The sequence below is a fragment of the Triplophysa dalaica genome, chromosome 18 (genome assembly GCF_015846415.1).
Source record: "Triplophysa dalaica isolate WHDGS20190420 chromosome 18, ASM1584641v1, whole genome shotgun sequence".
Lineage (NCBI taxonomy): Eukaryota > Metazoa > Chordata > Actinopteri > Cypriniformes > Nemacheilidae > Triplophysa > Triplophysa dalaica.
The window spans coordinates 9,340,660-9,449,720 of record NC_079559.1 but is presented as its reverse complement, the minus strand read 5'-3'; the positions used below and the strand labels follow the sequence as shown (position 1 = coordinate 9,449,720).

The window sequence follows — 109,061 nt, the reverse complement described above, 5'->3', positions numbered from 1 at the left end:
TCAGTACTGAGGTATACATACACCGCCGCACAAATGGTTAAGCAGAGACACACAGTTAGGCCTATTTACACAAACACATTTCTGCTTACATCGTTGTTTAAAAGAACAATTCAGTGACAAGTAAAATTCATACACTTCACATCCTCATAGATCCAGAATTTTCCTACTGCATGTAAGGAGGGGCACGGAATCCATACCCAGCTGTCAATCAAGCAAACAGCTGCATTATGGGTTCCGTTACCACCCAGACTGCTGTGACCAATTCCCGGACACTCTGAAAACAAACACATTTGTCATTTAACAATATTGCAATCGAACTTTTAACCTCGATACACCAAGTGGAATGAGTGAAAATGATTGTCAACTTGTACCACAAACAAGTTTGGTGTCTTTGCAAAATGATAAAACTTGTTTATTTATCTGGTTTCATCTGGAAACTTGTGCCTGAAAAACCTGTTCCCTACCAGAAAGGAGCTGGAGAGAACGACAAGAAGGAGGGGGCGGGAGTTGATCACGAGAGATTAACCTGTATAATAAAAGACACGATTAACATGAAGTCAAATGAAAGGAGGAACTAAAAACATGAAGCTTCAATTTAGAAATAACTACTGTTAAATATCACAGCATCATAGTTAGATTGGTAATGATTGAATGATATTGGTCTTTGAATGTCTTGTTCTATTCTGAAGACTCACTAAAATGAATGAAGAAAAAACAAAATACAAAATAAGTGAAAGTCTGGAACAATTACATCTAGATGGTTATGTTTATTTCTAATTACATGCAATCATGCAAGAAAACTTAACTTGACAACTAAAAGAGAATCAACAGATGTACGAATTCAAAGAGAAAGAGAAAGAAACTTATGCAGAAATGAAAGAAATCCACTATCATTGTAATACAACAAAAGAGAGCACGCTCAAAACAGTAGGCTTAAAAATAGTTTTCTATCATATAAATCAAATAGAAATGAGACGCAACCGAGATGAAATAGATTCTTTACCTGGTTGTGTCATTCCATGATTTCTTCCTATGGTCTCTCTCTCTCTCTCTCTCGGTCTCTCTGGGTTGTGTTAGTTACAGTGAGTATGTTTGCGTATTTATACCTCCTGACTTCCTCCTCAGAAATCAGAGGAACATTTTCACTTTCACTTCTTCACTAGACTACCCACAATCTGACCCCTCCCTTCTCATAATCTGTACTATCATCTCTCTTATTCATCATTTATGTGTATTTTTCCACTTAATTGATAGACAAGATAATTCTCTGCAAGTGATCCAAAAATGTTTAATTCCAAACCTAACTTTCTTCTGAAGATACTTTGATTTTGAGAAACGCTGGTAACCATACATAGGCCCCCATTGACTTTCAATGTATGGACACAAAATCGATGAGACTTTTCTCGAAATATCTTCTTTGGTGTTCCATAGAAGAGTCATGTACAGGTTTTGCATGACATGAGGGTGGATAAACAATGACTGAATTTTTACTTTTGGGTGAAGTCTTCCTTTAAGGTGAATTCTTTCTGATTGACACAATCCGCAGTATACAGTATATTGAAAATCAAGGTCTATCTATTCATGCATGTATATACATTTTCCTCAAATTCTAAATATTTTAGAGTATAAATAAAATTTAAGCACCACACAGTTGCAGCTTGCAGGAAAGACAATACTGTCGTACACATGATCTGTCAATCATTTCATTTTTGCTTTGTAATAAAAGCGTTATGAAATCTGGTCCCTGCAGGACTGAGCTCACCAACGGATCAATATCATATTTCACTGATCAGGAGACACCTGGAGCTCCAAGCGCAACCTGTCCAGGTGTGGATCCATTAGTGAGCATGTGTAAACGCTTGTTTGGAAAGTCCGGTGGTTTTGGAGGTAAAGCCTGGTTCCCTTGAGTCACTTGCAAAATGAGGAATAGCATACCAACGTCAATGTTGAGCAGCCACCTACTCGCACACACACAGACTCAGAATTTGAAATTTTATTCGTTCAAACGCATGCAGGTTAGACAAATTATAACAAAATTTTTTATTAAGGTACACAGACTCCAAACCAGAACTACCAAGTCTCTTTATAAAACTTAAAAGACAGAAAATCCAACAAAATAAACACTTCCTGTTTCATATAGATCACAGACCACACGTATTTCGTTTTCCTCTTCAGACTGATAGTCTTGATTGTTTATTGCTTAAAATGATGCATGTACATATATCATTTATTTTTATTTAACAACACTCTGGGGCAAAAAATATATTTCCAGACACGTCCAAGTTGTCGAATGAATATGAACATTAAAATCTTTTTTTGCCACATAAGGCATCTGATACATACAGCACGTGCTCCTCACAACCACACAAATGAATGCAAACGCACACGTTCTCGCACACACAGGCATATGCATATAGACATTCACACACTGTGTCTCTCCTTGCTCAGAGGAAAGGCGGCCGGGAAGACGAGAAAGAGGAAGCTGAGGTACTAAAGTGTGATCGGGTGTCTGTATGTGCAAAGCACGTGTGGAAGTACATTCAATGGGGCTTATGGCGTATGTGTGATCGGCTGTGCATGTACTGGCATTTGTGGTTTCTTCTTTAAAAAAGGCGCTTCTCATAGCTGAAAGATCCAAAGAAGGTAAAAAAAACACAGTTCAGACACATAAAAATTTATTTTTATTTCCATAAATTTTTAATTAAAACATGCATTACTATATAGCTGTTTAAGTGATCATGTTTAACTACCTGTGCATGCTGTGTACTCCTCCCTCCATCTGAGCGGACATGGTTCTCTTTTCAAACCTCAATTCACCAGAATACATCATCGCCCTGAGATGAACAAAAGAAACAAAAGTCATGACTGTTAGTACCCTAAAATTTGTGGTTTGTGTGTCCAAGCAATAAATTACTGGTTTAAATGTGAAGTATAGGCTCAAGTAAATATTTATTACACTCTTTGCGATATTAGTAATATCAAAAAATTTGTACCAGCAGAATTGAAAGTAAAAAAAAATTTTGTTTGTATGTAATAATTTGTTTTACTTATGGGGTGACATTTGGTGTTACTAGTGGGCCAGATATGGCACATTCACCTTTAAATGCATAATTGCAGGTGTCCCAGTTGTTAACTGTTGCCATGTACATTTACATTTAGTCATTTAGCAGACGCTTTTATCCAAAGTGACTTACAAAGAGTTTAGGGAGCAATAAGCGATATGTCATACAGATATGTGTACCTCAGCTGTGTCAGGCTTTTTGCTCCGATGTCTTGGCAGGAATGCTGTATTCCAACGAGGAGATATGGAACAAACTTATGGATGGAGCCTTTATCCTGAACTGCCCCTGAAACTCCCTGAGCAACTTTAATCTTATCACTTTCACTGTTAGAAAGATGAGAGAGGGAGTGAATAAGACAGGAGATGAGTGAAAACAGTTTAAATGCACATCTTGGTTAATAAAACAGCACTTCACTGGAAAATACAGCGTTTTTAAAATGCTCCATTTAACAACACAAAACAACAAAATGAATTTTACTTACTCACAGGGCAGCTTAAATATATGTTTATTATCAATGAACAACTGCTTTATCAGTACATCATTTAGGTAAAATCCTCCTTAATTATTATTCTTATCTTAAACGCTTTTAAAACTTTTTGGTTTGCGGGTATTGAAGCCGTTTAAGAGGGAAGTGGAATCTGTAATTCGTGAGTTAACAATGCAATGCATATTCATTAATATGGAATACCTGAAGTATCTGGTCTGTGAGCCAAGGTTTTTGTCCATGGCGTCCAGCGAGCCCATCCCTCTGTACTTTTTCAGACGGATCCCATCCGAAAAGAAATATTCACCAGGAGCTTCAGAGGTGGCAGCTAGCAATGACCCCATCATTACTGAAATAGAAAGAGATCAAAAGAATAAAATAATTGAGCCTCATTCAGTACAGTGGAGTTTCAAAAGTCTGAGGCCACTTTATAATACCAAAAGTTTTAGGGCTATTCAATGAAATAAACAACAAATATTAAAGATTCTGCTTTATTCTTAGGTCGCTATACAAATGCAAACAAATGAGTGACATTGACCATGTTGACTGAAAAGGTACAATGGGTAAGATTTTCCTTGTTTCCAAAATTTTGTAATAACATGAATCATTCAAGATTTGAACCAACATGCACAGATGGAGTGCTACTCTAAGAAACTCTGAAATTTTCAATCAAGTTGTTATGCTAATAAAATATATATTTTATTAAATTAGACAAGTGCAGACGTGTGTTTTACCTGTAGATGCGCCCAGAGCAAGAGCTTTAGCCACGTGTCCAACTGTCTGAATTCCCCCATCAGCGATCACAGGTACACCAAACCGCCGGGCATATTCTGATACCTTATAAACAGCTGTAGCCTGTGGCCTTCCACACGCCAGCACTGTGAGAAGAAAAACAGAAAGATTAAATTACAAATAACCTATAGATTCAATTCAGAATACATAACACATAACATCTGATTTACTTGTGCATATTCTACAAAATGTAAGATGATTAACTTTTAAATGAAAAATGTCATGTTCCACTGATATACTGCTTAGCATATAGTCACACAAAGACATGTGCACACATCAGTGTTGTTGGTACTCATGCAGTCATGTGACCTCAGTCAGTGCCAATCAACCAATCAATGGATTACTGGATTATGGATGATTAAAGTGCAAGAAACTGACTCAAACTGTGTCTTAAGCAAAACAAAAAGATTAAAAACATACCAATTGTTTGAACCTCATCGAGCTCAAAGACAAATGGTTGAATCAAATGGTCAGCAGTATACAAAGTGACTGAAATTTTATGATAAATCAAAGATATTGACAGGAGAAGAGTTTCATCAGCAAAGCCTCTGCAAGTCTGTGACAACAAGAATATGTTTGGATGGACAGGGCAAAACCAGGAAAAATGAAATCTAAATCTCTTTCTGCATTCAACGAAAGTGAAATATTCATATATGCCGCACACAAAAAATTACTGAAAAATGAATTAAGGCCTTTCATATTATGAAGACGTAAGAGAATACAGGAATAAAGAGACAGAAAAGAGTTGAACGAAATTAATTATTGACTTCAGCCAAGCTAAACAACACTTCTACTATCCACAAACCCTTTCTGTTATCTGTCACCCTCTACCCACAATTTGATTTAATTACTCATTAAATTTTAAACACTAAGACTAAAACTGATTAGCACAAAATACTGAAATTAAAATTAAAACTTTCTATAGTAATAAATGACACTATAAAACTCTCAGCTATCTGTGCATTGTCAATGGGAAGTATCCCATTTCATATGCAATAGCACTCTTACGGGGGCCCTTATCAGGTATTTAAAAGAGTTAAGACACATAAAATTATCAATTTCATTGCATAAATAAAAAATAAAACCAAGTGGCATCTGAAAAAGAAAAAATGTCTAATGTTTACTCCGAAGTAATATTGTCTTCCAATTACTTTTTAATAACGTCCCAAGATCATTTTATGAAATGAGTTCTCAAAGTGAAAGATCGCCCAAAAATAGAAATTCTGTGATAATTTACTCCTGTTATGACACAACATAAGATATTTTGAAGAATGTTGTTAACTGGCCCCCATTCACTTGCATTTGTTTTGTGTCCATACAACAGAAGTGAATGGGGGGCCATTGCTGTTCTGTTACAAGCTTTCTTCAAAATATCTTCTATTGTGTTTTGCAGAAGATAGAAAATCATAAAGGTTTGAAATTACAAGACTTTTTAAACATAAATACGTCTTGCTATGCCTCGAAGGTACTCCAGGATGCGCCACAACTTTCATATTACACAATCACGTTGGAAAGGTTACACGCGACATTTAAACATCCCTGATGACACGAACTGACAATTTTTCACAATAGTCTTGCAAAATGACATGTGTGTCATTCAACATCCAAAAACTTTCTTCCTTCTTCACACTCATAAAGACTGGGTGGCAACTTCGTTTACATCACGCGTGACCTTTCCAACATGATTACAGAGTAGGTGGACGTGAGGCACTCCTAGGCAGAGCAAGCCATATTTTAATGTTTAAAAAGTATTAAAAAGTTTGTTTTCTTGGAAAATGAATTCTGAGTAACAGACTTAGGTCAGAGGAAGTGCCAAACGCCATTACTGACAGGTAAGTCAGAAAATGACAAGCCTCCAAAACCCCAAAAACCAAGAACTACTTCTACTGATGCAGAGCCATTAACCAATCAATGCAGCAGGCTGTGGGAAGGGGCAGGCAGAGTGAGCTAGTGAGCCAATGGGATCTCTTCATGAGGATCAGGGGGAGGGACTTACTGGAGTATCCTGTAACAGTAGTTGGGGTTTTGGGGCTGTGGAGCGTTAAACCAGGAGGAATACTGAGAGGTGCTAAAGAGAGAAAATTATAGGAAGGTATACAAAGAGAAAGACACTAAAAACACACGACAGCTCTGCTTTAAAAACCAACAAAGATGCTTTGTTTGTGATGTGAAACCATGTAAGTGATTATTATGAAATGCTCTAATTGAAAACACACAAATGCTACACCAAAATAACATATAGCATGTGGTCCTTATTGTTGCATCGCTTTCCTGTGATTCAACTTTGAAACAATGCAAAAATGTTTATGTAGTGGTGTAAAATTCAAAGCTTGCAAATATAGTTCATATAAGAAGTAGATAAAATAATCAATTTTTAATAGTGCTTAACTATTTTTAAAGAGGTTTTAGAACAGAGCTGATAAAAGAGAGCACTGGAAAAACTAATAACGGGAAAATGAGAAAGCAAATAAGCCAGAGGTGAAAAGAGAAACTGAAAAAAGTTAGAAGAAATGGACTTATGAAAAGCCTCCTATACCTCTACCATTTAGACACAACACAAGCTGCACATGTATAAGCGCATACTTGGACACAAATATAATTTTACACAAAACCACAGCATATGGAATAAAACTAACAAACAAATATTTTTCTCCACAGATGCTAAAACCCTCCAAAAAAGGAAAAAGTGGTGGGAGGATGTGTGCCAATGACCTCGAAGCATGATATTTATTAGATCTTCTGTACTGCTTTATCCATCTTAATGTGGATGAGAGTTTGCTTCTTGCCTCATAATATTTGAGGTGTAGGATATGGAAACACACCCTGTGATTGGCTGTGGGGCGGGGGAATATCATAAGGATTTGGTGAACTGACCTTCTTGCGTGATGCAGATGGAGCCGCTGCCCATTCCCACTCGCAGGGCATCCGCTCCAGCATCGATCAGATTCTTCGCCTGAGCCGCAGTCACCACTGTGACAGAGATAAACTGGTGTGTTAATAGTGTGTTTACAGGTGTGAGTTTTATGAGAGGTGCATATTAAACTAACCGTTGCCGCCGATAACTTGTAGCTTGGGATATTTCTCCTTTATGTATTTAATCATATTAATCTGAAAGATGGAGTTTCCTTGTGACGAGTCCTAAAGGCAAGACAAAATGTGACAACATTAGAAAACAGATTATTTCGTTTTTATTGATTTGTGTGGAAGAAACAACACAAACACGCTTACCAGGACAACTACATCCACACCAGCTTGCACCAGCAGATCCAGTCTGTATTTGTCGTCGTTGTGCGTTCCGATGGCAGCGCCACAAAGCAGCTGTTTAAGCAAGTCTTTTGAGGCCAGAGGGAAATCTCTGTTCTTCTTCAGATCTGTCCGAGCGATGATGGCCACCAAATTTCCTTCCTCGTTCACTATAGGAAGCTTACCTACAGACAGCAAACACTGAGTGTGAGGAGGACAGCATGGGTGTTAAAAGAGATTTAGACCCAAAAATAGGCATAACTTATTTACCCTCTTGTCAGAACACCAAAGTAGATATTTTGAAGAATGTTGGTGACCGATCATTGGCGGTACCCATTAACTTCTATTGTATCAATATTCACATTTACATTTAGTCATTTGGCAGACGCTTTTATCCAAAGCGACTTACAGTGCACTTATTACAGGGACAATCCCCCTGGAGCAACATGGAGTAAAGTGTCTTGCTCAAGGACACACTGGTGGTGGATGCTGGGTTCGAACCAGCAGCCTTTGATTTTCCAATTCAGTGGTTTAACCCACTAGACCACCATCTCCACCAGACCACCATCAACACTCAACAAATGGTAGTCAATGGGTATGTAATGGGTATATTTTTATTTTTGAGTGAACTATCCCTTTAAGAAATAAGTTTCACAGAAGCTTCTCGTCTACATACCTTTTTTGCTCCTCTGAAGAATTTCATTGGCCTCTTTTAACGTCACTCCTGCTGGAGCTACAACAAGATCCTCCCTCTTGGTCATTACCTGAAAGAACGATAATGTGAGTCGAAGTTGAAAATACTCTAGCCCCTCCTTCCATTTAATAAGACCCACCCACCTCACTGAGAGGTAGGTCATGCTCAGTCCCTTTCAGAAAGTCGATGTCTCGCGAAGAAATGATGCCGACCAGGCGTCCGCCCATCTGACCGTTGTCCGTAATTGGGATACCACAAAAACCGTGTCGAGCTTTAGCCTGGAAGACGTCCCTAACCTGTTCATTAGGACTCATCACCACTGGATCAGTGATGAAACCTTGTTCGTACCTCTAAGTGGCCGAGAGGTGGAGTAAGAGGGTGGGAAATGACAGAAGGAGGGAACAATGAGGGCAGTTCTATTAGGTATTTCTAGTGTGAGTCACTTCATCATAACACAGGACAACAGAGCGAATAGAGATTGCGAAAGATACAGAGCAGATGAGGATTTTTTTTTACACGTTAAATGGCTAATAGGTAGGGGTCAAAGCAGAGGAATAATAAGAATCAGTGGAGGAAAAACAAAAAACAAAGTTATAAAGCACACAGCAGTGTTCAAAGGCTTACCTTGACCTTGCGAACTTCATTGGCCTGGAACTCAGGTGTGCAGTTATGATGAATAAAGCCAATTCCACCTGTCAGCTATAGCAACACAACAGTACATGCACATTACAAAACAACAAGTGACATGCACCTCTGTCATGCTATAAAAACAGTTTGATAAATCCAATTTTCTTTTGTTGACCGTAAGATGGGGAAGAGAAAAATTCTCATTTTAAAAACGTTATTGTTGACAAAAATGTGTATAATCATTGTATTATGTACTCCACAAACAACAAGGTGGGTCTTTTTTAATATAGAAAATGTATTTTTACATCTGCCAGGATATAGTTTTGTTCCTCCTCTTACCGCCATAGCAATAGCCATTCCAGATTCTGTGACCGTATCCATTGGTGATGAGACCAGCGGAGTTTTCATTGTGATTTGTTTGGTCAGTGCTGATGTCAGGTCCTACAGAGAACCAATCAGATAAACCCAGTGATGACTCACAAGCCCCAGCATCCTTCAATCCACATTTCATTAGTCATATAGTCTTTTGTGAAGTACTTGGTTGATTTTATCGTCTTCGACTTACCACCTGGTCAGCTGTGAAGTCAATGTACCCAGGCAAAATCAGGAAATCACTGAAAAAAAAAAATGATTAAAGACAATAAAGCTGGTAAAATGCACAAATAAAACATATTAAATACCACACAAATATATGTAAAATGTGTCTAAGGAAGTAAACCTATATCTGCCACAGTCATACTAAGGACAAATTAATCTGACTATGGCTTGCATTGTACTGTCAGCCGACATGAAAAATACTTTAGTGCACTACTTCAGTAAATTGTTGTATACTGCATTATATTATAGTAATAAGTTACTCCATTTGGTTAATGTATACTACTGTAATTGAATGTTATATACAGTAGTATATATCATAAGTATTACGCTGCAGTAAAAACTTTAGACCCATTTTATATATTTATATTTAATATTTACTATGATACGCTTGAAAACAAGTATATCGAAAATTAAAAGCTAAACCATAAAACGTGGTAGCCGACCAATAGCAGGAAATGTTGGAAAGGTGATGTTTTTTGCTGTTTGATGGGAAAAGTTCTGTTTGTAGCCACTGGTGGCACAGAAGTTGCTTAACAGCACTTAAAAGTCCTCATTTTAACTTATCTCATACATGCATGCATACCCCAAAAACACCCCTTACATTTCCCTTGGTTCTTTTCTGGATCCTCTTTATCGGTGTTCCACTGAATTATGCAACTTATCTAGTTGTCTAACAGTGCCAAGCAACGCCTTGTTTATATGATAAACATGTAGGCCTATGTCAAAGCAACCTCATGTCTAGAGTAAACGGAGTCCTTAACACTTGTGCTATAGGGAGAAAACAGGAAGATGATTCTGGATCAGACTGACCACTCTCTGGAATATGACCGCACTATCCAGTATGCACCTGCCACATATTAGTTGTCACTGTAGGGTGTTTTATTTCAGTACTTTACACCAAGACTAAAACAAGGACACACAAGCCGTGGCATATAAAAAGCATGATTGACAAAGCTTATTCTATTTATAGCACTGCAGAGGGTACAGTGGTTCGTTTTGATACAGAAGCAAGGGTTGTCAGTGGCTTGGGAATAGACTGAACAAATTGCTGTAATGACTTATGACTCTCTTTGTTTGAAAGATGTATCATTAATATCAATCTGTCCAAAATGTCTTAATCTGACCTAACCTTCTGAATTTGCATCTCAAGTTGACACCGTTATGTACCCTGCACATTAGGAATGTGTGGCCTTCGCATGCCTTCTGAAGCCACGTGAAGCCGATTTGCGTAACAGAACACACTATACGACCCCACAACGACACCTACCTGTAAATGCTATTCGGTTAATGCCAGTTTTTCTATCATATCAGGCTATTAAAGCTTTAAGGTAAAGCTACATAAAGTGACATTGTGAGAAGACAGGTGCTGGCTGACCAGACAACAACAGTGTATTGCAACGTTTAACAAATAGGGAGTACAAGGTGGTAAGGTACTTGTAGGTAAGGCCGTCTCCGCAGTTGAAGAGTTGCTGCCCGGTTAGACCATCGTCGGGCACATAACACGTCTGTCCGCTGATTAAATAGTCAGCCATCGTGCAAAAAGTCCAGACCTTGTGGGGAGGTTTTCAGTTTAAGACAGTGGTCCTGTGTTCACACAGACCGGTAAGTTCTGTTCACCTCGGAGCTTCAATCCAACACAGTCTTTGCGGTCCGTAATGTCATCAGATGCTGCCAAACGTCACACTTGTATAAAGACGCTTGAGCTTAGCCTGTGGGAGTAAGAGAAAACCCACCCGAGCGTTTTTTTTTCGACCTGAAACTCCTCAGTGGTGCCCACAACCACCACACGTGTCTGAACGTAGGATGTCCTTGCTTTCCGCCGATATAAATAAGGTATCGTTGTACGTCACATCCGGGGAACGCGGCGGCACTCGAGAGCGCTCGGCGAGCTGCGTTGATGTGTGATAAAACTGAGGAATATATCAACCTAGAGAAGCTGGAGGGTGGGGTGGTTGTTTATACCACCGTTTAAGGTTGCACTCTCTTATCTCTTGCGGACACATTCTCGGAGAACATCATCAATTTAATTTTATCTCACGTACTCTTTAATTAGCTTGCATGAAGTATAAAGTGACCTGAATAATCGCCGCAAGCGTGCGCGCACTGTCACTCAAAAACGTAACAAGTGCGCGCTGTCACTCAATGCCTCCCAAAACTTCACTGCGTAGCAAGTTTATTAAATGACTTTTTATTGTTTTTTTCTTAACACATAACTCAATATCTCCATAAAAAAAGTACTTGAGACAGAGGATTTCCAATAAGTGTTTTTGTATTAAGTGTAATACATTTTGACTTTACCGTTATCGAGAAAAAAAGATAAAAAATGTACACAAGGATCAGTAAAATCTAAAAATAAAAAATGGGATTTTGGCCACTGAACAAAAACAATAACTTATAAAACCATTAAATAATTTGGTATTTTTTGAAAATAATGTTTCATTTTATTTTGTCCATTATGAATATAAATATACTATTTCAGATGTGGTTTCTGTATGTGTGTGCACAAGAAAAGACAAGAGCCACTGTCTAGTTTAAAAACGTTCTCTCAGTAACTATTTCTGTATTAATGTACAACCGTTGAAAATTACAGCATCATTTGTTTTTCATCTTTTTTCATTTTTCAGTTTTTTTAAATGATCTAACTACCAACAGCCTTTTCCAGGAAACAAATCATGACAAGCGAGAAAGAAAAGAAGGCCAAATGAGCAATGATGGAGGTGAAGAGTAAAACAGTGTTTGGAGTGTCTGTAGAAGCATGTGTGTGATGTAAGCCAACACCGAGGTGTGAAAATGCGATGTGTGTATGTATACGCTGGGAAACAATCATGCTATTCTTAAACCCTCCAGCCGAGTTAAGTTTAGAAAGCCTTAAAATATAGGGGCATTGATGAAGATTAAACAAAAGGGAAAATACAGCTTAAAAGTGATGCTGTGAACGAGAGTAATAGAAAGAAAGAGATGCACAAAACGTTTTGAGATGCAGTGTAGAGTTTTGACAAAGGATGGGGGATATCTTTGGAGGGGGCAAGACGGTTGAGAGAAGATACAACTCGATTCAGATGTAATGGATGGACGGATGTTCAGGTATCGTGAAAATCCTTCAGCAGCGTTCGTCTCTTCTGCTCAGCAATGTGCATCTGATTTTCCAGATCCTATAGGGTTAGAAACTCATTAGACATTGTCATGATCCATTTTAAATTTTAAGCCCTCGTTCGCTCTCTTACCCCTCTATCGTTGGCGCTCGGCTCTCCTCTCTCATAACTATCTGCTCTCTCCACTTTCCATGAAAGGTTCTCGATCTCTGCCTCAAGCTGGGCCTGCTGATACTCGAACTATAGAAAATAAGCAATGTAAGATTTCAAATTACTCAGTTTTACATTATCAGTGGTAGAAATACATACCATACATTTATATAATTTTATAATTACAATTTTGCAATTGCTGCTTGACTAAATATCTTCTAATGGATAAGTAGCTACTCACCAGTTTTTTGCGGGGTCCAGACTCCATGTAGTAGGCATAAGGATAAGTGTACTGCAGTGTGTAACGACACTATGGAGAGAACAGACGCAATGTGTACTTAGTAGGACAAAATGATTTAAAATCTCACTAATATAGTAAATAATCAAAAACTAGAGTTCATTTTAAAATGTTTTTATTGATGAATTTGGCAGAGGCTTTGATCCATAGCCTTGTACTATGTGCATTAGCTGTAAATGTTCACAAATATGAAGGAGAAATGAGATTGTTATAGTCTAAAAGTGAAGAGACTGGGCTAAAGATCCAGAAACTGGAGAGTTAAATTTTGACGGATTATTCGAACTATGAAGTTCCAATGAATAAAACATCTGCTAAAAAACAATCTGTACCTTTGCCAGTAGCTTGGCAGCATTAAGCAGGTACTGCCAGTCAATCCAGGTGCCCAGATTGTTCATGACTCTTTCTTGAATCTTCTCCTGGATCCGCTGATACGTCTGTGCCTCCAGCTGCATGCTCTTATTGTGGTTCTCCCACTGGACACATACACAAATGTTATTGACCGATGAATACCTTAGTGTCCTGATACAGGAAAAGGTCTTTTGAAATCTCTCAGAAATGTAACTGTGCTTTTAAGTAACAAGATCTATAAAAATAGATTTGACACCTTCGCAACCCAGTTGAAGTGACTCACAATGAAATAGATATTTACATGTGACTCCCTGTAACAATTTGATTTAAGCATATTGCTAAGCTAAAAATAAGGTACTTCAACAAGCTCAAGATACATAGCAGACAGTTATTAGACTGAACAGCACTGACACTTTTTTTATTGACCGAGCTTGTCACAATATTTTGTGTATGTTACCGCCAACTTAAAAAAATGCTATCATTACGCTATCTTTTAGTTTGAGTTTGTTCGTGTCTCACCCTCTCAAAGTAGAACAGGTATTTTTTGAGGGCCTCTCTTGCTTGCGCTTGCTGGCTCTGATTCACGATGTCTGGATTCTCTTTGTAGCGACTGCACTCGTAATACTCGCTGCCATGAGTCTTCCAATCACCCAGACACATCCAGCAGAAATCTACACAGCCACAACAACATTATTATTACAATCAAAAGCAATTTACCCCTTCAGAGGAATTCGATCTTGTGCTTTTTTCTAACTTACCATGTTTACACTTGGAGCATTGCTAAAAAGAGACAGGAAAACTAGTTCAGTTATAACAAGCCTCATTGTTTTTTTAAGATGCATCTCGCTATAATTAAAAAAAATTAAATCTTCAAATCACAACTCCTTACCATGTGGTTGCATCCTCCGTTCTTTTCAATGCAGATATTGCATTTAGGGCACTGGGGAGGAAATGGCACATAAGAATATAAGGAAATGAAAGATAGAAGGCTCTGGCGGAGCTGTGAGTTTGATTCCGTTTACATGACACAAAATTCAGAGTGCAACATTTGTAAAAATAAATCTGTACATGAGTGTGCATGTTTGATATATTTAGTGCTCATACGTCTTTAGTGTGTGCACTGATGTAGTTTGCTGTCTCGGAGTCATCTGCACATTTCGTCAGCCATTTGCGGATGGTAGCGCAGTCCGTAGGGGCATGATACAAATGTCTGCACTTAAAACTGAAGACAGACAGAGTCAAATCAACCTTTTGCATCACATAAAGTACATACCGTCACAACATGGAATGAAATGTTTGGAAAAATTAACATGCGTGTGCTGGTTTGTGTAATACCAGAAAACTTCTCCGCAGCGGCTACACTGAACTCTGCGAGCTCGAGGTTTCTGCACCTGTATAACTATTGGACAGTCAGCACCAGGACACAACTGCAGCTGGAAGTGACTCTACAGACAAACATGAAACATAAGGAGGTTAATACCGGATCAATGACTTCTGTTTTCTGAAAATTTACCAAAAAAGAAAGCCCGATCAGACTCCGGAAGTTCATGTAATATTAATGTCACGTTAAAGTGATATTTCACCTTAAAATAAAAATTCTGTCATCATTTATTCACCCTCATGTCATTTCAAACCTGTTTGACTTTCTTTCAAAGAACACAAACGATGATACTCTTAAGAATGTTGTCAACTGGCACCCATTCACTTGCATTGGTTTTGTGTCCATACAAAAGAAGTGAATGGGTGCCGGGACTGTGTGGTTATCAACAAATTTGTGTTAAAAAATGTCAAAGAGGGTGAGTGTGAAGAATGATGACAGAATTGCTATTTTTGGGTGATATCACTTTAAGAAATATAGAGCATTACAGTACAAAACTGAACTAAAATGTGATAAGACCGACACACACCTCCACGTAGTCCCTGAAGAGGTAGCGTCTGTATTTGTCCTTCAGTTCCTCGCTGGGCAGAAGAGGAAGAACGAAATCATCTGGCATTCGAAGGGAGCAGTCCTGTGCCATACAGGAAATCTCTACGCGCACACAAAATACATATCAGAGACCAGAATGCAGGTCAGGATCTTGATTGTGTACAAGCTCATTCTGATCAGCGATGCACAGCCTTTCACACATGCTGAAATGATTTATGTGTGCACTCACCCACTCCAACGCCATCTTTGACAAGTACAGTGCAGTGCTGCTCCCAGCATGCATTGCAGAAGGAGTGCTGACAGGGTAGAGAGAGGAGAGCATCTCGACGGACCAGCTGAAGACACACCCCACACTGCAGTGATGTCCCAGCCTGAAAAAATACACATGTTGATGTGGCTATTGACAAAGCAAAGCACTGATCCCATGTATACTGACATAACACATATTCTTAGTGTCGTACAACACAAGTGTTCAGCTGTTTTGTGCAATGGCTACTTTGCTCTTTGGAATAATTCTGATGGTTTATTCATAGCATTCTGCCGTCAATGTTTAGCATAATGACCTTTTCCACAGAACTACATATACATCTGAGCTAGTTTCATGCTTGTCGTGTCACTCCACATTTTAATTCTTCTCAAGTATAAAAGCAGTTGGGAATTTAAAGGGACTCGAAAAACACAAAATTGCAAGTCAATTTAAAGGGATAGTTCACCCAAAAATAATAATTCTGTCATCATTTACTCACCCTCGAGTTGTATAAAACCTGTATGAATTCCTTCGTTCTGCTGAACACAAAAGAAGATATTTTGAAGATTGTGGGATAACAATCATTTCTAGGGCATTTTAGACTACCGTGGTAATATTCTTTCCTATAATGGTAGTCCACAGTGCCCCAAAACTGGTTGTTACAAAAATTCTTCAACATATCTTTCTTTGTGCAAGAAAGAATAAGTGATGACAGAATTTTCTTTTTTGGGTAAAAAATCCCTCTAAATAAAGGTTAATGTATCTAAAAGCACATTATTCTGACTTACAGTGAGAGATCTGCTGGTGCTTGTGGTCTGGACGAGAGCCTCACAAAGCAACTGAGAAGAATTTGACTTAAACCTTAAAACACAAAAAAGAAACCCATAGATTAAGACCGATACAGTTCATAATTGACAAAAAACATGTTCATGCATTTCCAGATCAAGCTTATATGTTCAAAATAAAGAATGTAGGAGTGAATGTGTGTATTCTATGAGGTCTCCATTAATTAGATGCTTGTCAACTACCCACAAAACTGCTGTGCATGACAGTGTTTTACTGTCTTAAATTACCTTTCGAGTATTTGTGACAACTGCCAGTGAAAATGTACAAGGACCAGTTTGGCTACAGCTGGTGACACCTGAAGAAAAAGAGCAATTTACCACTTAACAATCTATACAAATAACATATCGAAAACCTACTCTTATATGCGCACAGAGTTAAATTAATCTTAGCATTCATCAAACATCCCCTCTAGACATGGTCATAAAGGGGTTTGTCAAAACACACAGCATGTTTTTCGTACACGCACCTTTAGGGCGCTAGCTACATTGTTGACTTCTTCAGTTAGTACCCTCTGGCTTTCTCTGTATGTCAAACAGTTGAACTGATATTCTTCTGGGTCAAACGGTTCTTCTATTACCACATCTTCATCGTTATCGTAATAATATTTGATGTCTCCCTCCGCGGCATCTTCGTCGTCGTCATCAACGTACTCATCATTACTATCTGAGGCTTGGCTACTCATGTCCACAGACATAGCCCTCTGGGCCTGACTGACAGCCGCTCTCCACCAAACAGCAGCTTCTGAGCTGCTGCCCTCTGCCCCAGACTGGACCACAAATCCCAGGGGGGCTTGTGGCTTTTAGCAGCAACGAAAGAAGCAGAAGAAATCACACTCCCCGTCACTCATCAGGAATTTAACCAGGTTAAGCTTGAAGTGATGAATAAAAATACTGGAAGAGAATAAAAAAACATTCCCGACATGAATGGTCTTGTATCACACCGATGGGGTTTATTTTTGGACACAAAATATTCATTCGAAACGTTTTATTAGTTCAACAGTTATGAATGCAGACCTTCCACAAGGAAAACCTGTTTTCTTTTGAGTTTTAACACAAGACAAAGTTTAAACATGCTATCTGGTTTAATCATTTGTAAATCAAAGATCATATGTCGCTGTGGACCTTCTGAAACCTTGTATCTCCATATTTTGTCATTTTAATTTTTGCCATATATCATTACTATTAGTAACTCTTTATGTTTCTCACTGGTTTTGCAAACATCTAACCAATAAAAAGTATTAAAAAGTGCCTGTCATGTCAACACAGTACTTATAATTTAAAAAGTACAATGTTTTACCATTTCCTGAAAAAAGTTTTCAGAAGGACAGTTTTCAGAAGGACAGTTTTCAGAAGGACAGTTTTCAGAAGGACAGTTTTCAGAAGGACAGTTTTCAGAAGGACATCGACGATATGTTACGTATTGCGCATACTTTCATTTCCGTGTAATATTAAAGTCCACGTGAACCGGAAGTTAGCTATTGTTTTTACTTCCGTATTTTGACGCATTTCTGAGTAAATGGAATTTATCATGCAAAAAATAGTGGGCGTGGCTTCCATCTTTCTTCTCCGATTTGATTGGATGTATAAAAACAGCCGTTGAATTTTTAAATGGAGCTTGCAGCAGACTGACAGTTGAAGGGGAGGACTTAACGGATGCTCCGCCTAAGCAGTCTAGCATACGTCATGTAAAGGGGTCATATGGCACGAATACGTGTTTTTCTGTGTCTTTGGTGTTTTATAAGTTGCACATGCATGTTAAATTGCAAAAATTCAAGTGTCGGAACAAAAGACGCATTCTATCTAAAAGCAAATGGTCACCCAGACCTGCCTGAATCGACTCGTGTAACCACACCCCCACAAATCTACGTCAGTTCGTGGTATGATTTGACTAAGAACGCCCAAATGTATAGAAGTAAGTTGGGCGAACCTGTCAGTACAATCGCTTTAGAACCTGATGTTCAAAATATGGAAAAAGGATTAACATTTCTGTCACACGCTTGGAGTATTCGACCAAACACTACGCACCGGTTAACTGGCCTAGGCCAATCATAGCACATCTCACTTTTCAGAGCGATGAGCTCTGTAAGAAATCTGCGCGTTTCAGAGAGGAGGGCCAATTATTGGATGTGGAAAATAAAGCGAACCTTAAATCATGTATATACACTGCATTATTATCTACAACAAACGATAATATTTGTTTTAGCAGTGTCATTTGACCCCTTTAAGACTGATAGTTATTACTGGAAGGAAGTACATTTTCGGTTGGTAACTAAAGATTATGAGGGCACAAATTTTTTAAAAAGAGAATGACCTACATTGTTAAACTATTTACAAGAAATGCTGGAATAATTAATGAAAAAATATGCATTGTCATTTTTATTTCGCTGGGACTTTAAACTAAACCAGTCAAAATGACATGCAGTACCTGGATGACTCAGTGTTATTAGTTTTGAGTGAAAGAACAGAACTTTTCAGTTTTCTTTAAAAAAATGTTTTTTTAGTTTGTACTTTTACATTTATCACAGTTTTATTACAGTAACCACCGTTTAATAATGATATATGTCATAAAGCTGTGGTGTTTTTAAATCTTCCTTTGGGAAAGTAATGGAAAATGGACAAAACATTTGACCGGGGTTTAAAGTAGCCTTGCGAATGTCCTCAATTTAATGGGGTCAATGATATTCGCTAAGCTTGAACCTCTGGTCAAGGAACCTTTCTTTCATCTACAAACCTGAACATTTCTTCTGAAGGTTGTTTTTAAAGTTGTCTGTCTCAATGTTAACAACAAACATCTCTTTACAGTTTAGATCGGCTTAACGATCACTTTTAACGGATTGCACGGCGTACCGACAGACAGCAGGACCAGGGAAGGCCGCGTGACTGCGCGCGTGACGATCAGAGATCAGAGCTGTGCGCGCGCCTGTTGATGTGATTACAATCACAGATTGTCCCTAAAACACGCACATTGCACAGTGCAACCGGGGATACTGGCCGGGTATGGGACGACCTGGCCCGGTCCCACACGCTTGTGACTGTCTGTCCCTCACATTCCACATGATACTATAAATAAACGCATAGCGCTATGGGTGGTATACGAATATCACTCACTCAGCGGAGAGGTTACAGATCACGGTTTAGGTGAGGCGAGGTAACGTTAGGGCGGATTGGGTGGGGGAGGCAGGCAGAGGATTGCAAACTGACCGTGTAGATGCTTTGTTTACTCCACACGAATCGGCCCGCACCAGCTGTTGCTTCTCTTTAGAGGAGCTCACATATACAGCACCGCGATCGATGCGCAGTCATCTCGCTCCCCCACTTGATATCCGTTGTATAAATACGTAAACCGCACAGTTTAAAAAGCACAAGTCTGTGCAAACTCGTAAAAGTTATTGCATGTGTCGTTATTGTAGCCTTAAGATCTTAATTCGCAGTCAACCGCCGATGCTCACTCCAGCTCGGGGATTCGTCTGTAAACAAGGCCGTTGTGGTCCCTTTGATATGACCGTCGCCCCGATTGCTAACAGCCCCCGACCGTACATAACACGCGTACTTTACTTACCTACCGGACCGCGTCGGGTCGCTTCTCGACGCTAGCTGAAGAGAGATCTTCGGACAGAGATCCGATCAGTTCGCGTAGATGAGTCGCAGCAGATCGGAAGTACGGGGGGATTCTAGTGCGTCGTCACTTCCGTGTCCGTCCGAGTGAGCCTGTTTTCCAAACCGAATAGACTCTAGTTACTTGCTGAGGCGTGGCCACACACTCGGACATAACTGACATGCACACTTACAGTCAGACACACAAAGCACGTTTTCATGCAAATGTAGGTCAACAAAACCTAGGAAAACAAGAACCAAGATTTACAATGTGTGTAATGCACGTGCAAAGACACGCAACCTAGTTACGCCCTCGACGTAGTGCTTACTGCTAAATCTCTGTTAAATTTAATTTTGAAACAGTATTGAAGGATGAGGACAAGCGAGAGACATTTAATGTCGCTTGGATGAAATTTAAATGATACAAACTACATGTGGACGGGTTGGAGGTAAATTTGTACAAAATGTTTACCACTATTAACTATTTATTCAATAGTCAAATGCGCAGAAAGCTGTCAAAATAAACAAAAAGTGAAGTGCATTCAAACATCTTCAGATGGAGGCATTTAGATTAATGTTTTCAACTGAAGGCTCGGAAAAAGTTTTCAAGATGACTTAAACTTATTTAAAACAAGATAAAACAAGCTAGAATTATAAGCCAATAATATCTCTTAGTTTTGGGTTATGTTTAACGAATATATATATTTCTAGATATTCTAGAGAGAATATTTTATATTGTTTAGGATTTTGACTGTGTCCTTATTTGAAGTAAAAAAAGTTTGATATATATTGTTTAATGGGAAAGGCTAGAAAACCTTTACAGTTACTTAAGCTCAATGGAATTCATAATAAACATACAAAAATCTGCAAAATACTAATTGTTTATTTTCATGTTTATGTTCTATAAAAAATATTTTGTATACATAAACAAATTTACAGAAGAGCTTCTGAAAACGTGACATTAAACAAATGTTTGAAGATATGTCTAGATCTTTACAATTTCCCTGTACATGCAGATTATTTATAAAAGGGTCAGCAACTGTGTATTGATACAAGGGTGTTTACAGGCATTTGGATATATTCCATACAAAACAAATTAAAAGTACATAAAGAGATTACAGATTCAGTCACACTTTTTCAAAAGGAAAGAGATGTTTTTGTTCTCCACGTTTCTCTCGTCTAGTCACACGCTTTTCAATCTTCTTTTCCTGCTCCTCTTGCCTGTTCATTGGCCAGGAAATTGCCAGAGAAGGTGGTGCTGTCTGAGACCCGCTTTCTTCCTCCTCCTCTGATGACAGCCCTTCAGCACGGTCTTCTTTTGCTTGCTCAAGCACCGCCCCTGATGTAAGCCCCTGCTGCCCATAGCGACGCTTCAGTCTCTCCTTTATCAACAGGCCTTTGACTAGCAGACACCAGTTAGCAACTGCTCGTTTCTCACATTTCTGTTAAAAGATGCAAAATGTTTCTTAAAAGTTTGGAAATACCTAATTCTTATATTTAATAAATCAAAGTCCAAAATCTGTTTTAGGGAACATTCTTTTTTCATGTAATATTAAAAATGATTATAATTGTAACAAGGCACATTCTATTTCTACGTAAGTTCAGACAATGGTGAAGAATGAACTAGAAGGGTTTTGTTTTCAAAACTGTTCTGAATGTAGTATAAAATCAAATTTATAGACCTATTTTTTTTTTATTAGGAATGCATTAGCCTTGTAAAAGAAAACATCAACATGTTTTTACCTCTTCTTCTTTCTTTTGCTGAATATCTTGCTCATTTTCCCAGGCTGCTTTTAAAATTTCCTGGTGTTCTTCGCAGACTACATAGCCATCAGTACTAAAAGACAATCAAATGACATCAATTACACACACGCACACACACATATATATGCATACATTAAACTTTTTAACATTAAAATATTTTACGAATAATGAAATACCCATACAAAGATAGACAAACTCACACAGCATGTGAGAATCCACAATGGGAATCAAAGCCAGTTACTGCCGCAGCACAGTCGATGTTTAGTTTTCGAGCCACTTTGTGCAGATTTGGCAAGCGCAGGTGAACACATCCCACCGGTAACATGCTTTGCACAAACAGGTGCACATTTCCAAATTCATTACGTGGTACCTGAAACACACAGACCAGACTTTGAGTTACCTTAGGCAAAAAAAAGAATAATCTCATACACACACAAAAATATTACACACTCACTTTGCCATCGACGGCAACTGGAGGCTGGTACTCTTCTGTTTGCCAGAGTCCGAAAAGAGGCAGATCTTTTGCATCCTTTTGCTGTGACATCATTCTGGCTTTACGAGAACGGTTGGAAACACCAAGCACCATCTGACAGATCATAGAGATAAAACTTACTATAAAATGTATTCCTTTACTTATTTTACCGACCACAATAGCACCTTTCCCAACTTGAGTATTACAACTACAATAGTGCACTTAAATTTCATATTTAATATTAATGGTGAACAACCACACGATGCATTACCTTGTATGGTTCTTCTCCTAGTCGAACAGTTCTAGCTTCCTTCAGCCAGGTGTCTCTAGAATGCAGCGTATGCACACAATCTCTAAAAACCACAACAAGCAAAGAAACAATTACAAAATACACTAATTACAATTATGTTTCCCTTTTTGTGACACAATTCTAAAGCAAGGAAATGCGGGATTGAAACAAGAACACATGGTCGACTCGATAGTATTTACCGTGAGTAAGCCGGCTCTCCTCTACAATACCCCAATATAGCTGCTGTAGGGGGATAGAGGGCCTCGTATTTCAGTAAATGCCTCTTTAGCGCGTACAGTGGATGGTTCTTAAATTCAGCTATCGATGTTGGCAGCGGCTTGTCCAATAGCTTCGCCTGCATCTGTGGAAGAGAAGAAACGTTGAGTCTGGATCACACGTGATGAGATATAAACATGTTTATGTGTTGACTCAAACCTCCTGGTCTTCCTTCCGTCCCCTAATGGCATCTGGAGATTTGTAGAGCTCCACAGTCTCCTCCCACCATTCAGAGTCGATACGTCGTCGCCTTGATGATGTCAGCCAAGTGGGGTCATACCTGCTGCTGAGATCTTTCAGGTATCCCTCATCATCCACACCAACCACATAGGTTACTGGCTGTGTCGCCTGATCAGTGCACAGCAGTGGCTGACCAACCCCTTGATCCACATCGACGCACACCCACCTTCCTGTACTTTCCAAATAAACCTCCAACCACTCGTCGGCACCTTTCCCTTCCTTTCTTGTAGATCTTCGTCTCTTCACCACTTTCTCTTCCTCCTCTTCTTCTTCTCCACTCATGTCCTCCTCTTTGATCTCACTTGAACTCAGAGAAGCCCGACTCTTTTCTTTATCCTTTGACTTCCTGCATATTTTCATGACCTCAAAATCCGAGTCTCCACTATCATCCTCTTTGGTTGGTCTAAACTCCTCCTCGCTCTCATCGGCTTCCTCCTCCTCACTGCTGTTCTCTTTATAAGACACTTTTGATGCAATGCTTCTTCTTCTGCTGTTTTTGGGTTTTTGTCCTCCCAATGTCTCTTTCTCAACTCCTTCTTTCTTTTTTCGTCTTTTTCCCCCCCTTTCCTCTTTCTTAGCTGCAGTAGTCTCCGCAGATGGGCGTTTGGACCCAGAGGATACTTTAAGATTTGGAGAAGGGTTCTGATTTTTGGTAGGAGGGCTTTTGGTAGGTTTGGTGTTATTCTAAAAACAAGAAAAGCGGTCCGTCTATCAAATGCAATAAAACAGCTTTCGAAAGCCATAAAATAAACAATAATAAATAACAAATAATAAAAAAACAACCAAAAATGTGTACATTACCTTGGAGGCAGGTGGTGGCTTAAAAGACACCGGTTGTAGTGACAGCACCAATCGGCAAAAGAGTCGCAATGACCTCAGCACCAATAATAACAGCTACAAGTAATGACATCATACATACAGTTAAGAAATCAGAAATTAACGAAAATTACCATGCAAATATACTTTGTTTCTAAGCCTATCAATGGCTTAATCTCCTTCCTATAACCACTTTATCAGACACAGTGGCGATCAGTGCCTCCTCTTCAGGGGAAGCAGGAATTCAAAATATGTGTTTGGCAGGTCATGTCAAAATATGTGTTTTTTCATGTGTGTGGAGTGGCATATCATGTGTTCAGTGCGTCATGTGTGTGGCGCATCATGTCAAAATATGTGTTTGACGCGCCATGTAAACCTATGTGCATCATGCATACGTGCCTGCTGCAGACATGTCGACTTCTGCGTCAGACCTACCCCGTAGCCTCTATAGGTAAGTTATGCAACTGCCGGTTTTGTGTCGTTATCCCCATCGACAGGCAAAGGCATGTTGCTTGTGTAACCAAGACAAGAGCCGAAGAAAAGCGGTTTGTTGTGTGCTTTTTGATAAGCATTTAGTAGTGAAAAGCAGCAAGCACTTTTGCAGCTTAAATTGTTAATACAGGAAAACACAATCTATTTAGATAATTCATTCTGAAATGAATACGAGTAAACCCGATGCTATCGTTGAGTTTTTTTTTTCCTTAAGGTTTGGGGTTCAAGCAGACCAATCAAAGCGCTTGCGTCCATGTCACATTGGCTACGTTGTACGGTGTATGCCTCTCTGCGTAGGGTACAGCGTAGGTCTGATGCAGAAGTAAAAATAGCACTTTAAGAGTGTGTCTTGCCAGTATCTTGTGAACACAAGTGTCTCTTTTATTATAAACCCCTTCGACGTGTCTGCAGCAGTGTTTTGACATGACTTCCTACACACATGACGAGCTAAACCTATGTTTTGCTGAACTTCGCATTACTGCTTCCCCTAAAGAGGAGTCACGGATCACCACTGATCAGACGCCTTTTCTATTTTTTCAACGGGCTGCCAAACTGTAGGCCAAAGGATAGACCTATAATGCCTACAATAATCCAGGACATTCCAAGGGATAAGGGAAGTGAAATCTTGCTCACATAAGTCATTTCCTCATGGTCCCTTGCTGATAAACAACCTATCCGCTTCTCCAGCACTGTGCTAAGCTCCACCCCCTTTTCCTCAGGTACGGCAGGGTTTAACGTGAAAGTCATCTGAAACCTGGATATAGCCACACCACAAATATTATTAATTTACACACAAAATACAATTAGAAAACTGAGAATACAATTGACCATAAAGAGAATAGTTGGAAAAATATTTTATTTTTATAAAACAGATTATTATTTAAGTGTATACACTACAATTGAATCAGGCTTACCATTTCAGAAGCCCTTCTAGGAAGCCCACATTTATACGTTTGGTCTCAACTGCGGTAAAGTGGTTAGGAAGTATTGACAAGGCAATAGCCATCAGGTCTGGATCACAGCAGAGCCTGTTCCGATAAAGTCCGCTGGCCAATAAGCAAAGCAGGTGAACCTATATGAGAAAGGAAATGAGAAACAACAAGAAATCAGAGATCAGTACAACAAATAACCCATTTTCTTTAAACAAACCAACGTAGAAAACATGCACACCTTGTGTGTTTCCTCTAGCAGCTCCTTGTTTAACCGGTTCATCATTCGTCGCAGGTAAGTTTCAAACTCTGCTTTCTTTTTCTCCCTAAAAACAGTTGTCATGACATTACTCTTACATCTGTTGCTGACCATTAGAGAATAGCTAACCAATCTCAAGTTATAATAATTTCCAGTATATTTTTTAATTCTATTATTTTCATATCACAGATGAAAAAGTACTTAATTTACATGTATGACAACTGCAAAATAAAGGGATTATTATTTTCTTAAATTCTCCCACTTACTTTTTCTCTCTTTTGCGAGCCATGTCTGGAGTCTCTATCTCAATCTCCACAGGTTTGGATGGTACTTCTAGTTCTGTTGAGTCCATCGCTGTCATCTCTGAGAAACCATACAATATTAAAGAATGAATGGCAAAAAACACACCAGTGTACATTTAAAGTATTCATGGGTTTCATGTGACATCACACAGCGGTGCAGCCACCATTTGTAGGCAGCAAATCTCAAAGAAATAAGTTCATGTTTTACAATATCATCGTAGTACGGACCCCTGTCGGAGGGAAAAACATGCTCTGCAAATCAGTTTTGTTATTTGTTCCCTGTTTAATTCTGAAATCTGTAGCCACAAATAAATTAATGAACCGTGCTCACGCTTTTGACTACTTACAAATGCAATGGCATTTTTCTGGGCCAGTATGTTTTGGATGTTTATGTAAAAATAAAGCATTCATTTACTGTACAGAAAGTTATTAAACATTTTTAACAGACTTCAAAGATAAATCTAATCTAATATCAACAATAATATCAAGGATAGTAATAAATATGCTAATTAGTATTTTTGCCATAATCGCTCAGGTCTTAAAGGAAATGAATGTGTTTTTTGTATAACGTTATGTTTTTCTATTCCAATATACAAAAAAATGAGCGAGTCTTGAGATAATAGATAGCCTACAGTAGAAGGGTTTCTTTTTAATATATTTAATTTCACATGGACGTTGCTTTGTGGGGAATAACATGATTGCAAATAAAGCCTAATCAATGTTACAAGAAATAGTCGAAAATCTAAAAGCCAGTTGACAGAAAATAGTTATCAAAAAGATAAAAGATAATACGTAATTACGTTGAAAACTTGCACGTTCAACTGACTTGGTACTTCCGCCTATGTCAATCGTGACCTTTTCAACGTAATTAAGTATTTTGTGAAGTCATGAACACGCTTCACAGAACAGAGCAAGGCAATCACTTGTGTTTATTTTTTTAAATGACCGATCGTTTCACAATAAAAGACCCTTATTCATCGTCTGGTAGTGTTTAAAGCCCTTTGAAGCTGCATTGAAACTGTAATTTTGACCTTCAACCATTTGGAGTCCATTGAAGTACACTTTATTGAGAAAAATCCTGGAATGTTTTCATTAAAAAACATTTCTTTTAGACTAAAGAAACAAATACATAAACATTTTGGATGACAAGGGGATTAGTAAATTATCATGGAAATGTATTTTGAAAGTGAACTACTCCTTTAATATTGACATTAATAATTATAGACATAATAATAAACATTTCTTTAATCTCGTTTCTATAAATTCTCAAGGTAATGTACAATATTTTAAAATGTAATGTTAAAAATAGTTTTGCTAAACTGTGGAAACTTTGGGAATGGATAGTGAAGTGGAAGCGTGACCGTGAACACAGTTTTTGTATTTGTAGTACAGATAATACAAATGAATGGTATTATTTAAAAGCTGAGGGCACAGATTGGAAACTCGTGAGTATGGTTTATTAATCTATGAACAGAATTTGCGGATTTGCTAAACAGAATGAAAGAATTACAAAACTGTGGCCTCGGATCTGAAGTCCTATTAGGCTCTGTAATATAGAGAGCGCTAGGTCCTCAAGATGGCGCGCACGCCAAAAAGGTCACGTGATTGAAAGCCATGAATATGATTATAACATGCATTCATGGCGAATCAATGCCACCCATCCGCAAGTTCAACTACAAGGTTTTAAAAACATTAATCTGAAAAAACACCATGTACCTTCCACCTCCTCCCAGTCCTCCTCTTCATCACTTTCTGCCTCCTCTTCTTTCATTTGTTTCTCTGGAGTTGAGCTCTCTGTGAAAAAAAGACTTACTTCCTCACTGTGATCACTGATTTCCTCCGGCTCATCCGGCTGAAAATATTTACTTGTTTTCCCATCAGAGGATTTTTTAACCTTTTTGGATACAGGAGATCTGACTTTGGAGTTTTTTAAGTTTTTGGCAATGATGCCATTTTCTAAAAAAAGAAAACCACATCATGAGTTACAGTCATAATAATGACAATAATAACAAATAAGTGTAACAAAAAATACTTTTACAGCAAATGACAATAAAACACAGTTTTATTCCCATAGCAACCAGATCAGTCTTACAAAAACATTATTGCCTGATCAGCCATCTATTTATATTATATTTCCAATGATTTACTTTAACTATGAAATAGAGACTGTCAGATTACTCCAACCCACCCCAAAAAGTATGCTGGACACGCCCACATTCATATAAGCGCATGATATTCATAGCACTGTCAAGAAGTAAATGTGTTTTTATTTTAAGCGCACAGTTAACAACAAACTACACAAGAGAACTCAAGCGAGTTAATGCACACCTGCACATCACAGCTGTCTGCAGCAACCGTACAATAAACAAAAAACCGCTACACTTATTTCAAGTTTTAACAGCAAATTTGAATTTAACTCATCAGAGATGAGCAGAAGAAAACTCAGGTTTCATAGAAAGTAAATAAGTTACCTTTGATTTTCTGTGTTATGGGTGCCTGCTTTTTCGTCTGCTTCGGTTTCTTTGTGCTCTTTTTTTGCACAGCATTTTTTCTCTTTGCCATGCTGTTGCTGCTCTGAGTGTTCTCAGATTACAAACAGCTGCAGATCAAACGAATTCTGGTGTGTTTAGCGAAAGCAAAACTTACACTACACGTGAATTTGGGTAATGTTACACGAAGACCCCTGTTACCCAACACAACCACATTCCCCTTTCATAAAACTGAATGCATGCACTTGCTTGCAAAAGAGCCGAGCGAAGACGTCACATCCGCATCCTATCAGCAATCCGGTTGCATTACTATCATTTAAACGCTAGAGGTCAGTGTTTCACGTGTCTTATTTTATCTGGCAAAGCGGCGATAATCATTTGTCATGTTGATAACATTGTCGTTGTGTATAATTTTGACTTTTCTACTAAATTAAAAATGTCCCCATATGAAGGCTACATTTAGAAAAATATCGTACAACCGTTAAAATATTGCTCAATAAATGTTTGTATAACCTAATTCTAATTTAGATTAATAGTTGTTTGGATACATTTGAATACATGTGCAGTTAGCCTCATTATCGTAATGAAAAAGACGGAATTACTCTGATAGAAAACAAAGAATGAAGTGTGATTATTAAATGTGTACATGGTGTCAAACAAACAAATAGAAAAAAACTAACAATGACGAACTCTCTAATGCTATTTTATGTTATAAATATTAACATAAAATGTATATATTATTAACAGTTTGTATTTAAATAGTATAATTGTCGACTACCATCCATATATATTATACATATAGTATAACAGTAAACAAGATAATTGTTAACAGTAATGCAGTCCTGGTGAGAATTACTTCTGGATCATCTGGACGCATGCCAGTAATTTGTAATGGTCCTGAAAATAATCGTTTTTCAAATTTAGGGTGAGATGTTTCCTGATCATTTTTATTAGGTTTAAATCTGTTTTAACTGCTTTTAACACATCTAACCATTGTTGAAGACACCACTTTCAGGAAGGAATACTACGAGGCATTAACTATTATCGAATAGTTTAACGGAACGGACTCAATTATTCCACTTATACCACAGTACAGGACATTGTTCAAATATTTAATTTCAATGTTTGGTACATATCGACTTGTTGTTGATGATAAGCTTGAAGCCCTGTGCAGTAGCGTTGTTAACCACCACGCAAACCACGTAAATGCGAAGGGCGCCGCAAGCTAGGGGTCCCCCTAGTGGCCACAAGCGGTAAAATCATTTGACGCTTGATTTTTAGACAGTCAGATACGCAATGAAGCGCACGTATCAAAGCGGTTCTCAAAAACGAAAGAGAGCAATCTAATACTAATTTTACGAATATAGCCAACAATGCTATAAACAGAATCATGAAAAGAATAATATTCTTTTCAAGACACTTTTTCATCCCAAAACCAAGAAGGTTTATTCTTATAAAAAACTGTAGAGAATTTTCTGCTATATGTGGTTCAACGTAAAATAAATCCAGTATATATTTATATGTATATATGTCTCATTAATTACAATACTCAATACTGCTGGGTGCATGTTTGTGTGTGTGCAGTGAGTGAGTGAGTGAGCGAGAGACCGCGCGCACACCTAAGTGTTTGCAGTAAAGTGACAGTAAAGCCAGTGATAATAAATCATTTATTCCTCGTATTGTTTCTATCTTCAGCAGTAAAATAAAAACCACGCAAACTTTTGAAAGACACAGAGTAGGTCTATCGAAATATATGTGTTATCAATTAGAAGCATCATGAAGAGGAAAACGAACCATAGGCTCTCATTGTTTATTAATTTATTAGTTTTTCTAATTAAGTTATTTTATTCATTCGATTTCTGTATGTGTATTTCTTGTTTTTGAAATGTTTTGTTTATTGAAACGAAACTGCACACGTTTCCATTAACATTAAAGTTTGACATTACTTTGACAATCCACCTATGTGGAATGATCTGCCCGCTGCTACAAGATCTGCAGATTTTGTAGCCATCTTTAAAAAAGTCTGAAAACATATCTCTTCCGTCAACACCTGACTGATCAGTTCTGACTTTTATTTCTTCTCTACTCTTTATAAAAAAAGACTCTAACTTAGCTCTGTATACTGTGTTAGGTTATATGAGACCAGTCTTCTTTTTTGATTGCACTTATGCTTTTGTTGTCCTTGTGCTGTCCCAATTGCTTCCATTGCTTACCCCATCTGTAAGTCGCTTTGGATAAAAGCGTCTGCGAAATGACTAAACGTAAATGATAAATGTGAGATCAAGAGCAGGGTGCTTTGTGCGGGGATGGCTTGTAGGCTACACTATAGGCCTAACCTTTCTATTGTTTAAATTTGGCGAAGTGATATGGAATTGTTATGCGGTCATCAGACCTGGAACACCTTCATATGTGTGCATTTACTGAAAGTTTATGCATACCCATAGAACGTTTGTCAACCAATCATATTGAAGCATTTAACAGCCCCTTGGTATAATACGTTTTAACTTAAACCTACCCAAAACCATGGTTTATTTAAACATTAAGAAATGGACACAATTTCAATTTGAGTCAATTTATTATTATTTTAAACTTTTCATTTAGTTTGTGAAGTACATGCTATAATCAGTGTGCTGTTTTATACATACAGGTTTCAGACCGAATACCAGGACAAATTTCCTGCTAATTGTATTATATGTTACAACTCCAGGAAAGTTGAATTAGTTTCTTTGCATTTTGTACTGGAAGCTAACCTCATTCAGTCAAGTTCATTAACATTATGGGCTGACTTTGTGTGTGTGTGTACCTGGTGGTGCTGATGCAAATGAACAGCTGTCTTAGCGTCACATGGCAGCAGATGTCCAGCCAGAGTGTGTTTGTGTGAGACTTCAGAGAGCCGTCTGTGCACTTGATTGGCAGTGCAGAATCAAATATTCTCCCTGCAGTGAGTCTCTCAATGGGCATCTGTCCCAGACTGATGCCAGGACAGGTGTGTGTATCATATGATTGGCAGGTAAAAAGTGTTGGTTGGCATCAAATCTGGATCCAATGGCAGGTCTCCATGATGACACAGTCACCCTGCCCTGCATGGCTTCCATCCCTATATGAGTCCTGAGCATCCTCAGATAGGAATAAAAAGCCATACGGGGCAGAGAGCAACGAAGGGGATCCGTAGGAAATATTTACATCAATTCACAAATAAATCACAAAAATTGTTCACCGTACAGAGATATCATTGTACCACAAATAAGTATTACGACAGGCGCGACATCTAGCGGAGATGTGTGGAGTTACAATACAGCTGTTAGCAAGAGACCTACGAATCTTTATATGCACTCGTGTATATGTCACTGCCATACTCGTCACTACTACCGTTGTGACCATTATAGGACATTCGTTCCGATACAAGGTCGACAAGAATAACGTCATATCCCTAATCTTTAAAAAATAGCGCTAGTTTTGCGAGCCGGTGCCAAAACGTATACTGGATGAAAAGAAACCAATTTTTTTTTGTAAATTATTTATAAAATTGTGACCTGTGTTTCCTTATTGTAACCAATGCGTTTTGAGGTTGGTGGCTGGGTTAGTTTCAATGATTGTAACCATGGGCGCCGTAAAGGGGTGGAAGGTTAGGACGATTCTAAGGGCCCAGCCTGATTTAGGGCCCAGAAGAGCAGACCCCCTTTTTATTTTCCTACTTCTTTTCTCTTTTTTTAATACATACATTAAATATGCTAGGGCCCCTCGTGCACTAAATGTGTATTTTGTCCGTTTTGACCATAGATTTAATATTTAAAAAACAAATAATGTATTTACTGTTTCGGTCACAACCCTCCCTGCTCCCTCTCACAATGGTTCATTCCACCTGCGCTCGCTAGTGTAGCGTCTCTTGCTTATTGGACTTGCCGCAGACAGTGACACACGCAGACACGTCACATCAAAAGTCAGGGAAACAAAAACGGAAAGAAAAGAAGTCAAGAGAAGACAGAGAACGCCAAAGTCGACAGTATGTCACACAGTTTTTCAAAAAGAAAGGTAGCTTGACCTATTCCTGTATTCCAAAACTTATTTTTGTTGCTACATGACCTGCTTTTATCTAGCGAGCTTAGTAAAATAATTACTGAATTATGATTTACATCCAACAATAATAACATCTCTGCTGTCTCCGGGACGGGTTATCATGTCTCGTAGACACAGATTCAGCGGCTGCTGCACACCCACGTACTCCTTCCCCCACGTCCCCGTCTCAGCCGAACAAGGTGAGCCTGAGCACGAAACTTCGCGAAGATTGAAGCCTCTAAACACGTCTTATCTACTGTGTTCGCCACATGATGATAACTTCGCAAAACAAAAAGTGATCTACACGCTTCAAAAATTACAAAATTAGTTTGCCGTGTCGTGTGTTCTGTGAAGTGACAGTGCGGCTGCTAAGATCGATGCTGTCAAACTTGACGTTCTTAATATGAATAAAATGCCCCAGAAAAATATAATATAAAATTGAATAAAACGTGTCTCTACTGTAGCTGATGTTTCCTGAATGAGCAGTTTGACCCAGCTAAAGCTTGTTCATGTTAAGTATATGTCAATACATAATGTTCTCTTGTGCTTGCAATTGCAATTGAGATAATAAATGTTCTCCCTTTTATGTAAACAAGTACATATTTCTAAAAAAAATTCTTGTTTTTGTAGGCTTTGTACTCATCTTTAGACATTTTAACTATGCAATGTGCTAAGTATCTTTTTTTAAGTATACAGGGCATGTTTATTGGGTTAAATTTTATCTGTAAAAAATGTAGGGGGCCCAGAAATTTTGGTTTCCATAGGGCCCAGAATTTCTGCCGGCACCCCTGATTGTAACGCACAGCTCCGTCAACGAGGAAGGCACTTAGAAGGCACTGCACCTGTTGTCCAGCCATTGCGATGTCCGAAAGCTGAGGTGAAATTTCACCAGAGGTGAATCCGCTCCGATAAAAAATCTTGAGTAATTCTCTCCATCCATGCAGGCTTCACAATTTAGTTTGCGCAACAGGAGGGAGCGCAAACACGATTAGCAATCTGTATAGAAAAATAGATATCATAAGTAAAATACAAGACAAGAGTGTAAAAAACAGAAATACACATTGATCGGGCTGTTTGGTACAAAGAAACTTGCAGCGCAAATCGTCACCCTGTCATACGTGACATTAGAATGACCATCGTATGATGATGAAATGACTGGAAACGTCCGTGTGACATTACTAAAACGTTACTCTGCACTAGTCACTCGAGCGTTGTTTTATTTTTTCTATTAAACATTTAAAAGTGCGCTTTATTCAACTCGACTTTTGCCGTGAATAAGTCAGAGAAAGACACACGGACAGAGGAAGTCCTGATCGATAATATCAATGACCGGATGAGAGAAGCCATGGCGCAGCAGCAATGTGACAAGAGAATGATGATGAACGGCGAAAGTGGTCCAGACTCCAGGAGCGAGCGCGGAGGAAAAGAAGTCTGTGGAGCATAAAAGTTATCACCGAACCGCATTCCTCATTCCAACGCATCGCGCGTTACGCGTCGTCCCGATCCCACCGACCCAAATGACCGCTTTCCAGTTCCCGTGCCTCAGCTCGGATGATCATGAATAAGAATCGGTAGTAGCGACTGTGAGCCAGCAGGTGGATGTGGCCTCGCCCAATCAGAGTGCCGGTTTAACGGGGCACAGCGGCGCGTCAGTCAGCCCGTCGGGCCGTTCCGAGTTTGAGCAGCGTTGTGCAGCTGTGCGCTCTTCCATTCACTCGCGCAGACAGAGGCGAGGGGGCCGCCGTAAGGAGGGGTGGGGGAGCGGGGCAGGGATGACCAATGGCAGACGAGGACCGAGAACAGAAAGGACATCATACCTGAGCACGAGACCGACCTCAGCGCGCGCGAGGGCTTTCCCCCTCCTCATCTGTTACAGAATCGCGAGTGTTAATAAAGGGCCGCGGTCGCTGAATAGGGTCTTTTTTAACCCTCTTTTCAAATACCGCCAGAAAGCAATTTCTCTTTGCCCCTGATTGTACACGAGAGACGTAGGACGCGCTAAAGCAGTTAAATATAAGTGTGTGTGTGTGTGGTTGTGTATGTGTGTCTTCATTCTCATGGGCACCTCACTAAGACAGCCTGCACTTGAGGTCTCTCTTCTCCAATGTGTGTGTGGTTCTTAGGTTCCCATTTTGTATTCTGTCAGGCGGTCGTTCCTGTTGGTTGTCCTAACAACACACTGTAGACCGAGACCGCTGAGACAAAAGACAGCTCCAAGTGTCTACTGAGAGAAGAAAAAGGTTTGGAGAGTTCTCTGCCCCCCTCCTCTACACTAGTGCATTCCACAGCGCACTCTTCCTCTCCCCTTCCAATGCTGTCTCCCGCACTGGGCGCGCACCATGGTGGAATGGAGAAAGGAAGGAGAGATGGGGTCAAAGCCATTTTTTTCGAGAGGGTTTCTTCGGGCGATAACGTAGCCATTTGAAGCAAATGTCAAATGATGTCACTCTTTAATCTGTTTTTGTTTTGTTGTTATGCATTGCACCCACAGAAAATAATTACTATGGCTCAGAGACAGATAGAGGTTGCAATATGCCAAATGCATTAGAATTCATAGAAAGTCAATGAAGTGGTTTTTAGAGGGCATATAAGCCAGGGTTTGTATAGGGATCCAAAATGCAAATCACAATATTTATGCTCTTTCTGAATGAATTGACTTCCTTTAGTTTTTCTACAAGAACAAAGCCAAAACAGCACCCTTTAGACATTGTGTTTGCATCATTTCTGTGTATTTGGAGTAATATTTGGATCACTAAAATAACAGTCTGTCTCTGTGATATGTCTGAATACCCCACACACTGATCCAACATAAAAACACTATGACTTCTGGATAAAAGAGTCCAGACACAATTGTGTAGCTTAAATCTCTTTGAGGGAAAAGACGAAATGGTATAAGTGGTTTCATGGTTGAAAGAGCCCTAATTCATTTTCCTTATATCTCCCACAATACACGTGTCAGAAATAAAACAATTTCAATACATACGATAAAATGCAAGTGAAAGCAATTGCATATAGAAAATTATCATTTGAAACAGGTAATTTGGAAAATGGCAATCAGTAATTCAGCATTTGTACAAGGCAAGGGATCCAGGTTTCTTTTGTGAAAAACACTGCCTGATTTTTTTACACAGAAACGAAAGCCTTCAGACAGAGATGGAAACAGAAATGTGTTCATGTAGCTCAACTGATAGACCATTGTGTTTGCAGCACATCGGCCATATGGGTTTGATCCCAGGAAACACACAAGCTGATCAAATCTATCCTTTGGATGCGCTGTAAATTGCTTTGGATAAAAGTGAAAAAAATAAAATTTTGTCATCATTTACCCACCCTTATGTCATTCCAAACCTGTATGATTTTCTTTCTTCTGCAGGACACTAATGAAGATATTTTGAAGAAAGTTGTGTAACCGAACAGCGCCGGCACCAATTCACTTCTATTGTATGGACACAAAACCAATGCAAGTGACTGGGTGCCAGTTACCAACATTCTTCAAAATATATAATTTTGTGCTCTGCAGAAAAAAGAAAGTCACACCGGTTTGGAATGACAATAGAGTAGCTGGACTTTTTAAAGACTAATCTGCAAAATATACATAAAACTATTTAGAGAACTCAGACTTGACTTCTGAACAGCCGGTTCACCTCAAAGACGCGTGTCTGTTTTTAGAGCTAAAGTTTGGCACACCTGCATGCGCGATTAGATGGTGGGATTGTGTGAACGGTAACGTCGCCCACCAGAACAAAAAGAGAGACAGGAAAACCAGAGAGTCATCTGGTCTCCTGTGAGGCACCCGTCAGAATTCCACGCTCAGCTCTCTGGACGCCGCACCAGCACAACCACACAATGGAGTGCATAATCAACTGGGATTTACCTAACAAAGAGTAGCCTGCCACACATGGGCAACACACACACTTGGTCACAGTCGCACATCATTCACGCGCGCTGGCACCTGAACGCATTCGGTAAAATACAAACAGGCAAACACTGGCATAGAAAAGCACACACTCACAGACCTGAAATAAGCACACCTTTGAGCCCCCAAAGCACTCCTACTCACAGTTTTAGATCCACTGAATCAGCAGCCAGAAGTGCCAGTAGTAAATGAGAACACACACACATACACAACACACTTTAATTAGTGATTGAAATGTGATTTGCAGAGCCGTGTGTTTGTGTGAATGAACATGTTTGTGTACACAGTACAGATGTGGATGGCTGGTAAATCGAGCAAGGAAGCATATGCCTGTTTCCAAGTACATTTGGCTGTGCATCTGTGTGTGTGTTTGTGTGCGTGTAATGTGAATGGATGAGTGAGTTGCGTGTGTATGTGAGCATGAGGTGCGAGTCTAGCAGGGGGTCTAACAGTTCTTTGATCATTACAGCCTGCGGAAGAGAAGTTCTGACAGAATATTGCAACCCCCCGTGCACACGCACATAGATGCACGCTCATGCGCACACCTAAACACCGTTTTCACTACGTTCAATTGAAATCTGTAATTTGTTACGCTGTGCGCTCATAAATGCATTTACATTCAATTTAGCAGATGGGAAACATCACGGAGGCATCAATACAGAAGATACGGAAAAGTAATGAAAAGAAAATAAGTAGGCCTACTCTTGATTATGGTTATGGTTTAAATTCAGCTGTCTTTTTTCTACTTGATCTAACCTTTGCAGTTCACATGAAATCAAAATTTTGCAGTGTAGTATGGTAGCTTTCTATGAGGGCTAGGATAGCTGTAAATAAGTGTGGGCCAAAACATTGACAAATTTTGCATTTATAAGATAAAAGCATTCAAAAATCACTGTTCCCGGAAAAACAGATCAACGATTTTTATGACATCACTCTGCACTTCTGCTCCTCATCGGATGGGCTATTCTGCAGTGCTGATCTAGCATATTTGAAATGGTGCTTTCATAAGTTTACACATCATTATAACATTCAAAGATTATGTTAAAAACGGAATTTTGTTTGATATAAACTTACATATCAGGTCACAATTTTGTCAGATTATTAAAGGTGTAAGAAATGTAGCATCATCTAGAGGTGATGCTGCGAATTGTGACCAAGGGGTCACTCCAACCCTCCCTTTTGTAGCACTACGGTTGCTGACACAAAAGTTGTGGTCACGTTTTATCTAATTTGCAGAAGGAGATAACAGTCATATTTACGAAAATCACCCTATAAAGCCGATTGTCCGTTTATGGCTACTCTAGAAACAACATGGGCTATGGCGAATTACATGTAAGGGGACCCCGGTTAATGTAGGTAGAAATATCTCCTTCTATGGTAATAAAAACATAACACTTAATTAAATAAGGTTTGAAGACATAGTTATATTATATTGCATTTCTATCAATATATCCACAAAAAATGTACCTTTAAATAACATAAATAAACAATATTTTCGACATAAACATGACAAAATATTTGCTCTATTCAACATATTTATAATCAGATTTCATTTTTTTACTGCTATAGAGAGACAGACAAGCAAAGATACCAGAATGATAACATTATCCAGGGTGTACTCAAACCCAGATCTCCCGTGAGCATAAAAGCTCAGTATGCTGGATCACTCGCACAAATCACAAGGTCAAAACTCCAGTTGGCCACATGTTACTGTCACAGTCGAGTTCCTGAGCCTGTCCTCTCATTCACTCAAGGGTGAAATCTGTATATCTTTAGATACAGAAACTTTGTGAAAGTGGTCTTCTCTTTACTTTTTACCTCCTCCCCAATACAACATTATAGAGGTGGTGTATAATGTAGTATTGGCAGTGTTGTTCAGTGTGTATTTGTGTGTCTCTGAGCTCTGTACGTGGTCAAGATCTGTCCCTGTCGAGACTCTTAATTCTGGGTTTACTTTATAAGTACTTAACAGTCCCCTTCAGGATAACATCCTTCAAACAGTTTCTCTCACTCTCCGTCTGTCTCACTCTTCGATTAAAGGTAGTGTGATTGGCAATATTCCATTGGATCAAGTGTGGACAACAGCAGCAATCTGTTAGTGTACCTAGAAAGAGAAAACAACCTATTAAAGATGAAGTTCACCCATCAATAAATATCTGGTCAAATCCTATGTTCATAAACTGGGTAAAACTTTGCAGTAAGGTTGCATTTGTTAACATTAGTAAGTGCAGAAACTAACATTGAGCAATAGCGTTTATCAGATTTTTTAAATATTTGTTACACCATGTCTACACCGGACACGACAGAACCCATTATAATTTCAAATTTTGTCCACACTGGATGCGTTGTGTCTTTAAGGTCCGGTGTAGACAAGGTATTAGTTAATGCCAATACAATTATTCATGTTACTAACGTTAACAGTTACACAAACATTAACAGGTCAGATTTCGAAACCTATTAGTAAATGGTAAAAATAACATGAATTGAGACATCCTTTAGAAGTATTGTCTATTAATGTTAGTTAAAGGTGTAGTGTGTAATTTCAAAGGATATTGAAAGAAATTGAATATAATATACATAACTATGTCTTCACAGGTGCATAAAGACTCGGTTTTTATATTACCTTAGAATGCTATTTATCTGTTTATCTATACACCTCGGGTCCCCTTGCATAGACTTCACCATGTTGTCTCTACAGTAGCCCTAAACGGATAAACTGGTCTACAGAGCGCGTTTCGTAAATACGTTATCTCCTTCAGGAAAGAAGCGAAAACATGAAGACATCTTATTAGTTCTGTTTCACCATAGTGCTTCAAAAGGGAGGGGTGAAGTGAGCCGTTGGTTGCGATGCGTAATGTCACCACTAGATGCCACTAAATTTCATAAATAAACTGTTAACAAATACAACCTTATTTTAAAGTGTTACCAATAAATCTAGTGTGACCTTTTGTCCACAGTGGAACACAAATGAAATTGTGAAACATTTCTGAAGTGAATTAAATAAATGTCAGTAAATGCCCTTAATGACATTTAGTTTGCAAAAAAAATGTTCATCGTATTCTTCAAAAACCCATTTGTGTTCTAGAGAAGAAATAAAGTTTGCATGACATATAATACTCATTGGGAGATTTATTATTGGGACATAAAGCAACTATAATAATATCAATAGTTGAGAGGAAACAGAGGTAGTTACTTAATGATGCAGTTGTGAAATAACAGTCCAGCGGTGAGGGGTAATCAATACCTTTCGAGACCTTGAGCTGCGATCGGTTATTACCTGCTGTCAAACTCTTTGACATGTTTCCCTTCACCAATTACTCTCTCTGTCCAGGTATAAGGTAATAGTGTGTGTGTGTGTGTGTGTGTCGAAGTCGATGCGTGAGTGTTTTTTTGCGTGAGATAGGCAGCTCTTCCCACTGAGTGGTTGTCATGGCTACAGCAGGGAGATGGAATGCGGTAAATATCTCAATTTCCCAATGAACCACACACAAACACACACACACTCATGAACACACACACAGTTGGTCTTTTTGGAGAAAGGTCAGAACATGCCAAAAGACAGGAAAAGAGAGAGAGAGATCTCTGTGGTGTGTGTTAAACTTGCAGATACATCGGTCTGTTATTTGAACACACTAAACGTCATAAAGAAAAAACTTTAATACAGTCTAAACTGTTAACAACAGAAAATTGGCTGTGAAAACAAAACAAATCAAAGCCAACGTAACCTTCAGCTAACTGTGACGTTCACTTTTACTCCTGGCACAAGCTGTTATCGCCTATGGTGCTAATTAACCAAAAACTCAATCAAATTATAAACCTGAGCGAAAAACAACATCAAAGTTGCTCTGAGATTGTGAAATAACAAGCAGGCCTGGCTCTTCAGGATGATCAATATTACATTTCTGGTTTCTCTAATTAGGTTTGTTTGAACCAGCACTAATCAATGTCTTATGAGATCAAGGTATTCTGCAGAGTACACTTTACCAAGCGAAGGTTGCAAGTTCATCCTCAGTTAAGGGTGGAGCAGGCACTAGAGAGTTACTGATTGGATGAAATGTATCTGCTAAGTACCCAACCGTGATGATGTTAGCAGGTTGTGTATAATTAAGCAAGCGTGTCAGTTTGTGTGCACCTTATTATTTTGTAACGGCTGCCTGGGGGCTGAAATCTGCCACTGTTGTCAGTAGAGGAACATTTTCCAACACAGTTAAAGACATTCATTTAAATATTGAGTGACTTCACAAACTCTATTTTAAGTAATGAATTAATGATCATTCCTATGTTGCTTTTTCAAGCCCCTTTTTTACCTGGTATCCTGGCAGTATTGCATCCAAATTTCCCAACAATTTCACAGCGAAAACGTAACTATTATACGATGTGGCTAATTCGTATGAATTCGTACAACCTCATTCTTTTTTGTAATGCTTTCACAACAGTGGCATGAGGGTTAGGGGAGGGGCTTCAGTATTGCTTTTTTAGTAATCCTATGTTTTTGTACGATTCCCAACGTACGTATTCATACGAATCAGCCACCTCGTAAGTTACGTATTTCTGTGAGATCAGGTTGAATTTCTCTATACTTTCACAAAATCTCTCAGTCATGATACAACCTTTAACTACTTCTTTTGTCAAAATTGCAAAGGTGTAAAGTACTCGAGTATTTTTACTCTCCAGTACATTTTAGACTGCTTTTAATTCCTTTCCTTGTACTACATATAAGCATACTGTATATCATACTTTTTACCTTTACTACGTTTATAAATACATGTCGATTTTTTTACTGAAATACTTAAGTACATACTAAATCTAGTACTTATTTACCTTTATTAAAGTATTTTTAAACTAAAAATGTACTTAGCAAATGGATTAAAATGTATGATACATCCTTTATAATGTATACATTTTTCCATTTTCTTATATAGTACAGATACTTGAAAAATGTAGAGTAAAAATACTCGAGTATCAGAAATCATATTGCCTGTTTGTAGTTATTCATAGTTTTGGTATGATTTTCTCATCTTAATTTATACAAGTGTTAAAGTTTATACAGCCGTTTGTTTTATGGTTACTTTGTTTTTTTATTTTGGATATTAGTAACCTGAAACTCCATGCATAATTACTTTGTTACTTGAACTGAAAGACAGTGAGAGCAGAAGAGAGACGATAAAGTCAAGATAAAGGATGAACCAGGAGTAGAAAGAGAACAACAGTAGAACAAAATTAAAAGAAGTGAAAAGAAATTAAAAGAGAGAGATGTGAAAGACGGACTGGTCACCTGAAGATCCTGGCCTGGGCTGAGCCATGGGAAGGTGGTAGCCGTCGTCATGGTGAGGGGCTCTGGTTGCTATGGCAACAGCTGGGCCGGGGTCAGCGGCTAAGGGAATGTGTTTGCACACAGAAGTGCATGCTGGGAGGAGAATCCCGCTGGGTGTGTGTTTAAATGAGTGAGTTTGAAGGCGAGCGAGCAAGAGAGAGTTTTAAGCGGTCCCTTTAGAACTAAAAAAACCCATATTGCCATAACAAAGAGGAGAAATTAGTTTGGGGCTGTGAGGTAATTGTTGAGGCACTTTGTGAAGTTCTTTGGAGGAAGCAACTTAAATAATTTGTCTGGAGAAACAGAGGGCAGTTGTACGGTTGTGACAGAGATGCTTTTGAGATGCTGTTTCGTTTAAATCCAAAACCTTGCTGCATACAAAAAGCATACGCTTGCAAAGAATATTCATCATGTTTTAGATTGTACACTCTAGTGTCTACCCACACTTACCCAAACTGTGGATCATGAGTCACAGAGATGTCATCTAGGCAGCATATGGACAAATTTATGGAATATGGTTTTAGTGACGGTTGGTGGATATTGCAGGAATAAAATTCAATAGAGCAGAACACAATGTGATATTCTTGGTGTTTCTGTAGCTCAGCCGGTACAGCGTGTCACCAACAATGTCAAAGCGTCTGCCAAATATAAAATTATTATGACAGAATCATCTTTAAACGGGTGCATGCATCATAAGCATGTAGATGTTATAGCATTGCTTGGTTTGTTTCATATTTTCTCAGACGGAATGAGTTTTAGCATTATTTTCTAATAAGTTGCATGCAACTGATGCTGAGGTATTGCTTAAATTGAATAAAGGATAGTTTAGCCCAAAATTACAATTCTGTCATCATTAAGTCACCCTCATGTCATTTAAAACCTGTATGACTTGCAGAACACAAAAGAAGATATTTAGAAAAATGTTGGTAAACGAACAACATAAGGCCCCATTTGACTTCTATTGTATGGACACATACAATGTGTCCATTGTATGGACACATTTCTCAAAGTATCTTCTTTTGTGCTCCACAAAAAATAAAAACATGAGGGTGAATAAATGATGACACATATCGCTCAAACTCCACTCTTGTAATATTCAAAGACAAACACACACACACAAAAATGCAGGTTTGTAGATGTGGACGTGTTTCTCTATGTATTTTGAAAACATTTTTAAATATTCCACTCTTTTAAGTAGAGCCAAACCTGTACACACAAACTCTGTCTGCCACTCTTTTAATCAGAGTTCTTTCGCAGTCAAACTGGCTGCAGGAGATGCAGTGAGATGGAAAACTTTAATCGCATTAAAAGAAAAACCTTCTCCTTTCATTTGGAAATTCCTCAGATTCCCCCTTCCTCTCTCACCCTCATCTTTCTCCCTCTCTCTATTTTCCCAGTTCTCCCTCCTTCCAACCTTCCCCTCCTCCCCAAGCACTTAGAGGCACTTCTGTTGCCCCTGAATATACCCCCCCACCCAATCTGCTACACCCGTGGAGGAATTACAATCTACTCCCCACAGCCCGTTTCTATCCTTGTTTCGCTCCATCTCCCTCACTCTCTCACTCTTTCTTTCTCTCGTTCTCTCTTTTATTTCGTCTTGCCTCTGTGAATCTGTTCCTCCTCCTTCAGAAAACAGACAGATCAAAGGCTCACCCCCTCTCCTCCTCGAGGTTTTGTCCACGTCTCTCAGTCACTTGTCTTTGTGGACCTCTTTCCGGTTTCATGCTATGTTCGAACTCTCCTTTTGTCGTCTAGTCCCAAAACACGTCTACACACAAATACACTCGATCACACACAACAGGGACAAACCACCTGAGGAGTGAGAGAGATTTTTTGACTTTAGGGACCCTGAGGAAAATTTACAGTTTACTGCTGTTGTTTAGGCTCTGTCTCATGCAAACACAATGTTTCATCATTACACTGGGGTTCAAATGTGGATTATTCCTTTTGGGTAAAACTACAGTTTGGGAAGTTTTCAGTTACTTTAGTACAGGTGTAAGCAACAAACTTCACAACGTGATTTATGATAATGATATGCTGTCAAGTGACCAGTTGCTTCCTTACAACTCGAACCACAAGAGGGCAGTGCTACACCTCTACAATTTACATATAGAAACAGATTAATTTGAGATTCAATCTTTTTAAACAGAGTAGTAGTTCAGCAAAACCATAAAAAACATTTTGTTATTATTTGGTGGCCATATAGGAAGACGGTGAAAGTTTTGTTACTGACTTGTTATTATGAACTTGGATGTGAAGGTCTGGCTGCACTGAACAGGATAGATCTGAGAATTGACATAACAAACATATTTTAGATTTATCCCTCAGTTATTTGTAAAATAACTTTATGGAGTAGGTAGTTTTAAGAGGAGACATATGAAGTTTAAATTCATTCATATTAATATCAATTCTTCTGTTAAAGTAACAGTTCACCCAGAAATAAAAATCTTACATTTTCTCACCCTCAAGTTGTTCCAAATCTGTGCAAATGTCTTAGTTCTGATGACCGCAGAGAAAGATATTTGGAAGAATGCTTATAAGCAAACAGTTCTTGGCCACCAGGGTGAGGGTGAGTAATACAGAATTTTAATATTTGGTTGAACGGTTCCTTTAAGAAAAGAAGGAGAGTGGTGACTTCATTAGCAACATTACAAAACTCTCATCTTCAACTACTGACAGTCACATTAGATACTTTATGCTCACAAATGATTCACACAAGCTCATTATCTCACAGTTGGGACAAACTGGACAACAAGTTTGGGTAAATTTTTCGAAATTGAGTTTTTTTACATAATCTGAAAGCTGAATAAATAAGATTTCTATAGATGTATAAATAGTTAGAATAAGAAAATATCTGGCTGAGATTAAAACTCAGGAATCTGAGAGTGCAAAAAAAATCTAAATATTGAAAAATTGATAATCAGGGGCACTGTGACACGCCATTCACAAAAATTAAGTTTTTATATATTTAAGGCAAGAAATTTAAAAAATATCTCCATGGTACATGATCTTAACTTAATATCCTAATGATTTTTGGCCAATTTTGACCCATACAATGTATTTTTGTCTTTTACTAAAAATGTTCCTGTGCTATTTAAGACTGGTTTTGTGATCCAGGGTCACATTTTAGCGAACAAAGTGGGACTGGTTGCTTTTTCCTAGTAAAACTCACAAATATCCATTTGAAAAACATTTCACGGAAAGCAAAACAACCTCACCAACATAATACCGAGAAACGTGTTGTTTGGTTTGTTTGCTTGGTTTCTTTTTCGAATTGATACAAAATTAGATTATCTTTTTGTAAGTCATAGGTGTCAGCATATTCAAAAATATACGTAAAACCAATTTAAGTGTAATTGGAAATGCACATCAAAACACTCAACATAAAAAACACATGAGCGGTGACTAAGAGAAACAGGATTTAGAGAATAAAGTGGAGTTAGAGGTGTTTACAGTAGCTCAACGGGGTGAGCCGTGTCCAAACCTCCACACCTGTTTCCATCTGCATTTACTAGGTTGGATACAGGGATACAAACTGCTAAAAGGTGAAATAAGTAAGACATTTAGATGTCTCTAGAGTATGTTTCAAATGGATTTTGTAACGTATTAAAGCTTCTTGCTTTTCAAAAAGACATTAACCTTCAAAATATCTTCCACTGAAGTATACAATCTTAAGTGTAAATTCAGTGTCAAATTCTGGGGTGAGTCTACATTGCATTGTGATACTTATTTTACATCCATTTATTTCCAGGGTTCAATATAAACATACAGCAACAATAAAAAAACAAAAGTCAATCTCACCAAACAACAACCGCTTAATAAACATGCATCGGCTTCCACCAAACTGAATTTCCATACCAAAACCCTCACCCATATACACACACACACTACACAGGTATCCTTAACCCCCGATCCACTCTCTGGACCGGACTCGTCTGAGCCGTTGCTATGGTGACAGGACCTGGAGAGCAGGCATCACCTTAGATACCACAGATCACACAGATAATCTCAACTAAACATACGTACATACAAACACACAAACTCTGTACAGGTAACAAAACCAGACATGCACTGGATACACAAAGGCACACACACCATATAACAAACAAACACACACTAATCTGTAATTTGTGGTTAGTTTCAGGTGATTAAGCAGCAGAGAAAAAAAAAGATTGAGGTTCTAACATCACCTCACATTTATCACAAATGTTTTAGTGTCATATTCCTGGAAAAGATCATATGAAAAAGATGAAATTATGCAAAATACATCACAATCTAATTCCTTTCGATTAAAAGGAAGACCATTTTAGGACCATTTAGTGCGACAAACAGTTTTTTTTTACAATTAAGCACATTCACCACCCAACATCTTACGGACATTACAGGAATAAAATATATAAATACATTTACAAAATCATCCTTTTTGAAAACATCTTGTCTTTTTCAATTAAAATTAGCTAAAATAATATAAATTACCGTGGTAACTTGATGACAATATACAAAGAAGACCAATTACTTATGAACGTTTTACAGTAATAACTTAAAAATGCAAAAATAAACATATACACATGCATTTATTGACTGAATTTAACTGTATATGTCTGAACTGTTTATGTGCACATGTAAATATATATATATATGTATGTATATATATTCAGTCAAAAAATGAATGTAAGAGAATTCACATTTATTGTCATAAGAAAAACTTAACCAAAATGCATTGTGTGACAGCAGGTGTAAAATAAATCACAATTACCATTGTTTGCTCTAAAACTGTGAAATCTAGAGAAGATTATGTATAGATTTAGGTTTAAGATTATGTCAGATTATGTTTGGATATTTGTGAATAATCTTACCAATAATCCTCCTCAGGAAGTAGATTTAAGCTTTGGTAAAGTGACGGATGACAATGTGCAGATATGAGAGAAAAAACGAAGGAAAGGAGAAAATATATAACGGCAGAATAAACAACAGATAAGAAAGGCAAGGACATTTTCATACAGTATATGAATTATTATGTATCCAGAATGCATGAAAGAGTCATTCAACAAAATGTTTAGTGTGACAGCACTTTAAGATTTGTGAGCTTGTCAGAAGTTGAATTATATTGCTCAAGAAAACACCAGCAACAAACAACTCAAAAACAATGTAAGTAAATAAAATGACTCAAAGTAAATTTAGGTTACTGTTAGACTTGCATGTTCGTTTTCAACAAATGAATGCATATACAGGAATATGTGTGTGCATTGAAGGTGTTATTATTTTTGTGAGTGTGTAGGTGTGCTTGGAACAGGATTAAGAGATTACGGTCAGTCTGATCATGTGATTATCATGGTCGGTTGTGACCCTGCTTACTAAAAGATTACCCTGGTGAAGGTGAGGTAGTTTGGTTTCTTCTGTCTTTCCTCCTTCTGCCACTTTATCCATCTTATTTTCAGGACTTCTGATCTCTCATGGTTGGGTTGAAGTCACTTTATTTTGTGGCTTCCTGTACAGAACCAGGACACCTGAATGCTCAAACCAACACAGATGAGCTAATTTCTTATTCGTTATCATCCAGATAGCAGTCGTACTATCCCTCTTCACCTTGACCTTTCCCTCTGGAATCTTTGACCTGGGGTTCCAGGTACACACACATGATCTGCCAATGCACAGGTGAGTAACTCACTGCTTCACTTCCATCCCCTAAAGTGTGTATACTATCTGTATGTAAACTGTACATAAAGTGTATATATCTCACGAGCTGAAAACCTCTTGATTTAATCAGGGAAACTAGACTCAAAAGGACTGGTTTGTTTCCAAATAATAATATCGGTTATCAACTAGAAAAACTGAGATGTCGCACTAGAATAGCCAAGTCATTTTTTCACTGCCTCTCTGAAAGCAGAAAGTGCCCTAAAACTATCACACCAACAACAAATGATTGCTTTGACATTGCCAACCTCACAACTGAATGAGAAACGAAATGATTTTTTGGAGAATGATAAACTAGCTTTCTTTCAGGTTAAGATAGCCTATTCTGGGAAAGATTGTATTGTTCTTCCCTTTGGAAAGTTAGCCATGGTTTTATTATAGTATAGGTGTATCTGGTGTTTTTGATAGATAAATTACCATATGTATAACAAAACCATGGTTAAATATTGTAACACACACACAAAGAAAATATTTCATTTATATACTGTCAATGTAATAAATAAGTTAGTATATATTTAAAAGTATATTCAATGCATTCAGATATTGAGAACTATAAGAACTTTTTTCCAGTATGAAAATGTAATTTATTATATTGAACTATATTATTAGTATCAATTATATTCCCCACATATTTTTGTTTCGTAAGGGTACTGTGAGGAGAACATAGAGGCTCATTTGTGCTGCTGACTATAGTTTCACTACAAAGAAATATTAATTTGGTATGACTGCTATAAGTTAGTTCATTTAAACGGGACTAGATGTTGTGTTTTGGGGTGTTTCCAACACAGAACAATGAAATACGTAAAAATAAGCTTTACTTTAATATTTTGGTCTTCGAAATCCATATTATATTGCAGTCGTTCGTAAACCCCATAAATCTTGCGGTGTTGTTGGGCGCAGGTTATGTTTGATGCTCTGGCGCCCACTTGTGGCGAAGTCAATGAACAGCAGGTTTGTAATTACCGCTGATTTTAATTAATCTCATTCCTGATGAAATATCCTTAAGTGTCTCTCTTTAGGTGTGTTGGAGTTCACGATGGCGAATGATATAAATAAATAGCAATAGTGATTCGAAAGTTTAGTTAAAACAAAGTAACCAAATTTACTTTAGTTTAACTACAATAGCCTAGTTTAACCATCGTTATTTGTATTCAAACTATGGAAATACAAATATTAATCAACCTACCAAGAAATGGTTACCATGTCCTTACTATAATAAAAACATGGTTCATTTATGCAAGGTTGTTGTGTCATAATAATTCTCACGTGTCTTGATTATTTTATCATTTGTAGCCTATTGCATGTATTAAGACAATATTTAAAAAAACAAAATTCATTGCAATTACAATCAAAACATGTTTGTTTATGTTTCTCTCTCTTTTCTTTTCTTCTGTCATTCTTTCCCTCTAAGGTGTTTCTCCTGTGACTTCATGGATGAGGGACCTTGACGCCTATTTATCTCAGCTCCATGGCTGGTAGAAAATACATGTTCATTTCCAACCTCTTCCTCTTCTTTTCTCCTCTGCTCATCCGTATCTATCTCCTCACCCCAGCGTGCGTCTGCGGTCCAGCCCGGGCCCCTTTTCTCGCTGGCCAGCCTTTCCTAGTGCTGTGGGGGGTCCCGGATAAAGACTGTTTGGGTCGGCCAGACCCAGCAGGATTTGGAATGGAGTGGGAAGGCCGTGTGGCCATTTTTTATGAGGACACACTGGGACTTTTCCCGTATTTCACGGCACAGGATCGTTCTGTAAACGGTGGTCTACCGCAACACACCAGCCTTGACCTTCACCTCCAGAGGGTGGAGGGCGATCTGACAGCCACACTTCCCCAGGCAGGAGCACCTGGTCTGGGGGTGCTGTGCTGGCAGGAGTGGGCACCACAGTGGAATAGGAATAGGGGTAGTAAAACAAAGTACCGTGTGGAGTCAAGGGCGCTTCTTAGGGGATTTTTTCCAGACTGGGGCGCAGAGGAGGTGGAAAGGTGGGCTCAGGTAATGACAATCTCAAACCAGAAGTGTTTCTGGACCATTCTGTAGAATAAACGTATCTTTTATGCTGTCTGTTACATTGATTATATCATGGATTATGATGTCATTTCCTGTCAGGTTGACTTTGAAGCAGCAGCCCAGTCCATACTGATGGAGACGCTACGAGAGGTTAAGAGACTGCGCCCACAGAGATTATGGGGCATGACCCCTTATCCCAACTGTTATAACTTTGACTCTGCCCAGATAGCGCTAGCCAATTACACAGGACGCTGTCCCGCGGCAGAAATGGCTCTTAATGATGAGCTGATATGGCTATGGAAACAAAGTGGTGCTCTTTACCCAATCCTCTCACTTGAGAAGCTGCCAGAGGGAAGCAAGGGGGCGTGGCTTTACGCAACCAATCAGATAAGAGAAGCGTTGCGTGTGGCGGCACTCGCAGGGACCACTTTTGATCTTCCAGTGTTTCCGTTGGTCAAGACTTCATATATTTCCACTAGCAGCTTTCTGTCAGAGGTAACAAACATAGTGTAGGTTACATAAGGCGCATTGTTATTCAGTTTAATGAAATTATTATTATTATTTGTTTGTTTATTAGATTGACTTAGTGAATACCATAGGAGAGAGTGCTGCCATGGGTGCATCTGGAGTCATTATATGGGAAAGAGCCTTAGCAGTTAAAACTCAGGTAGCTTTACTTCATTCTTGACTGTTCGTTCTATTGTTCTTATGATTATTATGAATTTATTTATGAGTTTCTCCTACAGAAATCCTGCTCTGAGTTTGGCCTATACGTTCGTGAGATCCTCGGCCCTTACGCTGTCAACGTCACCACTGCCGCCCGTCTATGCGGAGTCTCCCTGTGTCAGGGGCGCGGGCGCTGTGTGCGCAAGAAAAAAGAGGAACGCACCTACCTTCATCTTCCTTCACCCCACTTCCTGCTTGTGCCAAATGGGGCCGAAGGCGTCAGAGCAACAGGAGAACTTCCTGCTGCTTTTATAAACATTTGGAGGAAGGACTTTCGCTGCCAGTGGTTCGAGGCTTTGGAAGGTGCAGCTGCAGATCAGGAGTCAGATGCAGTGGTGGAAAAAGGACAAAAATTAACATTACCTACAGTAAAGACCATTAGTGGGATCAGACCGAGTGAAAGCACGGTGGTAACCACAGCTCCAGTTACAGTACTACCTACTAAACTAATGATGGACAGTGGAAGCTGTGCACTTAATATACCTGTCGTGCTTCTATCCTCGCTGGTTCTTGTCAACTTCATTCTGTTTGATGTGTCTGGAACCGTAGTGTGATGATGGGTGTTTTGTTAACCCCTGTTGGCCTTGACTTTGAGTGATGACTTGTTCATTGCAAAAAGCTTTTTGTTAGAGATTCCTAATGGAAGAAGAGATTTATTTCCAAGATACACAATTTACATAATTCATGTCTGAACATTTGAGCAGATCTGAATCAGAATCTTTGCATGAAACTCAAATCAATATGTTGTTTGGCATTTCATAGCAAAATGACTACCTTATTATAACTACCTTATTGTAAAAAACAAATTCTAGGCTCAGTCAAAACACAGACTAGCTAAGTGCCGAATAAATCATTTTACAGATTTAGTGTAAGATGTTTTGTCAGTGAAAAACTTGAGACCATTTAAACCATCACCAAATGACTTGAGGTCTATAACCCTCAATATCATTTTTTCACCCTGATGTCATCTATAACCTGTGAGACACAAAAGATAAAATCCAATAAAAGTCAGGGGTCAGTTTTGTTTGGTTACCAACATTCTTCTTAATATCTTCTTCTGTGTTCTGCAGATAAAAAAGAAAGTCACACAGGTTTGAATGGAATAAGGGTTTGTCCATTTTTGGGTGAACTATCCCTTTAATGTACATCAACTCTCGAAGCCCCATAAACAGATTAAATTCAGTGAAGATCAAATCCTCTGAAAGAAAGATTAATTCTTGAAGAATGTTGTTATTTAAGTAGCTTGAAAGAAAGGGTTTAACAAATTTGTAAACCCAGACATGAGCAAACAATGTGTATAAATACTGTATGCTCATCACATGCACAAACCTGCACATGCTACAATGTCAAACATGCATAAGGTGTTTGACCAAAGTGGAGATAGCTCATCCACATGATGTTCGACTGCACCCCGACTGGGCAATAACTCTCATTCATCTGCCTAAACTATAATCTTATCAAACTATAATCTTAACAAATGTTTATTTTGTCTATTACATTTTAACAAAACAGAAACCAGTCAAGTTTACGCTTAACTAGGACATCTCCCATAATGAAAACATATTGGAAATATAAAGCCTTTATAAATATTTAGCAATATGACTGGTGGGCTTTAGGTAAATTACATAACGTATACAAACACCTACAGGAAAAAAAACTATGCCCTCACACTCATATTCTTCAATGACTAGAAAGGGTGACAGAATGAATCCGTGTAATTGAATCGAATCAGGATTCAAATAAGCACAGAAAGACTCATATTTTGTAAAAACATGTACTGAGCAGAACCACAAACTATCACAAAAATTCACATACATCATTCTAGCAAATTTATTTTAGTTTATATAATTTAAAATATACATCAATCACATATTGTTAAACATATCAGGGTTTAGATTTTAGCAAGACAGGACAGTTCAAGCCAGTAAAGTTCAATTATTTTCACCATTCAGAAAAGAAATCCCGTTTTTTATTCTCCAACTACCGTCGTCTATTATTTGAGAGATCTTTTATGACAAACACTTCCATATGATAAAACATTTAATGCATCTTTTGACATTTGTCATAACTTTCCGCACATCAGTCAAGGGTCTACAATTCCTAGGCGAGCCTATTCAACCTATACTTAATAATTGTCGCTGAGAAATCTGGGATGCAAGGCATCCGTCCTGCAGAAACACAGACTTTCATGAGGAACTGGTGTCCACAGAGTATGGCTTCCCGTTTTCATCCTGGCAAAAACGTGTCTTACACACACTTCTACTCTTTGTGTTATTTTTTAGATCTTTACAGGGAAAAACAGACACAATCTGTCAAAACACGCAGCTAGACAAACCCGCTCCACAAACATTGCAATAATAACACCAATCTGATTTTTGCTGCCCAATGACAGTCTGTTCTGCGGTGACATGGAGGGTGTTGGACGGTGAAAGTAACAGGAAGGACTTAACACTGTTTTCCCAGGCAATGTCTCTAGAGGGGAGGAGCCACAACAGAAGAAGGTGCTTACAGATGTGTTCTCCAATGAAAAGGGTGAAGAAGAAAGCTGTCTGTCTCTAAAGAGACGATCAATTGCAGAGCATTGCTAGGAGACATTAGAATTAGCAAAATCATTCCACTGCACGTTATTTAGCAGAAAGACTGCGGAGGGCGGAGCCACAGCTTCTCTCTAAAGGGGTGGAGTTTTCTCTTGACCATGGGTGATGTCTGCAGCAAGTTACTTGCAGATGGTTTCAAGGGCATCGAGGGTTCGTTTGATGTCCCTGATCTGAGCAGCTAGAGTATGAATAGGTTGCATGGAGCGATCCAGCTCCTCACACCGTGCCATGAGTGTGTACATTCCCTGCAACCACATACAAACCCAGATTAAATACATTTGTTAAACAAACAAGCAAACATTTCTGAAAGGCCAACTCTTACCTTAATACTCATGTCCACGGACTCTCCCAAACTGTCCACTGAGTCTCTATACGTCTGGATATAACCCACACTTAGTGCAGTCATCTGGTGAGACAGAGACTTTACTTGTATTTTTATCAATATGTGAATATACATGTAGAAGTGACGGGTCATATATGGGTCAAAGTTTAGGGTCACTTATATATATTTTTACCAAATATTAGGAACTCATCAAAACTTTGAAAAGACAAATGCAACCAAAGGATTTAGGCTATGATAAAACAATTACAAGACTTGTTAGATTTTATCTTCCTGTAATCTATTTTTGGACTAAAATTTGTAGAAATATTATCCTGAAAGTTTATCGCCCAACTTCTTCAGGTCCCATCTTGAGATGGTTTTTAAACTATATTTAAGACATTTGTACTCTAATTTACTGTTTTTCGTCATTTTTAAGTAAAATTTGTTTATTTCAAACATATTTAATAGTTATTTTGTTTGATAATGTTCAGAAGATTTTCATACATTTAGGCATATGCCTTTTAGATCTAAAGATTTGTAAGGTCAAGAGAAACATTTTAGATAAGTTACTAGGGGTGTGACGAGATTAAAACGCAACAAAAAAAATGTGTTGATGAGGAAAAGTTGTCTTGTGAGTTGTGATGTCAGCATGATGGAGCGTGAGGGTGAAATTAGCATTGAAGATCACCCTGCCACTTTTTAAATCATTTGTGTGGCAAGATTTTGGTTTTCAAGTGGAAATAAGAAACGGCGAAAGAGTGACAGACAAGACGTATATGTAAACATTTTAAGAAAACAATGCAGTGCACCGCAGCTAACACGAGCACTATCCAAAAACACATAGGCCTACAGAACCACCACACCGGTGAAGAAAACACTACAAGGGCAAACAACTCTAAAACAACCCTTTGCATCTCTTCCACCCTCAAGTGCAGTTGAATAAAATACTTTTTTCAATTCATGCATTTCATCATTGAGGATTTCTTAAAAATAGTGTAAAAATCTTGTCTCTCGTCTCTTCTCGTGGAATAAGTGTCTCGTCACACCCCAATAAGTGACCCTATACTTTTTAATGATATACATTCTCTTAATGTATGACACTTTTTTTCTGAATATATGATGGTAATTGTATCGTGAAGATAAAGAAAAGTTTAGGTTTCCAAAAACATTTTGGTGCCAGCAAGTGTGTTTCTTTATACGAAGTATTTCTTACATTCTGTATGGTTCCGCTGAGGCTTCGCAGCATCAGTTCTACACTCTGGGCAACATCTTGTGTATGTTTATGCAGGTCCACCAGTACCGACGGGTCAATGGGCGGAATATCAGCCGGCCGACGCGAGGAGCCACGTCCATGTACAATCGGCCCCGAGCAGTCCGCTACAGGAGTCACATAAACACAGAACAAATATTGCATATACAAAAAAGTTTTAACAGATCCAAGGCACACGCTAAGGTCACAAGATTTTGTGATCAAGCAAATCACTATTAAAATATTTTACCAATAAATCATATACTCACAATCCGTGTCCAGACTCAGCCGTGAACTCAGTTTAATCTTCTGTTCAAGGTTTGTGGCAATGAAGTGTGTAAGATCTCCATCATGACTGACAGTTCCTTCCAGTTCCAGAGCACTAGATATGGTTGCTCTGCGTCCCTCCACCTGACCACCTCTAGTCCCGGCTCCTCTTACCCCCCCTCCACACGCCCCACTGATCTCATCCAGGCTCTTACTGTCCTGCATGCCACGCACAACACGATCCCGCTCTGGCACAGACCGCACACGCACTTCTGCCATTACGTGAGCTGGGCACGGGGAATCATCAATGTTTGGTAATAGAAGGGGTGTGGTCTGATCAGGGGGAGGGGCTGGAACAAGGGGAGGGGCCTCATCAGGGGAAACAGAAGTAGTTGGTTGGACTTTATCCTGGAAAGAGGATGAATCAGGATTTGACCGTTCATTGGTTTCAGAATGAGTAGAAGGGTGTTCTGTTGAGAGTGCTTCAACCTGCTTAAATAATACAAAAATAATAAAAAGAAAATTTGTCAAAAATATAATACAAGCACACAAGTCAAGCACTTTAACTCAAGGCATAGAAACACAGTAAGGCATAAATTTAGGGTAACATTTACCTGCACAGAGATACACGTCTCTTTCCTTTGCTTTATCTCTCTCTTGTTGATATTCACCTCTCCTTCACCTTTTTTTCTCTCCTCCTCTCCTCCTCTCCATTCTTCCAGTTCTCTTTTGGAACGGGCTTGCGTTAACTCTGTCTCATAGGATTGTGTGTATGTCAGGTTTGGAGACTCATCTATGGGTGCCGTCTCTGAGAGATCTGTGTGTGATTGAAATGTGAGCGTTTCTTTGCATACCGAGTCCATGTGGCAAGGTGTTTGTTTGAGAGTCTCTGACAAGACGCGTGTCCCCTTGTGAGTATCATGAAAATCAGCCTCATCCATAAACTTTAACCCCTGGTGGGTGAAGCCATGAGGTCCTGACCAATCAGGGGCCTTTGAAGGTTCAGAGGTGTCGACTCCGTTGCTTGCTGTCTGCACATCTTGACCGATCACAGGAGAGTGGCTCATCCCTCAACCTGCTATTAAAGAGAAATTCATAATCATTATCCATATAGAAGTTTAAATAGAAGATTAAATAGCCTTTAAATTCTTCACGTAATATCTGTAAGATTGGTACATTAAGTACACTGTTGCGCATACTCCACACAAAACACACTTGTCATGATCGGCTGTCGCACATGTAAACAAAAAAAAATCAACATGTATGTACTGACTGATCATGTTTACGAAATTATAATAGTTTAATTGTGCGGCCACCAGTAAGACATTTAATGTGATGACATCATCAGGATGTTGATTTATGGGTCTTTCAAAAAAGAGGAATTAAAATCATATGACGCTGAAATCATCAGACAGCTGAGCTACAGCCTGTGCGAATAATGACATAAAATCCCAAATCTGCCACATTCTCTACATTATTTCAAGAAGAAAAATAACAGGTTTATGGAAGTGACATGTGTCAATTGACGTTAGCTTTGTGATAAGATTTAGCTTTGGTGTAACAGGCCTCTGGATCCGCAGTTTTTGTTCAATATATCTGCCAAAACAAGCCGGTTTACGACCGTTACTGAATAGTTTTGGACGATTTGTGACCTGCCGGTGACTTGCGATGAGAATGAGGATTTAAGAAGTTAAATATTTACCTGCAGCTCTTCTCCCAGGATAAAGGTTGCCAGGAAACTGTGTCCGCACTAAATATTTGCCGTACGGAACCACAACGTTGACGTTATAGTTCCGCAAAACAGACAGCAAAAAATCTAATTTAACAGATTCGAAAAAATATTTATATAATAAATTGTTGTGTTATGTTTATGCGATAAATTTAATATAATAGAAATGAATAGAAATTTGCAGACGCGTCTAAGAATAAAAAAAATACAAACACGGGGTATATTCGATGGCCACACAAAGACGTGCAGTACACACATTTTACCACAAGAGGTGCTAGACACCGCCGCGCGAATGCAGCTGACGTAGCTAGGCGTGTTCGATTCAAGAAACTTTGGGATCGATTTCGATTATAATTACAGATCTGCCAAAAATTTGTTGGTTTTGGAATCGAAAGAATCGATTCTAAGAACCGAATCCTAACTGTTGTTTTCGATTCCCATTTGATTCCCAGTTTCAGTAAAGATTTTAATTTGTTATTAAGAAATTGACACATATTGCATGCAATACAAATATCTATGTATAAAGAACACTGTTAGTATGTTGTAAGTGTTAATGACACACAAATCTCTAGAGCGCTAACTCTTTTTTATTTACTTTCTAATATACTCACATGTTTAATTGTTGCTTCCCATTTAATGTTAATGCAAGTATGCTTTAGTGCCGACAGGTGTTGAACTAGTCCTGTCTATCTTTAACAGCTTAAAGACGTCCAAATTTAGAAATATTAAGAAATATTACGAGACTGTGCTTTATACATGCATCTTTCTCCACGCGCACATGCTTATCTCATCTGTAGAGGACGATCTGTTTTACATTCCGTCTGAACAAATATATATATATGATATTTATATTATTTGTTATAAGTGTGGATTTATCTATTATATATGCATAGTGTGGCATATATTTTTTTGCTCTTAACCATCAATGCAGAATATTTTATGTCAGCTTTGCGATTCCAATTCATTTATCAGTTTTTTAGTCTGATGCGCGCTGTCGTGTTTATAACAGTTGCTATAGGAATTCATCACGATCGACCAAACCCTTAATTCTTATAAATATGCGATTTTCACGGAATAAACTTATTATTATTTTGTTGCTGTAAACTTTTGACACGTTCATGAATTTCCCATTAAACGAGCCTCATTAGCGCAAGCCTCGCCCCTTAGCCGATGTCATTGGTCAAGTAAATCACACTTGTTACTCATCTAAACAGTGCATAATTCACAAAAAGCTAATGGATGAAATCTAGAGCTGTGGAATGACATAAAATAATCTTCATCCATAAAAGCAAATGCTTTGGAATTCGTTTTGGGATCGATTCCCAGCGCTACCAATAAGTTGACAAATGAAACCTGCTAACGGGCGGGACTTGGGCTTGTGAAGGTTCTTAAAGAGTTCATATGACACGGCAAAAAGGAATACATTCGTTTTTTAGATGTAATGCAATGTTTATACACGATTTTAGGTTAAAAAAACGCTGCGTTTTTCCACATACATGTGAACATGTTTGTTTCTCCTCTTTGTCCCGCCTCTCTGAAACGCAGTGATTGGTCGAATACTGCAAGTGTGTGAAGGGAATTTAACGCATCTTACCATATTTGGAACATCAGGTTCTAAAGCAATTGTACTGACATGTACGCCCACTTTCCTTGCTGTCTTTGTCAAATAATACCACAAATTGACGTAGATTTGTGGGGGTGTGGTTACACGATGCGTTTCAGGCAGGTCTGGTTGAGCGTTCACTTTTATAGGATGCATCTTTGGTTCAGACACTTAAATATTTGCAATTGTACGTGTCTTATACATAAATGGGCAACTTATAATGCACCAAAGACACAGAAAAAACGTATTTCCGCCATATGACCCCTTTAAAGGGGAGTCGATTATTTTCTGAATCGATTCCCAGCCCTGGTCGTAGCATGAATCAAATCGGCTACTTGACTTGTGTGTATTTTTACCCTGCGTCCTGCTGGCCTTCTACAGCTTTAAAGGAAAGAAAATGTCACCCACATCAGTAAACCTCAGGTCAGCTTTGAAAGTGGCCTAAACCCATAGATTGAAATCTGTATTATGAAGGACCTTGTTATTATCCATGGAAACCTTCCCCTGTAATAAAGCGCTCTGAGGTCAAATGAGGTCAAACTCTCTCTCTCTCTCTCTCTCTCTCTCTCTCTCTCTCTCTCTCTCTCTCTCTGAGGGATCTCCATATTTATAGCTCTGAAATGGCAAATGTGATCTATTTCACATTAATAGAAATGATAATCTTTAATTCAATGATTTTAATGTCTTCTAAAAATGTAACAGTATCATTCTGCCCAAACAATGGCTAAATTTTAAGTGTTGGGCTGTTAACATGTATACAGTCTTTATAAGTGAAATCAACCCTAAATCTATTTAAAATCTGACCATTTTAATAAAAGATTGTGATACATTTTTATGAAGTTACATGCTTTATGTTGACATATTGTGCACAACATCACATGCAATATGAAAGTAAATAAACTAAAGTCAATTTTTTCATGCTGGCGTATCCACTCTAAAACACCAAGGGAGTACGTTTCTTAATAGAAATACATTATTTTTTAGTCTGCTTCTATTTCTCTTTCAATCTAACCCCCTCACTCCATTATTTGCCTCTGTGCACTCATTTACTTTCAAATAAGCTCTTCATGTCTTTGGAGATTCAGTATTCAGATTGGTATTCGGTTAAGTGAGTGTTTTAAGGGCCAGTCGTATCCAAGGAAACCCGTCTAGTTAATTTCCCAGTGTCCTGTCACTTGTAATGAGGATGGAATATACTGCATTGTAAATCTGTGCATGGAATTCATATGCTTGTCACACAGGAAGCAGCGGCCAGAGAAAAATACAAATACTCGACTTTTATACATGTGTATCAGTCACTGTGTTTCGGTGCTGTTTATATTACACAGAACAAATAATACAATGTTGGTAATTATATAAAAATGATTTTTTTAGACATGTTGTGTAATGTTAATGCACTAGTATTGCGCATATTAAGTCAAACATATTAATCACATTCATTTTAAAACATACCAATATTGCTCATTCTAACTCCCAAACCACTTTATTCAAGGTTCAAGTCCATAAATGAAAATCCAGATTTACACTTCAAGGCAGAACAAAAACGCAAAACACAAATGATAACTTACATGATTCATATCTTAAACACTAACAGTAGGAAACATATTAACAACATTTGAGTTTCATTTCCAAACAGTACAGTGTTGAGTTGAGATGCTTAATTTACACAGATCATGGGTTATATCTCTCTTAAGCAGAACAAATCTGAGTCGCATTTTAATTCGCCTCTATCTGCACTTCAAATATCATGATTCTATTCTCATTATTTTCATCCTTCTGAATGGAGGCAGTTGTCCATCCTTCTAAATGGAGACCGTGCCAAACGTCTTGGCAAGCGTGTGTCAATATGCGGGAGAAAGTAGCTGGCACTGTCTAGCAGATTTAGTCATATTTAACATAATCTTTATGTCTCCCTCCTTCCAAATAAAACACACATTCGCTTATAACCCGACAGGATCAAGAAAGGTTTTGTTTCATTCTGTGACATCTGAAACCCACTTTAAAACAATTACTGCACAGGAGCACAAGTTTATTGAATGATGGCAAAGAATTTGACAATAACAAAATAGCTTGTCTTTTCTGAGACATATAAAAAGCAAGACACAAAGAAAATAAATACAGTAAAAGATAAATAAAAAACAATAGTTTAAGGTAATGCATTTCAATTCAGAGGATGCACAAAACAGTAAGTGCTATCAATGCTGCAGTCTTTTTAAAACAAAGAACTTTTGACGACACTCCCTAACTTTGGAAGATTGTTTTTTAACACAAGACACTCTTTAAGAGAATTGTCAGATTTGCAATACACAGTTCTAAAATAATGAATCGATCAAATAAACACAACATTCCATCCTTCATATGATTTAGATCATGTGTGTCTCATTGGGTTTCCTAGCTCAAAAGTAAGTAAACTACTGTAATAATATTTAATATTTAAATTATATTTAATAATATAATTATACAATATTAAATATTAATAATATAATATTTAAATACTATTTTAATGCATGTTCTGCTTTTTTATTTTTATTTTTATTGGTAATTTTGTTTTGTTTAATGTCTGAATGGCACTATGTTTCGTTTTGATCTGTTTAGCTTAATAAAATGAGCCCATTTAATAATGACACACCTTTATTTGTCCACTGAATGTCATGTTAATGTGATGTTGTTGACAAATATCAAAAATGTCTTTGTAATTAAATGTAATTGTGTTATCAGACTACCAGTGTACTCTGTGTAATTCATTGTATTAGACATAGGGAACTAGGTAGGGGAATAAGACACACCCATTATCCTCTAATAGGATTTCATGTATATGTGTGTATTGTGTTTGTACGTAAGGTTGATGGAGTGTTCAAGCACCATCGTAAACCGTGATTGTGTCTCTGCACCTCTATGCACTTCTCGGGACCCTCTGTGCTGCATTATGCATTCTGCTCCGGTTCTTCCTCCCCCTTCCTTTCTCCTTCTCTGTCTCTCTTTCTCCTCCCCTTCCTCTGTGTCTGTGATGCTCTGCTTTCTTTTTCTCTTGTTTATGCTTGTGATTCCCAGATACCTTGTTGTTATTACGGTGAGTGAGTTCCTTGCAGTGTCGCTCCAGTTTGCTGTGGTTAATCAAGGCCATCACATCCTGGTACCACGGCTGGGCAGAGCCAAGGGTGAGGTGGAGGGCGGGGCTCCACACAATTAAGCGAACAGTAACGGCTGTCCAGCGGAACCCGTGCTCCTCTATCTGACAGTGATAAACGCCTCCATGATGGAGCTCTGCCTGGGGAATGAGGAGGCCTCTGTCTATCACAATGAGATGTTCACCAGATTCAACCTGAAAGGTAGGGAAACCTTTAGATACAACAAAAATGCATATATTGTGTGTGTGTGTGTGTGTGTGTGTGTACCTTTTGTTGTTCCAAGCTGTTCTCTCCTATGTCTTTATACCAGCTGACGGTGGCATGGTGAGATTTTGGAAAACACTCCAGGTAGGTGCTGTTACCCACGGCAACAACTAGAGTCTTCTCTTCTGCCTCCACCTGAAGACCAGCTGCAATTAAAACATTTTTTTTTACTCACGGACGGTTCATCTGTCATATACTGTATGTGCTCTTTTTCACTTTTTATCATATTCAGTGGTTGTGTGTCTGGTGTCACTCACCTCCCTGACTGACACACTGGTTTAGCGGATTGTCATCATAAACCTGACGAATGTTTCGCCTGCAGATGCGGGAAATGTTTCAGATCAGATTTTTAAACAAAATGTAATAATGCAGAAAGGTTTAGACTTAGGGGTAGGATTAGGGGATACAATATACAATTTGTAGCCATTATGTCTATGCAAGTATGCACAATGTATAAAAACAAACGTGCATGTGTCACCTGCGTGCAGTTGGCATGTACGGACTGCAGGAGTGCCCGTCCCAGGTGCAGTATGGGTCTCTTGCGAGACAGCATTCAGCGCAGGCCTGGCCATACAAATCACACTGAAACAGACGCAACTGAGCCACACCCTCTGCAGATCCTGCAAACAGCCACTCCTGGACACAAAACACATACATTCTGATATGAACCAGACTATTATCCCGTTTATTGCTTTAAATTCATGCAGAATGTTTTAGTGAGTCGGAAAACTGGACAGTGGGCCCCATTATATAAACAGACATTCATTAACAGTGTACAATGCTTGTTTTCTAACAAAGATTCACATGTTTCAGTGAGTGTGCTTCATGAAAAAAAATGTGTGAAAATTCACATTTTCGGCATCTCTCAGATGTTACCATGGTGACGGTGTGAGAGAAGTGAGCATGTATATGTTTTTACATGTGTGTGTGCTTATGATTATTAAAACTACCTTTTTCTTGGACAGTTTCATTGTTGTTATCGGTGACTTGTGCTGTTGGGTGAAAACAAGACAGCGTCAAAACATTTCAGTATGATCAAGAGATCATCCAAATAAGTTTGCAATGTTAAAAAAGCTTGTTAATGTTAAAGACTTGAAATATAAGAATAAAATTGTACCTCACCCTATATGCAACAATAGGAATTGTAGGGAAAGAAAATATAACTTTGCTCATCAAGTCATTTCAAAGAATCTTAAAATATGTGAAAATTTCACCTTGAAAACCTGCAGCTGCTCAAGCGTGATCTCCTGAGTCTGTCCTTTGGCTTTAGGGAGGTGAACTGCCTTCAGCACCAGACCAGAGTCTTGGTAATAAACAGATATACAGTATAAACATTCCCAAACTAAATTACACTGAAATGTTTACATGAAGAAACATTTGAGAAAGACATCAAACAAGTCCATCTGCCGTTCACTACACATGCACACACACACACCTGTGCCAATAAACAACACATCACGTTGTCTATCTGCCTCTACTCTGTCCACAAGGAGGCGGGTCATCTTATAAGGCACGCCCACTCTGATCAGCAACGGGTGCCCACCATGAGGATGTACCACCTCTTTCATTAAAGGGTGTGTGCGACTAAAGAAGATGACATCATCAGGATATTCTCTTGTTGATTGAAATCCTCCGTAAGTGCTGCTGGGACACTGAAGCGACAAGATGTGTTCAATAATAGTATTGACGATAAGAGCCCTTTTCCACATTCTTGAATCTAAAAGATCTATTTTAACTATTTTAACAAGTTTAACTGAAGAAGTTATCGAAGGACATGGTTGTTTAGCATGTTTTTCATGGGTGGGCGCACTCACTGTGCCAGGCCTGGGATAGGGCACTTTGCCTGCATACTCCATCCACTTGTACTGCTGCCCTTCCCTGTGAAGAAAGTTTCCTTTGAAAGCTCGAATAATGTCCTGCATACGGTACACGCACACAGCAGATCCATTCAAGATATTACTACAGGGAGAGAATAGAAACAGGAAAAAAAGACACAAAGTATATTAATTGATCTAGTAGTATATAGATTAGTTTTAAGTGGTAAACATCAAATAGCAACTTGGAAACTATATCAAAGTGTGAATTGAAGATTTGAACCCATTAGGAAGCAAGACCCCTCAGTATTGTGGGTTAGATCTGAAGTGAATGTGGTCCGCTATAAAAGCTTTACAAGCCTCTGAGAGACTTCACACAGTCAGTATTATTCAGTAGCGAGCAATAAAGTCACTCTTTCCATATGGGTTTTTCTGCATCCGTATTTTACAGCGCACTCCACCCTATCTTCATCTATCCAAAACCATTGGCAGTCGCAAATACATTTGCACACATAAAAACGAAAACACATGCTATTTAAGATGGATGATGTTATACTTCTACTGTGTTTTAGACATCATAGACCAGCTGGAAAGTATGACTTAGTAATACTTTATCCACACCCTTAACCACACACACACACAGACATACAAATCTATGACAGTCTATTCTTTAACCGATGCAACTCCAGCATTAAAGGGTTAACAGCACAAAAGAAGATATTGTTAAAAAAAATGGTAACCAAGCAGTGGCAGTGCCCCTCCAATTCTATTGTATGGACACAAAATCAATAGGTACACTGTTGTTTGGTTACCAACATTCTTCAAAATATATTTTCGTTCTGCAGAAAAAAGAAGGTCATACAGGCTTGAAATGACAAGAGGGTGAGTAAATGGTCACAGAATTTTAGTTTTTGTGTGAGCAATCCCTTTAAGTTTTTATTTCATATGCAATACACATGCAGAAAAAACTGAATGACTGCTCTTCGTCCATGAACATGATTCATTACAGTATTGTTAGAAAACTGATTCAAGGTCAGTGAGACTCACCTGTTAGTGGTAAAGAGTCCATAGATAAGGGGATTCTTTTTGTCTTTTCCATGATGAATGAAAATATCCTCTACAGGTAAAGAAGAATGAAGAATTCAGGGTTAGAATATTTAACAACTTTAATGATGGGACAGTTGTGTTAAAATGTCAAGAGTATACTGTGTGTGTGTATGTGAGAGTTTGTCCTTGGTTTTCTGTTGGTTGTTTTCAGGTTTAGGTTGTATTCACTTAAGACATATTTATCTGGTCACTCTCTCTTTCTTATACATATAAACATATTTAGAGTGGCACATTTGTGGTTTCTCCTGTGTTTCAAAAAACACACACACACACGCCTTCACAATGAACTTTTGGTGCACTGGTTCATTTCTGCATTCTTACATTCCAGTCGATCAAACATCTTATCAAATCAAACCTACGTGCACACACGTTTACATAGATAAACAGGGACACGCCATGAACTTAAACCGCAGCTACTTTTTTTAAACAAACTATAATGACTACCTTAACATCAATAAAATAAAATAAAATAGATTAAAATAAAATAAAGGTATTGTGTGGTATAGTAAAGTAAAGTATAAAATAAACTAAAATATTGTTTAATAAATGCAGAAATATTGCTTTTACACAAACTATAATGACTTACCAAAACATTTATTAATAAAAAAACCTTTTTTAATTAAATTAATTTTCTTTAAATATGTCTTTTAATTATAATAAAAAGCTTATCAAATATAATATAAAAAGCGTAAATTTTTTAAGACTAAATTCAGAACACAGAATATATTTTGAAGAAAGTTAGCTGAACAGCACTGGACCCCATTCAATTCTACTGTATGGACACAAAAACAATGCAAGTGAAAACACTTTTCAAAATATCTTCTTTTGTGTTCTGTAGCTGAAAGAGATTTATACTATATCACTATATTAGTAAGGACATCCTTCCATATAGGCAATATAGTATAGTATAGTCAAACCTGAACACCCACACACACACACACAAAACACACCAAAACAAGATCCATTATTATTATTTTTTTTCCTTTCTCACTCCCTCTTTCGTTCTCCATTTCTTCACAATCTATCATTTTTCTCTCACCCCTCACCTCTTTCTTTCTCCTTTCTTTTCAGTCCTTCACTCTCTATTCATCTCTCCCCACCGTGCCTTTCTGTCTCTCACGTTTGTGGGATGCTATTAGTTGTGACAATATCTCCTAACAAAAGCGTTTGTTCTCCTTGAGGAAAGATAGTTTTGTCTGTCCTGCAGTTGTTGACACTTCTCCATCCCGCCCCTATCTCTCCTTATCCACCCTAACCTCCATCTCTGGAGTTTTTCTGCTGTCCTCCTGGGTTAGCAGCTAGATTATATGGTAACAGGATGAGGGCTTCACCACAGATGTGAAAACACACACAGATAATGGCGGCCCTCAGAACATGTGACAGACCACCTACACACGTGCACCAGCTCAATTACATACAGATACATTCATCAGGTGGCTCCAAAAATGCAATGTGTTTGAGGTTAAGAAATTCTTACATTTTTCCGAGACTTTTACAAGCTGAGACCAAAAAAATAGTTTTTCAGATGTCTGGGAAAGTTGTCAAAAGTTTACAATGATTAACAGTAATTGGTTATTAAAAACTAAAGGACACTTTGACAACACCATGTAACAAACTTTTGTTTCGCCCGACCTTTTATAGTTCTTGCATAATTTTGTGGTGCTAATTATTGTGGTGATATTTATTTTCATGTAGCATCAATGTACATTTTTAGCTTATATCATTAATTACGGTATATTGCAAATAAACGAAAACTGCACAAATTTTCACATATTTAAAAAAAAAACAGCATCGTGTAAAATGTGAGCCTGGACAACAACACCAGTCTTCAGTAGCACAGGAACATTTTTAGTAATTGCCAAAAATACAAGGTATGGGTAAAAATGACAGATTTTTCTTTTGTGCAAAAAATCATCAGGATATTAAGTAAAGATCATGTTCCATGAAGATGTTTTTTAAATTCCCTACTGTAAATGTATAAAAACTTTATTTTTGTGAATGGATGGCCTGCTACATTGCCTCAGATTAACAACTTCAAAGGCGATTTTTCTCAATATTTAGCTTTTTTTTGCACCTTTAGATTCCAGCTTTGTTAACAGTTGTTGTTCCGCAAGATAGTGTCCTATCATAACAAAACATATATCAATAGAATGCTTATTTATTCAGCTTTCAGATCATGTAAATCTCAATTTCAAAAAAATTGACCCTTAAAACTGTTTGTCGTCCAGGGCCACAAATCGTTCTCGGTGCTTAATTGTACAACTTCGGGCCAATCTGGGCGAAAAAGCACCGCAGGGCTGATAACGGAAATCAGCATCACGCGCTGCCTTGGTAACAGTAACAGTAAAATCTTTCTGTCGCTCAGTAAGAGCATGGCGCTAACAACGCCAAAGTCATAGGTTTGATCCCAGGGTATTGCACATACTACATAAACAAATGTATAGGATAATGCCATGTAAGTCGGTTTGGAAAAAAGTGTCTGCCAAATGTACAAACGTAAATCTAACACAAGAGAATGAGCTATAATGTCTCTGCACGCATTCTATTATTCAGTTAAACGACCATGCTGAAAATCCCAAACCAAGAACAGTTTGTAATCGTGCCATTTCAAGCCAGGCTCACATGGAAAATAACTAACTGTAAATGTTCCAGACCATGCTTAGAACGGTTCGGCGCGATGGTGGAAAAGCGCTCTTATTATACAATTGTCACTGTCTGAAAATCCTAGACATTTTTGTAGCTCAGGGAAGGTGGGATGAAGCGATGATGTGTGACTATGTCTGGAACTTGGATTGTTGTGAGGACAGTATTAGTTATGAAAGACAAAAACTATTCTTCTATAACTTCTGAAGTTTTGGAAAATATTTTTTTGTGAGCGCTGTCAAAAAAAGACAAAAAAAGTATGTGATTTTCGTATACAGCATTTACAATTCCATAAAGAAACAATAAAAATTTAAGCGAAACGCAACCGCTTAGAACCTTTATGGCGCTTAGAACCTGATGACCCATTTTACCTATCTGCATGCATACTGCACAGTCATAGTAATAAATATTTCAAAACACATCAAAGAGATCTGAACAAATTCCAGGAAATAAAATTTAGTAAATATTTTTGTGAATACTAGACAGTAATTGAAATTTAATGTACTACAAAAATCTGCTCAGAGAATTCCAGCTTCAAATCAGGAGTCACATAAACTGGGAGCCTTGCCCACATAAACATGGCCAATATCTAAACCTCTTCACACCAGACCATGACGCATTAAGACCTCACATATCGAAACACACCAGACCGGTTCCTGTAATCTTAAAATCTAACCAAAAGTTAGTTGTTCCATATTTTACCAGAACATAAAATGTTTATAATATTTCTCAAACACATATCCACACACCCTGTTGCTCTCACAGCAAAACAAAAATCAGTATTTCCTGTTCCCAACAGAAATATCCTCACAACATGATACAGTTGTATAGAAAAGATATGTATTTAATAATCCTCCCTAGTTTTATGCTAAAACAAGAAAAACATATTACATTTTATTTACATTTTATAATACATTTTATCCTAAAAAATATATATGTATTTTTTAAACATATATTTTAAATCACTTTCGAATCACTTTTTAAATCACTTTGTGCTTTTTAAATGCATGTTTATTTCTTTGAGATAGAAAAAAATTAGGTGACAGTACACACATGACTCAGTGGATGTGTATGAAAACTAGACAGTGTGACTTTTTGGGGTCAGATTGAAGACTCAAAAATTGTTTATTCTATGCAGAGGAACTTTGTTTACACAGACTGATTGATAAGCAACCGGTTCTGTCTGTGAGAGTGTGTCTGTGTGCTGAGTGTGTGTTTGAGTCTTTGATAAACTCTGTTACATAAATCAGGGAAGTTATTTGACCCACACGAAAAGTCAACATTACATATTTTAAACTAGGGCCAAGACTAGGTGCAAATCTGTAAAGCTAAGTAAGTAAGTTATTTATTAATCAAGTCATTTACTATTTGCACTTTATTGCTAAAGATTTACTTTGGTTGTGTAATCTCAGGGTGTGTAATGTCTTTGTGTGCCAAGTATTTGAAGGTAAATTACTCACGCAGTTTGTCAAAGTGTGTGGGTATACCGTCGGGTCCTGGTACAGAGCAAACAATACGCGCTTTCTGAAAGGTGCTCCATTTGTGTACCAAACTACGCTGACCACCTATATCATTCTAAAAATAACAGATAGATAGAGAGAGAGAAAGAGATAAACACATGTGTTCACAAAATATCTAATTCAAACTACCTTGCTGTAGTACCATAGAAAATCTTTATTTACCATGGTATACTGTAAATGAAAATGCATATAAATGTGACAGTAACACGGTACACCTGATACCATCATAGTACCGTGTACCACAGAATGCAGTTTCCCTATATTCATTTTGCAGTATTACTATCCCACAGAAAGAAAACCACCAAAACATCAGAATCATGAAGGTGGGCATGCAAGTAAAGGGGCCACACAAGTGCAGGTATGCACGTAGTAGTAACATACTAGATACCTTACAGACGCGGGCGACTCTAGAATAAAGAACCTTCCCAGCGGCCCCTTCAACCTCCTGAGCTCGCTCAGTAAAAAACACATACACCTTATCATCCTCTTTGTTATCACTCTCGGACATCGCTGCAACATGTACAAATTCAGCACCTGGAGATAGAGAATGGGAGAGTGAGGGAGAAAAAAAGGAATAGAACACAGTTTAAGATAGCTTTTCAGAATTACAGGTACAAAGTAAAACAAGCGATGTTACATCCATGTATAACCTTGTAGCCAGGTAGAGTCGTATTGCTCTGTGCGAATCACATTTCGCTCTCCCATACTGCGCAAAAAAGCTGTATCATGACCTAGGAAGTCGGAAGAGACCCCAGCATACAGCTCACCGTCTAAACAAACAGACACAAATAAAGTGACATGTTAGATTTAGGAAAAACTCAATCAAACAAATACGAAAAAGTATAAACACTATAACAGCACTGTTTTACCTATGATGGCAGTAGCTGCTCTCTGGTGAGGATCGTAGGGACATTTTCCCTTTCCAGATTCAGTGTCTTCATACCGAAGGGTTTGCTCCTCAGCCTGCAAATTCCCAAAAATATTATTTCCCTTTGCTTACACCTTTTCCGTGAATGTTTTGTGGATTGGTATGACACACTTTTATCTTGATAATATAATCTAATATGTCTAACGCAGTCGCCTCAGTCTTAGCACTGCCTCATGAATACGTGCTTTCTCGTTATCCCAAACCTGGACGAGTTCATGAGAGAGGTGCATTGTGGGAAATGTAGTCATTACCCTGAGGAAGAGGCTGGTGGGGATGAAGGCACAGCGGGGGTTGAACGCTCCAGTCCCACAGGCATAAAGATGTGTTTGGTTATACGGCTCCAGCACACGCAGGAAGTTAGCACAGTCCATCTGTGACAAACAGGAAATAAGCACTCCCCCAAAACAACACAATAAAGCCTCTTTATAAGGTCGCACTGGCTTTAGATGATGGATAAGAATAAAACTGTTCAGACAGTAAGGATTTAAATAGTTTATCAGTTCAGATGGTTTTATTTTATAGTGTCTGAATGGTGACACATGAAGCACTTTTTAAATAATGTGCCGTATTTAACGTCTTAAGACCAGGTCTGTGTGTAAATGCATTTTTGTTTCACCTGTAGGTCCTTTCCAGCCATTAAACAGTCCTGGATTCGATCTGGATTTGCTGGCCAGTATATCTGAAATACACCACACACACACTTAGATGTTAATCTAATCTGGTGCACACAAGCGTGCATTAAAGTTCCGCTTAGTTTTATTAAATGTTGATGTATAAGCTGATTTGCTTGTGTACTACGTGAAGAATTGCAGTTGGATGCTTCTCTGGCATTGCTTAGATTAAATCATTTTGAATACAGACTTAGCTATGTGCAGGGATTGGCACAAACATATCTGTGAGTACATTTCTAAAAGCCTAATTGAATTACACTATGCAATACTGTATTTGGATTAAACTGAACATTCCTCTAAAGTGTCAGATTTTTTTTGTGTGTGTGTGTGTGTGTATGGGTGCGTGGTTGTGCACATACTTTGTGGGGAGGTTGGGTAATGTCATCCAGGCTGGTGGACAGCAGATGGTCCTTCATACCAATGTAAAGACGACGGCTGTCTTCATCTGGCAGCAGAGAGTTCAGATCTCCGGCAGGCAGAGAGAGAGACATGAGCCGACCGCTCCGCAACAACTCTGAGACATACAGACCGAGGTTTTGATGAGTCATAAATCTGCAGGAAGCTTTGTCAGTTTATATGAGATCTGCTTTCAATCACAAACCCTCAAGGCCTTTTAGACCAATAAGAAAAACTCAATTTAGCTGTATTGGTTTATTTCATTTTTCAGGAAAGGAGAAAACATGGAAAGAAAGAGAGAGTGGTTGTACGATGGCAATCTGATGTATCAAATGGTAACACTTTGGTACACTTTGGTAGCTATTATATTCGTATTATACTTCAATTGTATTCCGGGATGTTAAAAAATTCAAAAGTATTGTGGTGAACAGGGTATTGGACAGTTTTTTAATTCCTGTTAAAACTGTATTCATCAGCACTTCGCTATGAAGAAAACAAGCAGGCATAAAAAAGTGAAGCTGAAAGAAATGTATGAAAAAAATGTCATCATTGGTTGGCACCACACACGTAAAACACAGAAACTAACATGTTCCGTATAACTTTAAAACAAACAGACTCTTGTGAAACTAAACATTATTTATTGAGGGTTGATTATGACTGGGGGACAGATGTGTTTCCATATGGAAACTGTGTGAGACCTGAACACAGGTGACTCAGACAGAGGAGAATTTGAGGTTATTTGGACCAGACATACTCACCTTTGGGCAGAATAACCTGTTCAGAAAATGTCTGAACAGTTGATGACAGACAGATAAACACAGACATTGTGAGATGGATAGAACAGACAAAAAAAGGGAGTGAATGGAAGACGAGATAGAAAACATGTCATGAGAATTATGGGAAATTGTGATAAAAGATCATTATTAGAAAATCAGTTTAAGACATACACACTAGATCTTGGTAATGTTGGTTATTTGATTTGCTTGTGATGAATGTTTCTCCATATAAATAATCTCTCACCCACACATTCAAAAAAAATCTCAGCTGTTATGAGGGACATAAAGCACACAATACTGCACACGCGCACACACACATTTATGGCTTTTCTGTGGCACTAGTTTATTGCCCCTTCTTTGGGGGCAGTTGCTATAGGAACAAGGGTGTGTATGAGCACCACTTTCAAAAACACATGCACACAAACACACACATGAATTGAGGCTGGTATTACACCTCAAGAAGTGAGTTTTCATGACTACATTTTCTAGAATCTGGAAACGAGTTTTGGAGACAATTTTCAACTTTGAGAGGATATATTTTCTTACCATAAAACCATACCAGCACAATTTTATGTCAGATAATCTGACCAATTACAGTTCAGTTATGGATAAAATCAAATGTAAAGATAGCTTTGAATAAAGCTAACAATTGCATAACACAATACATCTGCTAGATTCCTTTTATATAACTGACTGATGACATTTTTTAATCACCATTTACATTTTTTAACTTCACATTCAGTGTATCCAAAGAAGATTTAAGCTTTTTACCTGTTTTTAAGCTACTCATTCATAGATAAAGTGATCACAGATATATGGCAGTTCTAGGTCACTACAGTGTCAGGTTAGGCACTGAACTCAAAACTTTAGATAAAACAATGAATCATATCAAATTCATAATTTCCTCTACAAATTTTAATTTATGACGGGGACATATTTGACATCTTTTATATTTTCTCCAAACACACGCATAAGCACAAAGACTAGATGGCAAACATACTTTTTCCTCTTCATTGGTCTCACCCTTGTGTCTGTCGTTCTAAGACCAGCTGAGGGTATATTTAGCCACACACAGACTGTCAGTGTTGTAAATGGAACCACTGTGTTTTTGTGTGTGTGTGTGAATGTGTCCGTCTGTGCGTGCATATGTGTGTGTGTGTGTGTGTGTGTGTGTGCATGTGTGAGTCTGAACATTAGATTACCTAAGTCATGAGAGAGACCGATGTGAGGACACTTCATTAGTACATGATTATATTAGTTATGTGAGGTAAGAACTATAAAAGCAAAAAACCCAGTTACACACACATGCACCGACACACACACACACACACAGGCTAGTTGGTTGTTAAGGTTTTTCATGTGGTCCCTTACTGGTTTGGGTCAAAACAGTCTCAATGATATATTAGAAAACCCTTAGATCTCTCTTTCAATGTGAGTCTGTTTAATCAACTGCCAGGCAAAAATTATGATTCTGTTCACTTAGAAAACTAATAAACAACAAAGCTGATTTCAACCCTAATCTTTATAATACTAATCACTCAACTTGCAATTATTCAACACTAATTTCAATTTGATTGACAAGCACTTGGGTCACTACGTCTGTGACGGATGAATATAAACATTTCCTGTGGAAATTGAGTTATCAGCATTATGCTGCTTGATTTACCATTTGACATGGTCATAAACCGCGTGTGTTGGAAATGTTAACAGGTGTGACTCAGATCTGTGACGGGGGACACAAGGCCCAGAGCTCATACATAAACACACAGACATCTAAAATAAACTAAGTGAACACACAGTGACGGGTTCTGGAATTTCTCAGCTCAACCTATTCACCATGACCCCTGACCCTGAGCTGTTTATGAGTATGCATCATAATTATAGCACTCAGTTGTACACACAGACTTCCTGACGGAGCCTAGAGTGTGTAATTGATTGATGCTTATGTTACACACAATTGTTGTCACACCTGCCAAAGCCCAATCGCATCATTGATCAACTGCTAAGCGACCAATCAAAACAGACCAGATCTATTTATCCGAAGTGTATTCTTCACGAAGTATAAATGAATTTACTTGTACTTTGAGTGTTGTGTGCGTGAGTGTGTAGGCGCGTGCGTGTGTGTGTGTGTGTGTGTGAGCGCTCAAGGGCTGTCATCTATCATTCCATTTGGGAAATCAAGGAAAATGAGCTGGATAATAATCATCAAGCTCCAGCAACCACAACCCCCCCCCCACACAAATACATATGTTCAGATCCTCTGGGAGTTTAAGTGAATGAAAGTGTAATTTGGTAATTAAGAAACCCAAGTAAACACAACATACACACACGCTTGCACACGATAGCGGATAATCAGATCAAATCTTAAATTGATTTTGGAGTCATTAAGATACAATTTACTCATAAATCTTTCACAAACACTTGATATCTAAAACACACACACTTATTGCTCTTACATCTCTCTCTTGCTGATAATTGACTGTGCCTGATATGCCAAATGGTGTGACGGATATACAGACGGTGTATCTCTGAAGGTTTTTCTAGGTCATGGAGAAACACGTCCAGCTGCAGTCTACTGCAGTTACACATAATATACTCCTGTCAAACTGCAGCTTATAACAAATGGCATTCAGATAATTGGGTTAAAGAAAGAGAGTTAAAGAGTTGTGTGTCAGGACAAAATTTACTCACAAACCGATTGACCAAGCTTGCCGTCTCGACAAGAGAACCACAAGTTGTCTATAAATGTCTTTACATTAATAAATACCATTCCAATGATGTCTTATTAAAGAATAAAAATCGTATGGACCCAAACGGTGTCTGTGAGCTATGAATTTAGTGATAGAAAAACAGCATGTGTATGTTTTCAGGATGAGGATAGGCAGTCATCTTACCTGAGTGTTGGAACTGCAGTCGTGGTTGTGACGGTCTCCAACCTTCCGTTAGAAGTGCCACCAGTGAAACCAGGCAGAATAGAGAAAACATCCTTCTCAGGTATATGCAAACACTTCACAACTTGGCACACAAAGCTTGCCACGGAGTATATTACACACACGCTTTCTTTGTATCTTCTGCTCAGCAATAAAACACGCAAAGAGTGTCTACCTCATCTTAGCATCAAACACACCTCTGCATAAGTGTGTGTATAAGTGTTTGTGCTGTCGACAAAGCGCAGTGTAATATAATCCAGCTCAGATCAGTATTGCAGTGAAATCCACTTCATCTGCTGCTCTACTCCTCCTTGTTTACAGTAGTGGTGTCTGAATATCTCTCTCTCTCCCTCTGAGTCTCTTCTGTGTACGTTCCTCACTTTTATTGTTTTGCTTTCTGCATCTCTCTGCCTCTCATCTTTTTACTCTCTACGTTATGATCTCTCCCTCTTTTCTCTCCGTAAGTCTTCTGTCATTCACTCCCTTTTTTCAAACACTTGCCGGCTGAGAAGGAGGGATCTGCCCCTCTCTTTCTCTTTCTCTCTCTCTCTCTCTCCCTCTCTCTCTCCCTGGTGTATCTTTTCTGTTTCTGTCTCAGTCCCCATGTCTATATCTGTTAATAAGACAACAGCTGAATGATTACTCTCTCTTGCCATTCATTTGCTTAATGACTGTATAAATTTTGTGTGTCTTTCTGCTTTTTCGTCTCCTACCAACTTGATAGACACATGCACGCACTCATGCACGCACTAACCTAATTAAATCACACTACATCCGAATTAATGGTAACTGAATTAGGTCACCAAAATATTTAAAGAAACATCAAAAGCAAACGAAAATAACCCCCCCCCAAACCTCCAAAGCATCCTGCAGTGCATACAAACACACCTTTAAAGAACTACAGTTTTACACCGTTTGTCCGAAATAAAACCGACAGTGTCCGAGATAAAACGGAACCGTATGAATGTTGCGCCCTCTAGTGACTGAATGAAGATAATGCTCCAATCAACCATTCTCCGGTTTATATTTTAAAGTGTCAAAGCTGTATACTGTAGTAAAACTAGACAGTTACGTTTTCTGTTACTTAGAACATTTAACATTTTTAAAGATTTCTGAAATTATGAAAAACATTTATTGTTTAGTTTAAAGTTTATTTACCAAAGTGAAACACAGATGAAACAGTGGGTGACATGTGGGATATATTAAAAGCACTATGGTGGTACCATGGTACGGACTGTATGGAACTTAAATACAAACACGGCATTTTGGGGTAGGCTATATTTTACTGGTTACGTGAACGCGCTGCAAGTCGCTTTGGATAGAAGCATGCCAAATGCACGTTCGGTTGCATTAGATTTTAGATTAGATTAGATTCAACTTTATTGTCATTACACATATACAGGTACAGTGTAACGAAATGTAGTTTAGGTCTAACCAGAAGTGCAATTAGCAAGTGCAGATATACAGTGTGAATAAATACAGAATACAATATTAGGGAAATAATTTACGTTGGGCATGTACTATGAAAATATGACAATCGGTATGTACTATGAACAATATATACAGAAGGCTATATACTGTGAACATTAATGTACAGGAGGTTATGAACAGATAACAATATAGACTATACAATAGTGCAAGTGACTTGAGTGTGCATTAGTTACAGACATTAGCTATTAAAGTTACAGTGCAGTAGATGAGTTAATGTGGTTATTAAAGGTACGGTGCAATACATGAGTAGATGCAGATATACAGTTACAGTGCAGTAGATGAGTTAATGCAGTTATTAAAGTTACAGTGCAGTAGATGAGTTAATGTGGTTATTAAAGGTACGGTGCAATACATGAGTAGATGCAGATATACAGTCACAGTGCAGTAGATGAGTTAATGCAGTTATTGAAGTTATAGTGCAATAGATGAGTAGATGCAGTTAGTTATGCGATAGATGCAATAATGCAATAGATGAGTTACAGTGCAGTAGGTGAGTTAGTGCAGTTATTAAAGTTACAGTGCAGTAGATGAGTTAATGCAGTTATTAAGGTTACAGTGAAGTAGATGAGTTAATGCAGTTATGAAAGTTACAGTGCAGTAGATGAGTTAATGCAGTTATGAAAGTAGTCCATTAGTGACCAACCTATTACCAAAAAATACTCGCATATGTTTTAGGATAAACCAGTATATTTATTTAGTTTAAGAGACATTTTTATGAGTATCAATAATTCCGTTCAAGATGCCATTCAGTGGTGAGCAGGGGCGATTCTAGGTTTTCAATATTAGGGGGGCTCTGCCTCCAATGAGGATATATATATATAGAGAGAGAGAGAGCCACACTCTAATCACCACATATTGTATACATTACTAAAATAAATAATTAAGAAAGAATATGCAGAAAAGCATAAATACAAATTATTGTTATTCAAATGAATATCACATTAATCGGTCAATCTGCAACATTTATATTTCAAAGTGACAACAACAGCCACAATCCATAAAATAAATGTCACAATCTAAATCATTATTTAGTAAGAATAATTTAATATGTTTCCCTGAAATACTGAAGCGTCTAAAAAAGGACATAGAGCTTGTTTTATTTCCTCGGAACTCAGAACATTGAATAACACTGCCGCACCGGGCTGATCTACAGTAACTCTGCCCGTCCTCTTTCCGGAGCTGTCAAAACTACCGTCGACTCTCTATAACTATAGCACATCATCATTAATGAAACTTTCTGTGCGCTACAATATCATCTTGATCGTGGAAGTATGCCGTCATTTGTGTTTAGTGGTTTCATTTTGCTTGAGGTAACGTTAACAAATAGTTAACGAGGGATGAACGCACATAAACAGTGGATGGGAAAGGGTCTTGTATCGCTTCCACATCATATTAAGATGCATTTATTACAAAGAATGGCAAAAATGCAGATGTCATGTTAATGCACAGACCTTGTAACGTAACTCTGCTATTGATGTTAGCTCCAATGTGCTGCTGTGTGAACTGAAGAATGCGCTAAATAAGGCAGCCTAACGCCGTTTTCATAATAAGAGTTTTAAAGGGGAATATAAAGCGATCTCGAATTATTGTACAGATTACATTATTACACACAATATTTTAGGGGGGATAAGATAGTACTTTAGGGGGGCTTTAGCTCCCCTAAAAAGGGCCTTGCAACGCCACTGGTGGTGAGGCAATAATTATACAGTGATACATTTACAATAATTCACCACAAGGGGTCGATGTTGTTTTGTGTGGGTGTGTGTGCGTGTGTGGGGAGTGAGCTCAAAACTGAACAGTGTACCTTTAAGGTGATATTTTTTTGAACACTAGGAACATTTGGCTTCTCACGTGATGAATAATTGTTCCGCTTCTAAAATATGTAAGGTTGTAACGTCAAGGAATAACCCACAAAACATGTCTTACCGCTCTATGAATAAAATAAAAGATCAGAAGTTGTATTTCTCCCTAGAAAACGAAAAAACAATAATGGTGTGAATGCCTTGCATAACCGTTACTGGTTGTGATGTTGACCGTATCCCCTGTGTGTTTTATGAACTAACTGAAACTTGGTTTACACGTCTATTTCACATTTGATGTTGGGTTATAGTAGATTTTGTTTTCTCTTTTTTATGTATTTTGTAGTTTGAGTACTCAAGTGTCGTACCTTCCTGAGGCTCATTACTTCAAATTCATTTTAAATCACGGAAAACCCACGACACTGAGAGGGTTTTGAGCATTGCGCGCTCCCGCACCCGCCTGCCCAGTTTCCATCAGCTGTCCGTTTTTACATTTCTCTCTCTCTCCCTCTCTCTCTCCGTGCTTCCCGCCCACACACATGCATCTCTGCGTTCTGATTGGGCGAGCGGGGAAGTGATGAGCTCATATTGGTTAAAAATAGCTTCACGCGCTGGGGCTAAAAATAGGCGTATATATAAACCGCGGCGCTTCACTGAGACTCGCCGCACTCGACGCAGCAGTAGCGGAGCACGTTCCCTGGGAGCGCAACAGACCGAGAAGGGAGGAGAAAGAAAGGGCGGCGGCCGATTTCTCTCGGTCCCGCGTCACAGCGCAGTCTTTCACAAGAAAGACAGAAAAATGTCATGGCGATGAGTTTTTCAGCCAGCCCGGGCTTGGGTGTAGCCCGCTGGGGGTGGGGGCTGCATGATCATTTCCTTCCTTCCTCAACAAGTCATGCTTTTTCTTCAGTCACATAAAAGCAGGCTGTGTTTCACCCAGATTGGGTGCATTGCATAATATCCGAGAATCAAACGCTTTCTCTTTAGCCGTTTGGTGAAGACGGTTGAGGGAATTACTCATAAATCCATTTGTGAATCCCAGTACCCACAGACAGTTCAAAAATGATCAGGAATGAGCACAACTTTAGGTTTTTTAGGCGTTGTCTTAGTCACTCTTCTGGAAGAGAGGAGAAGTGGTCTAAAAACAGCACATACTGTTCACTAACTAATAAGACCTGCTCATGCTTTCCAGCCCGTTTGTCTATTCCATAGTAATTGTCCCATCCCTTCATTAGTCCTCCAGTGTCTTGTTTTCTAAGGCTCATTTCCAGGTACATGACATGGGATTTTATGCTACCAGTTAATTTTATGTAAAAGTTAGCTGCAAATGGTGCAACGCCCACACCAGAACAGATCATCGTTTTAAAATCAATGCTTTTTTTAAAAGTAGCAGAAATATATCCAGGGTTTCTATGGAAGTTCTTTACAATGAAATGCTAGCATACCGTTTACTGCATATCGTTCTGCTATTTTTTGCAAATGTAGAACTTCAAAGGTGTATTCAATGTACACCCAATTTCGACTACATATATTTGGGTACAAGTGTTATTCCACATATCGTTCTCTGTGTGCATCAGAACAAAGAAATGCATACAGATTTGGAACAAGTTGAATAAATGATCACAGTTAATTTAAGATTAATCGTGTTTTTTCTTTAGCATCAATAACATTCTGCTTTTTTTTTTAAAGAACTCGATAAGAGCTGTATGATCCGGTCATTCTCTGCATTAGATGACCACACACACAAACACAAAGAGCTGCTCTGTATAGAACATATTTTATTACACAAGTTTACCAAGTCTAGTTTACAAATACATTTTCCAGTCCTGATTGTGTGTAGCAATACACACGTTCATATGTACAGGTATGTATACATATTACCCCCCCACCCCATGCCCTTTTAGCACTAAAACAGCCATTTTGCACTTTTGCTCTGAAATCCCAATCTTTTTCCAATCTAAAGAAAACTTTAAAATGATTTACATACAGAAACAACAAGTCAGCCCTGTTTCGAGACGCAGAAAAAGCCCAGCATGTGAGGGATGGGCGGAGATATTGATTGGCAGCTTACAGGATCACACCGTTCCAATCAGCCCACTGGGTAGAGTGACAGCATTTGGCAGGTGGGAAAGCTTGAAGGATACCGCAATTTCAGGTAAAGCATCAACAAAGTCCCAAGTTCTTTTAAATACTGATAAACATCTCCATGACTAAAAATATATGAACAAAAGGAAAAAGACAAAAACAAAGCTTTTTTGTCGCTGGGATCTCTTTCCCAAAGCTTTTGGCGAATGTGAGGGGGATGTATGACTGAGTAAACAGAGGTGTGCCCCTCACACACTCTTTTGGAGCCCCAGTACAGGAATCTAGTCCATTTCAAAGCATTCAGAGAAGAAGGCATTTGTTGTTCTTCTTTCCCCTGCGTGCCTGTAGGGCCGCTCTAGTGGCCATTTCGAATACTTCCCGAACTCCATCTTTTGTTTTGGCTGAGCACTCCATATAGCCAAATGCTCCGATCCGATTGGCCATGTCTCTCCCTTCCTCTGCTTTAACAGGCTCCTATTGGACAATCAAAAAGGTAAAAAAAAGTTAAGTAGACTAGACAACCTAGTGATCATCTCTGTCAGTATGTTGGGTCACAAAGTGCAGGGTGTGATTAACAAAATGGCTGAAAATCTTCTTTGGGTATATATGCAAGCAAAATAAAACACCACATATATTTATACTATGATCCGGTTTGTTAACAGTAAATCAGTGACAAAATATTGTAGCTCTTACTATTTGTTAAAACAAAAAGAAAATTGTAAAAATCTGTTGCCTTATTACTTTAAATAAATATGTGTGAATCTATGTTAACAAGAATAGTTTTCTCCACAACTCTACCTGCTTCATTTTGGTCAGCTCCCTGCGTGTGTGTTCATCGTTCCGCAGGTCCTTCTTGTTGCCCACAAGGATGATGGGAACATTGGGACAAAAGTGTTTAACCTCAGGCGTCCACTTCTCTGGAATATTCTCTATAAAGGGATAACAGGTACGAAAATGTTATAAATCCTAAACATTGACTTGATACATTTCAATGGAAAACAGGCTAAATTTAACCAAGCAATTATAACCCTCCTGGAAAATGTAGCAAAAATCACTCTTACCTAAACTGTCGGGACTGTCAATAGAGAAGCACATAAGGATTACGTCCGTATCTGGATACGATAGAGGCCGGAGCCTATCATAGTCCTCCTGTCCAGCAGTATCCCACAGAGCAAGTTCCACCTTTCACATAAACACACACAGTTAGCTCACAATGACCCAAAACACAATTACAATACAAGTCCCCTCCATTAAAATGACCTTGCATTTAATGTGACATGGTTTAAAGGAAGATTAAGGACAGAAAAGACGCCATAAGGACAGTAAAGCGAAAAGTATGTAAATCAAGTCAATATACTCATATTAACAACATATCAAGACCTCCAGATATGCAAAAACATGGTTAATTGAAACCCAATCGAATTGGGTTTTGTGGTTCATATATGCATACAATATATGCCCTTTTTTTTTTAAATCAATCTAAATCAATCAAGAGAAATAATGAGTAAAAAGGTCATGCTACAAGAAGGAACAATAATAATTGTTTGCCCCACGTATTGTTTAATGGCCAACTGTGTTGGAGCATTTGTGGTTTGCTCACCTGTTTGCTGTCAACCTCAATGTCTGCAACATAGTTCTCAAACACAGTAGGAACGTAGACTTCTGGGAACTGGTCTTTACTGAACACGATAAGCAAACAGGTTTTACCACACGCTCCATCCCCTACAATCACCAGTTTCTTCCGAATTGCTGCCATGCCTAGAAAGCAACAAACATGTAGTTAGACACTCGGCAGCGTTACACTGCAACTGGGTTAGTCGCTATGGTTACAAAATACACTGTGATGGAACATATTTCATTTGTCAATGTCATTTCCTGCCAGGTAAAATCTTTAATATTAACAGTCAGCGCATCTGTTGTACAACCACAATTCAAGCATCAATCCCCTGTATGACAGTCCCCCACCATTACAACATCCTCTAAACAAACACTAACACACCTTTCAGGCCCACCAACCAAAATTTCCACTGGTTAAGAGACTTAAGAGTCTTTAGTTGACTCATCATAGCCAACGGAGACATCCGAAACCTTTACCATAGTGGGTACTATATGGCCGTAAATGAATCCCGTCCAATAACAAAAACATAATACGACAATATATTTTCCAATCCAAAAGAGCCGTTTAAATAGAGGCTGATCTGGAAGTGTCTGTTAGCTGGGCCAGATGTCTTTTGAAGTGGAAGCTGCACCCCCGTGGTAAGATAAAGCTGGCAGCTACAGAACAGACTGCACATTATTGATGAACCAGCCCGCGGCGATGAGAGCAGAGATGGTCAGTAGATTAAACACTGACACTCACACACATAGAAGCAAATCTAAAAATCAAAGTGCAAAAAAAGCTATTGATCCAAATGTGGAGGACAACTCTCACAACTTCAACACATTTCGAACTATATTAAAAGACATGGTCGACTATTGAGATGATGTGTTGATCTTTGAATAAGGGGCCTGGATCAAAGAACCTCCATAAAGTGATGTTCCTACACCTCTACTAATGTAAACTCCAATGGATTTCAGTACTACAGGGTCATCTGGGGCCACATGACATTTCTGAGTAATATATAGGATTGCAAAAACACTGAAAATGCAATTCTTTCCTTGACTACTTGTCCAATTTTTACAAAATTCATACCTGTGATTTCTTTCTTCTGCAGAATACAAAAGAAGATATTCTGAAGAAAGTTGGTAGAAAAACAACATTGGACCACATTGACTTCCATCCATTGTATTTTCTCAAAATATCTTCTTCATGTTCCACAGAAGAAAGTTTAATACGGGTTTTTAACAACATCAAGGTGAAAAAGTGATGACAGACTTTTTATGGTTGATTTGTGTCCAGGTGAATTCAAACTCATTTAAATACAAAAACAGCATATTTCCCAGTAACATCATTATGCAAGGGTGTATTAAAGGAGTAGTTCACTTTAAAATAAGACCCCATTGACTTTTCACATTCATTTTTACTCCTACTTTGGAAAGTCAGCAATTTAAAATGGTATATTCAAAATGAAAGATAATATTGACACCTGTTGTTTCAATGAAAGTTTTAAAACAACATATGAGATAAAAGGCCTGTATTTAATAGAAACTGATGGTCATTGAGATTCATGGGAACATTTAATCTAAAAAAAATCTCACTGTTATTGTGCCTGACCAGCCTGTACCATTGTGCCCCGATAAATATGTCTATATAACTGTCTAAAATTAAGGAATAATATCACTTTAACAAAGCTAACTAAACTAAAGCACTTCATGTGAAGCAAGCTAAATAAAACCAAAGTGCTATAAAATAAAACATAGCCAAAAATGACCAACACCAGAAATACTCCATCAGTGTAAATATAAATGGTTGTCAATGACAGGATTAATAAAACGTGCACAATTCGTATTTGTCCCATTGAAATCAGCCCACACATCTTAACATACTTTTGATTTTTAAATCTATTAATCATGTTACACTAAAGAAAAAAACAAAGACACACAAGAATTATATGACAGATAGCGATAAATACATGACTAATCTCACAGTTATGTCTAAATCTGAGATTATGCGCGTGTCTGGGTCGAGCTTTAACATTAGCTCTCTGTTTAAATCAACACAAAGACAAATCGCTTCTGTCACATATACGACTACCGGTGGAATTCACGCCTAAACACTTTTTCATAAAGTTTACTGCTTCCTACACACGTTTTAGTGCATTTTCCCAAAGTCTGAACCCCTGGGAATTTTTTTTTAACGTTTTAAATAATCTGGAGGGAGCGTGTGGGCTGCTTCTCCCGGCCGGCGGTTGCTTGCGGAAGCGGCGAATGGTCATTCGGAGAGCTACTCACAACACCACCGTGACAAAAAGTAGTTTTAAAACAACACCTTTGCTGTAAAATCACATCACAAAGTTTGTAAAGCTTTAACACAAGAAGATACGTAAAGATAAAGTAGTCTTACTTGTTGTTTAAGTGGCTAGCCGTTGTTTTTTGTATTCCAACGGTGGAGCTCCGTCGTCTCTTCTGTCCGATACAATAAACCGTTGACGAGTGCGCGCGGCGCGCGGGCGTTCAGTAGGGGGAAGGGATGGCGGGAACGAGCTTGAGCCACGCCTGCGCGATCACGTTAAAGAGTTTATTTGGCGGTGGATGAATGACCGCTCTAACAACGCAGTTTGTGTCATGAAGTTAAACATATACAGATATATATGTGTGACAATAATGGAGCAAAAAGTAACCTGAATATTTGAGGATAAGTTAACTTTTTAGCCTAAAACTACAGCTGGAAACACAAAAAATCCTATGAATTGGTTAACTTTTTCGGACAAAGAAACTGTAAACAATCAAAACCTTTTATAAAAGATAATCAGCACTAAACGTACAAAAAGTATTGTTTAAGTTATCAAACTTTAGCATGTTTGAGTGTACCACGACCGTGTTGCTTGTTTGTTGCGCCATCTACTGGCGACAGCGTCACGTTACACTTGCATTACTCTTGCCAAGAAATCCACCTTTTAAACCAGGTCCTCTGAAACTTTTAGAGAATTCCAGAATCCCGATTCATTATATACGGACACACTAGTTGTTTACATTTAAGGCTGTTTTAAATGTAGTCAGGAAGCAGAATATAGGGATTATATGGATGTTTAAGTACATTGCATTTAGGATGTACATATAACATGCAATAACAAAAACATATACTTTTAAATATTACTTTTCAAGATTTCACTTTTACTTATGCCATATCTATTATCTTGGATTGTATCTATGTTATATGTGTTGTATAGGAAAGCAATTTAGTCCAGGTCTGCAGTAATGATACTGCTTAATTCACTTCAGGCTGTATAAATATATCCTCAACTGGTAAATGCATGGGCCTTTTTTTAAAGAAAACTATTATAATAATAATACAAATGAATTAGGTCAATTACATTAAAATAAATAAAACACAATCAAAACATTTGATTAGAATCAATAAGGTGCTCTGTGACAGGTGTTCTCTACATTCAGTTTTTATTACAGATGAAAAGAGATCAGAAAATTAGGCTGAAACCTGAAACAGAAAAGGAGAGAAAAACATCAAGGCGGACACCTACAGTATGAACCATAGGAAATAGATTAACATTTGCCTAAAACACAAATTAACGGTAAAAAAAATTGTGAAAATCCACCAACCCTACACAAAAACAAATCTAGTTTGTCCAGAAGAAAATGCTGGCATTGTATCAGAACCTGCATTCAACGCAACTAAAGCCACACTGTGTAGACAATACGTGTTTTATAAAAACAGGTCCATTATGCAAGCTCATAAATTAGAGTGCATTACTCTTATTAAAGCCAACACTTACAGACAAGTTATTTAAGTACAGATGAGGAAAGAACGAGTACAACAGGGGACAGAATTAGATTCTGTATTGCTATTATCATTTCAAGCTATTCGGAATAAAAATATATTTGAAATGACTGTTAAACTCTCCTCCATACACAAATGTATCTTTCTTGAAAACAAGAATCACTGGGCCATATTCGGATCGGAGCACAACTTCTGATCAGGTTTTCTTTGAAAGGTCCCAAAATTGGCATAAACATTCTTCACCTTTCGATTTTGTTAATCCCATCTTCGACATCAAGACTTTTGCTTTTATCCTGATGCAAGGCAAAAAAATCCCAAACCAAGAAAAAGAAAGCAGGCAACAGTTACCCATAAACATTCTTACATAAATTTATAAACAGTTTAATCTCATCAATCATTTATTCAGAAAACACATATCCCAGAACCTTTACACAAGAGGCCACGGGGAAAGATTTCGTTTTTACAGTCCAAGGTTTTTGTACAGCTGTGGATGTCTTGGTAAAATGTTTAGTTTGCATTTTTGGGCTGAAGTTTTTTTTACCGTGTTCTCTTAGTGGCTACTTATGTTCGTGTATGTAAGACATTACCAGGAAGTGTGTGTCTCCAGTAGCATTTGTGATTGTAAAAGTACATTTTACTGTTGGACAAAAGGTGAATTTCATGTGTATTTGTTATGAACGAGTCGGGGCATCTTCAAAACTTATAATGCTGGACTCCTGTTGTCCCGTGGTATTTTGAGCATTGCTGGGTGATGGTGGTGTAGTGTCACGGGTTGAAAGGAGCGGAGTGTCTGTCCGCACCTCATCATCTTCATCATCCTCTTCATCCTCCATGCTGGGCCAAGCTGACTGGTCTTCCACACGCTTCAGACGCTCATTAAGCGCTTTCAATGCCAACTGCCTGTGGGCAAATAAAAGTCAATGTGTTGATGCTGCTGTGTGCCATTCAAAGAGTGGATAAACATGAACACACCAAAACAAAGAACAAGACATTTAAATTAAATGGACTTATTTAGCTATTCTTAGGTAAAACAAATATTTTATACCTTCTCCTCTCTGCGTCTTGTGGGTCTGTGCCTGGCAAGCTTATGGTAATGGAGGACGGAGCCCCAACATCATAACGCTTCACCATCTTACGGCAAACTTTCATCTTCACCAAAATAGCGTGCACAAGCCCAGCTACAAAGCCTACGGCTGGTTGCAGGGCTTCAGGGAAGAAAGAGGCGAAGGCGAAGTGATCTGACATGTCTCCACGCCCCCTTGGATGCCTTTGATAGAAGCGCAGGTAAACCCACCCGGACAGGATGCCGTACCCACACGCCACAAGAGGTGCTGAAGTGTCCAGCAGTCCTGATAGTCTCAGGACGGCTATTGCCAGCAGAGCTAGAGCTGGTGCAGCTTTTAAGCGTACCTGTGGAACTCTGAGCACTGTTGTATCCCCTGTAGTCTGCTTCAGCGCTACGAGAACACCTCCGAGAAAAGAAGGTGCACCATACACCCGCACAGCAAACAGGTAGTCCAGGTCAAAGGTTGTAGCATAGGTGAGAAGGTAAGAGAGTCCGGAAAGGAAACCGGCTGCTATGTTTACCACTGCGAAGAAGATAAGCAGCTCCATGGCTCCCCACAGGGGCTCCAACAGACGCCCGGCGACCATTACGGTAGCAACGTTCACCGCCATGCCAAGAATGTTCTGCTCCACCACTGCATACGTCAGCAGTGTCCAAATCCAGAAATTTGGTGGGAAAAGGTAGCCAGGAGTGACACCGAGCAGGTAAGAGGTGTTAAGAGCCCAGGAGAGCAGGTACAGCAGAATCACTGTGGCACAGATGGACTTCACCACCACGCTGGTGCTGGCCAGAGCTCTCAGAAAGTGCTGCCGTGCCACGGGCAGGTATCGGTTCATTGTGATGGATTTGGGTACTCCTCAGTTGTAAATGCTCTGGTAGTGGCAAACCTTAGAAATCGGTGTCCCAGACATCAATAAACAACAGTTGAATGAGCTGTTCAATGGTCTCTATGACATGATGAGCCAATTCAGCAAACGGTGTGGTATCCTTGTTCAAGATTATAGAGACCGAGTTACACAACCTTACAGGTGATTTCAACACTTTTGAGGATGTAACTAGACTTCAAGCTCCAAGTAATACTTTTGAATAGTAAACTGCCTAAGATTTATCAAACACAATACACATTCAATTAGGCCTTACATAGTCAATATTATTAAATACTGTTGCTTAAGATAACTTGTCGTTGTGTTTAATACGTCGCTGTCTTTCTGATGTTACTGACAAGACATAAGTACGGTCAAGTTGTCGTGTTTCGTAGCTTTTAATAAATAAATAATAACTTTCAGGGTCACCTGAACTATTCCACAACCTGGTTATCAGAACCAACTACCGCCTGCTAATACTCCACAAACCTCACCCGCTCGATCTGTTTAAACACAATTTCCATGTTAGCTTGACAGTCCCATACTTCATACAAGTCTTTGAGTTTTATTTCAGGCACTTGCCGTTTGATTTACAGGTCAAACAGGCGAAGAAAACAGAAGTGTAAGCAGCTTTCTCTCCCGTGGCATATCCTCTCACACTGGTCTGGAGTCGCAGTTCAGTCCGGGGATTTCCTCTCAAAACAGGCCTTCAGAAAGCATGGTTAAAGCCAGTACGCGTAAATCCGAAACACAAACCCCTGCTTCTCCTTTTAACATCCCGACATCGACAATTCATCAAAATTGACGTAATATTTTGCTGTTTAAGAGTGTGACGCTCCCACCTTATAGCCACAAAGCACAAACATCAGATTTGCAAACGTCACCGTCCAGCGCTGCGACTGGGCGTGTCGTTTACGGTAGCGCGGCGCTACGCCTGATGGGAAACGCAGTCCGCGGTGGACAACGGCGCTGTTGAGCAATCATATCCAATAGATGGTAGACACATTTTAGATTATAGATGACAATATTTTCAAGTCTTTCTCAGTTAAGTTGAGGCAAAAACAATTATAAAAGACTCCAAAAACATGGCAGAAATATTGGCATACAAATAGTAAAGGAAGTAATTTATATAATATTAAGAGATATATGCCTATAGGAATTGAAAGTTATGTGGGGAAAATCGAAGGTAAGGAGAATTTTTCTCGCGTCTGAGAATAAAAAACACAGGACTCAAAAAGACACTTAATGTTATAAATAAACATCAAATGAATCTGTAAAAATGTGTCAATAGAATTGATTTCGTTGGAATGCTTGATTCTGATTGGCCAGTCGCGGCATTTGCAGGTTCGTTAATCCCAGAGTCATTGACAGAGAGAGTCCCGTCAACTCCGTTGAGTCCAGTTGAACACTTTTTCACAACAATCAAACTAAATACTATGGCGAAAATACGAAGTATGCAATACTACTCTATAAGTATTTAAGATTACTCTGAGATTGGCAGAAACCGTGTGTGTTTTTAAGACGAAAGCCATTTAATGAATTAAAAAATGAAAGAAATAAAGCATTTAAAGAAAAAACATAACTTACTGGAACTATTCGAAAGCTCCATGAATCACGTGACGCTCCAAATTTTTGGACATCGGTTGGCAGAAATCTCTCTCTCAATGGCTCTGGTTATTTCCGGATAACAACCGCTCGGAACTAATAACACACGGTAACCCTGATGCAGCAAATCTTTTGACAGTTTTTTTGTCAATTTAAATATGTATTTTCATAATATGTATGACATAACGTAGTTCTTCTTCTTCTTGCTTGTTGCAAGATGAATGCTATGATACACTTCTTTGCAAAAGGCGGAAGTTAAGTGACGTCATTGTGAAGCGGGCCCATCAGCTGTGTCTTGTTTCGGAAGGCTGCGTCCTCCGGAGGTCTCATGTGAAGCTTGCTACTTCATCGAGGATGTCTCGTTTGATGTAAGTCATTCCGCATACACCCTTCTAATGCGACCTACTTTTTTACGAGAATTCTGAGAACATATGAGGTGTATCCTTCGTTGCTAGAGATAACCCACAATTCTTTGAGATGTACATGTGATCAAATATGTGGTGTTTAAATTTAAAACCCTTGAAAGCATACGTAGTAAATCGGTTAACAAGTGTTTAGTGATTTTTAAACGTTTAAAACAGTAAGGCAATATTTTTATATTTGTTTAACTCTTCTGGCACGGTTAAGGGTAGAAAGTAACCGAAATGAGACGGTCTAGCCTCCTGCATGATTTCCATGTTACGTCACCTGCTGCTTCTGTCATGCGGTGACAGCTTTTAGACACAGCATAGAGATTTCAGACTTTTTAAAACAAATATGGAACCTAAAAATGTTTATTTTATTTCAGTACAGGTGTCATTGGTATTTTTATAATTAGACACCATCGGTGAAAGGTGTATGACCAAAAAATGTTCCCCAATCATTGCCCTCGGTGCGAGGTCATGTGTACATTTTCAGTCAACATATTTTGCATCCCACTGCGCACCCTTTTCATGCAGATATATCATCAGCGCAGTCACATATGCTGTGAAGACACAGCGGAAGAATGACAGGAAAACAGCCGGAACCTAAACTAACTTTCCCGTAGTTAAACGTGTGCCAGCTTGCAAGTAGCACTTGCAAAGGACAACCAAAATTAAAAACTACAAACGTCTTATCAACAAAGAGGTGAAAGCAGAATTCCATTTGCGAATGCATTCCGGTGACTGCCGGACGTGAAGGTCGGTTCGCAGTGGTTTCCGTTTCCCACTCGGCCTGTTCACGATTTTGTTCTGGAGGTTTAACAGGAGATGGGTGTAAAAAATAGGAAAATCCTGGCCTAAACAGGATAGTTGATGGATATGATTATAATCAGTGTTGCTTTTCCATGCTGGGAGCAACTACGGGAGTCTAAGATTATGACATGGTAACTTCTGGACAGGTAGGTACATGTTATGATTCGATTTTGATGGGTTTTGATTATGTTGGTTATGTAGTTTGTCAACCTTTATGTATTACTTCGTTAATCTTATCTCGTTTTAAAGCTGTCGTTTATGCTAACTGTTTTCGCTATTGGATTAACGTTATTTATTTTGTATTGTAACATGTTCTCACTGGTGAATGACACATGATTTAATTGGAATTGATCCAAGAGCTTCTGGTTTGTGCGCGTTCATAATGTGTTTTGGAGGAGGAGTGACTTTGGACGGCAATACGCATGGAGGGTGGGATCATGGCCATTTCTCAATTCCAAGAACACAACGGACTTTTGTTCTTGTGGAGACCGATCTTGCGAGGCAGCCTCGGGATGAACTTTGACAGCCGCGCTGCAGTGACTTTTGGGACTTCAAGTGGATTCCATAGGCGCGCAAGGCCGCATACGATAGATCCTTGATATCGAGAACACATACGAGTACTTTCATGCGTACACTGTTCTTGTGTTCTTGAGGATTGGAAACAGACTTTGACGATTTTTGATGACGTAGAGAGAGACACAAGGACACAAGACCGCATATTGAGAAACGGCCCATAATTTCAGTGCTAGCAGGCTAAAATTAGCATTTTACCAAATCACCTATTCTGCCTTTAAATTTCACATTTAAAACACCATGTATGAATGGACCTTGTTTGCTCTTTCACCTGTTTTGTACATCTGGAGCTTTGTGTGACCTACTGCCTGGGATGCTAACATGCTGTGTCCTTATCGGCAAACAGAGCCAACTATGTTTGGTTAATCAAGGACAAAACATTGGCCCCCACTTTGGCACTTTTGCGCGACACAAATCCTACCAACAAATGGAATTAGCATAGCACTTCTGAATATTTCAGTTTTTTATTCAAATGGTGTATATGCATTCATCCGACCTGCTAACTCATGCACACTGAATACAAAGCAATGTCTTTCCACAAATGAAGTATATTACACTTTCAGGAAAACAAACTTTGACAACGCACTTTCATTTTTATAGCCCTCCCTCTAATGACCCTTTATGCAATTTTACCCAAACAAGACCAGTGCAGTGATGTAAACAAGACTTGTTATAATCAAATGTTTTGTACTTAATTACTTTTCTGTACACTTCGATCTAAACCACATGCCTGAGGGCATACATAAACCACATGAAGAGCACCCCCTGCTTGACTCACTTACACCTCCTCCAGGAGCTTCCTTATTTTCTGCAGGATGTCTACCACCCAGTAAGTGACCAGGCTCAAACCTGCTTAGTTTCAGCCTAAATCCAGTTGAGAGCTGCAGGTTATTGGGTGTGGTTCGTTTCAATGTGTGAGAGAAGACACAACAGACAAAGGTTAGAGGGCAGTATAGATCAATGTCACTGAAAATTGTTGTCTAAATATAGACTTGTACTTACTCGTATATACAAAAACATTCATTTGTCTGCATCAGTTCTCTCACTTTGTCATCCTGCATCCCACTAAATCTTTTCATTTTCATTCCACGTTCATCACATTACTCATCAGTTTTTCTCTTGTTATCTCTCTCGCTGCCAGTCATTTGCTCTTTGCTTCTTCCTCCCACACAAACCATTTCTGTAACATTTTACACAACAATCACAAATGCCTTTAATGGCTTTGACTTTCTAGTCGCAACTGAATCAATGTCACAAAGTTTTTACGTGTGTGTTTTTATGCTAAGTGAATCACACAAAAATGCTGGATGGAAAGACTGAGATTAAAACAATAATTCAAAAATGTACATAAAACCCCATACCTCCCAGTCTGTATGACACTCTGCTCCCAGATGGCAAGATAATAGACATTTTTGTTCTTTTGCTCCACATCTCCTACAGCACAGAGTCTTAGACATGTTCCCACACCTACAGCCACAACCATGATTATGTGTGAAGAGAGATACTCTTGGTTTCTTTTTGATGACACTAGACTAAACAAGACCAGACAATTCCAATTAAAGACTTCAGTCTGCAGCCAGACGTTGTCACAGTCACTGTTCATATAATGTGCATCAATTACAGTGATGGTGAGACAGAAAGACCCAGAGATAGAGACTGAAACAAAGAGATAAAAAGACAACATAAAAGAGGGGTGAGGAAAAGAAAGGGATAACAGAATAATATAATACAAATAGAAAAAAACGAATGGACGGAAAGCTTTGACGAAAGCAATTTAAGGAGGATTACCAAGTCATTTATTTACTGTATTATCAATAAGGCTTTGAAAAAAACCCAAAAGACTCATTAGAGACTGGTTCATTAGCAGTCTTTATTCCAACATATTCATCATAATTTACATGAGACAACTTTTAGATCCAGATCCTGATGACCCATCTGTTCTCTGTAAAGAATAGACCCCAAATGAATTCCCCCTCTTTTGTAGCTTGTGTGAGAAGTTACTCCACAGAATCTCTGTAAATTCAATTCAATATCCAAAATTAAGAGACCATTTCAAAGTTTGAGTTTTTCTGAATTTATAGGTAGGTTGGTGTTTAGGTTAAATGATATAAATGATATATCCCAAATAAAAGTATGGTATTTATTTACAGAAAATGAAAGCTGGAGAAACAGGTTAAAACAACAGAAGGATGCTATGTATTTTTGCAGACCTCAAATACACCAAACAATTTCATATTCACTTTTAAGCAATACAACAGTAATATTTGTACAGTACATGTTTTTAGGAAAAGTAAAAAAAAATGTGATGACCTGGATTTTTATGGCAGTTTTCATGTGTGTTCTCATGCTGTCAGTCTTTCACATTGGTGTTGGATGACTTTAAGTTACTCCTGAGGTTGAGGCTGGACTGGAAGGATCATAATACATCTCGAAATACTGAGTACATGAAATTTTAATTGGTTTTAAAAAATTCTGCAGCTGTACTTGATTGCATCTTATGAATGTGTTCTTGTTCATTCTGCTGGAATTATAGTTATTAATATTAGTATGGTCATATTAATATTAACTAAATGTATGTAGCAGTTATAAAAGCTTTTCAAACACAAACTTCATCTACACGTTCTTCAAAACTCAGAATAACACAAAAAAAGCGCCATCAGACAAAACCCATCAGTCCAAACCAGGTACAACTTATCTCTGTTTGTTCTCTCTGAACAGCGTTGGTTACAACAGCGTCAATCAAAACCAGACTCTCTGTTAAACAACTCCAGACAGCAGCTTTTTCTACTTCCATTCAACAGAGAACCTCTTGAACCTCAATAAAAATCATCTTTACAGAGAACAAATTACACAGTGGTACCGGGTCAGAGAAAAATAAAATCATTTAAAACATCAAATGAAAATAGTCTGAATATATGGTTTACTCAAATATTTTTGCTCTGAAAAATGTTTTACATTTCTGAACTGTTGCTATGTCTAAGAACAATAAACATACATTTATGCAATGCTTATTTAAAAACTAAAACAATACATGGGAATATAATTTCTTTGATACACTGTACATTTTAAATGATTAAAATATGTTATATCATCTTATATGACCTGGTATTTCATTATAATTTTACTTGCATTGTGAGAGGACGGCAGGTTTCTTGGAGATTTTTCACCAATTGTGAACAACCTTATGTTGCAGTTAACAATTTGACAGTCAATATTTTCACCATTTTACACACAATTGAAGATAAATAAACGTTATAAGACATGTTTGTGTGTGTGTTTCATTTGCCCTCTCTGCAGCTTTTTGAGGATTGCTTGGAGAAAACTCATGGCTTGCGCGTCTGGTACATTATAGAGAAACAAGCAGCAATTTCCTCCAATCAACTGAAAACAAAACGAAACAAAAAGCTTACATGAAAGAAAAGTGTGTTTTTTGGCAACTGGTTAGACCGGCTGGTCGGCACAGCCTCAGGTATTACACCACCATATGGATGGACAAAGATGGATGTTGTTTACACTTTTCTGGTGAAAAGTATTCTGATGGAACCCTCCTAATCTATATATTGCCCCAAACACCTGGGCTGGGAAGGCCGGTGATCATCAACTTCAAAAGAGCAGATGTTCAATACTCCTTAGTTATCATTTACACTACATTCACATCAAATGACATGCTGGAATTCTGGATATGGAGAATATAGGCAAACAATTATAATGGAATAATGTTTTCATCTTCAAATCCTCAAATGTAGCATTCGAAGATATGGATTTTACATTCCATATTTACGGTCATAAATGTCTATAAATATTTACGTTTTTATTTACATAATAATATTTCCATCACACAATATGCAGCAAGTAACAATGAAATAAAAGAAAAAATAAATGAAGCACACATTACACTGAATTATTGCACTGCAGGGGCTGATTTAAACTGAGACAGCAGTAAATTACAGTCACAGTGGATTCATTATTGCACGGCTCGTTGATTATGATACATTGATTCCTCGCGGAAGGTCTGCATTCGGTTAAAATGAGCTATATTTCAAATTCACTTTTAATGTCTATTTTTTTCACATATGGCAAGTAGCCGTGTAATAAGAAGGATAATGTACACGCAGCCTGCTGTTATGGCAAAATAAGCCCCCTCTGTCTGACTTATTTCTGTGATAACAACCGGCTGACATTATCCATTACTTGACCAACACCGAGGTCCTGTGATAATATTAGTCCCATGCAAGTGTGCATCTCTGTGATTTGGCGGGCTCATATATAATTTTCATATATAATAAAAAATTCAGCCGTTTGCTGTTTTTAAGTGTTTTGATATAAATTTGGTTGCTTGGTCATTTCCAGCTATGATGACTTTCACCTTGATATTTTAGCGCGGATGTATACCAGCTTATCTGCACTGTACGGGGCGAGAACGAGATTTTTCAACTCGCGTGATTCGCGGAAGCAGAAGCCGCCTCATCATCTCATAAGCAGGGCTTCATTCGCGCGATTCGCGCAGCAAGTAGGTCTATTGGCTCTTTGCATTAACATATAAATCACTCGCGCTTGACACGCCATTCGCGTTTGGTCTGAACACAACATAACGTTACTGTGAAATTACCGCATCAAACGTGACGTGCTAACATGGATGCAGCTATGAAGCCGCCGGGTTTGCTTCAGGGAATATTCATTTTTAAGAAGCTTCCCAATAGAAACATCGACAAGACTAAGGTTGTTTGCACCTTGTGCAATGCGGAATTGGTTTAAAAAAACACTTTCTCTCAACAGGTAGTGGTCTAGCTTTAGTTGAAACCAGTAACTTTGTATTGAGATCTAATGTATTATGGCTCCTGTATGACATATAGCTTGTTGCTCCCTCACTCTTTGTAAGTCCCTTTGGATAAAAGCTTCTGCTAAATGGCTAAATGTAAATGTACTGTAGGAGCTCTTCCAGTATCAAGTACCACCTAAACGCAAATCATCCCTTAGCTAATGCGGAAGTAAACACAAGTTCATCTTATTGAACATAATTTAATTTTCATCACCAATTATCATAGTAGAACAGCTTTCTCAAGCAGTTTGTGATGCATTTTGGAAACAGGAGATGAGCCCCTGGTCTAATGCGCCACCTGGCTTGAGAAACCCGTTCTCAAAGACTTACTTTTAGTCATTATTTGGGTAGCACACATATTCTGAATGCCTTCGGCAGAATTCAAATGAGCCATTTTAATCTAGATTAATCTAGATTAATCTTGGAATTAATCTAGATTAATCTAGATTAATCTTGGAATTAATCTAGATTAATCTAGATTAAAAAAATTAATCTATGCCCACCACTAGTAAAATCACATGCTTCCCTTATCCCGTGCAATTGCGCCACATGATCACAGACAATCTCTACAATTATTACAAATGACCAGAGGTCCCCAGGTAACACTAATCCTGGCGAATAGGTCAATCCAGGCAACCATGGTGAACGACGTCTTGTGGTGCCATCCCATAAAGGTAAAAAATCTCTCTCGCGCACCTTCTCCGGATCTGTTCCACCTATGTGGAATGATCTGCCCACTGCTACAAGATCTGCAGATTCTGTAGCCATCTTTAAGAAACGCCTGAAAACACATCTCTTCCGCCAACATCTGACTGATCTGTTCTGACTCTTTACTTCTCTACTCTAAAAAAAAAAAAAAAAAATGTATGAATGAATGGTTCCGTATACTGTGTTAGGCTATATGAGACTAGTCTTCTTTTTGATTGCACTTATGCTTTTGTTGTACTTATGCTGTCCTAATTGCTTCCATTATCTACCCCACTTGTAAGTCGCTTTGGATAAAAGTGTCTGCTAAATGACTAAATGCAACCACTGGAGTCACACACTGAAGCCCTGGGCACAACCATGCTGAGCTTGGGAATGTTGGGTAGAATTCTGGTGACTAACAATGAATGTGTTTATTTTGTTTGGCATGCCACAGTCTCTCGAACATCCACAGAGAGATTGAAATGTTTGCTCTTGGTGAAAAAAAGTAAGTCAATTCCAAACTGACAAAAACAGATTTTTTGACAAGTTGAGGTTAATTTACATGTCAGATCTTTTCTGAATGTTCTAAGCCAACAAATATTAGAAGACCATATAATTATGGACTCTGATTATGGCCCTAAATAAAATAGATATACATATATAGGTTGCAGTTGTATATTTAAAGGACATTTGAATTTCTATATTCATAATGGCATTTTTTTACTGTAGTCAGATCTTAGATAAAATAGGTTTTAATCTTGTAATGAGCAGAATAGTAAGACAATCTCTAAAACTGGCGTCGGAATTTTGATTTTATTCTTAAATCAATAGAAAGACATGTTGATTGTTCTGTTGATATTCTTTGTTAAATTATAAAACTAATCCCAAACTTTTTCAATCCGTATGAACGTTTGTAAAAAATACGAAGTTATGAATTAATATTCCCTTTGCATTTCCCTCGACACAATCTCCTCATAAAGCAGTTTATCATAGGTGACCGGTCCTAACGTTGAATTAAAAATGCATGCAATACATGGAGAAGGATTGCTTTGAAGCGTGTCTAGGATGACAGATCAAAAGGATTCCAGAATGCTTCTCAGATTGTCTTGATGAACAATGCTTTTCCAGGAAGCTAATCTCATCACTAAATATTTTGCAAGCAGCTGGAAATACCTCTTGCTTAAATACAATATTCAAATCAATATTCAAAGCAGGTAGAATGGTTCACTCAGCAGGTTTTATTCCATTCAAATAACAGGATTCAAATCACGGTCAAGTGTTACAGTTTGTTTGTTTTTTGTTTCGAGGTCACATTGCTACGGCATTATTATACAGTAAAACTACATATAGGTATTCTACAAAATCTACTTGAAATTGTTTTTATGTTAGTCAACTTAAAGTGATAGTTAACCCAAAATGAAAATTCGGTCATCATTTACTCAACCTCTTGTCATTCTTCAAAATATCTTCTTTTGTGTTCTGCAGATGAAAGAAAGTCATACAGGTTTGAAATGACAAGAGGGCGTGTAAATGGTGACAGAATTTTCATTTCTGGGTGAACTATCACTTTAAATGCTAAAATAAATTTAGAACAGAACAAGCGTCACAAAAATTCATTTTTTAGTTGATCTGTTTTTTTAAGTACACATGTAGCCTGCAGAACAGCTAAAACATACCTTTACGCAAACCACCTCAGACACAAAACTCAAGCAAAACTATGTGTTAGGATTTTATCTTGGTTTTAACAACACAAAAAAAGAAAGAAAGTGAGAGAAAGTGGGGAAGGGAGAGGAGAGGTAGCAATGATAAGGGGGACTGGGATACTAGAGAAAGAGAGAGAGAATCTGACTGAGACTGTTTTCTGACTCACTCTGCCTGGATTATGTCGCTTCTTCACATAGGATCAAGTCTGATGCTGTGTGTGTGTGTGTCAACTCATTCTCAGAGCATTTTACACTTCAAGTGGACTGACTGCCACCCATCTCTGTATATTGATTTGGGTGCGAGCAGCGGTGAGGACAAACGCTTGCAGATTTTCAAGCTCATGCTCTTTCAATTTGAGGACACACCTCTTTTATGTCTTTCAATCTCTTCTCTGTGATTGTCTTCCTTCTTATAGTGTATGTGTTGGTGGATTTTGGATTAAACTGGGTCTTCATGAAGGTAGCAGAGCACACACTCTCCCCTGGAAGGTAAGTCATATCTGGGGTGTTATGAGGTTATATTAGGGAGGATGGAATCGTATAAGACCAACCAAGCTAGACATTGCTGAACTCTGATATTTGTTACCAGTATTAAGGGCTGATGTTATGATGTTATCTGGAAAATTCTTTGTGAACATTTTAATGTTCTTAATGGAAATTGTGTTTTGATGAATGAGTGTGAATATACAGTACATATTTATTTCACTTGCTGGATAATGTTGCTTAAGTTGTTGGGTCCTATCGTCCACATAGAAAATACCTTAATATTATGGGCTTTTCAAATTCATCATTTATTTCTTCAAAATGGCTCAATATAAATTAATGTGTATATGAACATAATTTGGACAAATGGGATATAGAATGTTTAATCTGAAGTTCTGAAAATTTAGATTTGATGGTAGATTACATCACAAAGCACACACACAAAACTCATATTAGCCGACTAGTACTCGCCATTTAACAACATCTACTGCATATTGACCATTAAGGAGGCTGTGAAAGACTATTTTTTGAAACAACAAGCAACTAGATTAGGGTTGGTTACTGTTTTAGCATTGTGATTATACTGTATTACAAAATCACAATCATAAACATACAGTAAATGTAGAAAAGGATGTGTTGAAAATTTCCGCATGACAATGTGCATGCAGCATTAGTCAACATTATATGAAAACAATTTTTAAAACCTTTCTTTTTAAGAGTGTAATTCAGTGACAATCTTCTTGTCCAGATCCAAAATAAATGAGAGTCCACTTAATCTAAATTCATTTAATTGAGAGTGGTTAAAAAAACAATTTACATTCCCGAACACAAGAGGGTTTAGAGTCTTGCTCAACTGCACAATGAAGACTCACGTATGTTTGAATCTACAACTTTACTGCACAGTGATCCTCGGGATTACATTTTTGTCACATTACTAAATTGTATTATGTATTAGATTCATTAGTTTCATACTCAGAGAATACACTGCATTGTAGCGGAATACTGTATCATCAAGAACTCTTCTGGGTCGAATTTCTCTTAAAGACTCCATCAGTCACAGCAGAAGACCTCTCTTTATATATAAAAGCACATTCTATATCAAACAAAAAATCAATTAAACCATAATAAAAATGTACTCTTCTTCGTCCCTTTATCTTTTATGCACTTTGTTCCCGGGTCTTCTGTTTCAATTGTGACACTGTTAGTTTTGACAGTTCCTTTATGATTAATATTTATTCTTCTCATTTGCAAGTCTCTTTGAATAAAAGCATCCGGTAAATGTGCGAATAAAATGTAAATGTGGACCAACCTGCAAACCAAAACTTTGTCAGAATCCAGAGGCAGATCTTAAAGAGATGCATGTTTTTCATCACGCAGAGAGAAAGCTTGTATTGGCGTGTGCTCTACTTCAATGTGGTTCGTCTTGTTTGTGGAGAGAAGCTCATCAAAGTCATTTTGTGTTGTTAGATGTAGTGTTTGTCACAGAGAGGCAGTTTGTCACTGTTGCAAACAAGATTTGAAAGTGAAAGGATAAGAGAAAATGTTATTAGGGAAAGTAAATTGAACGAGAGTCTTGGACACTGGAGACTTTGCAAAAAGCTAGCATAGACTATTATTAATTTAAATGTTGGGCTTTTTTTAGTAGTTAATGATAGTTAGATATTGAACTAGCTTTTTGACAAGCTGCTATTCACCACCAATACATACAATCTTTCCGATAATACTTGCTGACCGAGATAACTTACACTGTGTCTACACTGGACGCGACAGGTGCGACACGAGGACATTAGAAATGTATAAGACCCCATTATAATATGCGTGCAATTATGGTAAGAACTGCAAAAATACCTGTTAAAATAACACCCAAAAAATCTGTAATTACCCTCCCTCAAGTTGTTCTAAATTTCTTTGTTCTGATGAACACAAAGAAAGATATTTGGAAAAATGTTAGCAGCTAGGACATCATTGACCACCACCATAGTGGGAAAAATTTAAATGGTATAGGCAAAGGTGCCCTAGAACTATTTGCTTTCCTAAATTCCTCAAAATATCGAATTTTGTGTTCAACAGAACAAAGAAATGAGTACAGAACAGTTTGATGGTGAGTAACTGATTTTTTTCATTTTTTAGTGGAGCATCAATTTATAGCTCATGCCATATTTTGGTCGATTTTTTTGAAAGCCTTAAGACACCAGTTCAAGCAGCAGGCCAGCATCCAAATAATGCAGCAGGAGAGGAATAATGATAATCAAAAGGAGTGGGGAAGAACAGAGGAGGCAAGAGATAGCAATTTTAGCAGTCTGATTTGATTTGATAAAAAGTATGGTAAACGAATATAGTGATTTTTACAGAAAGGAATGTAGATTCTTTAAACCCCTTTAAGGTTTTAAAGTAGCCTGCAGGTGAATTTAAAAAGGTGTCAGCTTTGATGTACCAAGGATCCTCTCACAGAGAAAGAAATTGAACACTTTGTAAATCAGGAGCAAAAAATAACTTGAACGCAAAAGACAGCTCTGCCTATAATCTAGATTCTTTCAAAATTCAAATGAAACCAGTTCATGATCAGAGATTATTCACAAATAATGAGAAAGATGCCTGACAACACAGTGAGGCACATTTGAAACATTTGCCACTGCTGGAATTTTGCCTTCGGATGTCAGATCAACTACATTTCCGCTGATGAGTTTTACTGAAAACACATCTGACCTGTCCAACAGTTTAACCAGAACCACTGACAGAACTCTACACACCGATAAATGTTGCCTGGTACATAGAAAACTCTACATTCAGCCAAATGTGATCTGAATGACATGATATGAAAAGTTAAACGTTAAAATCTGTGACAGACAAATCTATCAGCTGAGAGGGATTCAACGGAGAGAGAGAGATGAAGAGGTTAAAAAATGGAAATAAATAGGAATTGCAACTCGTTAGAAGTGATGTTTTGGTCCAGCATACAAAAAAGATGCACTTATTCAGTCTCTAGACTCGGCCGCTAAACATGAATAAAAATCAACACAAAATTAAATCAATATCACTCTGTTATCATGCAGATCATTCTCTTCGACTTTAACTTCAAATAAATTGTTTTGTATATAACATCCATTTCACAGTGTAATTTTATCTGACAAGGTTTAGCAATTATGTTACTCAAACTGTTGCTCAGTCAGACCTGAGTCACACTTCTAAATCAGGATGCATGTGTTAAGAGAATTTGATGTGATTTTTCCCTAGATAAAGTTTGACTTAACAGTTGCATGCACAGAAAACATTTATATTAAAAAGTATACAATGGTTAACATCAAGTGTGTATTGACCACACAATGGTGAGTCAGAACCTGTGAGAATTTAAAGTTATTTTTGTCAACTTTTCCTGCAGATGGGCAATGTGTCAAAAACCGCCCTGTTTGTGTCCACTATCTCCAGACAGCACGATGTCTTTATGGGGTCACTTTATTCTGTCTTCTGTAAGTATTCAACCGCGGAAGTGCTCTGGTATCCTCTATTATCCATAGTTGTGCATTAATGTATTATTAAATCAATGCAGCGAAACCCATAACGTTCCACATGAAATGTGTACTTCTGTTACTTATGAATAATTCAGAGGTGAAATGGTTCAACAGCAATTAACCTTTTCCTTTTATCCTGGGTCCACATTGTCAAATCATCCAGACAATAATCAAATATGTTTTATATGGTCAGTTTACATAGGATGGCTCTTGGTGTAGTTAGTATGAAGGTTATCCTGACAGGTTTAAAGCAGTGGGGTAAAATATGTCACAATGCCAGAATCACATTCTGAACATATCTTTACAGTTTAAGTGGTGAGTTGGAAATGAGTGGATGTATAGATCTCTCTTTTTTCCCACAGGTGTACTGTCACTTTTGGGAAACGGGATGCTTTTGTTTGTAGCATACCGTAAGAGATCAAGTTTAAAGCCGGCAGAGTTCTTCGTTGTGAATCTTTCGGTGAGCGATCTGGGGATGACTCTGTCTCTGTTTCCATTGGCTATCCCATCTGCTCTTGCACACAGGTAGGCTCCTCTAAAAATGCAAAATAAAAGAGGGTTTACTAAAGAGATCTTAAAGGTATAGTTCACTGTTTTGTTATCATTTATTAACCCTTGTGTCAATAAATTTTTAGACACGTCTCAGTGGTTTTTTTGTCCTTACAAGGGAGGTCAATATGGGGCCGATGATGTAAGAATAACTCTTTTGGGTGAACTATCCCTTTAAGGTCGTTGATGTTGATAAGTCGATAGAGTACAGCAGAGATGATGTCTTTTTCTAGCCAATACCAAAGTTAGCGCTTATTATGTTTATAGTTTTGTCTATCAAGATAATCTTTACTAATGAACACAACGTTTATTTCTTTTAAAGCTGAAATACAATCGATAGAAGTAAAATGCTAACATGAGGCTTTAAACAGACAAACGTTACACCAAGGCCGGGCGATATCAACGTCACCACCACCAAGCCTCTAACAATTTTTTTAAACATTATTTAAAACATGTTCCTGGTAAGATATTACATTGTGAATGAATACCCATCCTCGTTCGTAGAGATTTGTGACCATGTTGCATTATTTGTGAGATTTATATGCCAGAGGATGTAGTCGCTCTCAGCAACTTTTTAGCAACCTCCGTTTTTAAGACACAATAAGGTTTTAAAAAACACGAGTGGGTAATGACTGGTGTGTTTTATGTCATTGATAAAACGTGAAAATATTTAGAGATTTTGCTAACCACAGATCTTGTTTCAGGCAAAAACCCCTTTAAAAAGCCATAGACGTTGGGGTGATTAAACCGAAAGTGCTAAAATGCTAACTTGCTTCCAGGGTTTGCGGGCGAAAATGCACCATCTCTGCGGTACTCTATAGCCATTATTGTTCAAGTATTAAGTATTAACTATTTGGATAGTTTTTTAAACGCCTGTTTAAACTAAATGTCTATAAAGAATATAACGTCAAAATACAGAAAATAAAAAATGAACTCTCTCTCTTCCCTCTGCAGGTGGTTATTTGGCGAGGTAGTTTGCCAGTGCTATGCTATGTGTGGGGTTTTATTTGGCTTATGTAGCCTGACCAACCTGACTGCTTTGTCGTCAGTATGCTGCTTTAAAGTGTGCTTCCCAAATTACGGTATACTGCACACTGATGTGCTTTTTTTATTTCAAGCTGTTTTGCATTGCACTTTAAATAACACACTATTATGCACATAAACCATCATAAAGTGCTGGGTCCCGTTTCAGAAATGAGGTTTCGTGAAAACTCTGAGTATATTAACCCTGAAATGAGGGAAACTATGGGTTTTCTGTTTCAGAATGTGAGGTATGTCAAACCCGAGAAAGCGGGGTAACTCAAGCCCGTCTCTAAAGGAGAGGTAACTTATACTCAGAGTCAGTTACCATAGTAACTTACATTTTAAACCTAACCTGGTCAGGAGCAGGTTTTCTTTGAACCAGAGTTTATTTCGATCTCCTCCCCCTTTTAAAGGGTTTTGTGATCGAGGGTCACATATGTGCTTTTATAGAGGATTCAGAATAGGCTGCATTCATTTATTGGGGTGTACTTTGATTTCAGCAGAGCAATTTAGGACCCGAGTGGAATTTTGTCATTTCCCTTTGCATTTTTATTAAAACTGTACAGTTTTTCTTTACAGTTAATTATATATATTAAAATTTTTCTCATCCATCCTTAAATCAATAACATCAGCCACCGTATGTGTATTACATCAGAGCATAATTTTCCATGGACGATGAGAAATGACTTAATAAAGTGTATAAATAAAGTGCAATAAATACAGACATACATGCAGAAATTAAGCAATAAATGTAATAAACCAATAATTTTGACATGCAGCTATTCCAACTCAAATCTGCTCAGAGCAGGTTTCGAACCGGTGATCAATCTAACTTTGCACGAGAGTCTGACCCCCTAAATGTGTCCTATACACTAAACCTCCTTTCTGAAACAGGCCCAATAAGGACACCACACATCAGAAAAAATGCACAGCAGAGTTCACCGGAGTATTAAACAGCACAATTTCTCATTATTTTCATCACAAATATTACTTTCTCTGTGTCAAGAGAATCATAAAAAACAGCCAGAGCAATGACACTTATTCTGTCTGGTCACAACACACACAGGCAGAGGTTATGTTATTTTTACTTAAACATGTTTATTCTCACCCGTCCTCCTCCTCTCCAGGGAACAAATTTTCATCCAACCACGCTTGTGTGATGGTGGCAGGGGTGTGGTGCTATGCGTCCTTGTTTGCTGTGGGACCTCTTGCTCGGTGGGGGAGTTTTGGACCAGAACCTTACGGAACCGCCTGCTGCATAAACTGGTATGAGCCCAACAATTTTTGTGACAAAAAACTGGTGCCAATTCAACATGTGAAACTGTTTCTGTAATAATGTTGCTTATTTCTTCCTCTCTATCTGTCAAGGTACTATCCATCCCACAATGTCCTTGCCATGTCTTACATCATCAGTCTCTTTATCTTCTGTTATGTGCTCCCGTGTACCATCATCATCCTCTCCTACACCTTCATCCTGCTCACAGTGAGGGGGTCTCGCCAAGCCGTTAAACAACACGTTTCGCCACAAACCAAAGTGACAAATGCCCACACTCTCATTGTCAAGGTAAAGTAAGGACTTCCTTGAGTACTGTCAATCATTATGTTTACAGTAAAAAGCTTTAATCTACAAACTCACATATATGAACTGAAACAAATGTCCTTCAGGTTCTCATTTCACAAATACATTGTATTTTATTACTCTGTGGTTCTGACAGCTGGAACGTGATTTTGTTGTAGAGTATGTACTTTACGTCCCTCAAAATGTAATGCTGATTACTTGTCCTCTGTAATAAGGGCTGGCCGTATCCCTTTGGCTGTCCTTGCTACATTTTACTGTGTCATACAGTGCCCTTGAATGCCTGAATTTAGCTTTTACTGTTGGCATTAAAGGTTGTTGCTGTTGAATATATTGGTTGTAAATGTTGATTATTTATGTGCACAAACATCCATAAAAAATAAATAACGTACATGTAAATTCGCCCAGTGTCAGCACTGTAAAAGTTTTGTGCCACATTAAATTTTCAAATACAATCAAACTGTCCTTACAAGTCATTTTAACTTGCTATGTACATTTTTAAAACTGCTTTCACATTACTTGAACTTGAACATTACTTGAAATTATAACCACGTAGGGAATTTCAGCTTGTTTTAAGATACTGGTCAGAATTTAAAATAAGTTGAAACGACTTGTAAAGCCTATTTATATTTTACTGAAATATAAAAAAAATACATCAAGGTGGTTCAAACAGACCCAAATAAGCTGTGAAAGGCTCAAATATTCTAAATGATATGCTTAAATGCATTGAATTTAGGAAGTTTTTATTTTACATTGGCAACCCCAAAATTAAAGCATGCATTTAGGCATGTGAATTTCATAAGTGACTTTTAAAATGTAGGCAGTATATAACATCCTCTATTTTCACACACTAATTTTGTACTTAATATACCAATTTTTTTTATTTTGTACCTTTTAAGATCAACTAAGAAGATCTAAGTGTTAGATCTTAGAATATCTGTTATTTTTTTTTTGTACTGTTTATAATTATTTTATGTTCGATTTGTGGAGTTAGATTTCTAATGTGAAATCGTACAGGAGGGAAGCCAGTCGGTATAGCAACACATTTTGCAGTGTTTGCATGTCCTTTACTGCAAAGAATTCATTGAAATAGAAATAGAAATAAAATAACATTCATTACGAGTTGATTTCAAAATGCACCTTAATTGTTTTGCATTTTGTGATTTTCAGTTGAATAAAATACTATTTTCCATTCATATATTTCATCATTGAGGATTTCTTAAAAATAATGTAAAAATCTCCTCGTCTCGTGAACCCAATGGATGGATGGATGGATGGATGGAAGCACTAATGACTATATTTTGGTATAGTAAGTAGTAGTAGTAGTGCAAATTTGCAACATTTCACCCAAAAATGTACTCGCCCTCAAGTTGTATACATTCAGTATCTTTGTTCTGATAAAACAGAGAAAGATATTTGGAATAATGCTTGTAACCAAACAGTTCTTGTCCACCATACACTACCAAAGAATGAAAAACTGCTTTAGAAATGTCTTTGTGCAATTGAACACAAAATAAGATATTTTGAAGAATTAAGGAAAGCAAACAGTACTAGGGCACTTGTAATTGTAATTTGACTTCTATGGTAGTCAATGGTGGCCAAGAACTGTTGACAAGCATTCTTTCAAATATCTTTCTCTATGTTCATCAGAACAAAGAACTTTATATAGATTTGGAGCAACTCAAGGGTGAGTTAATGATGACAGAATTTTTGGGTAAACTGTCTCTTTAATGTGTGAAAATAGAGCACTTTAAGCAAACGTATGGACATTTTAATGCGATATTTTTTACAAAAAAAAGAAATGTGTAAGAATATGGGTTAGACACAAATGCTTACATCTAGCTGCATTTCTACTGATTATATGACATATTAAACCTCTGTGTTTTCCTTCCAGCTCTCTGTGGCTGTATGCATTGGCTTCTTGACGGCCTGGAGTCCCTACGCAGTGGTGGCCATGTGGGCGGCCTTCAGTGCCAATGAGCAAGTCCCACCCACAGCATTTGCGCTGGCAGCTATTTTCGCCAAATCTTCCACCCTTTATAACCCTATGGTGTATCTTCTCTTTAAACCTAACTTTCGAAAATCACTGAGTCAGGACACTAGAAGCATCCGCCACAGGATTTGTTTGAGCCACAGCAAGGCCAGTCCTACAGAACGAACAAAAGGCCGTCAAGGGCAGAGATCTCAAACGTGTAACAAAAAGGATGCAAGCAACTCCACACCCTTTTCCAGCAGCCAACCAGAGAGTTATGGAGCTTGTGTTCACTATGCAGACGCGCAGCAGCCCTTCCAACATCCCAGCACCCAGACAGCTGCATGTTTTCTGGAGGGAACCGTTCAAACTGAAATAACAATGACTGAAAAAATTTACAATGACCTCCTGTGAGCGAATCCCTAAAAGTGCCACAGTTTCCCAACATCCACTCCTTCTCAGAACTAGAAGGTTGTAATGTACACTGTAAACTCACATTGCCTTAGCCACAAAAAGAACAAAACCTTATATGTGAATGTTATTTGTTAAATAAAGTTAAACGTGACGTCCAATATGAACAAGTTTCTGTTTAATTTGAGAAACAATTCAATCACACCAACTGCAAGTTTTGATATCCGTCACTCAGAACATTTACAATCACATAAAACAGCCTCGCATTTGCACGTGACTTGGCAACTAAACCTGTTGAATGTTTGTGGTGACTCTTCCTATTATTAAATACTTAAACTTTAGAAAGGTATAGCCAGATGCATGGGCGCCGTAAAGGGGTGGAAGGTTAGGACGATTCTAAGGGCCCAGGCTGATTTAAGGACCAGAAGAGCAGACCCCCTTTTTATTTTCATATTTGTAGGGGGCCCAGAAATTTTGGTTTCAATAGGGCCCAGAATTTCTGGCGGCACCCCTGGCCAGATGTCTACTGTTCTCGGGAGTAATTTGTCATTATTTACTCACCTTTATGTTTTTTTTATTAACCAGCACAGTATGTCGCTTTCCCAGTGTCTATCTTAGCCGTGTAGAGAACTAAAGCATAGTCATAGACTGCCACCTGCTGGCTTCATTACAAGTGCACCCTTCTTTTTAGGATTCAGCACTTAAAGGTGTTGTGGCGCAGTAAACATTAGTTTACGTTAGCTGTTGTATGCCACTAAATCACGTATAGAAAAACACAGATTGTTAGACATGATGTCAGTTTGACTTGACTTGATAATTCATTGACATAAACAAGCGTGCACTGATAAAGCACTATACAGAGAATGGTGTGATGAGATTGTGGCACCTATAGGGGGCGCGCTACACTCTTAACAGGAAGTTGAAAGGACAGGGGATCAGAAAACAATCTCAGTGAAGCATTAGTCTTGAGGCCACCCCAGGGGGTGGGCGATGGGTTTTGGCGTGTGTTAAAGTGTAAGTTCAATTAGAACTTTAATCAGGCCTTTATCAAATCCATTTAAACAAAGCAGAGTTTTATGAGAGTGCAAATGTGTCCATTGTGCTGGAGGGATGTGAGACGGTCTCTAAAAACTAGAAGCTCTTTACTTCAGAGATTGAACTTTAAAGTTAACTCAGATAAGGCCGTTTATCTCATTGTGTTCACGTTCAACTTTGGACTTGGTTGAGGGGAGTGAACGAAAGTTAATAAAAGAATAGTGATTTAAGATTTAAATACATTTATGAGGATTAAAGTAGATAGAGAAATCTTTAGAAGATTGATAGCACTTGACCTTAAATGTCAATAGCACACTATGATGTACCATTATTACTGCTCACCATACAGCCAGCTGTATCAGATCTTACTCTATCAGATATCTTTTTATTGCTCGTACATGATCAATAGCTTTTTATTGTTCTCTAGTTAATGTCTTTAAATACTGGTTTTACATATAAAATGTTCACCGACAAGTTTTTCTGTGTACAGTATGTCTTCAGTGCTGCGTCTATGTTAGATGTTAAAGTAACATGGTCATTAGTCATTTCTCTAGGCTTGTTACATGGATAAGTGCAAATAGATTTCTGCAACAATTCACAGAACAAAAAGGGGAAAAGAAAGTGTTGTTTCTAACCTTCCAAAATGGCTCTGTTCTCTTATTACTTCCCTAAATGTATCTTTGTCTTCTCTCTGTCTTATTCTATTCTTTGAGAAGATTTGGGAGTTTAAGGACGGGACAAACATAAAGATCTCTGACCCAAATGTATTTTTTCAAAAAAGACAAAACTAGATTCAGATATACAGATGATTTCACATTTTCTTGGGTTTGGCCTGCTCTTATGCTGTGATGTTTCTTTCCTCTGTTTAACTCTTGCTTTACATCATCTTGAACAGATGTAGTCATGGTCCACCCAGCATCTGTCCTTTACTTGTTCTAAAGCCAGTTTAGTGTCATTCAGTTTTGGTGAAATATCGGTTCCAGATGCTGTAAAAGGTTGCTGTGCCTGCAATATTCGCATAATTTATTGTGCACTCTATTTCAACATATGCAATTTCACCAACAATAAAAAAAACAATTTATTTACAAATATGTTCAAATATAAAGATGCGTTTTGCCATTTGCCATTAAAGGGTTAACACTAGGTTTTTCCTTTGTTTGTTGATATTTTCTTTGTTGTTTAGGAGCTTTAAATCCAAGATGGATATCAGAGCGGATCAT

At 38.1% G+C, this 109,061-nt stretch overlaps 9 protein-coding genes across 22 annotated transcripts; 2 read left to right on the top strand and 7 right to left on the bottom strand.

The window, feature by feature from the left end:
* Positions 1 to 1,978: 1,978 nt before the first annotated feature.
* impdh2 (IMP (inosine 5'-monophosphate) dehydrogenase 2) lies at positions 1,979 to 11,612 on the bottom strand. 3 transcript variants are annotated; one of them, XM_056772632.1, is made up of 15 exons: positions 10,934 to 11,601; positions 9,468 to 9,516; positions 9,242 to 9,343; positions 8,900 to 8,974; positions 8,419 to 8,625; positions 8,258 to 8,345; positions 7,567 to 7,766; positions 7,386 to 7,476; positions 7,213 to 7,308; positions 6,335 to 6,406; positions 4,281 to 4,424; positions 3,751 to 3,895; positions 3,242 to 3,385; positions 2,751 to 2,834; positions 1,979 to 2,625 (listed from the first exon to the last, which is right to left on the bottom strand). In XM_056772632.1, exons 1-15 carry the CDS (start codon positions 11,029 to 11,031, stop codon positions 2,604 to 2,606), a joined length of 1,617 nt encoding a protein of 538 aa, XP_056628610.1. In that variant the 5' UTR covers positions 11,032 to 11,601; the 3' UTR covers positions 1,979 to 2,603. The 3 variants fall into 3 exon arrangements, with proteins under 3 accessions (XP_056628610.1, XP_056628613.1, XP_056628612.1); XM_056772635.1 differs by lacking the exon at positions 8,419 to 8,625 and having other exon boundaries at positions 10,934 to 11,612; XM_056772634.1 differs by lacking the exon at positions 6,335 to 6,406 and having other exon boundaries at positions 10,934 to 11,587.
* Positions 11,613 to 12,024: 412 nt separating this feature from the next.
* Positions 12,025 to 20,140, bottom strand: arih2 (ariadne homolog 2 (Drosophila)). The gene is made up of 15 exons (XM_056772636.1): positions 19,966 to 20,140; positions 16,874 to 17,297; positions 16,635 to 16,702; positions 16,350 to 16,422; positions 15,544 to 15,685; positions 15,295 to 15,416; positions 14,723 to 14,832; positions 14,492 to 14,609; positions 14,277 to 14,327; positions 14,146 to 14,167; positions 13,907 to 14,058; positions 13,369 to 13,512; positions 12,983 to 13,051; positions 12,724 to 12,831; positions 12,025 to 12,651 (listed from the first exon to the last, which is right to left on the bottom strand). The coding sequence occupies exons 2-15, from the start codon at positions 17,099 to 17,101 to the stop codon at positions 12,580 to 12,582; spliced, it is 1,479 nt and encodes a 492-aa protein (XP_056628614.1). The 5' UTR covers positions 17,102 to 17,297; positions 19,966 to 20,140; the 3' UTR covers positions 12,025 to 12,579.
* Positions 20,141 to 20,865: 725 nt separating this feature from the next.
* On the bottom strand, positions 20,866 to 28,579 carry xpc (xeroderma pigmentosum, complementation group C). 2 transcript variants are annotated; one of them, XM_056772615.1, is made up of 14 exons: positions 28,311 to 28,579; positions 27,556 to 27,795; positions 25,804 to 25,900; positions 25,520 to 25,604; positions 25,264 to 25,421; positions 24,983 to 25,103; positions 23,843 to 23,935; positions 22,961 to 23,725; positions 22,726 to 22,886; positions 22,508 to 22,589; positions 22,219 to 22,350; positions 21,965 to 22,134; positions 21,744 to 21,837; positions 20,866 to 21,442 (listed from the first exon to the last, which is right to left on the bottom strand). In XM_056772615.1, exons 1-14 carry the CDS (start codon positions 28,399 to 28,401, stop codon positions 21,128 to 21,130), a joined length of 2,604 nt encoding a protein of 867 aa, XP_056628593.1. In that variant the 5' UTR covers positions 28,402 to 28,579; the 3' UTR covers positions 20,866 to 21,127. The 2 variants fall into 2 exon arrangements, with proteins under 2 accessions (XP_056628593.1, XP_056628594.1); XM_056772616.1 differs by lacking the exon at positions 28,311 to 28,579 and having other exon boundaries at positions 27,556 to 27,633; positions 27,734 to 27,795.
* A 20,197-nt stretch (positions 28,580 to 48,776) lies between these two features.
* si:dkey-72l14.3 (Glyco_hydro_56 domain-containing protein) lies at positions 48,777 to 50,593 on the top strand. The gene is made up of 4 exons (XM_056773531.1): positions 48,777 to 49,298; positions 49,413 to 49,808; positions 49,891 to 49,980; positions 50,060 to 50,593. Exons 1-4 carry the CDS (start codon positions 48,777 to 48,779, stop codon positions 50,591 to 50,593), a joined length of 1,542 nt encoding a protein of 513 aa, XP_056629509.1.
* A 1,252-nt stretch (positions 50,594 to 51,845) lies between these two features.
* Positions 51,846 to 56,293, bottom strand: borcs6 (BLOC-1 related complex subunit 6). Of its 2 annotated transcripts, none has more exons than XM_056772640.1 (6): positions 56,177 to 56,293; positions 55,089 to 55,552; positions 54,477 to 54,966; positions 54,172 to 54,335; positions 52,959 to 53,042; positions 51,846 to 52,881 (listed from the first exon to the last, which is right to left on the bottom strand). In XM_056772640.1, exons 2-6 carry the CDS (start codon positions 55,539 to 55,541, stop codon positions 52,756 to 52,758), a joined length of 1,317 nt encoding a protein of 438 aa, XP_056628618.1. In that variant the 5' UTR covers positions 55,542 to 55,552; positions 56,177 to 56,293; the 3' UTR covers positions 51,846 to 52,755. The 2 variants fall into 2 exon arrangements, with proteins under 2 accessions (XP_056628618.1, XP_056628619.1); XM_056772641.1 differs by having other exon boundaries at positions 54,477 to 54,963.
* A 2,991-nt stretch (positions 56,294 to 59,284) lies between these two features.
* On the bottom strand, positions 59,285 to 77,747 carry sema3h (sema domain, immunoglobulin domain (Ig), short basic domain, secreted, (semaphorin) 3H). 7 transcript variants are annotated; one of them, XM_056772627.1, is made up of 18 exons: positions 77,642 to 77,747; positions 73,948 to 73,989; positions 70,241 to 70,395; positions 69,827 to 69,889; positions 69,462 to 69,581; positions 69,152 to 69,245; positions 68,933 to 69,052; positions 68,671 to 68,816; positions 68,223 to 68,337; positions 64,060 to 64,129; positions 63,013 to 63,157; positions 62,634 to 62,850; positions 62,413 to 62,501; positions 62,149 to 62,190; positions 61,677 to 61,834; positions 61,456 to 61,514; positions 61,202 to 61,344; positions 59,285 to 61,128 (listed from the first exon to the last, which is right to left on the bottom strand). In XM_056772627.1, the coding sequence occupies exons 3-18, from the start codon at positions 70,370 to 70,372 to the stop codon at positions 60,700 to 60,702; spliced, it is 2,142 nt and encodes a 713-aa protein (XP_056628605.1). In that variant the 5' UTR covers positions 70,373 to 70,395; positions 73,948 to 73,989; positions 77,642 to 77,747; the 3' UTR covers positions 59,285 to 60,699. The 7 variants fall into 7 exon arrangements, with proteins under 7 accessions (XP_056628605.1, XP_056628602.1, XP_056628603.1 ...); XM_056772624.1 differs by having other exon boundaries at positions 73,948 to 74,596; positions 77,642 to 77,740; XM_056772625.1 differs by lacking the exon at positions 77,642 to 77,747 and adding an exon at positions 76,926 to 76,942 and having other exon boundaries at positions 73,948 to 74,596.
* Positions 77,748 to 79,031: 1,284 nt separating this feature from the next.
* rhoab (ras homolog gene family, member Ab) lies at positions 79,032 to 83,494 on the bottom strand. Its single transcript, XM_056772663.1, has 5 exons — positions 83,362 to 83,494; positions 80,959 to 81,116; positions 80,420 to 80,540; positions 80,157 to 80,287; positions 79,032 to 79,832 (listed from the first exon to the last, which is right to left on the bottom strand). The coding sequence occupies exons 2-5, from the start codon at positions 81,112 to 81,114 to the stop codon at positions 79,659 to 79,661; spliced, it is 582 nt and encodes a 193-aa protein (XP_056628641.1). The 5' UTR covers positions 81,115 to 81,116; positions 83,362 to 83,494; the 3' UTR covers positions 79,032 to 79,658.
* A 900-nt stretch (positions 83,495 to 84,394) lies between these two features.
* On the bottom strand, positions 84,395 to 87,584 carry tmem115 (transmembrane protein 115). The gene is made up of 2 exons (XM_056772653.1): positions 85,799 to 87,584; positions 84,395 to 85,653 (listed from the first exon to the last, which is right to left on the bottom strand). Exons 1-2 carry the CDS (start codon positions 86,653 to 86,655, stop codon positions 85,425 to 85,427), a joined length of 1,086 nt encoding a protein of 361 aa, XP_056628631.1. The 5' UTR covers positions 86,656 to 87,584; the 3' UTR covers positions 84,395 to 85,424.
* Positions 87,585 to 87,916: 332 nt separating this feature from the next.
* Positions 87,917 to 106,954, top strand: opn7c (opsin 7, group member c). Of its 4 annotated transcripts, none has more exons than XM_056772645.1 (9): positions 87,917 to 88,396; positions 88,536 to 88,655; positions 97,700 to 97,772; positions 101,146 to 101,233; positions 101,638 to 101,800; positions 102,779 to 102,906; positions 103,975 to 104,113; positions 104,216 to 104,411; positions 106,318 to 106,954. In XM_056772645.1, exons 2-9 carry the CDS (start codon positions 88,642 to 88,644, stop codon positions 106,807 to 106,809), a joined length of 1,293 nt encoding a protein of 430 aa, XP_056628623.1. In that variant the 5' UTR covers positions 87,917 to 88,396; positions 88,536 to 88,641; the 3' UTR covers positions 106,810 to 106,954. The 4 variants fall into 4 exon arrangements, with proteins under 4 accessions (XP_056628623.1, XP_056628621.1, XP_056628622.1 ...); XM_056772643.1 differs by having other exon boundaries at positions 88,505 to 88,655; XM_056772644.1 differs by having other exon boundaries at positions 88,479 to 88,655.
* The last annotated feature ends 2,107 nt before the right edge of the window (positions 106,955 to 109,061 follow it).

What these genes read in the sequence shown, in the direction of transcription:
- impdh2 (XM_056772632.1), bottom strand. Translation starts at nt 11,031, where the DNA reads ATGGCTGACTATTTAATCAGCGGACAGACGTGTTATGTGCCCGACGAT. An exon ending in GGAGACGGCCTTACCTACAA is followed by an intron (nt 9,517 to 10,933) that starts GTACCTTACCAC and finishes TTTTTTTTTCAG; the next exon opens with TGATTTCCTGATTTTGCCTG. An exon ending in CATCTGCATCACGCAAGAAG is followed by an intron (nt 6,407 to 7,212) that starts GTCAGTTCACCA and finishes TTCTCTCTTTAG; the next exon opens with CACCTCTCAGTATTCCTCCT.
- arih2 (XM_056772636.1), bottom strand. Translation starts at nt 17,101, where the DNA reads ATGTCTGTGGACATGAGTAGCCAAGCCTCAGATAGTAATGATGAGTAC. An exon ending in TCTTCAGGGACTACGTGGAG is followed by an intron (nt 14,833 to 15,294) that starts GTGTGTGTCGGT and finishes GTTTGTCTGTAG; the next exon opens with AGTCACTTCCAGCTGCAGTT. An exon ending in CTGCCAAGCTACTGGCAAAG is followed by an intron (nt 13,052 to 13,368) that starts GTACAGATTGTT and finishes TTCTCTCCATAG; the next exon opens with TGTCGTTACACACTGCAGTA.
- xpc (XM_056772615.1), bottom strand. Translation starts at nt 28,401, where the DNA reads ATGGCAAAGAGAAAAAATGCTGTGCAAAAAAAGAGCACAAAGAAACCG. An exon ending in CTAGAAGGGCTTCTGAAATG is followed by an intron (nt 25,104 to 25,263) that starts GTAAGCCTGATT and finishes GGCTATATCCAG; the next exon opens with GTTTCAGATGACTTTCACGT. An exon ending in TGTGGATTCTCACATGCTGT is followed by an intron (nt 21,838 to 21,964) that starts GTGAGTTTGTCT and finishes ATTGTCTTTTAG; the next exon opens with TACTGATGGCTATGTAGTCT.
- si:dkey-72l14.3 (XM_056773531.1), top strand. Translation starts at nt 48,777, where the DNA reads ATGGCTGGTAGAAAATACATGTTCATTTCCAACCTCTTCCTCTTCTTT. An exon ending in AGGTGGAAAGGTGGGCTCAG is followed by an intron (nt 49,299 to 49,412) that starts GTAATGACAATC and finishes ATTTCCTGTCAG; the next exon opens with GTTGACTTTGAAGCAGCAGC. An exon ending in CTAGCAGCTTTCTGTCAGAG is followed by an intron (nt 49,809 to 49,890) that starts GTAACAAACATA and finishes TTTGTTTATTAG; the next exon opens with ATTGACTTAGTGAATACCAT.
- borcs6 (XM_056772640.1), bottom strand. Translation starts at nt 55,541, where the DNA reads ATGAGCCACTCTCCTGTGATCGGTCAAGATGTGCAGACAGCAAGCAAC. An exon ending in AGACGTGTATCTCTGTGCAG is followed by an intron (nt 54,967 to 55,088) that starts GTAAATGTTACC and finishes GTATTATTTAAG; the next exon opens with CAGGTTGAAGCACTCTCAAC. An exon ending in TCAGCGGAACCATACAGAAT is followed by an intron (nt 53,043 to 54,171) that starts GTAAGAAATACT and finishes CTGTCTCACCAG; the next exon opens with ATGACTGCACTAAGTGTGGG.
- sema3h (XM_056772624.1), bottom strand. Translation starts at nt 74,038, where the DNA reads ATGTTTTCTCTATTCTGCCTGGTTTCACTGGTGGCACTTCTAACGGAA. An exon ending in ACTGCAGTTCCAACACTCAG is followed by an intron (nt 70,396 to 73,947) that starts GTAAGATGACTG and finishes TGTATGTCTCAG; the next exon opens with AGTTGTTGCGGAGCGGTCGG. An exon ending in CACACACTTTGACAAACTGC is followed by an intron (nt 64,130 to 68,222) that starts GTGAGTAATTTA and finishes CTTTACCTGTAG; the next exon opens with AGGATATTTTCATTCATCAT.
- rhoab (XM_056772663.1), bottom strand. Translation starts at nt 81,114, where the DNA reads ATGGCAGCAATTCGGAAGAAACTGGTGATTGTAGGGGATGGAGCGTGT. An exon ending in TTGAGGTTGACAGCAAACAG is followed by an intron (nt 80,541 to 80,958) that starts GTGAGCAAACCA and finishes TTTATGTGAAAG; the next exon opens with GTGGAACTTGCTCTGTGGGA. An exon ending in TGACAGTCCCGACAGTTTAG is followed by an intron (nt 80,288 to 80,419) that starts GTAAGAGTGATT and finishes ATCCCTTTATAG; the next exon opens with AGAATATTCCAGAGAAGTGG.
- tmem115 (XM_056772653.1), bottom strand. Translation starts at nt 86,655, where the DNA reads ATGAACCGATACCTGCCCGTGGCACGGCAGCACTTTCTGAGAGCTCTG. An exon ending in CAAGACGCAGAGAGGAGAAG is followed by an intron (nt 85,654 to 85,798) that starts GTATAAAATATT and finishes ATTTGCCCACAG; the next exon opens with GCAGTTGGCATTGAAAGCGC.
- opn7c (XM_056772645.1), top strand. An exon ending in GTCACTTTATTCTGTCTTCT is followed by an intron (nt 101,234 to 101,637) that starts GTAAGTATTCAA and finishes TTTTTCCCACAG; the next exon opens with GTGTACTGTCACTTTTGGGA. An exon ending in CCCACACTCTCATTGTCAAG is followed by an intron (nt 104,412 to 106,317) that starts GTAAAGTAAGGA and finishes TTTTCCTTCCAG; the next exon opens with CTCTCTGTGGCTGTATGCAT.